At 39.2% G+C, this 144,179-nt stretch overlaps 2 protein-coding genes and 1 pseudogene across 3 annotated transcripts; 1 reads left to right on the top strand and 2 right to left on the bottom strand.

The window, feature by feature from the left end:
- The first annotated feature begins 25,250 nt into the window (after positions 1-25,250).
- Positions 25,251-30,288, top strand: LOC307195497 (annotated as a pseudogene). Its single transcript has 2 exons — positions 25,251-25,275; positions 29,675-30,288. The product of its transcript is annotated as an uncharacterized misc_RNA (transcript).
- Positions 30,289-47,605: 17,317 nt separating this feature from the next.
- SLC35D3 (solute carrier family 35 member D3) lies at positions 47,606-49,915 on the bottom strand (the record flags this gene model as incomplete). The annotated part of the gene is made up of 2 exons (XM_079938953.1): positions 47,606-48,453; positions 49,477-49,915. 2 exons carry the CDS (start codon positions 49,913-49,915, stop codon positions 47,624-47,626), a joined length of 1,269 nt encoding a protein of 422 aa, XP_079795079.1. The 3' UTR covers positions 47,606-47,623.
- Positions 49,916-55,366: 5,451 nt separating this feature from the next.
- Positions 55,367-143,645, bottom strand: PEX7 (peroxisomal biogenesis factor 7). The gene is made up of 10 exons (XM_079939708.1): positions 143,432-143,645; positions 141,460-141,517; positions 140,427-140,577; positions 131,489-131,566; positions 130,783-130,891; positions 110,844-110,950; positions 109,086-109,199; positions 107,783-107,838; positions 82,346-82,445; positions 55,367-58,089 (listed from the first exon to the last, which is right to left on the bottom strand). The coding sequence occupies exons 1-10, from the start codon at positions 143,559-143,561 to the stop codon at positions 58,021-58,023; spliced, it is 972 nt and encodes a 323-aa protein (XP_079795834.1). The 5' UTR covers positions 143,562-143,645; the 3' UTR covers positions 55,367-58,020.
- Positions 143,646-144,179: the final 534 nt, after the last annotated feature.

Genomic DNA, 144,179 nt, shown 5'->3' with positions numbered 1-144,179 from the left:
GGTAATTTTGCTATCTGAAAAGAATAAAGCATTCACAAAAATACAAAGGGAAAATAAAATTTAAAAATAGGAAAAAGTGGGGAAATATTGGAGCCATTCTCTTTAAAGTCAGTACCAATAAAAAATGTCAAATGTAAAACTGTTATTTAATATTTTTATATCCTGTCAATCCAAGAAATAAAAAAGAATAAAACAGAGGTTAATCCACGGAAAAGAGTTTAGAAAAACTAACCAGACATGGTAAGATAGCATATCTTCATGAACATAACAATCACAGGCCAGAAAATGTAGATAGGAAATAAGGAGAACACACAAACTTGAGATTCACAGCAGATAATCATATCTAACTTACCTTCCTAAAACTTGTTGTGAGGATTAAATAAAATGATATATATGAAAGTCCTTTCATATTTAAAAAAATGGTATAATGGTAGTAATAATGATTGTATGAGTGTGTTGGGGTTTTTTGTTTTATTTATTTATTTATTTATTTAACATCTGTATTGGGGTATAATTGCTTTACAATGGTGTGTCAGTTTCTGGAGTGTGTTGTTTTAAGCAAAAAAATATATATATAAAATTATGTGGTCCCTTCCAAGCAATAGTCACTATTCTCCCATTCACCAAAAAGTACATTTTATAATATTAAAGTATACTCATTGCTGATATTCAGGAGCACAGAGATATAAAAGCAATAGCTTATAGAAGAAAAATGGTTTCTATCCTCTGACTCTCACCACCATATACCCTTCTGGGCTTGATACTTACAGAAGCCAAGATATGAGAAGAGGGCATTAGGGATCACAGTTCTAGAGAGGGCATAAAAACTACACAGAAAGCCTAGGGACATATGTACTGATTGTCTTGCAGATGTCACACATACTATCCAAGGTCATTTTCAGCCCACCTCATCCAGAATGGATAAGTGAGTGGCATTCTTCCCTGGAGGCAGCAGAGGTCAGAAGGGGCTAGAAGACCCAACACGGAGGAGACAGAGAGTCCAAGGAGAGATGAGTATCTAAATAGAAAGGGATGTCCAACAGGGTAGGATGGGGCACTGGCCCTAAGGGCTGAGACTGAAGGACCATCCCTTATTTAGGAGCTAGGTGTGGAGTTTGGCAGGGTACAAAAGCCACCTCTAACCACCACCTCCCATCCCCACCCCAACTTCCTCCTTGGGTTCTGAACTTGTTAGAAGACAAAACTCAAACTTGAAGTCAAGAACTGTTTTGTGCCTAGACTAGCTCACATACCAAATGAGAAACAAAAACATTAATTCAAAAGGATACATTCACCCCAATGTTCATAGCAGCATTACTTACAATTACCAAGGTATGGAAGCAATGTAATTGTCCTTCAGCAGATGAATGGATAAAGAAGATGTGGTGTATATACACAATGGAATACTACTCAGCCATAAAAAAGAATGAAGGCTTGCCATTTACAGCCCCATGGATGGACTTGGGGGGCATTAAAATAAGTCAGACAGAGAAAGATAAATGCTGTATGATATCACTTATATATGGAATCTAAAAACTACAACAAACTAGTGAATAAAACTAAAAAGAAGCAGACTCACAGATGTAGAGAACAAACAAGTGGTTACCCATGGGGAGAGGGAAGGGAGGAGGGGCAATATAGGGGCAGAGCATTTTAAAAAGAGTTACTATGAGATTATATGAAATCATGTGTGTGAAACTTTTGAAAATTGTAAAGCACTATAGAATTTAAAGAGTCTTTCATTCACTACAAACAATAAATGCTGGAGAGGGTGTGGAGAAAAGGGAACCCTCTTGCACTGTTGGTGGGAATGTAAATTGATACAGCCACTATGGAGAACAGTATGGAGATTCCTTCAAAAACTAAAAATAGAACTACCATACGACCCAGCAATCCCACTCCTGGGCATATACCCTGAGAAAACCATAATTCAAAAAGAGTCACCTACAACAATGTTCATTGCAGCTCTATTTACAATAGCCAGGACATGGAAGCAACCTAAGTGTCCATGGACAGATGAATGGATAAAGATGTGGCACATATATACAATGGAATATTACTCAGCCATAAAAAGAAACGAAACTGAGTTATTTGTAGTGAGGAGGATGGACCTAGAGTCTGTCATACAGAGTGAAGTAAGTCAGAAAGAGAAAAACAAATACCGTATGCTAACGCATATATATGGAATCTAAAAAAAAAAAATGGTTCTGAAGAACCTAGGGGCAGAACAACAGTAAAGACACAGACGTAGAGAATGGACTTGAGGACACAGTGAGGGGGAAGGGTAAGCTGGGACAAAGCGAGAGAGTGGCATGGACATATGTACACTACCAAATGTAAAATCGATAGCTAGTGGGAAGCAGCCACATAGCATAGGGAGATCAGCTCGGTGCTTTGTGTCCACCTAGAGGGGTGGGATAGGGAGGGTGGGAGGGAGACACGAGAGGAAGGAGATATGGGGATATAGGTTTACGTATAGCTGATTCACTTTGTTATACAGTAGAAACTAACACACCATTGTAAACCAATTACACCCAAAAAAGATGTTTAAAAAAAAAATCTTTCATTCAATAAAAAAGAATAAACTAAAAAAAAGAATAAATAAAAAGGAATGCAAAAATGCTCAATATACGAATGAATGATGACAATAAACAAATAATTTTATAGCAGTGGAAAAAAGCAATTCTAAAATAGAGAATATTTAATAAATTAATAAAGCAGTTTTTGAGTACCTATTCCCAAATATATTTTACTTATCTAGTACTCTCTCCTGCTTCTCTGTTCATACCTTGTTCAAAACTTAACGTCAAAAAGAAATTAAAAAAAAATTAATGTCCTTCATGCCTCCCTAGATGTAAGTGTATGTCATAGTAAAAACCAAACTCCTACGTCCAAATCCCAGTTTCACCATTTACTAGCTGTGTGATTTCGGACAAGTTGCTTAATAACAGGGAATAAAACATTTATTTTTTAGGGTTGCCAGAAAGGTTAGCTAGTAAGAGAAGGCAAGGAAATCACTTGGAGAGTGACCAATACATAAGGATTGCATCATAAATATTGTTTATCTTTTAAGTAAGGCAACGTTTTGTCTTTAATATTATACTTTTCAAGTTCCATAACATCACTGTTATAAATGGAATGAGACAGAGAAAATTTACTCACTGGAATTCCTCTGAGGAAGTGCTCTATGTTTATCTGGAAAAAATATTTTGATAAACTGATTGGGACTGAGGGTAAGACAAGACCTCAAGATCAGGCTTCAAGTGAGAAAAATGCTAAATTGAGATTCAAGAGGCAAGTTGAGGAATGTGTTTTGCTTTGAGAAAGAAGGAAGAGAAGAGAAGAAAAGCAAAATGGGAGGGAGAGAGAATGAAAGGAGAGGGACGCCCCAGAATTTCACGCCCAGGTTAATTAACCAGCCAGACACAGGGAGAGGGTATCAATAGCTGGGTTGCATAGTCTAGGAGAAAATCATCTCCTCTGGAGATTTGAGAAAGGATTTTTAGACAGTTTTGAGTAGTTCACTCATTTTCCAAAGGGACAAATGCCAGAGCTGGATGCACAATTTCTTCTAGTCTAGAACCTGGCCAACGAAAAAGGTCATGTCTCCAGAATTACGGATAAGGCAACAAGAGTTATGAAAGTACAGGAATGCTAAGGGGGATTGGCTTAAAGTATCCACTTCCAAATAGAGATGACCAATATATTTTGAATCAGTACTTGCCTGACTTTCGTTTTCAGCCTGCCAGACACCTACCTCTTCAGGGAATTAAGGCAATTTAACATGCCACACACCCCATTAGTCGGGGGTATGCTTGGCTTGCCACTGTGCCTTCCTGTGCCAGTTTCTCCACCCAGAATAATTACTTGATTTCAAAACACAGGCTTAGCTTTGGGCAGCTCTACTTCCTTTGCCATCAGATGGGGCCAGTTGGAAAAAATGAACCTCTGTTTATCCATTTATATTTAACCATTTATGTATGGTCAGCTAGCCTCGTGATGCAATTTGACTATATTAATTATATCATCCCATTCAGGCAAGAACGTGAAACTCATGAGACAAATATTAAGTGACCATCTGCAAGTAAAATGCAGATCTGCCCCCAACTCAGTCACAACCAGAGATGTGGGTTAAAGACACTATAATCCTGAGTATATTTTATTTTACGGGTCAAAAGGGATGGCGGTCTGGGACTTCCCTGGTGGCCCAGTGGTTAAGAATCTGCCAGCCAATGCAGGGGACACGGGTTTGAGTCCTGGTCCGGGAAGATCCCACATGCCGCGGAGCAACTAGGCCCATGCGCCACAACTACTGAGCCCGCGTGCCACAACTACTGAAGCCCACACGCTTAGAGCCCGTGCTCCGCAACAAGAGAAGCCACCGCAATGAGAAGGCCGTGCGCTGCAACGAAGAGTAGCCCCCGCTCGCTGCAACTAGAGAAAGCCTGCGTGAAGAAACGAAGACCCAACACAGACAAAAATTAATTAATTAATTAATTAATTTTTAAAAAAGTAAAAAGGGATGGTGCTCAACTTCCTCCAAACTTGCTACCCTGTAATATACAGGCATAGTTCCCTTGCTACCTTTGGTCACTTCCCAAGTGTTGGGTACTGTGAATTGGGGCAACTTTGTTCAAAGAGTCATTAACCTTTCTGGAGGAGTAAAGAGAAATCAGAACAATGGCAATGAAGATTACCGGAAATTTTTTTCACCTCAAAAAGAAAAAGAAGTCCTCTCTCCACCCTCTGTACAACCTACACACACACAGCTTCCCACAACCAAAAATTCCTTAGGTCCTCATTTAAGGTACTAGCAGAGATGCACACCAGTGACTGGGTGACTAACAGCTCTGCTTTTATAGTCCAGTCAGAGGCACTAGAAAGGCAACAACTGGAATCTGACTGAAGAGAGGGAGAGAAGAGCACCTTGGAGTATAACAAAGGTCCCCCAAGTTGGGGGAAGTTGTCTAAAAGCCAAATTCTACCTGAAGTCTCTGCATATTCCTGACCCTCGTTCCCATGATCTGAGATATTCAAAGAACTTCTCTTGGGAAGCCAAGCCACTTAAAGGGCCCATTTAAAGCATCAAAACTAATGCTGGTATGTACTACTTGTTCTGAAAAGGAAATTCAGAATATTCAGATATGCAATAAAACCAAAAAAATGATATGACACACATATATCTCTAACATACAAGCAGTCTCGAGCCAACTTTGTGCATTTTTGGATTTCTGTTACATCAGTTTGGAAAACTAATTTAGTATACTAGGGCTATAATTTTACATTAAGCAATTCAATTTTAGCAATCTTTATTTGCACAGAAATAAATTGGAGTGGGTGGCCTTTAAAAGAAAACTTTTTTTATCTGTAAAAAGAATACATGTGTATTGGGTGGATACAGAAAATATACGGAAGAAAATAAAAATCAACAGTAATTCCAGCACCAAGGGAAAACCTCTGTTGACATTTTGAGATATTTACCTTCAGGTCTTTTCTGCTCATATATTTAGACATAGTTTTCATGATTATCCTATTGTTTATGCAGGTTTTACATTAAATTTATTTTTGAATATGTTACATTAAAGTCTGATTGAAATATACTAACTGTTCACAATTTTATCACTTTTTTCTATTGTTGCATTAGTGTTTTTCTTATTGAGTTTGAAGAATTCTGCATATGTTTGTCATATTTATTGCAAGTGTTTTCCCTGCCTTAGTATTTTTTTTCATTTTTTTAATTTTAAGGGTTTCTGACAAATTTAGACAAACATCTACTACTGCTTCTATAGTTAGAGTCTTTGACCTCCTAGGATGTAGTCATTTTTCTTCTATTTTTCTGTTTTGCTTTTTCATATTTTAGGCTTAATTTTAATCCATTTGAAATTTATTTGGGGCTGAAGTGTAAGGTGTGTCCAACCAACTTTATTTTTTGTCCAAAAGAGTTAAATAAATTGTCATTTCTTGAGCAATGGTTTCTTTCCCTACAATTTTGTGATACCATCCATTATGGATTGAAATGTGTCCTCCAGAAAGATATGTTGAAAGTCCTAAGCCTCAGTATTTCATAATGACCTTATTTAAAAATAGGGTCATTGGGCTTCCCTGGTGGCGCAGTGGTTGAGAGTCCGCCTGCCGATGCAGGGGACATGGGTTCGTGCCCCGGTCCGGGAAGATCCCACATGCCGCGGAGCTGCTGGGCCCGTGAGCCATGGCCGCTGAGCCTGCGCGTCCGGAGCCTGTGCTCCGCGACTGGAGAGACCACAACAGCGAGAGGCCCGCGTATCGCAAAAAAAAAAAAAAATAGGGTCATTGAGAACGTAGTTAGTTAAGCTAAGGTTACGCTGGAGTAGGATGGGCCCTTAATCCAATAAGATGCTTGCCCTTATAAGAAGAAAAGAAGCAGACAGAGAGGAGAACTCCAAGTGAAGACTCAGATACACAGGGCGAAGACGGCCATATGAAGGCGGCTCCAGAGACTGTAGTCATGTTGCCACAAGCCAAGGAACACCGAGGATGGCCACCGACTATCAGAAGCTAGGAAAAAGCAAGGAAGGATTCTTCCTCAGAATCTCCAGAGGGAGCATTGTCCTGCTGACACCTTGAATTTGGACTTCTAGCCTCCAGAACTGTGAGACAATAAATTTCTGTTGTTTTAAACCACTCGGTTTGTGGTACTTCATTACAGCAGCCCTAGGAAAGTAATGTACCCTCCGTATCACATATAAAATCCCCTTATGAACTAGTACGTATTTTGGTTCCATTGATTTATGTGTATTATTGTATGAGTATAAAGCTATTATATTAAGGTTTTTTGATTTAATCCTCAGTACTTTTCCCTCATTACTTATCTTTTCTGAGTTTTCTTAGTAATCTCACAAATTATTCTTCACAATAAGTCTTATTTTTAGAATGAATGTGTCAAGTCCTATTTCCTCTAAAACACAAAACTTGTAATTTTTTACGTACAGTGATTCATTACTTAAAAAAAATTCACAGTATGATTATGTTAAGTAAAAAAATCTCCAGTTCCTTTGAAATAGGATTTTGATTTTTAAAATTGATTTACATTTAACAATTTACATTTATTCCATAAAATTGGACAAATATGTGATTTTAAAACAATAATAGATCTTAAAGAATAAAAATCTTACATTGCATATAGTTGAAGGAAACTGTATTTTTAAATGATAAATTTACTATTATTGATAATAATGCATACCTCTTTGATTTCCACATTGTTTAAAATTTTTTTCCCATCATTTAGTTCAAGTAAACAGTATAACAGATGTTCTGCCTCAAGAATGTTACCACATTCATCAGCTACCCAGCCCAATGCCCCAGCTCCAATCATAAAAGTATTTCCAAAATCCTTACCTGCCTTCCCCAAAGTCTTCCCCCTCCCTATATCATGAATGCTTGGACCCCATCAATCCTTCAAGGCCCCCTCAGGAGTTGCTGGTACCTTAAAGCATTGAAGCCACCCTAGTTGGAAGGACTTTCTTCCTATTGCTTAACTAGTCACTTTTTGTCTACAGTTCATCTTGCACTCACCATGTATTGTGTAATAATGTTATCTTTTATCTATGTTTAGGGTTTGAACTATGATTTATTAAGTCACCTTCGTTTGAGCAATATATTTTGTTACAATGTGTACTAAACCCTTTTTGAAAGATCGGATTGGCTAATTCCGCCTACTCCTCCTAAATTTATGCTTCCAAATTACCTGTTCCTTATGCAAGTGAATGATGGGAATTGAACTCACCTAAGACATTTCTGTAGAGGGGAATACCCAGCATTTAAAATGCATCTCTGTGTAGGTCAGGGTTGGACCCTACAGCTATCTTTCCACATACTAGATACAGACATCAGTACTACAATGATGTTTTCCAACAAAACTTCAAATATCACTTTCTCAGTGTGATGGAATAAGCACTGGGATAAGGGTCAGAGAGACTGGATTCAAGTTCTGGCTTTGTTCTAAACTTTCCTTCTCTGGGACTGTTTCTTCATCTGTATCATGAGGTTATTGCACTGGGATCACTGGGAGGTTTTCGTTGTGAGGCGTTATTTGTTGTTTGTTTGATTTTTGCTTTGTTTTGTCTTGATTGCAACAGCAGTAAAGCTTTCAAAAATTAAAGTGGGAGGAGGGGAAATAAACGTTAAAAACAAAGAGAGCTGCCCTGGTTGAAGCTGATAGAATGGGCTGGAAACCTGCCTCTTGACCTCCCCCCCTTCTCATAGCAGCCCCAGAGGCTCCTCTGCGGCTTGAATCCCAGGACAGTTCCTGAGAACACACTTTGAAACCATTAAACTAGGTCAGGGTTTCCTAAGCTTCAGGCATCCATGTACCACCTTATGACTTTTGCCTCAATCAGCATCTATCATGTGCTACTCATTCTTTCATTCATCCATTCAGCAAAGATTTGTTAAGGCCCTACTGTGCACTGGGGATCCAGCAGAAACAAAGCCCCTCTGTTGGGGAGGAGGAGTGATTACATTTTGAAGAGCCGCATCTCACGGTGTTCTGGGTCCAGATTCTGAATTCCGACAGATCTGAGTTTGTCTGCAACCAGACAGGTCTGCCCCTTATAACTGTGTGCATTTGGTCAAGTTATGCAATTTTTCTTTGCTCTCATTTAGTTTCCTGTAAAATGGAATTCAACTCATAGGATGGCTGTGAGAAAGTTAAATGAGGGACTACCTATCAAGCACTTAGTACAAGACTAGGCACACTGCACTTAGTATCAGCTGTCATTTTTCTAACCTACCTACTTTTTTAACTTAAGTAATTGCTTTGGCCTCATTCTAAGTAAATAAATTTAATACACCAGCCATGGATTTCTAGCACACTTGAAAATATGTACACAACAATTCCATTTGGAAATGTTCCTCTTCACACCTAAGTCATTTCAACTTCCCTATGGTATGTGGGACACATTTGGGAGCATAATTGCCCTTGTTTCTTCTAGCATGACCTTTGCACTCTCTGGCTGAATGCAGTGGAAGGACCTCATTTTCCTCTGGGCACTGCTGTCACTCCTATCCATCTTAAGAAAATAGTCATTAAGTGCTTAATTAATTGCTGCAGTGTCTCATATCTAGGGAGTGGCCTGCACTCATTTCTTCATCACCCAGATAATCATCAAATGTACATATATGTACCGCATCTTCTTTATCCATTCCTCTGTCAATGGACACTTAGGTTGCTTCCATGTCTTGGCTATTGTAGATAGTACTACTCTGAACATTGGGTGCATATATCTTTTCAGATTAGAGTTTTCTCTGGTTATATGCCCAAGAGTGGGATTGCTGGATCATATGGTAGCTCTGTTTTTAGTTTTTAAGGAACCTCCATACTGTTCTCCATAGTGGCTGTATCAATTTATATTCCCACCAACAGTGTGGGAGGGTCCCCTTTTCTCCACACCCTCTCCAGCATTTATTATTTGTAGACTTTTTGATGATGGCCATTCTGACCGGAGTGAGGTGATATCTTGTTGTAGTTTTGATTTGCATTTCTCTAATAGTTAGTGATATTGAACATCTTTTCATGTACCTGTTGACCATCTGTATGTCTTCTTTGGAGAAATGTCTATTTAGGTTTACTCCCGATTTTTTGATTGGGTTGTTTGGGTTTTTTTATGTTAAACTGTATAAGCTGTTTGTATATTTTGGAAATTAAGCCCTTGTCGGTCACATTGTTTACAAATATTTTCTCCCATTTCGTATGTTGTCTTTTTGATGTGGTATATATACAATGGAATATTACTCAGCCATAAAACAGAATGAAATAATGCCATTTGCAGCTACACAGATGAACCTAGAGATTATCATACTAAGCTAAGTAAGTCAGAGAAAGACAAATATCACATGGTATCATTTACTTGTGGAATCTAAAAAAAGATACAAATAAACTTATTAACAAAACAGAAATAGACTCACAGACATAGAAAACAAACTTATGATTAAAGCGAAGGGGGGAGGGATAAATTAGGAGTTTGGGGTTAACATATACACACTACTATATATAAAATAAACAACAAGGACCTACTGTATAGCACAGAGAACTATATTCAATATCTTGTAATAACCTATAATGGAAAAGAATCTGAAAAAGAATATATACATATATGAAACTGAATCACTTTACTGTACACTTGAAACTAACACACTATTGTAAGTCAACTATACATCAATTTAAAAATTTTAAAAAAAGGCATGCAAGGTGTGATGAAACCTCATGCCCAGGTCAGGCAGGCACCTTAACAAAGAATAAACAAATACATGGAAAGCTGATAGAACATTAATATCATATAGTGCTTTAGAAGGATTTTTCAGGGATAAAGACAACAGTGGGGTCCTATGAAGTTGGCAATGGGAGCTTCAAGTTCAGATCACAAGTAGCCCCGCCCCCTTTCCAAGGGCCTGGCTGCTGTGTAGAGAATCCTGCAATGCTCCTTTCTCCTGGCTCCATTCTCCCCACCCCACCCCCAAGTCAGAGCCTGGGGACTCTGCAAGGGCAAGAACACTAGGGGATCCCAGGCCGGAGAACTCCGTAGCCTCCTGTTGTGGAGAAGCACACAAACGTGGCCTTTTCTGAAGGCCAGACCTTTCCTGGGGACTGCCTTTCTGACCCTCACCTCACCAAACTACACACAATGAATTATCTACCAGTTACTGGAAGAGTCCCACGACAACGGCACAGAGGCAGAGAACCTAGAAGTAACCGCAGAGGTTTTCTAGTGGCTGGGCTGTGGCCAGCCCTCTGTGCAATTCAGGAACTCTCTCTATGGACATTCAGTTTCTGCTTCAACACTAAACAGAAGCCATCACCCTCCCTCCCCCCACCTTGGGTACAGCTTACAACCTGATGGGTGACCATATTTAGGTACAGTCCAAGGTCAATGTTCTTGTCCTAGCACTATTACCAGCCAGTTGTGTGACACTAGGAAAGTGTCACTCTCTTGGCCTCATTTTCCCCTTTTGTAAACTGGGGAGTGTGTTTGATGGGATTTCTACGGTCCCTTCCATAATTAGCATTTAACCAATCTGATTCCAACCACCTGTCTTCTCCACAACAGCCCTTCAAATGTCTAAATGCAGCGTTCACGTCGCCTCTTCCTCAGCAAACATCCCCCTTCGCCTCCACATGTCCCGGTTGCGCCTGGTTTCCAGATCCCTGTCTGCTCTGGTCACCCTCCTCTGGAAAGGGGCCAGCTCATCAGCTTGGTTCAGATAAGGGGCACAGCAGAGCCTGCCTGGGACTTCTTCCAGAGCACCTGCTCATTGCCGGAACCAAGACTGTCTGCCTCAATTAGAACATCTGGTCACCTTCCCTTGTCCCCTTAATCCCATTGCAAAACAACTGGCTTCACAGATACGAAGAGTTAGATTTTAAATACTGGCTGTTAGGCAAAGACAGAAGAGGCACCTGCTAATGCATAACCTCATTTTTTCCAAGACATTAATTTAAGGAAAGAGAAACATTCAGAAAACTCCTTGTGATAAGTACTGTGAAGATCCTCGGGTGCTCAAAGAGCAACTTGTTTCTGAAAGTACAAGCGGGGAGAAAACCATTTCTTCTGTAGTTAAAGAAAATGTGCCCACTAGGCTAGTTGAACACAGCCAAGGTGATGCTGCTGCCACCTTGTGGTGGAAGTTATTACATTGCATTTCTGTCCATCAGCGGGACTTAGGGATGAATCGCTGAGTAAAGTACATGTTGGCTGGTTTTCATATAAGGAGTCCTGAGACAGAGAAGATGAATGGGGATGGCAAACTTGACCAAAACTTCACCCAGATTCGTTCCCCTCTCTCCATTCTTCTCATCTGTCAGGCCTCACCTTCCTCCCAGCCCTCCTTCATCAGGAAGCTGATAAGATTTGACAAGACCCCTGCAGCATGGTGTCCATCCCTATGGGGGAGGGTGGCAGCATCTGTGACTACCCACCTGTGACTCCCAGAGGCTGGGGCAGTTTCTGGACCACAGTGGCTGGTGCTCTCTCATCTCCCTGCCCCTACCTGTGGGGTGTAGGCAGTGGCTGATTCCTCCATTATTCTCCGCGTTCCTTCCAGCTGGTATAACCCCCTGACTGGTGCCTCAAGTAACACCAGCGAGGACCAAGTGTGTGTCCACAGTCCACTAAGTATGGCAAGAAAGGCCCTGAGGTCTGACTTCTGTCTCTGCAGGGAAGATGAGCCGCCTCCCCTTTCAGCATCATGGCCATATGATTGGTGTCGTGCACGGTCTCTACCCAGAACTCTACCTAGAGATCTGCATGCTGGAAGCGGGCTCTGGAGTGCACAGCCAGGGCTCCAGGCTGGGTAGGGGCTCTGGGGTGCATAGGCACAGAGGCCGAGGTTGGTCCCTCTGGACTCCATGCCCCACTTGCCTATCTCCATAAAGGTCAGCAACACCAGCTTCTCCCCTGCAAATATGTCCCCCTTTCCTCCCTAGTGTCCAACTGCCGAGCTCGGAAGGGGCTGCAGAAGCAGTGTACGGGGAGCAAGGGCAACGGTGTGTATCTAGTCTAGTGATAATCCCCGGGGCTGACTGCAGGCAGTTTGTCAACCTTAAAATAACTTATTTTCTCTATCACTAGCTCACAAGTTCTGTTAACTGAAGAAAAAGGTGCAAAAAAAGAAGGAGGTAGTAAATTAGCCCATGGTAGAAAAGCGCTATCTTAAGCTTATTTTACAGTCCACACTGATATTTACCTAAGTACTCTTCCCAGTCAGCAACAAAAAGAACCACTGTTATCCTAAAGAGAAAAAGGGACCCAAGTGTTCTGGTTAAAAGATGATGAGGAAAAATGGTGTAAAGAGGGGAAGGGGTGAAAACATAAACCAAAAGGAACATACTTAATATTCACGGCATGGTCTGGAGCAGAGGAGAGAGCCACTTGCACATTGGCAAGCTGTAATTTACGAGGAGAAGGATTTGCAAACCAGCCAGTTACCAAGTGGAGCTGCTCAGCTACATGCAAGGTACTGGACTGTGTCATGGGAAGTCATCCAAGCAGGGGGGCCAATGCCTGAGGTGCTGTATTGGTCCCTCCAGTGCAGTGGAGCACGAATAGTCACATGAAATACCTAGAATAAGATCTGGAAAGCTCCACACCAAACTGTGACTGTGGTTACCTTTGGGGATGGGGACAGGAAGAATAGGAATAGGGAGGGGTGATTAATAAGAATATTAAGTTGTGATATCTTTTTGATTTTTTTGCCAAGAGAAGGTATTCATTTATCACATGTGTAATTTTTAAAATACATTACAAAACACCAGCAGAAGGAGCATAAGCATAGGTTGCAAACTGGGTTTAAGTGTCAGCTCTGTCTATATCTTACTAGCTTCTAGCTTTGAGCCAGTCACTAAAACACTTGAGCCTCAGTTTCCTTGTCTGTAAAATGGAGGCATTAATACCTAATCCACATGGTTGTTGTGTTGCTTGAGACTGTAATAGGAAGTACCTGAAATTCAGTTGGTCCTAAGTAAATAATTTTAAAAAAGAGAGAAATGATTGCCCAGACCAGAGGCAATACAGGCTTATGAGGATGATAGCAAAGAAAACAAAAAAGAAGAGAAAGATGAAAAAGAGATTTCAGAGACATGACAGAAAATAAGATGATTTGCCAACAAAACTGAGGTTTATGACCCGAAGCCTCTTTCCCTACAGCCCCTCCCCAACCCTGGCTGTCCTTGGGTTCTTCTTTTCTTCTTTCAGACTGTCAGAATGTAGCTGTTGTGGGAGAAGATGATGGGGAAAGACAGAAAAGAATGGAACAAGATAAATTTAAGACCAAATAAAGCCCATGGTAATAGTTTTAAATATTTGTGTGTTGCAATGACTGTTCTGTAAAAGAATCTGCAATGCCCCTGCTTTCTGTCTGTGTATAGGTGCTCCCATCCTGGGGATATCCTCATCGTAATATATCTCATCATGACTGCCTGCTTCCATCTCTCCCTCTAAACCGTTCTCAACGGAGGCAATATCTCTCCCAAGAAGGCAAAAATTGCTTCTTGGGGGGACAAAAAAGTCTTACTATTTTAATGTATAAAGCTTAGATAGATAGATAGATATTACACACACATATATAGTATACCTGTGGTATTACATTTTCATGGGAGGGCACTGGTTATGAAAAAAGTTATGAAGCCTGCTGTAAGCCCTTTGGGGGCAGGGATTCTGAATTCACGTTCACTTAAGCATCCTCCACAATGAGGAGGACACCTGTGCATAGCAACATACTAGAGGGACATAGGGAGCCAGGGAGGGAGGGGGGAGGAGGGGGGCACTTGCTGCTTCCGTGCATCCATTTTGGGGATACAAACAAAGGAAAACATTCAATGGGCTTAAACAATAAACACCATTCATTGACTCACTTCATTGTTAATTCATGGGTAAGTAGTGAGATGCTGCTGCAAATCTCAGCCCTGACAAAATAACCTCAGAGAGACGGCATCTTCTGGAAATCTCCCCCAGAGCTTCCAACAGTCTTCCCCTCTTGTCCCATTTGACTAAGTCATATGACTTTCCCAAAACCAATCATGGGCAAGGGTGTGGACATCTCCTTTCACTCATGGAGACCAGCCCTAGAGCTGGGAAGGGGTCCACGCCACTGAGGCACAAAGGGGCAGAGAAGTGACAGGAACCCAAATAAAATCAGGGTCTGTGGGGAAAGAAGAAGGAACGGATGGAACCTAGTCAGGCAAACAACGGACCGAGCCCACTTAATTACTGGCTCAGAAGTTCCTGAGCACTTTTATTAAGGGAAATGGGCTTCCCCCCTGTTCCCGCCAAATTTTAGTAGCTCTTAATAAAGCAAACAATTTTTTTTTATTGAAGTATAGTTGATTTACATTCTTAATTGAATAACAATCTTTAACTATTTCAATATATATTTTGGCTAATGATTTAATTTAATCATATGAAATATAGTTGTAACCTTTCATGTTGTATGCACGTATTACAGTATACTGTGATCTCTTACTTAAGCAACCTTAAATAAATCTTTGGATTTTTCTGAGAGAGGAAATATGGTATCAGAAAAGGAACGTGGATCTGAGGACCAGGTTTATAAGCTTAGCTTTTTTGAGTTAAGTGACTGACACCAGGCAAGTCCTTTCCTCTCTCACAGCTTTGGTCTTCTCACATATACTTCTACTGTATTATAGATTATAGAGGCTTGTGGGGTTTTACTTGTATTGATGCTTTTGCCAAATATTTTGTGTCTTGTTTACTTTTTTTCTGGGATTTGAACAGAAGCAAGCTCTCAATTTTAATGCTGTTTTGATAGGAAAAATATAATCCACTTAATCATAACTCATGTCACATTACTGTTTCCAAGAGGGAATATTTGTACTGACAGAAGAGCCTGTTGTATACAGTTTTAAAGGACCACATTCAATCTTTTGGATGGATGGATGAGTTGATGGACACATAGACAGATAACTGAATGAGCAAATGTTCTTGCTGTCTAAGATTAGGTATAGTTCACAGGTGACACTGAGGCAATTCAGTGGCAGGTATAAGTATGTCATTCCACAGTTAAGGGAGCTGGACGTTGTCCCTATTCTAATAATAGGCCTATGGATGGAGCTTGTGTCCGTGTTTGTCACACACTTTGCCAGCTTCCCAAAGGGTTTACTGGCATTTTCATTAGACTCTCTGCTTTCTTTCTGTTGCACATCTGCACGGTATGTTGCCCTTGCTGAGGGAAGCCAGTGACCACACTGAGGTCTGCAAAGGCAGGCAACGTCTCTCCTTGTAGTTCCATTTCTCTGGTCCCTTTTCCCTTAAGGATTATGAGATTTACAGGTTGATACTGAAGAGAGTGTGTTTTCTTTTTATATAATTTCTCATATAAAAATAAAAAACTAAATACACAAGCACAAACAGCACACACACTTTGAACCACTTACAAAGGTAGGAAAATTTTTAGATTAAGAGCGGTGACAAGTTATCCATGTTTCTGAGATGAAATTTTAATCTAGAAGGGCTTTTTTTTAAAAGCAATTTTCTATTTTGGCCCAGTAAATGAACATAATCTAATAGCTGTTGTTTATTATTGAAGTATTCCCAACTAATACGTAAAACCCAACTGACAAAAGCGAATCTAATATCCCAGGCGGAGAAACTCCACGGCATATGCTTCCTCGTGTTCCCCATTCAGTTGAAGACCTCCCTGTCAACACTGTCCCGTGATTGTTGCCTCCCTGGCTGCTTCCCGCAGCTGCCATCTGGCTGATTAGAAGGGGTAAAGGCCTACGTGACAAGCCCTCAGGGCATTACTCCAACCCTTTGGGAAAGAGATCCAGGAACCACTAATAAACCTTTCAAGCAGCTTTAAAGAGGAGAGGGCATGGGGTCGGAAAGAAGTCGATCCCTTCATGTGCCATATTCCACACTCTCGGTTAGTGCCCTCCCTTCATTTTCCAAGAGTCTGGGTGCGCGCGCGCCCCCCGCCCTCCCGGAGCCCTTGCCCAGCCGGCGCGGGAGAAGGGCGGCTGCGAGGATGCGCGGTCGCCGGGGAGGCGGGAGGGCGGCGGGAGGCTCCAGGATCTCGGCCCGTACTTCATTGTCCCGTCCGACTTCACTTACCTGACACAAATTCAAAGATAAATCATTATGGTAAAACGGCTAGGGCAGAAACTGGGAGTGCGGGGGGGCCCCCCTTCTGGGCGCGGGACCCTGTGTGACAGCGCTGGTCGCTCGCCCACGTGGCCAGCCCTGCCCCGGCTCCTCTCTCGATTGGAGCAGTTCCTTCCCCTCCAAGCACGGGTCTGCCTGCAGTGTGCCACGTTTATCTTTCTTCCTGCTCTCCCCACCACCGCATCCCACTACCACTAAGCTGGTGGAGATAAGTGCAAGCGGCTCCAGAGAAAACCGGGACGCCCTTCCTTCTGTTTGAGGTCGGCGAGAGCGCCGGAAGTGCATTCCCTTAATACCAGGAGAAATTCTCCAGGGCTGCTTTTGATACTATTCCTAGAACCAATTAAACCTCTCATTTAGATGCAACTTGAGGATGCAAAAAACAAACAACTATGGTACTGTATTTTAACAGCTTAAACAGCACCATTTGTTTAGCTTACACAGAGGAATAGCTTTCCAGAAATACACAGAAGAGGCTTCAGGCCTGCTGAATGTATAACAAAGAGAGCTGCAAAGTCACAAAGGAAGTACCATTTAGGTGACATTTGCTAATGACTTGCATTTGAAGCGAGAAAGAAAAAATTGTTAAAATAATGAAAGTTAAAGGCAAAATAGAGACCTTCTCACCTGCTTTATTTTATGAATTAACAGCTGGATCATCAGTTTGGAATATGATCTAGTTGGCATCAGCAAGGAGAGGGTTATATAGTATTTAATAGGGAAGGCTCTGTCTCAGAAGTCTTTTTTGACTTCTCATTAAAATAGAAATCATCTACACGGGATACTTTGATAATTGTGTGACTATAACTTTTGCTTATTTCTTTCGTAAAGATATGTGTTAACAATGAGATAAATACGTATGCTTAAGAGTCATATTTAGAAAGCAGAATTTCTACAAATAGATAAGTTTTGCAATTCCGGTGAACAGAGTTAAAAGCAGTGCTGAAAAAATATGAAACTAATTTTCAAATATTTTCTTCAATTTTAAAGTTATGTATTAAAAGTAAGTTCACAACAGAGTTTCATGAACTTTGAATTCAAGCAAAGATTTTTAAAATTAATTTTCTTATTTCTTTTCATCTGTTCATTCAAAGGTAGTTTTTAAAACTTAGCTTAGTGACTTTTCCACCTATAGAGCCTAATCTTAACATAGGTTATTTTGGATTAAGCTGACAACAGTGTAAGCCTAATAGCAAACATTTCCCTGAATCGATACAGACCTGTCCAAGAGAAATGGCCTGTTTCTGAATGATGCTCAAAAACATTCATATGTATTACACACAAAATAAAGGTTACACACAAAATACACCTTAACAGTTCTGAAAGTACCGAGAGATGGTATACTCTGGTTGAAAGATAACTGAACTGCATTATTCCAACTCTAAGGACATTAAAATTTAATTTGAGAAGAGCAAGCAACATCTGCTGCTAACAGTGCTAATGACACAAGCCAGGGACACAAAATCAGCCTGCCCAGACTTTACCTTAAGTCCTCTCTCCTTTTTCCAAATTGTACCCTTTCTATCTTCTAATCTTGACCTGTTTTGTAAACCACGTTTTCTAATATTGATTCCTTTCCTGACTGAAACCCTGAATAAAAATCAGCTCGTCCAACAAACACAAGACAAAAACACTAGGTTCTAAATCTTGTGCTGGTGAGGGTGAGTCAATGCCCAGTATATGACACAGAGGGGCCAATCACAGGCAAAGGTGAGTTAACTCTTTTGTGCCCTTTCAGTTCTACCCCATTTTCCTACCGGACTGGTGCTGCCTTCCTCCTCCCCACTGCCTTTTCTACACCTCCCTCCCACCCTTGTCATCCTATCCTTCGAAAGAGTTCTTATCAACTCTTTCAAGAATGCCCATCATGCCCTACCCCAGGCACAGGTAGTGTTATGGGAATCAGTTCCCAAATCCTTAGCGTCCATATGGGCTTTTTTTTTTTTTTTTCATATGGGCTTTTTATTAAAACCATTCTCCCTGAGAAAGAGCCTGTGGTCAAGGTGTCCTTTTGGTTCTCTGTTCCTGTCCCCCCTTTCATAGGCACCCTTTTCTCACCTAAAAAAAAAAAAAAAAAAAACAGAAAAAGAAGGCATACCTCTCACCTATCAGGACTCAATTCAGTGTATTACCAGAGGGCTTAAAACTCTCTGAAGCAACCAAGGTAAAATCAATTTAAAGTAGTAGTGTTGGCTGGAAGATAGTTTGGAAGGCCCTTAAAAACTAAAAATAGAGTTACTGTATGATCCAGCAATCCCATTCCTGGGCATATATCCAGAAAAGATGAAAACTCTAATTCAAAAAGATTCATGCACCCCAATGCAATATTTACAATAGTCAAGACATGGAAACAACCTAAATACCCATCAACGGATGAACACATAAAGAAGATGTGGTACATATATACGATGGAATATTACTCAGCCATAAAAAAGAATGAAATAATGCCATTTGCCCCAACATGGATGGACCTAGAGATTATCATACTAAGTGAAGTAAGTCAGACAGAGAAAAACAAATATATGATATCACTTTTATGTGGAATCTAAAAAAATGTATAAGTGAATCATTTTGCTGCACATCTGAAACGTAAATCAACTATACTTCAATTTAAAATAAGTAGTAGTGGGACTTCCCTGGTGACGCAGTGGTTAGGAGTCTGCCTGCCAATGTGGGGGACACGGGTTTGAGCCCTGGTCCGGGAAGATCCCACATGCCGCCGAGCAACTAAGCCCATGCGCCACAACTACTGAGCCGGTGTGCCACAACTACTGAAGCCTGCATGCCTGGAGCCCATGCACCACAACGAGAGAAACCACTGCAATGAGAGGCCCACGCACTGCAACGAAGAGTGGCCCCTGCTCGCCGCAACTAGAGAGAGCCTGTGCCCAGCAACAGGGACCCAATGCAGCCAAAAATAAATTAATTAAAAAAAAAAAGTAGTAGTATTGGTGTTGCGACTATAGTGACTGTCTAACAAATCCTTTTGCAAGTCAAGTGGCTTCTGATTCTTTTGAAAAAAAAGCTGATAAATCATTAAAAATAATTTTCCTTCACAGATTACTCTGTGATTTTTGTTAGGCTACATCTTGGAGAAGTGAGAGGCTTTCCTAACAACAAAACTCTTTCCACTACCACCTACTTACTCAGTGAACAAAATTTCTCAACACGTCTATAAAAATGCATAATGAAAATTAGAGCTGAGCCCTGACTTTTTCTGACCATTAGTAATATTCTTCTATGAATTCATGAAATAACTTTTTAAACATCCCATCTATCTCATTAAGAGATGCAGTTCTAATAGAATTTTATTTTTATATTTAGTAATTATTAACATTTGTAATATAATTAAGCTGAGAACCCACTGAGTCCTGATAATAATTGTAATGATAACTCAATTCTAGAAGAAAACCCTTATGCTTAGGGTCCTGTGGTCAAAAAATTAATTTCAATTTCTATACATATTTTTGTTTGAGAAAAATATTTAAGACTTTCAAATACAGAAAGCACTAGGATAAAATTTCTATCAGGGAGTGGAATAGAAATACAATTTCAAAGGGTAAGGAAAAAAGAAGATGGTATAAAATTTCCCCTCATCTATACCCATGTCTTTCTTACCACTATGAGATTTAGGCTTTGTTGAATACATTAAAATGATGTATCAATTTTATTTTAAATAAAAGAGGAAATTAAATCCTTTGCAACTGTGTAAACTTCACCTGAAAATTTTTAGATATCAACTTAAACAGGTGCAAAGAATACATAGCTTTTGAAAATTCTCTCCTGGAATATATAAACAAAAAACTTTGAAGACAACTGGGCTACCTTATTCCAATCTACACCTCTTCCCTTCTCAGTATTACCATCTGGGATGTTCTGCTTTAGCAGGCATAGCTCAGGGGTAGAGTATTTGACTGCAGAATATTCTGCTTTCAACCATGGTGTAGTGGTCCAGAGCATGTGCTTTGGAGGCCGGAAGACCTAAGAATTCCTGGGACGGGGGTGAGGCAGGCTAGATGCAAAACTTGAGATACTCTCAGGTTCTTGCAAGCATCAGCCTGAACTTGCTCAAACCTGAGAGTTTGCCTCCTTAAACTTGGTACTCCGCATGCTTCACTTGCCTCACCCTAGTCCTTTCCTCTTATTACTGAGTAATCTCAGTAAGTTATTTCACTTCTCTGAGCCTCGGTGTTCCCTATAATAAACAGAGAAAATAATGTAACTGTTTTACAGAGTTGGGTGAGAAGATTAAATTATAGAACATGCAGAGTACTCAGCAAAATGCCTGTCTGTGGTCACTAATCAAGAAAGAGCAGCTATTTTCTGACTCCGAGGAGAGTATCTGATAAACCAATTCATAATGAGGCAATAATCACTGAAAGACTTAAAGGATTATCATTTCCAGGAGGTTTGATTTTAGAAGGCCCTTGGAGAGGCAATATTTTCACACGTGTGCACAGTTGCAGACACACACATACACACACAGAGCCGGGTGGCTGATAGCTGGAGGGTTTCCCCCTGCCCACCTGTCTGTCCTCTCCCACTGCCCTCTGGCCTCTGCTTACACTGAGACGTGCTCTCTCTGGGCTCAGGAATCTCCCTGTCTTAGAGAAATCTGAAAAGTGCAGGGAACTTGCCTTCCCTTTGCAAGAAGCATAGATATAAGCACTTAGTCCACATAATACTTTAAACATAATACAATATAACCTAATAGCATAGTCTCCAAAAAGGTATTATTAGTGAAAATACCAAAATGTGCAGGTAGGGTGGTTTCCACATGGGTGCAATGGATAATTCTGTAAGAAGCCTAGTGAAGATTTGCTAAGTCATCCTCCCCTCCCCTGCCATCTTAGTCCATTCAGGCTGTAACAACAAAAATACCACAGACTGGGTGGCTTATAAACAACAGAAATTTATTTCTCACAGTTCTGGAGAATGGGAGACACTGGCAGATTTGGCATCTGGTGAGGACCTGCTTCCTGATTCATAGATGGGATCTTCTCAGTGTCACCCCCATGGTGGAAGGGTCAAAGAAGCTCTCTGGCATCTCTTTCATGAGGGCACTAATCCCATTCATGAGGGCTCCACCCTAATGACCTAAACATCTCCTAAAGCCCCCCACCTCCTATCCTAATACCATCACATTGGGCATTAGGTTTCAAGATATAAATTCTGGGGGTGGGCGGGGGGAAGGACACAAACATTCAGACCATAGCACTGCCCACCATTAGGGTCTGCCTTCAAGACTTGGCTCCACCCTCAAGTATCTCATTACCAACACAGTGTGGATTACATAGGGCACAGTCCTGTGCTGCATGCAGAGATGAGTAGACACAACACTCACCTTCAATTAGCTTTAAATTGAAAGTGTATATTTGATTTCTTCTCTTTGCAACTGTTTTTTCTAGCCTTGCAATACTGAAACTAGTATTTTTGCTTGTTTGTTCATATATTGAGTCATGCCCAGGGTCACAGAGATACTAAATGTTCATTCAACCCTGTTATGTAAGATAATTTTATTCACTAAATATTTACTCATCAACAAGTGTTTTGGAGTGCCAGGCAACTGCATGGGTGCAGAGGATACAGCAGAAACAAACAAGAAAAAAAATCCCTGTTCTCAAGATTTTTTTGAGGTGGGGGTAGGGAAGTATCTCTCTTAATAAATTAAAACCCAAACACTCAAGTCTTAGGCAGCCAGGAGATCCTAGCCTGTCTCCTGAGCCACCTATGCCTTCTGCATCTCTTACTTGGTTTCCTTCTGCTACCGCTACCCTGGCCCTCAGGGATGGATCATACCCCCTTTCCTGTCTACAGCACACTAAGGTCAGTGGGCCAACGACAACCTCCTACCTGTTTTGGGTTTTTTTTCGGGGGGGGAGGCACCACGCAGCTTACAGGATCATAGTTCCCCAACCAAGGATCAAACCCAGGCCCCCAGCAGTGAAAGCGTTGAGTCCTAACCACTGGATCACCAGGGAATTCCCTGCCTGTTTTTGTAAATAAACTTATATTGGAACCCTGTCACACACATTCATTTATGTGTTGCTTGTGGCTGTTTTCACACTACAATAGCAGAGCTGAGTAGCTGTGACAGTGACCATATGGCCCACAAACCTAAAATATTTATTCCTGGTCTAGAGGCATAACCTAACCCTATACCTTTTCCCTTAGCTCCTCTTAGCATATCTTAAAAAAGCTCAAATTTTCAAAAAGATTTTACTCAGTATTTTCAGCAGATAAAATGGAAATGAACACAGAGAATAAAATAAGCTTACAGACATTCTGACATGGGACTTTGGGATCTGACCCTGCAGTAGTTGACTGAGCATAGCATGTCTAGTCTCTGCCTTCTAATCCAGCACAAAGACAAACCCAGAACTGCAAACTCCTGGTCTCTTCTGCTCCCAACTTAGTTCTTTGTGGAGATTGTCATCTTATGATCCAACATTTGGGAACTACTTCCTGGACCTCTTGAGACCCTCTGGCCCAAACCCCAACAGACTCCCATCCCACAGCCCTCCTGGACCTCTTTTCTCTCAACTTTCCATAAGCATCTGAGTGCTGCAAATCTTCCTCGAATGACTGACCTAGTCAATGACCTCATCCTTCAGAAAAGGGTGCTATCTAGACTACCAAACCAACAGTATAAAAACTCACGGTAAATACAATATCCCAGTGAAAGGGTCACCTTCACTGACAGAGAATGAGGGTCAATAGAGTTATGGTTCTGTCTGTTTCTCAACTCCCAACTCAAGAAACCCAGTCTCCTAGAGAATATATAAATTACTAGAGAAAATCAAACCTACTGATGGACAATAATCTGAGAAGGACATGAGAAAAGTCCATAAATAAGCATAGGTATGAATGTAGTTGCTGAGGGCTATGGAACCAGAGGGCCTGGAGGGAGAGGCAAGGAAGACCTCTTTGGGGGAATGGAACTTGGATAAATGAAAGATGAGAACTGAGAAAGAAGATCTGTGTTACTAAGAGACCCTCTGCTACGCGTTGCCCCCTGCCAGCTTCTCGTCTACATTATTTCCTCCCTGGTAAATTATCTCCAGACCAGCAGCCACAGCAGTGGGTGACTGGGGGCCTGGCCACAGTAGCTCAGTCATTAATGGCTGTGTTTACTCAAAGTAAAAAAAGAAACAAACACAAAAACAAAAAGAGAAATTGAGAGAGAATTTGAAGAGATCTTAACTCTGTAGAGAAAATAAGGCTTTTGGTAATCAGCACTGAAACACATTTTGCTCAAATAATCACTCTTCTACTTCCATTTTCTTAGTAAACATCCACTGAAAATGGAGGAAGTCTGTGACTAAATAATAACCCTAAGAGGCTTTCTCTCACTTAAGCAAAATGAATTTTTATAATTGTAAGGTAGCTGCTTACAGATACTGATGTCCACAAAAGGTAACAAATTTCTTCAATATTTCATGCTCCCTCTACCCAATAACTGTTTTTTAACTCAACAATTTTCCTTCAACACAGGGTCATGGAATAAATATTCTTTTCCTTATAAATTAAGTTGATCCAGACTTTGATGTAAAATAACAATGAAGACAGATGAACAAAGATAAGATTGAGTTTAGTCGTTTGCCTATGGATTTTTATCTTCCATTCTATACTAATATTTCTAAGGAAAAACAGATGAGGTCAAAAACATAGTATAACTAACATTTATTTAACTTCAAAGGAACAAAAATCTTTGTTTCTGTGGGATCGTTGGGCCACTGGTCAGCATCAATTTCATTCTAATGGACATTCTGTTTTCTGTTTTACAATTTACATTTGAATTCCAAATATTTCCCTTTGATACATTTCCAAAAGAAGATTCAGACAAATTGTCTGTTTTTTCTTTTAAGTGCAACATTAAAATCTCCTTCTACGCCACTCCCCTGGATGCCTCATTAAAATTTTTAAAAAGTCATCACCTTTGTTCTATCCATGGAGGTTTTTGGGGGAAGAGGGAGGTTGGAACAAGATGAAGAGGATGTTTTCATCAGAGGAGAATTGTTCCGGGATGAAGAAGCTCACAGGAATATATGATGTGTTTCAGAAGAATGAAGGAGAGAAAAAGCAAAGGCTGGGAGAAATCTTCTCCTGTGGGTGTCAGCCCCGCCAGAGACACTGCTCACGAATGACATGTTTCAGATCACTTGACAGGGTCATGCAAGCAACAGAAAGCTATATGGTTTTTAGTCTTCAGGTAGCAGTGAAATGATAATGTGGGTGGATCAGGGGAAAAAAATGAGCTTCTCATTTTGTATTTAAATTACTTTTGAGCTAGTTCTAGACTGTGGAGGAGTCGATAAGCCACCCGATTCATACACACTCACACCTCCCTCCTCCTCCAAAGCCTCACCAAAGTTTCCCACAGACTTGCTCTAGCCAACTCATCACTCACTCAAATTGCATTTATGGAGGGACTGGTACATGCGGGCATCGTGTTATGCCCTGGCAAAACAGATGAAAGAACACATTTCCTGCCTCTAATGAAAAAGTCAGACAAGTAGACAGACAATCACAATGCAGAGAGGGAGGTCTCCTGTTATGAGCAGAATGTTATGAACCAGGCACCCAACCCAGCTGGGGATGGAGTGCAGAAGAGAAGGTGAAGGTGAGAGAATTCTTCCCAGAGCTGACTGTGTTTTGAAAGATGAATGGAAGTTGTTCAGGAAAAGCGAAGGACATTCCTGGCAATCTCAGCTGCACAATCTCAAGATATGAGATATGGAATGAAAAAGTGAAATTTGGAAAAGAGAGCCAGGGCAATCATAGAGGGTCTTGAAGGCTATACTAAGAGCTTGAACTTCATTCTGAAGTAGATGGGAAGCAATGACTAGCATGTTTAAGAAGGGATTAATCTGATTTGTATTCACAGCATCAGTGTTGTACATAGGCTGTCACCTCCTTTCTAAATGACTCAAATCAAGGAAACCAACTAGGATAAAAGGCAGGGCTAGGGACTACCCTGGTGGTCCAGTGGTTAAGACTCCATGCTCCCAATGCAGGGGGCCCAGGTTTGATCCCTGGTTGGGGAACTAAGATCCCACATACCGCAACTAAGCCCACGAGCCGCAACTACTGAGCCCACGTGCTCTAGAGCCCGGTGCCACAACTAAAGAAGCCCAAGAGGCGCAAGTAGAGAAGCTCATGTACCGCAGCAAAGAGCCTGCGCACCATAATGAAGACCCAGCACAGCCAAAATAAATAAATAAATATTTTTTTAAAAGAGTAATAATAATAGTTAAAAAGAAAAGGCCTGGGGCGTCCCTGGTGGCGCAGTGGTTGAGAGTCCACCTGCCGATGCAGGGGACATGGGTTCGTGCCCCGATCCGGGAAGATCCCACATGCCGTGGAGCGGCTGGGCCCGTGAGCCATGGCCGCTGAGTCTGCGCGTCCAGAGCCTGTGCTCCACAACGGGAGAGGCCACAACAGTGAGAGGCCCGTGTACCGCAAAAAAAAAAAAAAAGAAAAGAAAAGGCCAGGTTAGAGCAGTGAGTGTGAGGACAAGAAACACATATGCTTCAAGAGGATTTATAAGAAATGAGGGCACCAAACCTGTCGATGGATTCGTTGCTAGTAGTGAGGGACAGCTAAAGCGACAGCATAGATGGTGGTACAATTCAGGGCTCAGGAATAGGGAGCCTGATAGAGGAGGAGGAAGTAGAGACAGCGGCAATGGTGGACACAGCTGAGACAAGATGTTTAATCAATGGAGCTTCCCACGGGTGATTGATACAGAGACGTAGAGCTCAGGAGACAGGACAGGATAGAAAGGTACATTTGTGTGCCATCTGGAAGGTAGGAGGAGTCACAGGTGGGGGTGAGATAGATGGTCAAGGAGAGGTAGGGAGCCCTGAAGATCACCTGCATTTCAGAGACCCTGAAAAAGAGACTGAGAAGCAGTGGGCAGATGGGCAGAATGAAAACCGTGAGAGCCATGTAAAATCCAAGGAGGGAATGTGTTTCAGAGAAAGAGCGATCGACGGGACAAATGCCACAGAAAAGTAATAAGATTGAGTTGAAGAAGGGACTTGACTTTTGTAAGCGTGACATCTCTGAGGATCTTGGCAGGGCGGTTGCAGTGGAGTGGTGGGGCTAGAACCCAGATCTCAGAGACTGAAGACTGAATGGGAGAAGCGAGAGCGCAAACAGCAGAGCAGACTCAAATTTCAGGAAGCTTGACATCGAAAGCTAGTGGAAAGAAGGGACAGAAAATAGTCGGGAGACTCAGGTCAAGGAGGAACGTGTGTGTGTGTGTGAGAGTGTGTATGTGTGTGTGAGAGAGAGAGAGAGAGACAGAGAGAGAGACAGAGAGAGGGAGAGGGAGACAGAGGGAGGGAGACAGAGGGAGGGAGACGGAGGTGAGTTTTGCTTTAAGAAGGTGCTGTCACCTTCCATTTCGTGCCTGCTGAGAACTCTGGGACTAATCTGATCCATTTCTCTGGTTTTAAATGAAAAAAGGAGTGGTGTGTGTGGGGCAGGAATTCATACAACACAGTGCCTGCCAGACCTTTGTGTGTTTTTTCCCTTTTATCATCCCAACAGTTCTACCATATGGGCATTATTATATTCTCTCTTTAAGCTTCTCAGGAAATTGAGTCAGAAAGGTCCACTGGTTTGCCCACAGCCCAGGGTACCATCGAGCTGGAATTTGGTTCCAGGTCTATCTGGATCTAAAGCACCGAGGCCCTGGGAGTGAGCGGGTCAGCCACTCTCTAGCAATTTCACCTCTAGGAGCTTGTTCCCATCTCCGTGAGATGAAAGCTTTGAACCTGGAGGTCACAGTCATGACTTGCTTCTAGTGCACCGGGCCGTCAAGACCCAAGAGTTCCGTGGAGGAAGCAAACCACCCGGTAAACAAACCATGTGATAATCCATCTATTTGTCTTCTTGCCGCTTTAACTCCCATCGACACACCTGAACACACAAGTCTATGCTTTTCAAACTCCAACTTAAGTCTAGGAGGAGCTGAGTTAGTTTTAGCACCTCAGGCGTCTGGCTCAGCAGGACAAAGGCCCATTACACTAAACACAAACGACTTACTGGGTAGTTTCAGAAAAGTTAGTCTGGAAGGGGACCTTTCTTCTTTCTCTTTATACCAGGTTTCTTAATACACACACACACACACACACACACACACACACACATTTCTATTTTAACTTGTCATTGATATGTAATATACATTGTCATTGATATGTAATATACATTGTCATTGATATGTAATATACATTGTCATTGATATGTAATATACATTCACAATAGTGCACATACCTTAAGTATGTAGCCTGATCCATTTTCACAAGATGAACATATCCTTGTAACCAGCACCCAAATGGCTGCCTCTTTCTGAAAATTATTTGTTCTTTGTTTCCACAGTTATAAAGCTTCCTTGATAATTCAAATCTTTACCTCACAGTGAATTTAGAAGGGCTAGCTAATTATAGCTTTAACTGTAAAACACTTTGACAAACTTGAAGTAGTTAGAGAGCTGCTTAAATTGATTATAATGTCACATGGTTTCTACTTAAATTATTTCACCTGGGAAAATGTCAAACAGTCCTCATTAACAGATCACAAAAGAGATGCGTTTGAAATTCAATTTAATGGAGACTCCTGAATTTTTTTTAAACTATTGGCAGGCAGCTTGTTAACATGAAATATTCCTGTTGGAGTTTTGAGTCAGCCTCTTTCCCTTCTCATAGCTCTTTCTATATTCCTTTTTCTGTAGCAACGGGAAATTTTGTGTTTGAAAGTAATAGTGGTCCCCCCAAACCTCCATGTATTACAGATTGGTTATACGGTTGGTTATCACCGGTCCTTGGCTTCAACTGTTGGTTTTCAGGCATTGTTAATAACGTCTTGTACAAAGCCACATTCATATTTTAACCTTCTCCAGATACGGACCACCTTTCAGAGTCTGATCTCATTCTAGGTCATTTCTAATCTGGAGGGGCATTGCTTGAAACAGCTCAGGTACACTCATCTCAGGTGGGATGAATGAGCAGAAAAGCAACTGGCCTCTTTTGTGGATGATTCTACCTCCTCAAGGGGAAGCAGGAAGGGAGAACCCTGTATGTGACAAGGACTCTGATGGTGACATCTAGAGAATCCCAGCGTGAACAGTAGGAAAGGCTGATTTAGCTGCACAAGATTTTGGTTCCAGAAAGTCAATAGCCCATCAGCCATTGTGGTTGTTCCGCAATGATATGAACAGAGGAAGAATAATGCTTTTTTGGCACCTGAGAAGGAATCTCATTAACATTGTTTCTACTGATGCTTGGTGTCCAATCATTCCAGCCTGCCTGGGAATTGCTGGAATGATTTGTCCCCTTTCCAATAGTTACTTTGATAAAACCAGTCATTTCACGTAGCCTCTAGGAAATTCGTTTTTCTTCCACTTACTAACCTGTCTGAAGGATCTGGCTCACAATCTAGACTTGCACTATCTGTAGACGAATAGTTCTCATTCCCAAATTATATGCCTCTAACCTTTCAAGCTTAGAGACTTACCAAGGGAGTGAAATTTAATCCTGCTTTGGTAGTTACTAACTTTATTCTGCCTTGGAGCAAACATCTATAGTTTGCAAATGAAAGGTCTGTTGTCTTGTTTTGTTTTGCTCTTGGTACTGACATGTACTATTTTGGATTGTTAGGTCGCTTGCCATGTACATATATCTTATCTTCCCAAGGAGAATGTTAGCTCCTTGAGAGCAGGAGCTAAGTCTTAAGTACATCTCTTTGTGTTCCCAAAGTGCCTTACTCAACAAAGTGCCCAAGAAATATTTGTTACCTGGATGATTGGTCAAGGAAAACAAGAAGCCTAATAGATCATATTAATATTTTTCAAGTTTAGGAATAAACTCCCTCATTTTGATCTGTCATGGTAGCTGTATAAATCGAGTCTTTTTCAAATTTAAACCACTGTTGCAGACACTAAAATCCATCATCCAAGAAGGCTGAGTATCACTCAGAGACAGTGATAACACCTTTCTTTTAATAATTCTAATAAGAGCTTCGGACAAGGACCAATCATAATTCAGCTCAGAAAAGGAAGACTCGTGGAGGTGGATCTGGCAAATTTATGGGTCGTGGAGGAAACTTTGGAGGCGGTGGAGGTAACTGGCCGTGGTGGAAACTTTGGTGGAAGAGGAGGCTATGGTGATGGAGGTGGTGGCAGCAGAGGTAGTCATGGAGGAGGTGATGGTGGATATGATGGATTTGGAGGCGACAGTGGTAACTATGGCAGTGGTCCTGGTTACAGTAGTAGAGGAGGCTATGGTGGTGGTGGACCAGGATATGGAAACCAAGTTGGGGGATATGGTGGCGGTGGGGGGGCGGATATGATGGTTACAGTAAAGGAGGAAATTTTGGAGGTAACTATGGTATGGTGGGAACTATAATGATTTTGGAAATTATAGTGGACAACAGCAATCAAATTATGGACCCATGAAGGGGGGCAGTTTGGGTGGAAGAAGCTCGGGAAGTCCCTATGGTGGTGGTTATGGGTCTGGTGGTGGAAGTGGTGGATGGTAGCAGAAGGTTCAAAAAACTCAGAAGAAAAGGGCTACAGTTCTTAGCAGGGGAGAGAGCAAGGAGCTATCAGGAAAGCTGCAGGTTACTTTGAGACAATCGTCCCAAATGCATTACAGGAACTGTAAAAATCTGCCAGAAGGAACAATGATCCACAGTCAGAAAAGTTACTGCAGCTTAAACAGGAAACCCTTCTTGTTCAGGACTGTCATAGCCACAGTTTGCAAAAAGTGCAGCTATTGATGAATGCACTGTAGTGTCAATTAGATGTACGTTCCTGAGGTCTTTTATCTATTGTAGCTTTTTATTTTTATTTTTATTAAATGAGGTATATTGCCCTGTAAATTGTGGTAGTGGTACCAGGAATAAAAAATTAAGGAAGTTTGAACTTTTCAATATTTGTGTAGTTCAGTTTTTCTACATTTTAGTACAGAAACTTTAACAAAATGCAGTTTTGAAGGTGTTTCCTTGTGAGTTAACAAGTAAAGAAGATCATTGTTAATTACTATTTTGAATGAGTTTTGCTAAAGTTAACTGTAAAGAAACAACTGCAGACTTGCAGTTTAAGGGGATCTATTCTCCCCATTTCCAAACCATGAAATGAATGGGCTCTGACATGTGGAGAGAATAGATATTTGTATGTTTGCAATGTGTGTTTTAGATAATAGAACTGGGTATTTAAATTAACATATTTGTGAATTTAATAGCATTAAGATTTACCTTCAAATGAAAAATCTCAAAATTCCTATTTGGTTTTTGTGCATTTTCTTTCAAAATGTAATCATATAATTTTAGAGTATTAGCTTTGCTGAGAGTCCTAGCTGTGTTTAGAACATCTCCATTCTACATTCACCTTGGTCACATGTGAGCTGCTGCCACAATTTTATTTGGGTGTAAAGAATGTCTCCTGCCCTCTGTTTAAATTCTGGAAAGGGATAGTGAATGTTTTCCCTTTCCTCCCACCTTAAGAAACATTCTTAAAATCTTCAAAATACAGGACCACTAAGCCTGCTGTATCTGAGCAAATTAGTGGCTACCTTTTTTTTTTCCTTTTTAAAGCACAAGAGGCCCATAAATCTTCAGTTATTTTCCTTGGTTTAATATATATATATATTTTGATACAAGCTCTCAGAGCGAGAGAATAAAAATCATGCATTGTTGAACCCTTAAGAAAAAAAAGACTTTTTTGTCATAAGCAGCTAATAAAACCATCACAAACAAGCTAGATGCTTCTCTACAAAATATTTTAGGTTATGTTCTTACGCTCAGTTTTGCCAATTCATACAGTCTTAGGAAAACATCATTTTACATATCTGACAATAAAAATCATTCTCTCAGGAAAGTGCAACACCTCAAGCAAATCTATGAGAATGACATGAAGAGAAGGAAATAAGAAAGGCACTTTGGGATGCATGGAGATGAACAACGTAGGGACTTCACTGACCTTCTCAGAGAAGACAGTCTTTATAACTCTTGAACAGTGGTATTATTAAGTATTTTAAATGCAAAAATATATCTGCTTTGCTAATTAAGATGTCTGTTTAACACAAGTATTTGGCACCTCATTTAAATAATTATCTACTGGGGTACCTTGCACTTCTATGTTGTATATTAAGAGTGTTCAATCAGGAGAAATTCTGGCCTGCTTAGGAATGTTTGTTAGTTAACAAATTTGGAGATTTTAATCAGAGTGCCTCCAGCTTTGGGAAAATCCTCAAAGTTAAGCCAGTAAAAATTACAGTTCTCATTGTTCATCCAGAACTAATAACAGTGTCTGGCAGGCATTTGAATGCATCCTCAGCCACATAGACGTGGCTCCATTGATTAGGCCTCTTTTAGAAAGCCACCTTTCCTACCCTTCCACAGCTGGACTCATCCAGCTCTGCTAGTTTCCCTGAAGATCTTTTTCCATTTTTGAACCTGAAAACAAAACAACAAAAAACAAATTCTTTGTCCCTAAATGTCCAGCTTACATAACAGTGACATGCCCAGGTTTGAGGACAACATAATTTGCAAGTAAGAAATGCATGGCCGACTTAATAAAAAGGGAAAAAGAATTAACTGGATGTCTGTGGTATAATTTGGTTTGAACATTTTGACAACACTACCATAGCAGGAAATGCAGGGAGGATTTTCAGTGCATCACTGTTTTTCAAGGCCTGCCATTGAAGGGCCTGTGAACTCCTTTTATTACAAGTGTTTCTTTGTTTGAAAACATATTTTCAACACAGAAGGGATTCGTGCATTGAGCAAGCACTTACTAAATGCACACTAGGTGCTATAAAGCACATGGTCACTAGAAATACAAAGATGAACAAACCCAAGCCCTGCTCCGTGGAAGCTCTGTCCAGTGGGGACACAAATACACAAATATAAATAAAAACATAGCTGGTGGAAGGGTCGGGGGAGTCCTCTAACAGGTGTTGACGTGCATCCTTCTGGGAGAGGCTTGAGGAAGCTGAACAGGCTCTTCTCATGCGGTCACTTCCTTTTTTTTCCCCCGTGTGGTAACTTTCTAACCTAAACAATGTTTAGAATCTGTAAAGCGATTTCTGTAAAGCAAGTTTCTGCAAAGCAAATCATTTATTTCGTTTTTAGTCAGAATTTGAAATATTAAGCTTTTAAGGATAACCAAGGTGTAGAACAACAACAGAAACAAGGAAACTAAAAAGCTTAATCCTGAAGCTCTTTGATCATCCCAGTTTTCAAAAAGGAAAACTGAGACCACCCTGGGTAATAATGGGAGTCTTGTGTAAAGCATATGCTCTTGCCTTGCAGTTCTTCATACACATCTTTAACTTCCTGCTAACGTTGAAGGACTTGGTAACTAGATTGGTTTCTATTTTGGCAATTAGTCAACAGTCCTCTAAAGGGAAAAACCTCCTTAATTTTCTCATCGAACCATTAAACCTAAAAATCCTATTGGACCCAGGGCTTCTATCTGATTCTCAAACAATACCTCTGATAACATGTATTTTTCCCCTTTGCATTTGAGTTGGTGACTACATATTTTTCTCTTTATCGCTGTGTTTTAATCAGAGGTTCTCTTGGGTGTGACCTAGATTGTGTTAGCACTGGATACATATATATATCGGGGATATATATCATATACATATATATTAGATTGTGTTAGCACTGGATAAACATATACATATATATATACCATATATATATATCTCAGATACAGACCACTGGTTCACTCCCAACATCAGTAAACTCTTCTGCTGTCCTAATAAGGGATCCTTTCTCAACAGCAAGAAAACAAATAATCCCATTAAAAAATGGACCAAAGACCTTAACAGATACCTCACCAAAGAAGATATACAGATGGCAAATAAGCATTTGGAAAGATGCTCCGCATCATATATCATCAGGGAAATGCAAATTAAAATAACAGTAAGATACCACTACACACATATTAGAATGGCCAATATCTGGAACACTGACAACACCAAATGCTAGTGAAGATGTGGAGCAGCAGGAACTCTCATCCATTGCTGGTGGAAGGCAAAATGGTGCAGCCTCTTTGGAAGACAGTCTGGTGGTTTCTTACAAAACTAAATATACTCTTACCATGTTATCCAGAAATCATATTCCTTGGTATTTACCCGAAGGAGTTGAAAAACCTGAATCCACACAAAAACCTGGATGTTTTTGCAGCTTTATTCATAGTTGCCAAAACTTGGAAGCAACCAAAATACCCTTCAGAAGGTAAATGGATAAGTAAACCATGGTGCAGCCAGAAAATGGAATATTATTCAGCACTGAAAAATAATGAGCTATCAAGCCATGAAAAGACATGGAAACTAAAATACGTATCATTAAGTAGGGAAAGGAGCCAGTCTGAAAAGGTTAGATATTGTATGATTCCAACTACATAACCTTCTGGAAAAGCCAAAACTTTGGAAACAACGAGAGGATCAGTGGTTGCCAGGGGCTGTGGGGGAGTGTGGGGGAGGGATGAATAGGCAGACCACAGAGGATTTTTAGGGCATGAAAATACTCTGTATGATATTATAATGATGGATGTGTGTACATTTGTCAAAACCCACAGAATATACAATACCAAGAGTGAACTGTAATGAAAACTATGGACTTAGCGGGATGTGTCAGGGCAGACTAATCGATTGTAACAAATGTATCACTCTGATGGTGGATGTTGATAATGGGGAAGGCCATGCATTGTGTAGGGAATCTCTGTACTTTCCTCTCAGTTTCACTGTGAACCTAAAAATGCTCTAAGAAAATAAAGTTGTTTTTTTTTTTAAAGCCTCCCTTGTTTTCTGCTCATTCACTGTCTCCTATGGTTCCTTCTTCCCTCACTCGCTTGGTTCACTCTCTTGCTGTCTCTTTTCTAGTGTCATCCTTGGATGTTGCCAAGCTTCCTCAAGGTAACTCAGTGCTAACTGAGGAGCCACTAACTGTTCTGCGAAGACCCACATTTCTCCAAACTCAGTGTGACTATTATCTCAGGGTGTCTTCTTTTGTGGGACCCCTTAGGGAGATTGCTGGCCTCCAATGGGCTCAGTCTAGCCATTTCCTCTTTATTAGTTATATTGATCACCATGCCCAGAGGGATGACAAAAACCCTGGCACAGATATTAACTCCACAATACAGAACCAATTTGTTCATCGGCCAAGAGCTCTTTCAAACACTGTTCAAAAGATTAAAGAAAGGCCAGGCCAATTTCACCCTTCATTTTTTGTCTGACCTATTTCTACCATTCCTGTCTGAATTGTTAACAATGTTCTATATTATTTTTCAAGACAAGCATCCTAGCCAAAAAAAAAAAAAATTTCTTTATGAACATTTTTATTGGATTGAGTCAGAGCAAGTCTCCTAAAACCTGACTGCATGGGGCCTCAGGGAACCAAGAGTGCTGGGTGAGAGCTCCCCATCTCGCTGAGCAGACCTCCAAACAGTCTGCACCAAGCCTTCCTGCCTCTGCCTTTTATGCAGAGACTACACAGCCAATTCCTTACCCAGCAGATTCAATTTACAGCATTTTATTTTCCAAGAATGGCACTTTAGGGAAATCAGGCTTACCAATCAGGCCATCTTAAAAGAGCTTATAATCCAATGTAGTTTCCAATTGAATGAGAAAACTGAAGTTGTGCTTTGATTGTTCATGACTTGGTTTTCTTTTGTCAGTCAGTCAACAGATATTTATTGAGTGCTGGACCACGTTCCAGGCACAGTGCTGGGCAGTGGGAAATAGGGCAGATAAGACAGTGGAGTACCTGCCTTTGTGCGGTGAACTGCCTGGTTTACTGGCTCCCTTTCCACAATCATCTCTCCATATGGTGATGGAATTAAAGGGGAGAGTGTTTGTTTACAAAGCCATTCATCACACGGAAGAGGTAGCACCATCCTATGATTACTGCAGCACTCTGGAAGGCTTAGGGAATATTAGGTAAAGTGAATTTGCCTTTATTCCATCACAATGACAGTAAATGCCTACAGAAATGGCCGTTTACCAAGTCAGTAATAATGTTTATAAAATATATTGCAGATTTTGGAAGACACCCACTAGGCAAATTGCAAAATGTAAAACTTTCCCCAATTTGCCTGTCTAATTCATTTGAAAATTGAACATTACTCCTGAAAGGAAAAAACTGGTCTTTTGAACTGGGCTGCTTGCAATGGGCTGCTTTAAGGGTAACTGGGCACAGCAATCGTTGATGAGAAAGAATTGTAGCCCTTCAGAGAACTGGGCAATCAGTGTGAAAGCACTCCACATATAGTCAGGACTTTTGAATTTCAGACATGACCTGTGTTAACTTCCACTAATCCAAGGCAGGGGTGCTATAGAGCAGAGATTTATAACTGGTGATGTTTTATTAAATCACACAATACATTAGCACTCTAGATTCATCATAATTGTATGGAAAGCCAGTCCAAGACCAACAGCATCTCTCATTCATTAAGAGATCTTTGATACAAGGACACATACACACACACGGCTATCTTGCATGAAACCAAATAGCCAAACGAAAAGCAAGGAATTTGGTCCACTGTCCAGATCTCTCTGAATTAGGTCTGCATCAAGATAGAAAAACATCAAGATTATCAAGTTTTTAAATTTTTCAACAGGTGTTTTGGCATCAAACAATTAAAATCAACCTTTGTCTCTTCCATCACATCACAGGAAAAGGTAGATCCAGAGGCAGAAATGAGCCAAACATATTTGGAATTACATCATGTGAAGAGACACAATCAAAGGCATGCCCTTTGATAATAAGTAATTGTTCTTTCCGTTGCATCAAATTTACTTTATGGGTTATTTTGAGAACATATCACTGAAGTTAATCCATTGCTACATTCTTGCAAGCTCTGAAGATCTACCGAATTAGTTTATAATAAAGGATGGATTTAAGAAAAGTGATGGTTTCTACCCTTCTGCTTTCACGTTCCATAATCTTTTCTGTAGTGAAATAAAAGGAACAAATGGCAAACAGACATTACTCAGATAGCTAGGGAAAAAATTGATTTGCTTATTTGAACATAGTTGATATATTCAATTGACTCTGTTGGCGTGAACCATGAACTAATTCTTATTTAAGTTCTACTGTAGAATATTGTGCTCATTGAAACTCCATCCACTGTTAAGGAAATCAAAGGAAAAAAAATTGGATAGAAGTAGCTTACTCTTATATACAGTACTGGGCGTTCAGCAGTTCTGTAAATTAAAGTAAAATTATGTAGTGGGTATAGGAATTGTGGAGTCCTGGGACGTTGCCGGTTACAAATGGAGTGCTGGTCAAGATGACGGAGGGAAGGGGCAGAAGAAAGAGAGTAGGTTGATGCCCTCAATCCCTGTCTCTTTTTTCCAAATCATTGTCTTTCTCACTGTGACAAGTGAGGTGACTGTGTTTCGGTGAGAACACTGGCTAAACTGCTGAACTAAAAAGAATCCTGAGTACAGAAGTTCAACAAACAAGTGTATTTCTCTCTCACAATAGTCTGAAAGTAGGGGTAGGGTTGTAATGGTAGAAAACCTCACTCACCGGATTATTCAGGTTCCCAGCTTTCTTCTAAAGGTGTTTGGTCATAGCTGGGTCAGTGCCACATCCACAGTCCAGCCATGGGACAGGAAAGAGAGAGAGGAAAGGACAAACAGGTTTCTTTTACTTTTTAAAAATATGCATACCATACAATTCACCCGTTTAAAGTGTACCGGTCAATGGACTTGGGTATATTACATTATTAGTTTTTTTAATAGTGGTGAAATATATTGCTATGGACTGAATGTGACCTTCCCCAGATTCATATGTTGAGGCCCTAATCCCCAGTGTGGTGGTATTTGGAGGTGGGGTTTTGGGGAGATGATTGGATTTGGATGAGGCCGTGTGGGTAGAGCCCCACGATGGGATTGGTGCCCATGTAAGGGGATGAACAGCCCAGAGCTCTCGCTTAGCCAAGTAAGGACATGGCAAGAGGGTGGCTGTCTACATAAGCCAGGAAGCAGGTCCTTACGGAACCCAACCATGCTGGCACCCTGATCGTGGACTTCCAGCTTCCATGACTGTGAAAATGAATGTTTGTGGTTTAAAATGGTATTTTGTTATAGCAGTCTGACCAGACTATATATAGTAAAATTTGCCCTTTTAACCATTTTTAAATATACAATTCAATGGCACTGATTCCATTCACAATGTTGTGCAACCATCACTACTATCCATTTCCAAAACCTTCTCATCAACAAGCAAGTTTCTTTTAGACAAGTGATATGGGCATTGTCCTCATTCTATTCATTCATATCCGATTGGCTGCAGCTAGGTGCAGGGAGACTTGGAATTGTAGTCTGAGGTCTGCAGCTAAAGCAGGGCGCTCCAGTACCAGAAGGAAGAAGGGAGAAGGAATGCCTGGGGAAAACTAAGTGCCCACCAAAGGTATTTATTTAAAATAAAATCTTTGTCTCTTTTGTAAGAGCAATAATCCATTTATGAAGTCTCCCCTCTCAAGACCTAAGCACTTCCCAAAGACCCCACCTACTAATACCATCACATTTGGCATTATTTTTTCAACATATGAATTTGGGGAAGACACAAACATTCAGACCTTAGCAATCTTATCGGGCACAAGCACATATTTTGAATTTGATTTATTTATCCTCTATACTTTGGGGGGAATATTAAGGATTCACCAAGCCTTGGTGTATTTATTAGTGGGTTGTCAGTATCATGTTCAACAGCTGCCAGCAAACACCAGTATTTAGCAAGAACCCATGGAAAGGGGAATTTGGGAGACAAAGAGGCTTTGTTGGTCCCGTCATGGAATGTAGTCACCTTTTTAAGTTATTATGCTAATAATTTTAAGTAGATAATTCAGAGGACACAAAATCCAAAAGGTACTAAGGGTACACAGTGTGTCTTCCTCTGACCCCTCTATCACTGTCACCTGATTCCCCTTCACAGTGACAACTGTGAATTATTACCAACTTCTGTAGTCTTCCAAAGATATCATATCATACAAAAGGACAGCATCCCTTTTTGTAGACACACGGTAGCATGCAATCCACACTTTTCTATACTGCACGCTTTTCCTAGACATATCTTGAAGATCATCCCCAAGTCTTTCTTTGTAAATGACTGCAGGTCTTCTATTGTTTGGCCGTATCATAAATTATTTAACCAGCACTCTTTAAATAGAAGTTTAGGATTCTTGTCATTTTTGGTATGGCAAAAATGGTTTAGTCCTTGTACATATATTGTTGTGCCCATGTGCAATCATATTGTTAGGATAAATTCCGGATGAAATAATAGCTGTGTCTTAGTCAGTTTGAACTACAGAATTCCATAGACTGAGTGGCTTAAACAACCAAAATTTATTTCTCACAATTCTGGAGGCCGGGAACGTCCAACATCAAGGCGATGGCAGACCCCGTGTCTTGCGAGGGCCTGATTTCTGGTTTGCAGAGAGCCAGCTCCTCTTTGTACACTTACATGGCAGAGAGCAGAGAGAGAAGGCACGCTCACTTGTCTCTTCTTATAAGGACACCAATCCCAGGTAGGAGGCCTCCACTCTCATGACTTAATCACCTCCCAGAGGGTCCACCTCCTAATACCAACACCTTGAGGGTTAGGATTTCAACATATGAATTGGGGGTAGAGGAGGGAGACATTAACATTCAGCCCATAATAAGGTGCATTATTTATCATCCATTTTCTTGTCTTCAGAGGTGGTACCAACGTGCTTTCTCCGGAACAACCTTCGTTCCAACAGCCTTGCTGACATGCGTGTTTTCATTGTGGTTTAATTTGCTTTTCTCCTATTTAAATGATGTTAAGGATTCTTTCATCCGTATAAGAGACATTTGATCTCCTTTGCTAAAAACTTTCTTTTGACACCTTTTGCCCCTTTTTTTTAATCACATTTCTAGTTCGTTTTTTAAACTCTTGGTGAATATGAGAAACATTGTCCAGTTGTGTCTTTCAGATAAACTTTAGAAGATAAACCTTAGAGGTTTTTTTTTTTTTTTTTTTCAGTACGCGGGCCTCTCACTGTTGTGGCCTCTCTCGTTGCGGAGCACAGGCTCCGGACGCGCAGGCTCAGCGGCCGCGGCTCACGGGCCCAGCCACTCCGCGGCGGCATGTGGGATCTTCCCGGACCGGGGTACGAACCCGTGTCCCCTGCATCGGCAGGCGGACTCTCAGCCACTGTGCCACCAGGGAAGCCCAACCTTAGAGTTTTTATTGCCCTTTCAAAGAATGTTTTGACTAGTCTTTATCCTCAAATTAGCCCTTTTGGAAGGAATCCTTCATGTATATAAAATCACTAATTACATTGACTATAAAGAAATATTTTAAAAAAGGAAACACATTTCAGAAATTGGTATATAATATTAACTTAATAAATGTTGAATAAAGGGATAAATTATGGATAGATGGGTTAAAATCCGTGTTGCAATGGAAAAAATCGGTGTTGCTTTTCAAGTGTATTTTCTTTCAGAAGCAAAAGTAATTATCAAATTTAAATTATATCAGTTGGGAAGTTTTTGACTGAAAGAAAAAGAATGCCCAACCAAAAATAGGATAGGAGTTTAGAATAGGAGCTTATCCTCTCCTATAACAAGAAGCCTGAAGTAGGCAGTTCCAGTGTTCCTAATTCAGCAGCACAATGACGGTGTCAAGAAACAGACTCTTTCCCTCATTTTCTTGGCTGCCTTCAGCACATTGCTGTACACCCTTAGGGCCGTCCAATCACGGCTGCAAAATGACTACTGTAGCTTCAGACATCACATCCACACCAACTGCATGCAAAGGTGGGATAAAGGGAGTTTCTTCTGAAGAGCGTCTTCTTATCAGAGCGAAATTGCCCAGAACCCCTTCCCTAGCATACTTACTCATTCACCTCATTCTCTAGCTGGGTCACAGGCCCACCGCTAAACCAATCATTGGCAAAGAGCTATGGGTCCACCATGACGGCTTTAGAAAAATGATGACTAATCCAACTAGGGGGTCAGCCCACCTTCCCTGAGCACATTGCTGCTTGTACCTGAACAAGTTTAGAGTTCTGTGTGCAAGGAAGAATAGGAGAGGGGCTGGGAGATGACAAATGGGCAATTAACTTTGCATTAATTGTAAAATCTTCCAGAGTAACTTTCTCTATCCATGTGTGTATATATATATCCCCATATATACATATCTGTGTGTGTGTGTTTTGTGTAGTGGGACAGAAAAGGGTTGATGCTTTAATAACTATGGCTTTTCCACATTCTAGGACGTGGTGAAGAATTATATTGGAGAATGATTGCTCTTTTGTCTTAGAGAACAGTATTAGAGCCCTTCCGGTTACTTCTTCAGAAAAATATTAAGAAAATAAGGAACTTGGGGGCTTACGTCTAGGGTAAGTGTGACTATGGGAAAGGGACTGTGCACAGCAGCAAGCAAGGCCCAAGTAGGGAGAGAAATACTCAGAGACAGCAAGAGCAAGGACTTCCGACATTAACTTTCAAGTTTTCCTTTCCTGCACTGAAATGCCCTTATGATAGGGAGCTTCAAGCATTTAGCAGATCTCCTCAACTGCATCCCAACATCAACTGTCTATTAGCAATAGGTGGCGTAAAAAAGGAGCACAGGAGCGGGTTAGGAAGAGCAGCTTGAAAGAGCAATTTCAGGACAGCAGGAAGCATCCAACCAGAAGAGGCAGATCCATAGAGGCTGAAAGTAGGTTTGTGATGCTAGGGGCTGGGAAGACTCAGGAGAAATGGATACTGTCTTCTAACGGTACACGATTTCTTTTTGGGATGTTAAAAATGTTCTAGAATTAGATGGTGGTAACAGTTGTACAATTCTATAAATATACTAATGACTATTGTGCACTTAAAATGAGCAAATTTTATGGATGTAAATTATATTTCAATAAAGCTTTTTTTTTTTTTAAGTGACTGGCACAGCAGCTGGGAGAAGGAAGTCATCAACAACACTGAGCATGCTCAAGGAATCCTCAGACACACTAGTCTGAAGCTCTGTACCTTTCAGGGTTATTTAAGGTGAAGGATTAAGTTGTTTTATTTGACTATTAAATGAGAGATGGACCAAAAAGCCTGGAGATCTTGGGGACTTGGTTATAATAGCAATTGGAGGGCTTCACTGGAGGGCTTCCCTGGAGGGCTTCCCTGGTGGCGCAGTGGTTGAGAGTCCGCCTGCCGATGCAGGGGACACGGGTTCGTGCCCTGGTCCAGGAGGATCCCACATGCCGCGGAGCGGCTGGGTCTGTGAGCCATGGCCGCTGAGCCTGTGCGTCCGGAGCCTGTGCTCCACAATGGGAGAGGCCACAACAGTGAGAGGCCTGCGTACCGCCAAAAAAAAATAGCAATTGGACCCCTATCTCTATTCTGTTTTCATGGTACCTCAACTGCTCTCTGGGTCCCTTAGTGCTCACAAACAGAAAACTGTTCGTACGTACAAACATGTAGGTTGGATCCTTTTCCTTTTTGAGGACAGCAGAAAGGAATCATGGATAGAGTCTGGGTCCTCACTGAGTTGCAAAACTAACAAGCATTGGAACTGCCCACCACCACTCCCACCTCCTCCAGCTTTCTGATGTGAGGTTGAGTGCTTCTTACCAAGAGGCAGAATAGCATAATGGTGAGACAGATGGGCACTGGAGCTAGACCACCTGGGTTCAGATCAGCTCCCACACCTACAAGTTACCAGCTATGAGACCAGGGCAAGTTACGGAGCCTCTTCATGCCTCAGTTTATCCTTTGTATTATTGGGATAATATTAATGCCAACCTGTAGGAATATTGTGAGAATTACATGAATTAGTCCATATAAAACACTTAGAACTGCTTCGAGCAAATAGCAAGCACTGTAATAATAAACCTCAGGTATTATTATTTATAATAGTGTGCAATACACAACATTGCTCCAATGTCCAGTGAATTTGTGAAGCATGAATGTGGGATTCAACTGAACTGTAAACTGAAGAGAAAGACGACAGGTAAAACCATGGGTTGCTTAAGACCATAGGTGATACATGGTAGATGGTAATTTGTAAGAGACCAGGGTGACATATCTAATGCCTAGCCAGGTGCAGGTAACAGCTTGCATGGTGAAAAATGAAAAACAGAAACAAAACAAACAAACAAAAACCTCTTTTGTTGTTCACCCCACCCTGTGGGCTAAGAACCATTCATTTATATTTGTGCCACTTGGGACTCTTTGGGTTGAAAGTGGCAGAAATCTCAACTTAAAATGACTTAAGCAAATAGCAACAATAAAAACGACTTTGATTTATACTAATGACAACTACTGTGGCAACCAATCTCAATGTGCATTGACCCTTGTTCACACTCGGACTCAAAAGTTGCCCACACTCACCTGCGTATATCACCACAGCTTGAGTGCAGGAGTGGCCAACACGCAACATGAGGTGCAGAGGTCAGGAGTTACAAGAAGGGCCAGTAGCTCTGGGTGCTTTTATTTTCTTTTGGAACCTTCCTTAGGAATGTCTACTCTCCCTTCACAGTGGCTGTCGTTATAGAAATTGAGCAGACTTTTCAGAAATCTTCAGCCAGGACTTCTGGTTCAGCTCCATCATATAAAGAGCTTAGAAGTTGTTACTATCTTCCTTACAAGCAGAAAAAGATGAACAAACTGAAAATCAATGACTTTTCAAGGACTCTTCAGAGAACTGAGGTCACAGGGCAAACTGCCACCCCTAAATCTGGATAGACAGATGAATCCAGGAAGTTACAGCAGAGACCTCCTTACCTGAAGCAGAAGCCATTGGAGCTATAAACTGGTAGAAACACTTCAATGGTAAATTTTATAAATTTCTGGAGGCTGAATGTGGACTACCACGTGAGAAACTCCTGGAGGAGTCTTAGGGGAGCCACTACATTTTCATGGGTTTGACTTCTCCGAAACCTTGGCACTCTGGCAGAGGGAGGGAAAGAGTAATCATTTTGAAATATGCCCAGAGGGTTCTTCACAACAGAGGCCTACTCTCCAGCGGCAGGGACTTACCAGACTTTCCCACCCTGGGGAAAGGGCATTTTTCCCACTGGAGGCCCCTCTGGTCTTCCTGTATCATCTAAGTGGAGAAAAAAGAAAAGGCTAAGAAACACCTGTGAAGGTCACAACCCAGGGACACAGGCCACTAACAGACTGAGATGTAATAATAAGATTGTAGAACACGTCCCCGCCCCTACACTTTACCAGCACACCAACAAGGCTCCAATCTAATAAGAGTGGATTAGAGCTGTAAGAGCTGAGGTGTGTCAAACTCTATTTAAGGAGGAGCTCTTAGAGAAGCCCAAAGACAACAGTTGCAGTAAACATTAAACAAAGTCAATATTACCATGAAATCTCACACTAGAAGCATATTTACCCCAGTTTCTATTATCCCATACATCACCTAGCTTTCAAGAACAACAACAAAGTTATAAGGCATGTTAAGTAACAAGGATGAAACATGTCTGAATAGACAAAGCAAGCATCAGGAACAGACTCAGATTTGACACAGGTTCTGGAATTACCAGACAGGGAATTTAAAATAACTATAATTAATATGCTAATGGATCTAATGGAATAAGTAGACAACATGCTAGAGCAGATGGGCAATGTAAGCAGGGAGATGGAAACTCTAAGAAAGAATTCAAAGGAAATGCTACAAGTTTTTTAAAAAAACCGAAACACTGACAGAAATGAAGAATGACCTTGATGGGCTCATCAACAGACTGGGCATGGTCAAAACAGAATCAGTGAGCTTGAAGATAGGTTAATAGAAACTTCTCAAACTAAAAGGCAAAAAAAAAAAAAAAAAAAAAAAAAATCTTCAGTCAGGTAAGGACTTGTGAGTTTCACCCAGCTTTGTCTTGGTGAACTATTGCTATTAATCATACAGACTAGTAGGCCCTCTGACACCACTTTTCAGGATGGCTAGTCTGATAGAAGTTTAGGTCACTGCTTCAGCTCTGTTCAGCAACCCACAGTAGCATGTACACACCCTCTCACCTGCACAGTTCTGGGAAATCTTTTACCCCAGAGCTTCTGATTGATCTATAACTCAGTTAACAATAGAGGGCTAGACAGAATCTGGGTAGGGGTCCAGCTCAGGGCCAGCATTGAGAAGGCCTGACATCATGCTGTGTTCCACAGACAGATTCCAGCTGAGAAGTGGCAAGTGAGTGTGAGGCAGGGCCTCCATCCTGAAGAATTGATAGAGGAACAGATTGTCAGTTGGGACCAGACACCAAAAGGCGTACAAGGTGGGGGCCTATTCTCAGAAAAAGGGAGAATCCAAGTTGTCAGAAATGGGCACAAAGACTGGGTCACTCACGCGACAGTTGTGACTTCCAGCTGAGTCCCTCCCATGGTGATACTCTGGAGAATGTCAGAAGCCTCCTTCGTGCCTGACTCAATGCCTTGACAGAGCCCAAAGGTCAGGGTGGACCTGAGTCTGTGGATGGACTCAAGTGCTACTGACCATGGAGGAAGGATTTGCAAACCAGGCCATGGCTGCCACCTAATCATGCCCACCTGTGGCTGAGCTCCAGCACTAACTCCTATGCTGCCCTGCCCTGTGACTTGCTTGCTCCACGGACAGACTCCCAAGCTTTGCCCAAACCAATGCATGTGACACTTTTGATCTTCCTGGTTTTTTTCTATCCTATCATACCCCTCTCACCCCTCCTACCATAGGTGTCTGTGATGGTTACTTTTCTATGACAACTGTCTAGGCTGTGGTGCCCAGTTGTTTGGTCCAATAGTAGTCTAAATGTTGCTGTGGAGACACTTTTTAAGATATAACTAGTATTTATACTCAGTAAACTTTGAGTAAAGGAGATTACCCTCCATAATGTGGGTGGGCCTCATCCAATCAGTTGAATGCCTTAAGAGCAAAGACTGAGGTTTGCAGAAGAAGGAATTTTGCCTCAAGACTGCAACATAAAAGCCCCACCTGAGTTTCCCACTTGCTGGCCTGTCTTACAGATTTTAGATTTGCCAACTCCCACAGTTGCCAATTCCTTAAAGTAGATAGATAGATCTTCTAGGTTCAGTATACACACACACACACACGCACATGCACACACACACACACACCTTCTTGGTTCTGTTTCTCTGGAGAATTCTAACTGATACAGTGTCTCCACAAGTTTATTGACAGAAAAGAGTTAATCTTTTTGTAATAAATGCAAACCAACAGTTTTAACCAAAAGGAATTCTTTTTTCAGTGAAAAACAATCATTTTATCCATTTGCCTGATAGTGGACTTAACAAAAATATATATACTTCATTCAACTTCGCTGCTTTTCACTAATTCTCAGCTTCACAGAGTTGCAGCAGGATGTTGCCTTCTGGCATGCCGGCATTACAACTAACACTTAATTTGAAAGAAGCCAGTATAACTCTAGCCAACCATTCCTAACTGCAGCCAAGTGAGAGCTCCTACATCTTAAATGGCTTGTAGAGGTACCTATGGAAACAATCAACTGCCGTGAGAACAAGTCAACCAGACCCAGTCACAAACCATTACAAACCATTACAATGTCACTTAACCAACTTGTGGAGACAAACTGACGCCTCTGCTTTTTGCTCTGTTTTGATTTTTGGAAAAATAAAGAAAAATAAAGGACGCCACCATCTGAGACTCTCAGAAATATGCTGGCAAATAATGAGTGTCTTCACCCTCCAAGTACCTCTCCAGGAGAGGGCTGACAGGAAGACTTCCCCCTGGCTGCCCGCTACTATTATGTCTCAAACTCTATGTTAACTGAAGTCAGCTGTGGATGGCTTTCACACTGCAGCATGAGGCAGGACTTTATTTTACTTTACTTTTCCTTGACTGGAAAATGAGAGTGTTTTGATGCTGTTGTTGTTTGAAACCAAACTGCCATGCTAATTTAGGAAGCTCCTGATGGGATGGGCCCTGCATCCCAGAGACTAAAACACCACCATGGAAGGCAAACACACGCCACACAACAGCAAGAGGACACAGATGTGTCTAGAACAAATTTCTAACATTATCCCTTTTAGCAGAGAGACTCATACTTTATTTTGACAAATTTAAGATAGAAAAATATCATAAAGTGAATATAGCAGTTGCTCTTTTTGTAACACGGTTTGGATGTGCAGTGCAACTTGAAAGGTCTAGCTTAACAGAACGGTCTCATTTCTGTTTCGGTTTCAGTTAATACTGAATTATACGTCAGCCGTTGCATTTCCTTGAGAGAATACTGGACACAGTCAAACTGTTTTTTAAAAAGGTTATGGCATTCAGTAATAAATATTATAAAGCAATGAACCAAAACAACCTCTCCAATTGTTTTTATAATTACTAAAAGCCAACTTTAAACTTCATGATGAAAGCTAAGGATTCAGTTTCAAAATAGCTTTAACATTTTCTACCAATATATAATAGAATAGTAGAGCACTTATATATTTTTTAAAAGTGAGGAAATATTAGAGGAAACATATTTCAGATGACTATAAACAGTAAACATCAGTGTATTTAAAAATGTCATTTCAATAATATACTCTTCCCAGTTGGCCATAAAAACTATAGATCTAACTATCATCAAAAAGGTGCCCCTGCATGTAATCTTTGAGTTTACTAAGCGCTGCCATCATTTCTACACTCCATCTTTGTAGGGGGTGGTTGAAGGACTCTTGGTACATGCAGATACGTGGTTATGGTCATAATGAAAAAAATTTGCCAGGAGTCTGCAGCCGGAAACCCTGCCTTAATTTGTTAGTCACCTTCACATTCTTTTGTCTCTGTGATGCTCGGCTAAACTCGCGCTAAATTATTCACACGCCGTTGCTAATTTTGTTGCTGTCAGGCGTTTCAGCTTCTTTCTTTGCTTCCCTTCCCCACTCCTCAAAGCAAAATATTGGGCGGCTCCTCATTAAAATATGTCATCTCTAACATAGAAAATAAGTGTATGTACATATATACATATATGCATTTCCTTTTCAAGGACTGGGTAACTCTTCATTTTCTATCAAATAATCCTTCTTCATGTACTTGGTTCCCCTAACTAACCTCCACACTTCCAGGTAAGTATCCTTTAATGACCTCTTGCTCACTTCTGCAGGACTGTGTGAGATCTGCGAGCTCCCGGCCACCAGCGGGACTCCTCTGGGGCCGCCCCTCGCCTCTTGCCCACCCTGCTGAGTGGAGCCACCTGCTGCCGTCCCACCTTCCGACCCGCCACTTCCACCCTCCGCGGGCAGCTCCTCCAAGCCGAACGGCAGCTGGTCTCCACTTGGCTGCGCCTCCTCTCCCCCAGGCTGCGTCTCCAAGTCCTCGTAATTGCTCTGCTTTCTGGTTTCCAAAAATTTGGCCACGCAGTAAATAATGGAGCCCAGGGTGTTCACCACGACTCCGGCAATGAATAGAGAGGTGGGCTCCACATCGCTGAAGGCCACCATACCCACCGTGATGGTGGCGATGCTCTTCACCACCCCCACGAAGCTGGTGGTCACTGCTGAGTTGATGTAGGTGCAGTGCAGCGTAGTGAAGTTCATGGCACAGCCGATCAGGATGCAGGCCACGAAGATGCACACCATGGCCGGGTCCTTCCAGCCGGGGAAGGTCCAGGCGTGGATAGAGTCGCTGCTGGCGAAGGAGAAGATGACCAGCAGCGGGGTGGCGGAGACAGCGATGACGTACTGCGCGGTGAGCGGCCCGTGCTCCGTGTCGGCGCTCGCCTTCTGGATGAGCACCAGGTAGGCGGCGTGCACCAGCACCGCCAGCACGCCCGTCACGTACCCGATGGGGTCGCCGGTCAGGTCGCCGGCTCCTGGAGCGCATCAAGAGGCCGGAGGAGCCAGGGCAGGAAGGAAAAAGAGGAGACACCGGGTTGGCAAGGGTGGGTACCCACTGGGGCAAAGGCGTCTGTTGGAAAGTAGACAGGGTTCGCGCCCAGCTCTACCCACGCTTATCGAAAGGAAGAGCCAAGTTCAGCCAATGCCCAGTTCGAGGCAGGAGAGGCGCTCCTTCCCTTCCTTATCCCCGGGGGTCTCCCGTCTACCTCTATCCAAGACAGAGGCCCAGGACAGCGCAGATGCCCTCGGGGTAGGCGCTGTGGCTTCCCGAGCTGGCACGGATGTCACCCAGGCACGTGGTACGCCTGTCGCCTCCGGGGGGCACCGGAGGAGCGAGCGGGCCCCGGCTAGTGGCTTCTAACCGCCGGCGGGCTGGGAACCGGGCGAAGAACACCCTCCCCTCGACCCTCGAATGAAGGCACCCCGCTTCGCCAGCTCCCATCTCGCTCAGTCCTCCAAGCCCGGCCCGCACGGGTCTCAATCCAGTTGCCTCTGCCTCGCGCCCGCAGGCCCCCGCGCGGCGCCGGATATCCCAAACTAGCCCCGTGGCTCCAGCTTGGCTCCCGTCGTCCCTCCCTACTCCGGCCCCGAGTGACCCAGGGAAGTTCACGGCCTCCTCCATCCGTCTTGGTCTGGGGACTCTAGCTCCCAGGCTCAGGCTGCTCTCCCACCCCTCCCGGAGGAAGGAACGAATAAAGGGGGAAGACGGAAGGGTGAGGGCGAGAACGGAAGGGCGATACGGAGTGAGACGGGCGGGGGTCGGAAGCCAGGACGGGGGGCGGGGGAGGGGGCTCTGAAAGGGGGAGGCCGGAACCGTGGGGAAGGCTCTGCTGGGTCTCAGAAGTACCGTTTTCGAGCCGAGCGACCACGTTCAAAGCTTTCCGCCTCTCTCTGCCTCAGTCTCCCCATCTGGAAGTGAGGGCTTTGCCCTAAGTGATCTCCGCGGTCTCTGACTGGTGGGGTGGGGTGTACCGGGGGTCCGCGCGGGTCCCGCTCACCTGCCAGCGCCGCGCCGCAAGTGGTGATGAGCACGGCCGCGAGCACCCCCGGCGAGGGCGCGCCGTTCTTGAGCACCAGGACGCCGATGAGCATGGTGACCAGGGGCAGGCAGCGCTTGAAGACCACGTACATAGGCAGGCTGAGGCCGCGCAGGGACCAGAGCGTGAGGCTGGACTGCAGCGTGGAGAGCACGGTGACCCCCGCGAAGGAGCGAGCCAGGCTCAGGCCAAACGGGGGCACAGCGATGAACCCGAGGCGCCGCAGCAGCTCCAGGCTCAGCGCCGCGGTGGAGCTGGTCAGGCACTGCACCAGGGTCAGGAAGGTGAACTGGTAGCGGCTGATGAGGAACTTGAGCAGGATGTTGAGGGAGCCCGAGAAGACCCCGTGCGCGATGGCCACCGAGATGCCCAGCACGCGGCCCCGGCACAGCTGCCGCATCGCGCCTGCCCCGCCGCACCCGGCGGTGGTGGAGCTCCGAGACCTGCGGAAGGAGAGCGGGGAAGAGAGCCGAGAGGAGCGGAGCGAGGGCGGCAGGGGAGCCCGCCCAACACCACGGTGAAGGGCAGGGGGCGCCGGCTCGGCTGCAAAAGGGCAGCTCCAGCCGGGCGTCCTCGCGGCTCTGCGGCTCCGCGTCCGACTGCCCCGCAGCTCCGGGGAGGCAGTGACGGGGGCGGGGGACTCCGAAAAGTGGCAGGGGTGGGGGGCTGGTCTGAGAGGAGTGGCGGGAATCCTAGCGACAGCGATTTGTAAGTAGGTGACGAGCTGCGTTGGGTTGTGTCCCGTGCGGTTTCCCCGTCAGGGAGGACGCTCTGCGGTTGGAAGCCCCGGCAGCGGCCGCAAGCGGGACCGGACCTGCGCCCCTCGGGCACCTAGCACCCAGCCAGGCGGGCTCTCGGGGCGCGGTCCTCTGTTCTCCCGCATGGCCAGCTGCTCCCGCTTGCCCTTGCTTCCCGGCTCCGAGCTGAGGGGCGCAGGCTGGGGGATCGCGGGCACAGCTAAAGACTTTAGAAACAGCTGCGTTCCACGGTCGGGCACCGTTCATTAGCCGCAACAAGTGACAGCTCCCTCGGCCCCCTTCCCCCTGAGCTGCAGCGGCTTTCCCACCCACGGTTCCTCCCGGCGCAGCCGCGGGACCCTGTTCAGCTGCCGGCCAGGGAAGGGGAAAAGGTCGGTGCCAGCGGGCTGCGGGGCTCACGGATTCTCGCGCGCCAACGCCCCAATATCGAAGGAGCCCAGGGCCCCGGGCCGCCGCCGGGACGTGCTTTATTTAGAGCGGGAAGCTGGTCCCTCCCAGTCCCGGGCGACACGCTCTTCTGCCTGTGCGCCTTCCGAGGAGGGACCTGGAATTACGCTCGCGGCTAGGGGCGGGGGGAGGTTCCCGGGGGCGCCGTGGCCTCGCTGGGCAGCCGAGCCTGGGGCCGGGGACAGGGACGCCTATTCCAAGTGAGGCAAAGATGTGAAATAGGCAAAACAGCAGAAACTAAGTCCAAGTAGCCTCTACTAGTTCCGGAGGATCGCCGGGGCAACGGTTCCCAGGGGTGAGCGGGGAGAGACTGGCCGCTCTGGGGAATGGGGTGTGGGTGGAAGCAGGGGAGGGAGGGCGTGGTCCCAGGGGCAGAACGCGGACGTAGAGCCGAGCTTTCTCTGGATGCCCTGGAACCGACCGCCACCTGCGGAACCGTCACGGGCCGCTTTGGGGAGGACAACCCCTACCTCCTGCCTCCCCGGCCCAGGGCATGTCTGTCTCCCACAGGACTTGTGAACTGTTTACTTCTTACTTGGCTAAGAGTAAAAAGAATGAAATTCTTATTTTCTGCAGGTGCAAGACTTCTGTGTCCCTACGATCTGAATTTCGTTCCCTGGAAAGTAATGTCCGGACCGTAAACTCGGTAGCAATAGCGGGTTCGCTCAGCAGAGGTCAGCACTAAGAGCACAGTTTAGTTTTCGCGCTGCCTAAAAATTACCGGCTTGGCCAGGATTCCGGAGCGAGGAAGAGCGCGCGAGATCGCGGCGCCCTACCTCTCTTTTCCTTCACTTCTATTACCCACCCACCCCCACTGGGATCCCAACCTTCTAACCACCACATTGCCCTAATACACACGGCACATTTCCCTACTAATTCTTTTGTTTTCTCCTCCATATTTCCACTTCTGTGCTAAACGTAACGCTTCCAGCCCAGATGTTGAAGCCGCGATTATTATTGCCGCAGCAGCAAAATAACAGTTTACATCAGGGACTGGTGGCATCACTGCAGTCCTTCATCTGCGGCAGCTTTGTGTGTGCTGGGAGCTCCCTTTGGTGGGAGAGAGCTTGGTCTCGACCAGTCCTCCTGCTGGTATGCCCAGGGCCTAGTAGGCCCCCAGAAGTGGGCACTCAATAAAATGCTTGCGGAATGGCCCCCTGTGGCAACCGGAAAGCATTATACTGAAAACTGTGCTTCCGGTTCCCTGGCGAATTCTTGGGTTTTGTAGCCACAAGCTATGGTTACACACTATTGGCTATTTCAGAGACTCTGTTTTTCAAGTGTTGATGTTCTTCCTTTAGAAAATAATGAGGTTTGAAGCAACAGTTGAAATTTATGTTTATATGTGTGGTGGTATAAGCATATATTCATAGTACACTCAGATAAAAACTTTGAAAATTAATTTTTTAAAGACAGCATCAGCTAATAACACATTTCCACTTCTGGGGACTATTCCAATTAAAGGATGGTTGTTTTAAGCCATATTAAGTGAATATAAAGAATTGTCTGCACAGACCTAGTTTTGGAATGATTCATTTCTGCCAGCAATTATAATTGCTTCCATTTGTGATACTAACATTAGGTAAAAGATTTGGGGCTGATTCAGCTCTCTTACCCTTCTCATTTAGGCAAGAATATTTAGCTTAATGTTTGAAACCTACATTGGCATGAAACAGTACATTTTCTCCATTTTACTGCATATAATTTTTTCCATTAGGGCTTTCATTTAAAAAAAATTTAATACCATCTCCCACACCAGTTACTAGATAATCTCCTAAAAGAAAAATGGGAAATCTTCTAAGGAAAAATGGGAAAAGTAAGAATACTATGTGTGTTAAAAAAAAAAAAAACCCAACTCTAAATGGCTTAAAAATATTTTAAAAAAAGTATTAATTGTCCACTACAGGCTTGTATTTGGGAGAAAATGAGGAGAGGGTTTCATTCAGTAACTATTTTCTTTAATTTCATGGGACTATGACAGTTTTTCAGGCCTTCAAAATATATAAGCATATATAAATAGATATCAGATTACATTAACCAAACAATTGATAACAAATCTGATATAGAGAACCAAATATAACAAAAAGAAAAAAAAAGAATACTATGTTTAGCAAGGTTAATTGAACATGAATGTAGATCTGAAGGTCAAAAAGCTATTTGACCTACTGGTATCAAGGGTCAAGACTCAACCTCCATTACCTTTGGAGCTACACAATAAATTCTGATGGCATTAAATAAATCCTTTAGCTCATTCATTCAACAAACATATACAGAGCTAGTATTTTGTACCAGGCAGTCTGTTAGCCACAGAGGATTCAAAGATGAGCACTCATCTTAGTCCTCAGGGATACACAGAGGGAGGTGAGGCAACACAATGACACTCATGCCACAGTGGGGGCCTGTGGCAGAAAGGAGAGTGCTGAGGAGGGCAATAGCATCGGCTTGAGAAGTGTGTCCTAGAAGGCTTCCTGGAGAAGGAAATACGGTCTTATTTCATTATTTTAATTGTAAAAGTAATACATGCTCATTATAGTACATAAAAGGAAAACAAACTTTGTAAGTAATAAGTGAACATGCTGTCTTCAGTATTCCCCACCCCCAGTCCCACTACATGGAGCTGGCTACTGTTGAGAGTTTGGCATGAACCTTTCAGTTTTTCTTGTGCACATATGTATACATACATAATTCTCCCTTTAAAAAAAATAAAATTAGGATATCACACACATTTGTCTATAAAAGCATATTGTGGTAACCAGCCTCCAAGACAGCCCCCAGAGATGGCTGGCTTCCTCATATTCACACTCCTGTTAACCCCGCCCACATTGTACAACAGTCAGTCTGAGTGCCCAGTAGAATGCAGCAGAGGTGATGGCATTACTCCTGAGATTAGTGTGCAGAAGACCGAGGCTTCCATCTTGAATTTTCTCTTTCTCTTGTATCATCCAGTCTGGAGGAAAGCCAGATGCCATGTCGTAGGGACACTCAGCCAGCCAGTGCAGGGTTCTACAGTGAGCATCTGAGGCCAGCTAACAATCACGTAAGTGACTTTGGAAGCTGACCCTTCAGCCCCAGTTGAGCTTCAGATGTCTGCAGACCTAGGTGACGGGCTTAACTGCAATGTCATGAGAAAACCTAAGCCTAAGCGAAAACAATGCAGCTAAACTACTCCTGGATTCCAAACCTCTAGAAACTGTAAGATAAATAAATGTTTGTTGCTTTAAGCTGCTAAGTTTTGGGGTGATTTGTTACACAGAAACAGATAACACACATATCAATAACAATCTGTTTTTCCATGTCAGCACACACAGTTCTACCTTATTCTTTAAATGACTGTTCTGTCATATAATCTTTCTTCTCCAGACAGGCGTCTAGGTTTTACCAAACACTGATGTAATGATTACCCTTGGAAATTTGTTCTTAGATACTTCTGTAAGGATTTGGTGGGTACAGGCAGGGAATCCTAGACCTGAAACTGCTGGGTCAATGGCTAATTTAAAACCTTCGTTGCCAAACTGCCTTCCAAGAAGGTGTATAACGGTACTTTCGCTTTAACCGATATTGGATAGTATCAATATTTTAAATGTCTGCCAAACTAATAAGCAAAAGAAGTCTTTGTCATCAATGAGACAAAGTTCAACTAAGTATCCTTTTGCAGTATATTAAACACTTGTTTTCCTATTGATATCCTTTGTTGCTTTTATGTTTGGTTGTCTTCTTAGTGATTTTTAAGAGCTCTTTATAAATTCTGGATATTAAATCATTTGTTACATATGTTGCAAATATATCCTTCCAATATGTCTTCTTTTAGCTTTGCTAAGAGTGTGTTTTGCTATTTTAATTTTTGTGTGTTGTCAAACTTTTTCTTTAGTCATTTCACATGACTTTCAAATAAATGATGGGTAAGAATTTGCCAAGCCAAGAGCAGGGTAATGCAGGCACCTGGACTACCTTAAGCTAAGATAGAAATGAAAACCTGCATTATTTACACAGGGAGTTAGTGAGCACACTGGTGCTGCTGGAGCACAAAGTTCGTGACAATGTGGAGAGAAGCCACGCTGCAGAGAGTGGCAAGGGCTAGCCCCAGAGGACTTTGGCCGCCTGGTTAGTAAGCTTGAACTTTTTCCCGTAGACAATCTTATAAGCAGAGAAAAGGTTTACACTGAAATTGATGTAGTCAGATTGCACTTCAGATCAGCCTCCGGCAGCTGTGTTGAAGAGGATGACTCCAAGTGTACAGAACTTGAAACAGACACATCATTTAGGAAGCTGTTGTGATCATCCAGAGAAAAGCTAATGACGGCTTGAACTAGGGCAGTGGTGTTTGGATTGAAGGGAAGAGACAGAATGGAGAAGTATTTAGGGTGTGAGAGGGATAGGACTTAGTGACCTATTTGATGTGCCTTCGACTGGAGAGGTGGGAATAAGGAAAGGAACAAGGATGGCATCTAGGTCTTTAGCTTGAGAGCCTGGGTAGACAGTATTGATAACAAATGAAAAAAGCATGTGCAGGAGGAGCCCATTTGGTGAGCAAGATGAATTTGGTTGAAAGAAAATGAGTGCAAAGGCTGAGGGAGACCCAAGTGGGGAAGGCAGGAGATTTGGGAGTAGTCAGTATGGAAGTCAAAAACACGTAAGTGGATTATCTCTTTCAAGAAGAGGCCAGTTAAGTAAGAAATTAATGAGTTCATTGCTGGAAGAGTCAAATTATAGCTAAGATATGCAGAGAACACTCACTGCCAAAGGCAGAAGGGATGGCTGGCTCTCAGCCTGGGTCTCCCTGGGGTTGATATACTTTAGGGTCACCCCAGACACAGGGTCAGCTTCTTAGCGCTTTAGACTTGGAAACACAATTTTGCCAGTTTTCTCAGGAATGATCAGGATCTAGTCACCAGCGTGTCCCACAGCTTTACTATTTCTCAGTGGGCCAACTTCTGTTATTCCTAGGAAAAGGTGGCCACATGGCAGGACCAGACCCAGTCATAGCAGATTTCAAATTCCAGCTCCACATTTCCGCTATGACTCCCGAGAGCCTTCGTTTCCTTGTCTGGAAAATGGGAGGGCTTCCTTGCAGGGACGTTATAAAGATTAAAGGGGATTAGATACAGAAAGCATCTCATGTAATGCCCAGATCACAGAAGATGCTCAGTGACCTGAGTTCCCCTTTCCTGCATCCACTCCTCAGTGCTGTGCTGTCACTGCAGGTGCAGGAGGAACTTGGGGAGGCAGGCAGGATGAAACCCAAGAACTCAGTTGCCAGGAGACAAATTCTAATTTTCCCAACTAGAAGAATGACTGGTTGTCCTCTAAAATCCAGAGGCTGCTCGGCTTGTGAATTACCAAGAATTCCAAAATCATGTGCATTCCCTTTCAGGACACAATCCAGCTCCTTTTCCTCTAGTTTGCCAATCCTAGCTCAGGGAACTCACTGAAGAAATGTTCACCCACCCTCCTTCAGATTGAGAGACTCCAAGCACCTGAGTTAAGTATTATGAAGTTAGGGTTCTAAACATCTCTAACCTCCCTGAAATAGAGGGGAAATAAATCAAGAGAGATATTAGTTTTTAAATCACAAGTATTTGTTTCAAATGATACATGGTAGATTATTTTAATAAAATCTCTTGCATTCTAAAAGAAAAATAAGTAATTTCATTTCACTGTAAATATGATCTGGGTTAGGTATTTAAAAAGGTCTATTATAAATTCTGCCGATACAGAGAACATTCACTGTGAACCCACTTTTATTGAACTGCATGCAACACAGAGCAGCTCTACGAACCAACCTAATCATCGTGACCCATCGAAGGATGTGTTTGAGCACCTTGTTCCTTACAAGACATTCATGTGAAGCAGTGTCCTCTCTATGGGGGCCTCTCAAAAACAATTAGCACTGATTGGTCTAAGAACTGAAAAGAGTTATACTTTCTGTGAGACCATTCATTCATTTGACAAATATGCATTGAGCACTTTCTACGTGCCAGGCATGGTGCTAGGGCCAAGCCAGGGACTAGGACGAAGTCCTTGCCCTCAGGCCTTGGGCAGCATTGTGTACTTGACCAGACTTCCCATTTATGCTGCCAGTGGCAACTTTCTGGGACTTTAAGGCATATATTTTCAAGCCCACTCCTGGCTCCACTTTATGTCTCCTTTTGTTCCTGTGGGCTTGTTTTTGTGTTTTGTAAGCTTACTTTTTTTTCTGTAACAAGTAAACAGGGAAATATGTAAATTAGACAATATACATACATTTACATTTATCTTTGTTCTGATTACTACAAGTATATTTTGCTCTTTAAAAAAATCTCAAAAACTTGTTAAAAATTTAATGACAATCTTCGCCATTTATAACGTTTTATTTTAACATTATATAAAAACATAAGTGTTATGCAAAGTTGTCTATTCCACTAATTTTTCCCTTTTAACCTAATTCTTTATAGGTCGTCACACCTAAAGGTTTTTCAAGACTTAGGGAGGTAGTAAGGAGGGTTTACAGCATTACTTAGGGCTTTCATTACTTAGTTTCAAGGGTAATTGCTTGAAACCTTGGTGGGACCTAAGACTTTTTGCCCAGTGACCAGTTTTTTAAAAATCTGATTGTAGAGAAATAGGAAGAGAGACATAGGGTCATGGGTATAATATCTAAAAATATTTGAATAAATGTAAAATACATGTAAGCTCTTAACTCTCTGCATCCATGTTCTTAAAGCATGACAGACACCAGTCCTTGAAAGAATCTCATTCATTCCATGTATCAAGCACACAGTAGACGCTCAATAAATAACTGCTGAATAAATCAGTGATTATTAGAGCCTTGTTACTGAACCATAGGTATATCTATATTATATAGTGTTATATATATATATATATATACACTATATTAGAAAAAGTAACCTTGTTGGGGGTGTCATAAAATCATAAATGATCAAGGGATGCAGTTTATTGAGATTTTTATCAACAGCAGTGATATTTTCATCAAAAATGGCAAATTAAAAATGAAATATATCAATATAATCTATAGATCTCTCATATTTTAATCCATTTTATACTAGAAAGGTTATATTTTAATAGATACTATAAGATATATCATAACTTCAATATTCCTTAGGATTTTAAGAAATATGGCTCATGTACCAGAAGCTTAAATAGTGAGCCAAAGTCTTTATCAGCTTCCTCAAAACTGATTCCAGAATACATTTTTCAATTTTCAATCTGAATAGTATATAAAAACATAAACTCTATGTTATCAATCATTTATTTCCTGCTAAGCAGTTCTTCAGTCATATCCTTTGTTTCTGAGTAGTTTATCTCAAGCAGGCATGGTAAGACAAATAGGATCATATATCTTTATTGTTTCATCCCAAGCACAGTCAGCCACCTGAAAACAAAAAGGAAACATAATCTACAAATGTTCAAAACTGGCAGAAAAGCCTAAGTCTTTTAGAGTGTAAGTAGATCATCCAGCAGGGAACATCTCTTTAAATAGGAAGTACACAGGGACACGTTTTTGAAAAAAGGTCTATTTTCCCTTTTTAAGATACACTTTGGGGACTGGTTCCAAATGATTGAAGTTGCCTGTAAGGATTTCCTGGCAGAGCTACATAATTCCCTACAGGTCCTGAGATAAATGTTGAAAAGATACATTCCTAAACTGTGAACCAAGGCATCATACTAGCTATTGTGGGGATAAAAAAGGAGGTGAAGTATAGCTCTTGCCTTCAAAGAATGGCTCATTCAAAACCAAAAGTGGAAAGTGCTCTAATAGAGAGTCTCAGGGGAGGAACTCTTTGAGTCCAACTGGGGCAGTGTCAGAAGATTTCACAAATGCCGTGGCATTCACACTGGCCCTCTTTAGGGGCAGACATGGGAGATATGGACATTCGAGTCCAAAAAGTCACATAAAAACATGAAGGGAAGATAGTTCATGGTGCTCAGGAACTGTGTGTTAAAAATTTGGTAAGTGTAGCAATGTCTCAGGGTATAAGATTACTATATAAAATCAATCATATTTCTGTATACTAGCAAGAAAAAATTTTTAAATTACAGTCAAAAAATTAATTTACAATAGCATCAAATAACAAAATACTTAGCAACACATTTAACAACAGATATGCAAAATGTCCACACTAAAACACAGCTGAGAGAAATTAAAGAAGGCCCAAATAAATGGAAAATATACCACGTTCATGGGTTCAGTATTTAAGAAGTTAATTCTCCCCCCAAATAATTTATAAATAATTCATAATCCCAGCAGGCTTTTTAATAGAAATGGAGAAAGTGACTTTTAAAGTTGAAGTAGAAAGGCAGAGGACCTAAAATAACCACAAAAATCTTGGCAAAGAACAACGAAGTTATACTACTTACACTGTCTGACTCAAGACTTATCATAAAACTACAGTAATCAAGACAATGCAATACTGGAATAAGGATATACAAGTAGGTCAAAGGAACAGAACATACTCAGGAATAGACCCCACACTCGGACAGCTGCTTTTCAACAAATGTACCAAAACAATCCAACAGGGAAAGAAGAGTCTTTTCAACAAATGATGCTAGAACTGGATGTCCATATGGAAAAAAATGAACTCAACCCCAACTTCACACCATAAACAAAAGTTCATTTGAGATGGATGGCCCACAGACTGAAATATAAAAGCTAATGGTATTAAGCTTTTAGAAGAAAACACAGGAGAATATAGTCTCAATCTAAAGGTGAGTAAAGATTTCTTAAACAGGAAGCAATAACCATAAAAATTAGATAACTTAGACTCAATCAAAAATAAAACTTTTGCTCATCAAAAGACACTGCTAAGAAACCGAATAAGCAAAACACAGAATGGGAGAAAATGTTCACAAAACATATATCTGGCAAAGAACTTGTATCCACAATATATAAAGAACAACTATAACTCAATAATAAAAAGACAACACAAATAAAAAAAATTTTATTAACAGATAAAAAAAGATATATGAATGACCAATAAGCACATAAAAATATTCACCATCATTAGGCAGCAAGGAAATGCAAATAAAACCCACCATGAGATTCCACTACTTACTCATAAGAAGGGCTAAAATTTTAATTTTAGATAGACAATATCATATGTTAGCAGGGATGTAGAGCAGCTCTAACTCTCATACCTTGCTGGTATAACCACTCTTTGGAAAACTGCCCATTCCTTATAAAGTTAAACATATACCTAGTGATTCCATTCCTAGAGGGGTTTCCAACAGAAATGAAAACATCTTCACAAGGCAATGTATGCAAGGACGTACACAGCAACTTCATTCACAATACCGCATAACTGGAAACAACCAAAAGACAGACAAAAGAATGGGTAACAAATTGTAGTAAATTCGTGCAACAGAATGTTGCTAAGCAAAACAATGGAGGGAACTACTGATGGGCACGAGAACATGGATGAATCCCACAGATAATAAGTGGAGGGAAAGAAGCCAGAAACAAAAGAGTACATTCAGGAGATTCCGTCATATAAGTTCTAAAACAGGCAAAACTAATCTAAGATGAAAAAAAAAACTAGGGCTTTGGTTTGTTTTGTCTTTTCAGCTGGAGGGAGGGATGGGGCTAGGGAAAGTCTGGAAAGGGGTACAAGGGAATTTTGGAGGAAGATGCAAATGTTTTGTATTGAGATGGGATGTAGATTACACAAGTGTATCTGTCAAAAACCTATATCTAAGATTTGTACATTTCAGTGTATGTAGATGATACCTAAAAATAGTAAGAATAATAATGACAACAACAATAATAGCAATAATAATAATGAATGAGGAGTGGGACATGAGTAGAGGAATAAACAAAACAAGAATGTTGATTGATAATTGCTGAAGCTGGATAATGGAAGTGCATTATCCTATTGTTTGCTTTTTATACATTTGAAATTTTCCACAATAAAATAAGAAGAAGAAATGAAAAAATGTAGATAGTAACATGAAGGATGAAGTAGCAGGAGAGGGAATTGACCAAAGTTATTTGCACTGTATTTCCCATCCTTTAATGGTTGCAAAGGCTGAAAGTTATATAAGGGAACTCACAGTCCTGGTCAATCTAATTACCTGGCTGTCACTATAGAATACAGGAACTGCTCAGATTAATCAGAACATATTAACTCCTTATCATTCATTAACAATATCTCAGATCAGAATCCAAGCTAGAGAAAGCATTAGAGACCTTTCAGTCAAACTTTTTTCATTTAAGCATTAAAAACCAGACTCTTCAAGATTTGGTTGCTACCCACTTCTTTTATTCTCACTGCACCAGGCTCACACACTCAAATCCTGGCATCTTGTTCATGCCTCTGTGCTCTTATCCTCTCACTGATCCCCTCCCCTGAATAACCTCTTTCTCCTTCCCTTTCCCTCTGCCCCTCACCTTGTTTTGCCTGGAGATGACACCTCTTTTGGGAAGAATCCATTTAAGCATTACCTCCTCTGTGAAGTCATTCACTGTACCTATAATAATCAGCTGTGCTTATTTATTGACACATGTGTCTTCAGCTCTTTGAGGGCATGGACCATGTCATGTTCCATGTCATAACAATGACACACTGAAGATTAGCTCAAAGAATGTATTTTATAGATTAAGATTGCAGAGATTAATTTTTTCTCATAACCACACTAGAGCAGCAGAGTTGGAACCAGAACCTAAATCTGTTGAGTCTGTCCACTGAAAATAGTGCCTCACAAAAGGCCAACTGACACTCATCACCTGCCTAATCCTGCAACTGTAAATTTTTTTTTTTTTTTTTTTTTTTGCGGGGCGCAGGCCTCTCACTGTTGTGGCCTCTCCCGCTGCGGAGCACAGGCTCCGGACGCGCAGGCTCAGCGGCCATGGCTCACGGGCCCAGCCGCTCTGCATGTGGGATCTTCCCGGACAGGGGCACGAACCCATGTCCCTTGCATCGGCAGGCGGACTCTCAACCACTGCGCCACCAGGGAAGCCCGCAACTGTAAATTTTTATACCACGGAATATAAAGATCATTATACAAATTTATCCGTCTCACCTATGTATATTTTTTTCCAAGTGCTGGGCCTTTCTGTATGTTAAGTGTCAACTACTATGGAGAAAAGGATCAGAGAAATGAGACGTAAGCTTCTAATATAAGGTATCCGTAAATTACCTTTCTGAATCCCTATTTAGCACCCTTCAATCCAGCTTCTTAATTACTTAGAACTTATAAACAGATGTCAAGGCCACTGAATCAGCAAATGTTCATAATTCTGTACTACATTAATTGGTAATATGAGAAAGACTTAAAACTGCAATGATACAGAATTATGAACAGATTGACTCAAATTAATGCAAACACTATTTCTCCATTAACTAATTAATTAAACCCCATCTAGTGCTATAAGTTTTAAAAAGCTAACAATTAAAAAAATAATAAGGTAAGAAACACTTTAGTAAACTAACAATGCAGCTCCAGATTCTCTAAGGAAGGCACTGTAGAGACTTCCTGGTAAAGAAAGGTGACGGTGTGGTCGCTGTGGGTCTCGGGTTAGGGGGCACTCATTAATTACCATCACCACCCCAATGGCCTTAAAGGCATTCTATAACTTAGGGTAAACATGGGGCTTTTTCTTTTTTAATTTTATTTATTTATTTATTTTTGGCTGTGTTGGGTCTTCGTTTCTGTGCGTGGGCTTTCTCTAGTTGTGGCGAGCAGGGGCCACTCTTCATCGCGGTGCACAGGCCTCTCACTGTCGCGGTGTCTCTTGTTGCGGAGCACAAGCTCCAGACGCGCAGGCTCAGTAGTTGTGCCTCACGGGCCCAGCCGCTCCACGGCATGTGGGATCTTCCCAGACCAGGGCTCGAACCCGTGTCCCCTGCATTGGCAGGCAGATTCTCAACCACTGCGCCACCAGGGAAGCCCCTGGGGCTTTTTCTTAATTTCCCAAACTACCTATCTGAGGCCAGCCTAAAAGACATTTAAAAAAAAAAAAAAAAAAGACTGCTAAAAATAAGGGTTAACAAAAAGACCAAAAAATAAACAAACAGATGACATGATAATAAAAAATCTGCTTTACTGGATGAGATCTACTCATTGCTTTAGCTTGTCAAACACAGCAAGGAATCTTTCCCAGGTCTCATCCTGCTTCTCCACAACAAGCCATCTTTCCCTCCCATCCCTGGGAATGCACTCCTGCCATGAAGACTCCTTCAAGGCCAGAGTCAGCATAGAGAATGAGAAGACGATAACAGGATATCTCCTTCCTCATCTACCGAAGATCCTCTTTCTCCGTTTCAGTCTCCTATATGAGGACTCATTTCTTTGCTCCTTACCTTGCTGTCAGGAAAAACTGTGAAAGATTGCAATCAGCAAAAAGATTGCTAGGTGTTCTTTCAGCAGAATGCTGGCATTGTCCTAGAGCCCCACAGGGTTATCTGATTCTATAGGGGTCTATGCCTTCCAATGTCTTTGACTGGATTATTTTACAACTCTAAAGTTATAGAAAACTGATAGTAATCAAATGATTCTCAGCCATTAAAATTGCAAATGAAGGTTGTCCTGTGGAGATGCAACTGATGCCTCATCCTGTCTCCCAAGAGATGATTCTAATCATTAAATGTTACTGCCTTATAGATACTGACCGGTTCTGCACCTATTAGTAAATTCATTTTCACATTCAGCAATTGCCTATATGTGTTTTTTCTTCGGCTCCTTTGAGCTAGTTGTAAAATCCTTCACAAGTTACATAAGGTCTTTGACACATGTTCATGCTATATTTGTATGAGAGCCATGACTGCCATTTTGAAAATTATCCTTTAACATGGCCACAGAAAAGCCATTTCATTAAAAGAACACACATGAAATGGGGATAGGGGCCGATAATTATACTAGGAAAAAGAGGCTAAGAATAACTGCTAAAATGGGGTATGAAATTCAGCTCTATCTCCACCTTCTGACAGCAAAGCTGACAAATGCAAACAGTAATGTAAGATAAGCAAATAGCATAATAAATTTACCAGTTCATCAGAGGAGATAAAGTTTTTTCTAGAACTTGACTATAAGAGAAATATATAATAATATACCTCCACTACAAAAAGCATTCAATACCAAAAGAGTGGATTTACAAGAGATACAAGTCATTCTTCATATGGCTGTTTTTAAAATAAACATCTCAACCCTCAATTGAGACAAAAGCATACTATTAAACTGTAGTTTCCTAGAGGCATTTCTATTGGGCAGTAGTTCTCAAGCTTTGGCATGCATTAGCATCACCTGGAAGGCTTGGTAAGACAGATGACTGCCATCCTCACAGCACTGGTCCTCAAGGTGTGGTCCTGGGAGCAGCTTCATTGGTATCACCTAGGGCTGATCTACAGCTGGGGGTCTTTTTTTTTTTTTTTTTTTGCGGTACGTGGGCCTCTCACTGTTGTGGCCTCTCCTGTTGCGGAGCACAGGCTCCGGACGCGCAGGCTTAGTGGCCATGGCTCACGGGCCCAGCCGCTCCGCGGCACATGGGATCTTCCCGGACCGGGGCACGAACCCGTGTCCCCTGCATCGGCAGGCGGACTCTCAACCACTGCGCCACCAGGGAAGCCCCAGCTGGGGGTCTTTAAACCAAGGTCCACAGATGGGCTTCAGAAAGTCCACAATGCAGTATTTTGTGGGTATATACATTTTGAGGGGAGGGGAGAGAAAAGCAATAATTTCCTTCAGAGTCTCAACCCCTGGCCCCCCAAAAGTTAATCCAGAGCATTCACCAGCTGAGTATTATAAATACGTAGGGAAGAGTCTAATATGCAGCCAGAAATGAGAGCCTCTAATATAGAACCCCCGCTATACAGTCCTCCCTTAGTATCTGCAGGGGACTGGTTCCAGGACCCCAACACACACCAAAATCCACGGATGCTATAGCCCCTTATACAAAATGCTGTAGTATTTGCATGTAACCTACATACATTCTTCCATATACTTTTAAATCACCTCTAGATTACTTATAATGTCTAATACAATGTAAATGCCATGTATATAGTTGTAAATACAATGTAAACGCTACAGAAATAGTTGACAGTGTGTGGCAAATCAAGTTTTGTTCTTTGGAACTTTCTGGAATTTTTTTCCCCTAATATTCAATCTGCAGTTGGTTAAATGTGTGGATGGGGAACCCGTGGGTACAGAAGGCTGACTGTATATCAATTAACAGGACTTTTGTCCTGTGCACTAACCTGGACTTCTTTGGGAGTACTTTATGTGCAGGAATTTTTTGTTGTTGACTAAAAAGAGATTTAGCATTATTCAAATAATCTTCTAAAGGAAAATTTCTCTTCCTTTCTTGAGGAGAAAGAAGAGGTTAATTTGCCACTAATACAATGGAAAACACCTTGTGCCATGTTTTCACATTTTTATTTAGAATCTAAGCTTCAAATCTGGTAGGTTGATATGTGGTAGGAAGACCGTGAATTGGGAGGAGGACTAAGAAAGAAGAAACATGACTGAACTATCTTTAAAGAAAAACACTAGTCCTACCTGAAGCGTTCTTAACCAAAAGTTTACATAGCTTCCGGATCTTATTCTATTGATACGTAAGCAAGTATCCAGAATTTCTACTTAAACGCATTAGAAAATTTTATTACCCATTTAAACTATGGTTAATAACAATATTTTTATTTTACTCATTTTATTTGAGATTTGTACCCTGGTGAGTTCTAAATGGGCTAAAACCCACAGGGCCAAATTAAGGAAATACAGATTTAAAAAAATCTGTTCTAAAGGGAACAAATGGAGCAAAATCTTTCAGGCATCAGAGCTGAGCACATTACCACACTTGCACAATAAATTAGGCTCTATGCTTTATGACAACTAAGAAGAAAGTGACAGTCCTCTGGGCAATATAGCTTCTGTTTTCTAACAACATTCACATATGGATGTAAACACTTTTGTACAACTAAACCTAAACAGGATCTTTTTAGAGTCACTGATTACATGTCTTGAGCAAATCTGTACTCCTTGTGTTTTGTATATAATAAACCTTTAATAAATGCTTGTTGAATAAATGAATGAATGAATCCATGTATGCGCAGTGATTTTCCTCCTCCAAAGATTTTCTTGAGTAGAGCCTCAAATGTGGTAACGAGCACCTAATCAGGTGTGAGGTCAGAGATCTGGGTAAAGGCAAAAAGTTTTATAGGATTTGGGGGATAAATGGAATTTCTGAGCACCATGAATACAGGTATACCTCGTCTTATCGTGATTCGCTTTATTGTACTTTGAAGATACTGTGGTTTTTTATAAATTGAAGGTGGCAACCCTGCATCAAGCAAGTCTACTGACACCATTTTTCTAACATTTGCTCACTTTGTGTCTGTGTCACATTTTGGTAATTCTTGCAATATTTCAAGTGTTTTCATTATTACTATATTTGTTATGGTCATCTGTGATCAGTGATCTTTCACATTCCTATTGTAATTGTTTTGGGGTGCCACGGCTGTGCCCATACGAGACAACAAACTTCATCAATAAATGTTGTTTGTGCTCTGACTGCTCCACCAGCTGGCCATCTGCCCCATCTCGCTCCCTCTCCTCAGGCCTCTCTACTCCCCAAGACAGGTCAATTAACAACCCTACAATGGCCTCTAAGTGTCCAAGTGAAAGGAAAAGTCGCATGTCTCTAACTTTAAACCAAAAGCTAGAAATGATTAAGCTTAGTGAGGAAGGCGTGTCAAAAGCCAAGACAGGGCTTCCCTGGTGGTGCAGTGGTTGAGAGTCCGCCTGCCGATGCAGGGGACACGGGTTCGTGCCCCGGTCCGGGAGGATCCACATGCCGCAGAGCAGCTGGGCCCGTGAGCCATGGCCGCTGAGCCTGCGCGTCCGGAGCCTGTGCTCCGCAATGGGAGAGGCCACAACAGTGAGACGCCCGTGTACCGCAAAAAACAAAACAAAACAAAACAAAAAAACCAAGACAGGCCCAAAACCAGGCCTTTTTCACCAGTTAGCCAAGCTGTGAATGCAAAAAAAAGAGTTCTTGAAGGAAATTAAAAGTGCTACTCCAGTGAGCACACGAATGATAAGGAAGTGAAACAGCTTTATTGCTGACATGGAGAAAGTTTTAGTGGTCTGGATAGAAGATCAAACCAGTCACAACATTCCCTTAAGCCAAAGCCTAATCCAGAGCAAGGTCCTAACTCTCTTCAATCCTATGAAGAAATGAAAGAGGTGAGGAAGTTGCAGAAGCAAAATTTGGAGGAGCAAAGGTTGGTTTATGAGGTTTAGGGGAAGAAGCCCTCTCCATAACATAGAAGTTGAAGCAGAGGGTGCTGATACAGAAGCTACAGCAAGTTAATCCAGAAGATCAAACCAAGACAATGAGCTGGCTACACTAAACAACACACTCCCAATGTTCAGACTACTAAACAGGCTACTTTTGGAAGAAGATGCCATCTTGGACTCTTACAGCTCAAGAAGAGAAGTCAATACCTGGCTTCAAAGCTTCAAAGGACAGACTGACTCTCTCATCAGGGGCTAATGTAGCTGGTGACTCTAAGTTGAAGCCAATGTTCATTTACCATACTGAAAATCCTAGGGCCCTTAAGAATTATGTTAAATTGACTCTGCCTGTTCTCCAGAAATGGAACAACAAAGCCTGGATGACAGCACCTCTGCTTACAAAATGGTCTGCTGAATATTTTAAGCCCACTGTTGAAAACTACTACTCAGAAAAAAGATTCCTTTCAAAATATTACTGCTCATTGGCAATGCACTTTGGCCACCCAAGAGCTTTGATGGAGATGTACAATTAGATTAATGTTGTTTTCATGCCTGCTAACACAACATCCATTCTGCAGCTCATGGACCAAAGAGTAATTTTGACTTCTAAGTCTTATTATTTAAGAAAAACATTTCATAAGGCTACCATAGATAGTGACTCTTCTGATAGATCTGGGCAAAGTCAACTGAAAACATTCTGGAAAGGATTCACCATTCCAGATGCCATTAAGAACATCCATGCCTCATGGGGAAAGGTCAAACTATCAACAAGAACAGGAATGTGGAAGAAGCTGATTCCAGCCCTCATGGATGACTTTGAGGAGTTGAAGACTTCAGTGGAGGAAGTAACTGCAGAGGTGGTAGAAACAGCAACAGAGCTAGAATTAGAAGTGGAGCCTGATTGAATTGTGATTCAATTCAATGAACTGCTGCAATTTCATGATAAAACTTTAACAGATGAGGAGCTGCTTCTTATGGATAAGCAAAGAAAGTGATTTCTTGAGATGGAATCTATTCCTGGTTGAAGATGCTGTGAAGACTGTTGAAATGACAAAAAAGGATTTAGAATATTATATAAACTTAGTTAACAAAGCAGCAGCAGGGTTTAAAAGGACTGACTCCAATTTTGAAAGAAGTTCTACTGTGGGTAAAAATGCTATCCAACAGCATTACATAGTATAAGAAGTTGTTTGCAAAAGGAAGAGTCAATCAATACGGCAAATTTCACTGCTATCTTATTTACAAAGTTGTCACGGCCACCCCAGCCTTCAGCAGCCGTCACCATTGAGATAAGACCCTCCACCAGCAAAAAGATTACAACCCACTGAAGGCACAGATGATGGTTAGCATTTTTGAGCAATACAGTATTTTTAAAATTAATGTATGTATTTTTTTTAGACCTAGTGCTATTGCACACTTAACAGACTACAATAGAGGGTAAACATAACTTTTATATGCACCAGGAAACCAAAAAATTTGTGTGACTCACTTTATTGAGATATTTGCTTTATTGTGGTGGTCTGGAACCGTACCTGCAATATCTCCGAGGTCTGCCTGTATTAATTAGAGGTTTCATAGGGAGCTTTCTTTTATGTCCCAGGAGCTGTTAGTAAAATACTCCTCTGCACTACGAAGCTATCTAAAATATAATACATATATACTTATATTCATCCATTTATTCAACAAATATTTGCTGAGCACCTCTTCTGTGTCAGAAGTATGCTGGAGATATTACAGTAAACAAGATGGTCCTCGTCTCTGTCCCCCACAGATCTGGAGTCCAGCAAAGAGATTAATAAGTAAATAGATACCTACAGTGCAGAGTGATGTGAACAATGATAGAGGAATGACAGGGTCTAGTAGAAATAGGAAAAGGGTCACTATAACCAAACGTGAGGAAAGTGGATGCTTTCAGGAGGACATATTATCTAAGCTGTGGCTTAAAGAAGTATGGCTAAGCCAGAGAGCCTCTGTTTGTGGGGCAGGGATACAATGGAGAGAAGGAAAGTGTTCTAGGCAGTGGAATAAATAAGAATAAATGAAGTCCAGAGAAAGAAAATACCATAGGATATCACTTACATGTGGGAACTAAAAAATACTACAAATGGGTATACATGCAAAATAGAAACAGACTCACAGATATAGAAAACAAACTTATGGTTACCAAAGGGAAGAAGGAAGAGAGGAGGGACAAATTTGGAGCATGCAATTAACAGATACAAGCTACTACATATCAAACGGATAAACAACAAGGACATACTGTACAGCACAGGGAATTATACCCATTATCTTATAATAACCTGTAATGGAATATAATCTGCCAAACTACTGAACCACTATGCTATGCACCTGAAACTAACACAATATTGTAAATCAACTATACTTCAACAACAAAAAAAGAATAAATGAAAAACTAAAAGTTCTAGCTTAAAGGTAACTAAATTGCATTATAAGTCCTCTGATGAAATTCTTAGTCTTTTGAGAGAGGCTTTTTTCTGGCTCCTGTCTGACTCCCGTCTAGGGTTTCTTGAAGGCTGGCTGCCAAGGCCTATCTTGTGTGACCCTCGCCCCTTGCGGTGCTGTGCATGTGGACACCACAGGGTAGGAGCCTCCAGTCCCTACATCTTCGGCAAGGATATTCAAGTAGAAAACTTATTTCTTAACCTGCAAGCCCCCACTGCAGTACATTTCATCCCTATCTCCCCTAAGTTTCCTTTAATCTGAGATCAAAACACAAACCTTTTCAATAAAACTCAAAATGAAAATTATCGACATTACAGGAAAAACAGTTTGTCAAAAAGTTTTATACTTCTTTGTTTAGTGTAAAGTTTGAAGACAGGATCAGCCTTTTTCATTATTATTTTTAAAAGCTGCTATTTCCTAGGGTAGTGGAAAATAATTAATAGGGTAAGAGTCCATATAACTTCTATTTTTAGTTATTTCAATTTTACTTTGAACAGCACAATAGGTATTTCTAAGTTTTAAGAATAAGCACACTAATTAGAAATATGAATTTCTTGCTACTACCCTAATATGTCAATTTCTTTAAAACATATAATGAAACATTCTTGAAAAACTGAATAGAAACTTATTATCTATCACTATAGCCCATTAATTTCTGAATACAGCTATAATGTATACATCATGACATTGTTATACATGGAATGCTTGAGAGCAACTGTATTAAACAAATATTTTACCATTTCCTATGTGCAAAGTATTGGGCTAAGTTCTACAGTAGACCCAAGGGTATTAAAGAAACAAATCCAGTCAATAAGGAGTTTATAATAAAAATTTATCACTGATGGATCAAACAAGACTTGTCATAAAACATCCTCAATAATAATGATCCTATAAATGCAAATTTTGGAAAAGGAAACATTATAATGAAAATATCAGACTTTAAATACATGTATAATTTAGAGAATGAATTTATATTCCTTAATTTATCAATTTTCTCCATTTTATTAAAATGTTTACACATGCCACTGATAAGGTAACACTTCAAATGATTTAATATGGCTGTTAATATAACAAAGAAGCCCTACAGACCCATTAAGAGATTTACTTTATTGACAAGTTTTCCATTTCCTATTTATCATTATACTCCTTTCTCTCAATTTTGTGGACAATTGCTTTTGCCCTTGGGAAACTTGTTCAAACTACTATAATTATCTGTATGACATATGACCTCTTTAGCAAAAATGAACAAGAAAAATAAGCAGAGAGATGTAAAGAGAATGAAAGAAATCACAGTCAACTCTAAATTTTGAAAAAGCAGCCCAGACATTATGTTGCAATGTATTAAATAACAGGCTAAAGAAAATACATCTTATTTACTCAACCAGCTTCCGGAAGGAAGTGACTACAGAGAAGAACGTGGTTTATTATGTTAATCAGTATGGAGTTTAAGTAAAAGTAAGGAAAGTGCTGACTAATATACTAAAAAAAGGTCTTTTCATTCATTCATTCATTCATTCATTCAACATTTATTTAGTACATACATATCAGGGAGTTTGCATAAATTCACTATGTAACTCCTGACACATGGCTGGCACTCGAATATGTACTGAAATAAAAAAAGAGGAAGGAGAGAAGGAATAGAAGACCTTGTCCAGGACTTGGAATGGCAGAAATACTTTGCCCAGGCAGAAGTGGAGGACAGTGAGGGAAAAAGTGGCAAACACATGGAGATCACAAATATTAAAATATAATTGGTATGAAATAGGGAGATTACATAGGATGGTTGAGAAATAAAATTAGAAAGCAACATAGATAACATTGAGTCTTGAAAGTAAGATTAACAGTTCAGACTCTACTATGGAGGTAATAAGCTGCCTCTTGAAAGTTTTCTGAGAGGACATGATGAGGATGACAATTTATCTATGTTGATTTGTAAATTAAAACTGGTATATAACTAGTATGGCAGAAAGTTAATGGCCAGACTAGTTAAAGAGCAATCACAGGAGTGACTGACCACGCGTTCCAAAAAGAGAAAGGCCTGTTAGGAGGCAAACGTAATATCTTTATAAGATGAAAAAGGCCTAAAAAAATGACAGCCGTAAGAAAAAAAAAACGTGTTCTGTTGCAAGAACATGATATGTCTGTTCATTTATTCTAGTCTTTTTAAAAAGTCCCTTAGTGAAGGTATATAATTTTCTTTATCTAAAGTCCTGCACATTTAAAAATTTTTATTCTTCTATGTATCATACATACACACACATAGTTTTTGCCCTGTAAAAGTAATTTTTGCCATTTTATTTTCTAACTGATGATTACTGGTATCCACATGGTATTCATTTTTGTATATCTTTAATGACCTTATTGAACACTTATTATTTTTAATAGGTTTAAAGTTGATGTTCTTGGATTATAACATTTGACAATAGTATGAAGTACAAATAATGATAAAATTTTCTACCTTTTAAAAATATTTATATTCCATTTTGTTTTCTCCTATTACTAATTGGCTACAATTTTTAGAACCATGTTGATTAACAGTAATAAGGGTGGCAAACCTCATCTTGTTGCTGCCTTTAATGGGGCCATTGATATATTTCAGGTCAAGGACTAACAAAATCATACTTGCATTATGGAGAGCTCTCCTCATAAGCAGTGCTGAGAAATCAGTGGAATGACGGAAAGAGCTTAGAGACCAGTTAGGAGATTACTGCAGTCATCCATGGCAGAGATACTAATAAATGCTTATCTAAGGCAGTGGAGCTAGAATAGTATGGTCCATATTTCAGAGATATTGGTGAGGAAAAATTCATAAGCTTGATGCCCATTTGAATTTAGGGATGCAAAGAGAAACAAGAAAACTAGGATGCTTTCCCAGGTCTCTAGTCTGGCCCCATCATGCAATCAATTGACCACGTTAGGAATACTGAAGGATAAGTATATAATAACATCTACTGAGATCACACAGTAAAGGCAATTGGATAAACGGGTCAAGCATCACTAACATATAATTAAACGCCAACTGCAAGAAGAAGATGCATAAAAGTTAGAGGACTAAGACTTGTATATTGGAGAATATCTGCTTTTGGAAGGATGGTAAGGAAGAAACTGGCCTAAGAGATGGAGATATTTAGCAAACAGGTAAGGAAAACTGCTTAGCATGGTTAGCATTAAAGCAATAGGAGGGGAAGATTTTTCTTTAAAAAAAATTAACATTATATAGCTAAAAAAAGTCTGAGAAAAGGCTAACTTGGTTTTCAGGAACTTTAACTAGTGACCTTTTGGGGCTTAATTGAATGATGAAAGGAAGACAGATGCAGGGGCTTAAAAGAGAGTGTTGACTTTGAGAAACTAAAAGCAACAGGTAAACTACTAATTCTTAATGTCTAATAATAGATGAGAAACTGAATTTACTGGTAGGGAGGTAAGACAGTGGGATCAAGTGAGTTTTGAAAATAGAGAAAAGAACTGACTGATGGTCTAAAAACAAAACAAAAACCAGTGGATTATTGACCTGGACGAAGAAGCCAATGAGAAAATTAGGAACCTAATGGAAAGGGGAAAAAGAGAGATGGAACATAAATATTTTGAGGTGATAGAACTGGAAGAAGATATTCATTCTTGTCTATTTTAACAATAAGATAGGAGGTAAGGACAAATGTCCGGAGTGTTAATGATACTGCAGAAGGTTGAGAAACGATATTGTGGAGAATGGGTTACAAAATCAAAAAGACTTCAGAGGTAAGTTGAGTAGGACCAAGAGCCCAAATGAAGTTTTTTTGAAAAGTAACTTGTTGTGTGTCAAGTCTGCTGTTTTTTAAGCAATGCTCTATAGTCTAGAGAAAGAAAAATGAATAAGAGAGTAAATGACTGATTCAGGAATGGGAGCCCAGAGGCAGCAGAGGCTAAGGCATCAAAAATTTGAGAAGCTCTTACTGCAAGGGCAGCTCATGCAGTGCAGGGGGCAGTAGACACAGGGTTACACCAAGATCCTAGGGAGCTGGGCCTGGGGAAGGTTTTATGGCTGGGGGAAAACAATCATTTGTTATACAGTTTTAAGCTAAAAATTACACAATTATGAAAGCAACAAAGAGGAAACAACAGAGACTAATGCCTGAGGACACTGGGTGCTTCTGGCACGTGTTCTTTTCAACTCTAAAGCTAGTCTGCGACAGATGCAGAAAATATCACCTCAGATTAAAGGTGAACAGGACACATATATCCTAACTACCAGTAATGCTAGCCATCTTCAAAATCTGATTTTCCAACCTCATACTGAGAATTTTAAAATATTTTATCCACGGTCAACCTGTAAACGTGATATCTAAGATTGTGGAATAGGGATTTGAATCAAAACATAAGCTGAATTTTTAAATGATACCCTAATATTTTTGCTGTTGTTTCTTTATTATTTTATTTTAATTGAGATAGAACTGCCATATTTTATCAGTTCCAGGTATACAGCATAATGATTCTATGTGTGCGTGTGTATACACACACACACACACACACACACACACACACACACACACGCGCACATATTGCTAATATTTTTTTTTTTTTTTTTTTTTTGCGGTACGCGGGCCTCTCACCGCTGCGGCCCCTCCCACTGCGGAGCACAGGCTCCGGACGCGCAGGCTCAGCGGCCATGGCTCACGGGCCCAGCCGCTCCGCGGCACGTGGGATGCTCCCAGACCGGGGCACGAACCCGTGTCCCCTGAATCGGCAGGCGGACTCTCAACCAGTGCGCCACCAGGGAAGCCCTGTAGGTGTGTTTTTTAATGTATATTTGACTTTACTGATGTTTTAGTAAAAAATATTAGCAGGGCTTCCCTGGTTGAGAGTCCGCCTGCCGATTCAGGGGACACGGGTTCGTGCCCCGGTCTGGGAGCATCCCACGTGCCGCGGAGCGGCTGGGCCCGTGAGCCATGGCCGCTGAGCCTGCGCGTCCGGAGCCTGTGCTCCACAACCGGAGAGGCCACAACGTACCACAAAAAAAACAAAACAAAAAAACCCCAAAAAACTACACCTACAGAACTAGTTTAAATCAGAACCAAATCTAAGCATCTTCCACTGAAACAAAATGAAAAGGAGAGTACTTATCTTTGGGAAGGAGAAAGGGGTATAAGATTTGGGAGGAAACATGAGTGGGCTTCTTGGGATGCTGGTAGTGTGTTCCATACTTAACCTAAATGGTAGTTACTCAGGTATAGTTACTTCTTGATAACTTAACTGAGTTGCACACTTAAAATATGTGCCTTTTCCAATATGGGTGTTACACTTCAAATAAAAATTCCTAAAAAAGGGCTGAAAAGAAACAAGTTAATATGGTATAATTGAGATTGCTTCTAGAGTGGCAAAACCATAGGTAATCTTTTTTCTTTCTTCTAAACATAATTTTCCAATTTCATCATGGGGAAAAAAGATAAATTTATTAAACACATAGATGAGATGTCTTGGAATGAACTAATAATGCCTACTTTAAAGGGGATTTAAAAGAGAAATAACTATATTCCAAAAGGAATGTGTAATGATATATAAACCTGTACCCAGCTTATAAATACTAAACTAAATATCCATGAACATTCAAAAGAGCAGAGTTGATACTGCAGAGCACAAAGTCAGGGATTCTAAAAATACATTAATACAGAAAATCCCAATTATACAAATGGACATATTACAGGTCTAGAATCATAAGCCTAAAAACAGAAAAAAAGGTTTCCAATGTAGAGATAATGATAAGAAAGAAAAGAGAAAATGCCAGATCAGAGGGAAAAAATTCAAAGAAAATTTTTCTGAAGTGAAAGATGATTTCAGCCTGGTTAACAAGAGGGCACAGAGTATTTCTCAGCAATTACCCTTAAAGAATGACCCCAGACACTTATTTGTCAAGTTTTAAACCTTTAAAGACAAGATCTTACACTCTGTCAAAAAGAAAGAAGGTTATAATACAAGAATGTCTTTGGATCTCATTTTTCAGATCTCTAAGAATAGAGAAGCTAAAAAGAAAAATATAAAATTATAAATACAAGAAAAATCTCTTTTAAGACAGGGAATATATTAAGACATGGGAGCCCAAAAGTAACATCAGCAAAGTCTCACAGCTGTTAAGATCACCACAGAGGTGACACATTTTTGAAAGCAGATGGAAAGGTACTTTCTAAGAGGTGAGAGAAAGATACTTTCTAAGAGAATAAGCTATGAACAAAGAGTGAAATTAAATTAACATGCAACAAGTAAACTTGAATACATATTTGTGAGAATAAAGAATAAATATTATATGTCAAAAATAACTTAAACTATCAACTATACCAACAAAAGATTAATGTGGTAGATTTTAAATGGCTACAAATTCTTTGCAGCTTCTCCCAACAAGACGTGGAGTCTCTCTGTCACTCTCTGAATCTGAGCTGGCCTTGTAACTTGCTTTGCCACAGAAGGAATGCCGTGTGACTTCAAAGTCTAGTCCTGAAGACACCTTGCAGCTTTTGCTCTCGTCCTCCTGGAAAGCTACAATGCTAGGTGAAGAAACCTGAACTTATCTAGAGACACATGGATCAGAAGACAACCAGTGCTACACCTACACATCTATGTGAGGCCATCTTAGACCACCCAGTCCTGGTTAAGCCACCAGATGACCAGAGCCACATGAGACACCAAGAGAGGAACTGCTTGGCTGAGCTCAGCCCAAATTGTTGACTCACAGAACTGTGAGCAAAGAAAATTGTTGTTTAAGCCAATAAGTTGTGGGGGAGTTTGTTATATAGAAATAGATAACTGAGATAAAATAAGTGAGAAAAAAATAGGGAGATGCACTAAGAACTTGATTCTTACTTCCCCTAGAAAGGAGTTTAATGCTACTTGGTAAAACTATACATTAATAATAAAAATAAATGTTTGGGTTAAAATGTGTTAATGTTAGATATGTTTTTTTAAAAAAACATACTGGTTGGGATCATGATCTTAGTTTGAAAGGAAAGTTTAAAGTCCAAGACACAGTATAAATAAAATGGAGAAGAACAGGATAAACTAATCACTGAAAATGTTATATAGAAAGTAACCAAATCCTAGAACTTGGAGTCAGAAAACCTCTTCTTCAAACCCTAAATCTGATAGGTCACTAAATCTTGACCTAGTCTTCTCAAAGTCCCTCACATATCTATCACTTTTAATGTCTTTTAATTTCGGTGTTTAGACCATTTACATTTAATATAATTGTTGAAATGGTTGGATTCAAAGGTTTCCACATATAAGATCATGTTATCTGAGAACAGATATAATTTTACTTCTTTCTTTCCAATTTAGACGCCTTTTATTTCTTTTCCTTGACTAATTGCTCTGGCTAGGACTTCCAATATTATGTTGAATAGAACTGGTAGAAGTGAACATCCTTGTCTTATCCCTGATCTTAAAGAAAACGCTTTCAGTCTTTCACCAATGAGTATGATGTTGGCTAAGTGTCATTTTTCTATGTGGCTTTTATTATGTTGAAGTAATTGATTTTTAAAATAATCATTTCCACCATTGGCTTATTAATGATAGCTCTTTTTAAAAAATTTCTTAGAGGGCTTCCCTGGTGGTGCAGTGATTCAGAGTCCACCTGCCGATGCAGGGGACATGGGTTCACGCACCAGTCCGGGAAGATCCCACATGCCACGGAGCGGCTGGGCCCATGAGCCATGGCCCCTGAGTCTGCGCATCTGGAGCCTGTGCTCCGCAACGGGAGAGGCCACAACAGTGAGAGGCCCGCGTACCACAAAAAAAAAAAAAAAAAAAAAAAAAAATTCTTAGAGGTTACCATAGGGCTTACAATATACATCTTGAATTTATCACAATCTACCTTCAAATCGTATTATAGCACTTCACATGTAGTAATGCCTTTACAATAGTATACTTCTAACTCCTGCCTCTCTTCCCTTGTTCTATTATTGTCCTACATTTTACTTTTGCATATATTAAAAACCTTACAATATATTGTACACAAATGTATTGAATACAATACTACTTTTGCTTTAGGCAGTTAATTATTTTTCAGAGTGATAAAATTAACTTAAACAGTGACTTGTATATTTACTTCATTTTTGCCATTTCCAGAGTTTTTTTTTTCTCTCTCCTTCTTTCCCTCCCTTCCTTCCCTTCCTTTCTTCTTCTTCCTTTTCTCTCCTTCCTCCCCTCCCTTCCCTCCTCCCTTCCTTCCTCCCTCCCTCCCTTCCTCCTTTCCTTCCTTCCTTCCTTCCTTCCTTCCTTCCTTCCTCCCTCCCTCCCTCCTTTTCTCTCTTTCCATAGTTTCATGTTTTGGTCTGGGCTTATTTCTTTGCACAGAATTTCCTTTAACATTTCTTACAGCAGAGATGTGCTCTCAGCTTTCCTTTGTCTGAAAATTTCCTTATTTTCTCTTTATATTCAAAGATTTCACTGGGTATATTTCACTGGGTATAGCATTATGGGTTCACAGTTTTTTCATTCAGTACTTTAAAAAGACATTTCATCATCTTCTGGTCTATATGATTTATGACAAGAAGTCTGTTGTAATTCTTATCTTTAGTCTTCTAGATATGTTTCTTTTTTCCTCTGTCTGCCTTTAAAATTTTCTCCTTATCTTTGTTTTTTAGCAGTTTGAATATGGGTATGCCTTGATGTTTTGATTCTTTGTTTAAATCCTGCTTGGGTTTCTCTGGACTTCTTGGATCTGTGGTTTGACAACTTCTACTATTTTGGAAATTTTTCTTTTTCTTGGCCATGACATGCAGCTTGCGGGATCTTCCCCAACCAGGGATTGAACCTGGGTCACAGTAGTGAAATCACTGAGTCCTAACCACTGGACCGCCAGGGAATTCCCTGGAAAATTTTCTTTAAATACTTCTTCCCTATTCTCTCCTTCCTTCTGGACTCCAATCTGACATTGTCCCATAGTTCCTGGATGTTCTATTCTCTTTTACTTCCCTCATTCTTGTTTTCTCCTATTGTTTCAGCTTGGGTAGTTTCTAGTGACCTATCTCTAAATTTACTGATGAGTATATTGAAGGACTGTATCCCTTGTACTGTACTTTTAAATTTTTTCCTATTTTCATTTGACTCTTTCTTATATTTTCATCTCTCTGCTGAAATCCCTCATTTGTTCACACATGTTGTTCACTTTTTCCATTATATCCCTTTTGTATAGCAGCTGTGTCTTCTTCCTGTGCTTTGTCACAGGTAAAATAGTCCTAGTGTCCCATCTCTCCTTAGAGGAAGGGGTCAGTCTCTCTTCAGATTTCAGGCTTCTTTTTTCCCTGCCACCTCAGCTCTCTGATGGGTTCACAAAGTTCTGATTTTATAGTTTATCTGCCTTTTTTCTTATTTTTACAGTGAAAAGATTTTCATCTTTTTACATCTTAGGAAAAATCAGAACTTCTTCCATTCTATCTCTCTTTTTTTAAACAGCTTCACCAAGGTATTGGGCTGGCCAAAAAGTTCATTCAGGTATTTCAGAAACATCTTATGGAAAAACCCAAATGAACTTTTTGGCCAACCCAATATAAATTAAATACCATAAAATTCACCCATTTTAAGTGTACAATTCAATGATTTTTAGTATCATTACATAGCTGTATAACTATTACCACAATCCAGTTTTAGAACATTTCCATCACTCCCTAAAGACCCTTTGTGTTCATCTGCAGATAATTCCCATTCTTAGCTCCTTCCCCAAGTAACCACTAATCTCCTTTCTATCTTTATAGATTTGCATTTTCTGGACATTTTATATAAACAAAATTATACAATATGTAGTCTTTTGTATCTGGCTTCTTTCACTTAGCATAATACTTTGGAGATTCATCCATGTTGTAGCATTGGTATACCACATTTTGTTTATTCATTCACCAAGTTGATGGACATTTGGATTACTTCTACTTTCTGGCTACGAACATTCACATACAAGTCTTTATGTGGACATATATTTTCATTTCTTTTGAGTATATATCTAAGAGTGTAATTGCTGAGGTGTATGGTAAATTTACATTTAACTTTTTAAGAAACTGTCAAACTTTTCCAAAGTGATGGCAACATTTTATATTCCCACCAGCAGCATGTGTGATTTTCTCCTCCTTGAACTACTATTTTCTTTGAACTTCAAAGATACCATACTTTTATAGTTTTTCTTCTACCTCACTAGTCATTCCTTCTCAGTCCCCTTTGCTGGAATTCTCTTCTTTCAGGCTTCTAGTTTTTTCTGAGCCTCTTCTTCCACATATTCTCTCCAGATAATTTCACTCTGCCCCCAAACTTTTGAAGCCATTTATATGCTAAAAATTCCCATATTTGTGTCTCTAGCCCTAAACTCTTCCCTGAGGTGGACAGCCTCTATCAAACTGCCTATCTCCATTTGAATGTCTAACAGAAGACATCTGAAACACAACTCTTGATTGTTCCTATTTGAAGTTCCTTCCTCTTCCCCTATCTCACCTTGTTTTCCAGATCCAAATCCAAATTGGTTCTTCTGTTTTGCTCCTAGCCTATTTCCAATCCAGCAGCAAATCCTACAATCACTATCTCCAAACTATTAAGTTGAACCACACGAAACATCCAGCAATTTATTCTGAATCTTTCCATCTCTACATCTCTTAGATTTTAAGTCACCATTGTCTTTTCCCTGATTACTCCAAGATACTCCAATATGACCTCCCCGCTTCCAATCATACCTATGGTCTATTTTTCCACAACAGCCAGAATGATCTTTAAAAACACAAATTACTGGACAGCCACGTGCAAAAGAATGCAACTGGACCACTATCTTACACCATACACAAAAATTAACTCTAGGACTTCCCTGGTGGTACAGTGGTTAAGAATCCGCCTGCCAATGCAGGGTACTCGGGTTCGATCTCTGGTCAGGGAAGATTCCACATGCCACGGAGCAACTAAGCCCATGTGCCACAACTATTGAGCTTGTACTCTAGAGCCCACGGGTCACAACTACTGAGCCCATGTGGCACAACTACTGAAGCCTGCATGCTCTAGGGTCTGCGTGCCGCAATACTGAAGCCTGTGCGCCTAGAGCCGTGCTCTGCAACAAGAGAAGCCACTGCAAAGAGAAGCCCATGCACCGCAACAAAGTGCAGCCCCCGTTCACCACAACTGGAGAAAGCCCGGCCACAGCAACGAAGACCCAATGCAGCCAAATAATAATTATAAGCGTTAGTGAGGATGTGGAGAAAAGGGAACCTTTATACACTGTTGGTGGGAATGCAAATTGGTGTAGCCACTATGGAAAAAAATATTGGAGATTCCTCAGAAAATTGAAAATAGAACTACTATATGATCCAGTAATTACACTTCGACGTACTTATCTGAAGAAAGTGAAAACACTAATTCGACATTTGGCTGTCTCCAAGACCTGGGTGAGGAACTGCCATGTGTCACGGAGGCACATGTGTTGCCTCAGGCCACAGTCTGGGGATCATAGAGATGGGTTAATAGAAATATACTAGAAGGAAGATATCTATTTAGGGTCATTTTTTGGGTATTGCCATATTTCAATAGGTACGTTACAACTTTTTTAAACTGGGCTAGCAAACAGGTATAATTATTTTATTAAAAAATCATCTATAATAAATGTTTTTCTCAGAAAAAGAACTAGTACATTTAAAGCACATTGTATACACATTAAAGATAATGCCATTTCACCCCTCACTATTTCAATTTGTTCTCTTCTTAGATGCTGTTAAGTCATTTTCAAACAATTATTCTAATGTTAATGAGAATATTCTAATGTCTAATGAAAACATTTTAAACTCAGAATTGTCTTGAACTCCTAAAATAAAAAGAAACCCATGGGCTTCCCTGGTGGCGCAGTGGTTGAGAATCTGCCTGCCAATGCAGGGGACACGGGTTCGAGCCCTGGTCTGGGAAGATCCCATATGCCGCGGAGCAACTAGCCCCATGAGCCACAATTACTGAGCCTGCGCGTCTGGAGCCTGTGCTCCGCAACAAGAGAGGTCGCGATAGTGAGAGGGCCGCACACCGCGATGAGGAGTGGCCCCCACTTGCCACAACTAGAGAAAGCCCACACACAGAAACGAAGACCCAACACAGCAAAAATAAATAAATAAATTAAAAAAAAAAAAGAAACCCATGTATTCACTTAAACTTAAGAATACAGTATTGAGAAATGTAATTTGCTTTTTGTCTAACTTCTAAAATTTATCATAAATGCGTAACTTCTTAGTCATATTGTAGAATTTTCACGTATTACTTTGTTCCATTGATATGTTGTTTTCACATAGTCTGTATTATAAAGCATCTTATCACTCAACATAGTCCAGTGTTTCTGACCTGAGTTTACAATTTTCAAAACTGAAACTGCTTTTTTAAAAAACTTGAAGAATATTTAAAATCTAAAATATTGACTCTGAAGTTCTCAAGAGAAAAAAAGGGCGGAAATATGAACTTTAGTAATTAAAACAGTTGCCACTCTCCTCTACTTTGTTCTTCACGTAAAGCCTCTCTTCCAACGTGGGGTGTGGAGATGAGGGTGACAGTCCTGACAGGGAAATGACCTGCTCATCATCTCAAATGCTTAGCAGGACAGCTGAATCCAGGGCCACACACTCTTGACTCCCACCAACCTCTGGGGACAATCCTTCCTCATTCCATTCTTCTCTTGTTACCCATTGGAAGAGGTCTACAATGTTAAGCACAATACTTTTGGGGAAGTTTCCTTTTCCTCTCAGACAAGTCAATCTCTCAAAAGGAGAGAGGTATGCCAAGTTTCTGGATACCTCTTCTTCCCTAGTATTTCAAATGCTCAAGTTTATACAGCAAAAAAGATCAGGTTTACTAAGTAAATGTACTTTGCCCTGCCCTAAAGGCAAGACTCTTGTTCATAAAAGCAACACATGCCACACGTAGAGCTATTTGTAAACTGTATGGGTAGAAAAAACATGCGGAGATTGATCCATTACCTGAGTAGGACTCTGAAGACTTAAATCTAAACCACAAGTAAATTCTGTATGATGTTCCACTGTTTCAAGAAGAGGGTCAGGTTTTGAAAAGTTCCAGAATCTGTGAACATAAAGAAAAAGAAATAATTTAAATATTAAAACTACAAAAAATTTTATCTAAGAAAAAATAGATATTTAACATAGCAGATTTCATCAAAACAGGTTCAATCAATACATAAATGCAGAGCCCCACTACTAATGTACATTTAAAAATCTAATAAGGAAAAAAATGTGCTCTTTTCTACTGTATATAAAAAGACAAAAACCAAATGGAATTATTACTCAATCTACCCTTGCAAAAGTTTATTATATTCCCATTAGCATACTCTGTAGGATGGAAGCTTAACACATTTAGTTTGTTTTTTTATATAGTACAAGGACATTTGAGATGAGAGACACTAGAGTTTTTTAGCAATTTCTAAAAGCATTCATGGCTATAAAATAAGGATATTGGATTACATGAACTCTAACATTTTGTGTTTTTAAATACTACTTCATTTCTCAACAACTGACATGAAAAGACTGCAGGTTTAATTTACATTTCAACAGCAATTCAAAGTCTTTAAAAAGAATCTGTTCTCTTATGAAAATCTCTGCAATTCTGAAACTACCTTTTTTCTAAGGCACGACCTTTCTTATAGAGTCCACGTCAATGTAATTTCTAGCATAAAGAAAAACTGAAATATGTTTTCCTGGGCCAGTATTAAGTATTCTATTTATCCTCTATAGACTGGGAGTGGTAATAGTTATCATAATATATCTCTGATTTCTACTGTACGGAGAAGAATTTGGCCCTATTTTCAATGCACAAAATAGTACTTTATGTCTAAAGCTTTATTTGCTCATCATCTTTATTATTTGACTCTAAACACACCACAAAAATGGCATATTCAGAATCATAGAGTCATATCCAATTCAGCTTCCCTAATGATCTACGACATGGAACACACTGAAGGTTTAGCAGATCTCTTTGAAAGAGAGTAAATACACAGAACCAACAGTCAGTTTGTTTAACCTGGTGGTATTATTTCCCTAATAAATACAGAGTCGGTCTCATTAAGTTTGAAAAGGATTGTTGCTATGGATAATCCACTGTTGGGTACCAGAGAGACAATGAATAAATAGCTCATTTATCAGATTACTGAAATCTACACAATATTTAAAGAGAGTGATTTTACTTTTGAAAATTTTCCTGTCCAAACAAATGAGGGAACAGGCTGCAGTCTCTCTCAGAAATCATAATAGTGGTCTCCACTGTCTATGCATATTTGTTCCTTTGGGTCTAGAGACAGAAATTGTACTGAAATCTAATGTTCCAGATTTTGAATAACCAAAAGTAAATATGTAATTGTGTAATTTCATTCCTGAAACATGGTTATTCACTGATTTGCATTATTTGAAACAATAATCAAATGATTTTGTATATACCCACTTTGTTCCAAAAAATATTCAAAATGGTTTTAAAATATGCATTTAATATGGCAAAAATATATAATTTAAATGAAAAGTAAGGATAGTAAAGTAAATTCAAACCTGCAATGAGACTGGTAAACAAAAATATATTCACGAAGTTGTATATACTTGACAGGGAGGACCTTGAGACGCTAAGCTTTCCATCAGCCAAAGAAGAAAGGGAGACACGATCAGGCCCTGAATTCATAGTGTCTACATCCAAATTGCTCTTGGAAATCTCAGAAGGGAATTCATCCTTGGGAGTTCACAGAGAAGAAACCCTATGCTTAGGTAATGAAGAGCATCCTCAACATCTCTTAAGGAACCACAGAGATGTTGTTTCACGGGCTGTTACTCATGAGTCAATGGCATCACCCCAAAGGGTAGTTTATCAGTCCCTTCTATGGGAAAGTCAATTTAATCCAGGTATCAGCTCTCTGACTTCATTTGGGATTTAGATTTTATTTCAGTAGAATGGGTTACTCTTTAGACAAACCATAAAGATTGGTTTCTTTTAGAATTTTTTAGGGATAATAAAAAGCAACAAGGATTCATTTATACCCTCCTGACAAGTTCCTAGAAAACAGTTTTTATTGGTATTTTAAGCCAGTTAAAGGATAAGGCTACACTGAGGACAGGAGAGGTGGGCCTTATGAAAATTAGGTTACCTAATAAGGACACATGTGTGAAACCATCCAACTTTAGCTTGAATAAGTGTGATAGGGAAAGTCACACATGCAGGAGGGCTGAAATTCTACTCAAAAAGTCAATTTGAATTTGTGCTAATACATAACTTGATGGGCAGTCACAGCCCCACCCAGTTCCACAGCACAGATTCATACCACTCTAATTTTAACATAGGAAAAACTATCAAGTATTTATCTGCATTTTGCAAAAAAAAACTCATCAAACAAAACGCATGCTAAAACTCTAAGGTTAGTATTTGGTGAAGGGAGGGCTAGTCTAGTGAATGCCATAAAGGTGCCATTGGTTATGATACCATTTCATAGCTCTGATAGAAACCATGTAATATACAAAGTGTACATTATGCTGCAAAGATGATGGGAGGTTCATTCCCAGCAGAATAGCTGACTAGGTGCCTAGACCAACACTCTTACTGAAAAAAACCAAAATCCTACATAATACAGAAAAACAAACACCACAAAAACTTCACAAAAGCATCAGTGAGGAACACTCAGGTAAAAACTATGGAAACACTGAAACCCAGAGGAGGACGTGGAACTGGAAACCAGCTTTTGCCTTAGAGGGTGTGTGAAATAGGTAGAACCTGAGCTTCAATTTTCTTAACCTCAAAGGGAGGAGCCAGGAAAACCAGAAAAAGCAATATTAATATGAATAATTTTCAGTAAATTAAAATGTCTTATCAAAAAATATCAAGTTGAATACAGTAAATTGCATAAGCTAAATACGCTGAGAAAACCAAAAGCTGAGCACTATGACTATAAACTGTAACTTGTTTTTTCATCATAAATGGCCTTTTCAATAAATAACAAAAGAAATGTATGTCTTTCCTTCCTCATTCCCACCCTCCAAGGGCAACCACTGTTAACAGTTTGACATGTACACTGCCAGAATTTTTTTATCTATCTCCGTTCAAGTGCCAACAGGAAGGGGTGAACTGTAAGGAGGAGGCGAGCTTTTCTCCAGGTTTTCTCACGACTGCAATTAAGGGAGTGGGCAAGGTCTCTCCGTGCAATCTTCCCCTGGACTCCAGGGCCCCAAAAGTTCTATATATCCGAGAGCCTTCATGCACCTATCACACAAGTAAAATGGGCTCCTTTTAATATGGGAGAAGTCAGGCTACATATATCATTAAGTGGTCAAATAAGGCACATTACTTTTAAGTGAAATGTTTGTTTTGGTCCAGCACATATACTGCTTGGTGCCTTTTTGTCTCTTTGCTGATGAAATCACTGACTATTTAAGCTCTCTCATGGGAAGTAAATATACTGGACAGGCCTCCAATGATTAAAAATATTACAGAACTGTAGGGACATTTTTCATTTAAATTGGAGATGGAAAGAGAAAAATTCATCACAGTACAATGTCTTGGTTGAGTTCCTTTTTGCCTTCTGAATGCACAATTCTTGAACAAAGCAAGCATGTAGCACTGCGTCAAATAAAACACCAAAATTATTTCAAAAATTAAGCTGAAATTACTTTTTACTTGATTAAAATGTGATTTGAAGTCTCTATACCAATGCTTTTGAAATTAAGCCTACAGGTGAATTCAACAGAGGGCTTAAAATATTTTTCAAAGTTCTTCCTTTTTCTTTCCTGTTTTCAACTTGAGTTAGTTATTAACTCTTTGTGAGTCTTTCCTAACTACAAGAAAAAGATGGGGAAATGTTTTGGCAACTTTTCAGTGCCTTGCATGTACATTAATTTAAGTTAGTTATTAATTAGTAATCAGATAGTAGTTGTGAGGTTTTTGTTTTCACACTGCTCATAATTTAATTTTTTAGGGACCAGAAGGCATTTTAGGTCCTTTATTAGTAACTCATAGTCATCTAGTGCTTTTGAAATTTTAAGCAAATTGCACCATTGTAATTCCCTCTGTTTGCACTATTTGGGTCCAGCACTCTCTAGAGTGATGAGCAAAAATGTAACAACTTCTTTTCTCATTATTTAATTACTTATTCATTCAACAATTTATAAGCCCTAGAACATGTGAGGTATAAGCACCAGAAGCAAGAGAGACCTGGCCTCAGCCCTTTCACAGCTCACAGTCCAGTGGGGTAGACTGACACTTTTTTTTTTAATCACAAAAACACAAATGTAATTGCAATTGACAAATGCCCCAAAAGACAATGCAGAGGGATGTAAAAATGAACTCCCAAGGAAGTGACACTGAGCTGAAATCTGAAGGTTGAGGAGTTAGCCAGGTGGAAAGCAGAGAAAGCAGCTTGGATTTAAGGCGGTAACAGTGAAGATTAAGAAAGGTTCCTGGATTGGAGATAAATTTAGGCAGAAGAATTAACAGGACAGAAGAAATCAAGAATGATTCCCATGTTTCTGTCTTCTATCATAATACTTACAATGCTTCCATGCATTTATTTATTTATAGATCTATTTTCCTCTAATGGGCACCAAGCTCCTTGAATTCAAGGACAGTACCCTATTTGTATCTCTTACATGTATAAAAGTATCTGTCTGACACATGGACACCCAAAGAATATTTCATGAAAGGATGAATAAAAAAATTAAGTGAGGATATTAAGGACAAGATAGATAACTAAGGCCAACCTCACAAATAAGGTAACTTTTAAATCACCTTTTGATGTGGTTCCCAAATGATGGACCAAAAACTCCTTATACCAGACATTCAGTAAATACACATGCCCCAGCCTTGCTGAGGAATTTTTTCCTGGAAATTCCAGTTGACTGGGTCTGAAAGGAATCCAGAAAGCTTTTCACAGGAAATGTTGATGCTTAACCAGCTAGGTTTGGGAATCACCATCCAAAGCAGTACTTCTCAAACTTAAATTATTTCAAGATACAGATCTGATAAATTCCCATGAGAAACAGTAGTGATTTCAGGCAGAAGGTGAGGCCACTAGGGCAGTGGTTCTCAACCTTGACTATACTGGAATCAACCGAGAAACTTTAAAAAAATACTGACCTGTGAGCACTATTCCTAGAAATCCTGATTTAATTGGCCTGGGGTACTTTGGGAGGTGCAAACATTCTCCAGGTGATTGTAATGTGCAGCCCAGGTTGAGAGTCTGACCTCCGTGGGGCACATTACCCATTAACTGGGAATCACTGATCTAGACCAGTGGCTCTCAAACTTAAGTTTGCATTAGAGTCACCTGGAGGGCTTGTTAAAACCAGATTCAGAAGTTCTGGAGTGTGGCTTGAGAATCTGCTTCCGAAACAAGTTCCCAGGTGAAGCTGATATTGCTGGTCTTAAGCCCACACTTTGAGAATCACTGATCACTGGTGGTAACAAATTACTGGGAAGAATTTATTAATAACCTGTTAGTGTATTAACAGCTGTTAGTTCCAGCTTACCAATATAAAGAACAAAGATGATCCAAAACTGACTCCTTCACTTTACCCAATCCATCCTCAGCAACAAAGACTGACACAGTTTACACAGTGCTTTCTCATTCTCTTGTACTGCTTTTGATCAGCACAAAAACTTTTCAAGGTAGATATACAGGGTATAATTATTCTCACTTCAGAGATGAGGAGAATATGGTCAAAGAAATTAAGCAATTCATGGTGACATAGCTAATTAACGGCAGCCCCAAGGCACGAGACACTAGTGGCTTCAAGTCCAGTACATTCTACTGAAAGATGCTCCCATTCCCTTTTTCTCTAGGCCTGGGCCATGCCAGGGAATCTGGCATATAGCTGGGAAGGATCTGGGACTCTTCAGGTGGTTTTGATTAACGTCCTGAAAATTCAAATGAACTGGACCAAGTCAGGCTTCCCCCAAACTCCTCAAACTCCATAGAAAATTTCATAAACCAAAGCCCACACCAAGACTCCATTAGCCTGCCAATTTACATTCAAAACCAATACCCCAAGGAATTCATGAATTAGAATAAATCTGCATTTCCCATGGCAAGAAGCATAGGAATTTTCCTTTCTCCCTTCTAATATTTTTGTATGTGCACTTACTGCATCCTCTCATCTACCTTGCTGTCCCTTCCTAACCTGGGTATCAGTTGAGAACTGATCAGCTCTTTTTGTAACCTCAGAGATTCCCATCCTTTTGAAGTCACAAGCCCCTGAGTAGAACACATGAAATCATGGCCTTATTATTTTATCATCTGTATCACTTTTGGAGGGGATTAAACAAATAGAAATTGTAGACTATCGAAACAATTTTTTAAAGAGGTAAACTTTCATTAATTAATTCAAAAATGCTTATTGAGTGCTAATGCTCATTTAAATGATTAGACTGGAGAGTTATTTGTGTTTTTTTTTGTTTTTGGAACCGGTAATAACAAAAATAAAGTTTAAAACAGAAAAATATTAATTGCCTGCTAAATGAAGAATATATGATTACTTTTGAAGAATTACTTAACAATTTTCACAGATGACTTTTAGAACACTGAATTACAGACATCCGGAAACCATACCATATTTACAAACTTTCAGGGTTAAATATGATAAAATTCTAGACTTAAGCTTCTTTATCTAAATGAATTAATAATAATATTTCAATTAAGATTTTAATTAGATCAGTATTTTAGATGGGCTGACTCTACTTCATCACAATAAACATTAAGCCCAGGAACCATACACCACAAGGCCTAGAGTACTTTGACAAATTAAAGAAAACCATTAAAGGAAGGCTCGTTCTGAAAGTATTTATGGCTGCGATCCATAGGGATGCAGATGACTTTCTGAAGAATGCCACACCTCAACAAGAGGAGATAAAGGAAAAAAGAAAAACTCACACTGGGTTTGTTTACTGCTTACTGGTACAAATTGAAGAACCATGAAATAATTTCGCAGTAAAGTTCCAAACAAATATCTGACTAAAAAAGAAACTAAAAAAGAAATGGTAAGAACGCTATCTACTCATGAAGTAGTTATCAGTATCTCAGGGATAAGAATAGTCTATGTACATCTCAACTGTACCTGGTGCCAACATGCGAGTACCTGGAGCAGAAGAGCATTTCACAGAAGTACAGACGATAACGTGATTAACACGATCAGATGAGGCTGCAGTGGAACCTCACTCCACACCTCAGTGCTGAAGAACATTAAACTCACAGCAGCCGCCTGCCTGTGCTCTGGTCATTGATTAGCTCTATAACCATGAAATACTTAGTGTCTTCACCTCAGCAGCTAAGCATTTGTGAATAAACCCACTCGGGTTTATCAGGCCGGGAAATGTCTGCACAGATTACAAGGATCTCCTTTGTTGAACAACTCTCTCCTCAGAGGAGGATGGATACAGTGAAGGGGGTGAGGGGAAGAAGACAGACGTGAATAAGGGTGGGACAGAGAAAAACAGAGACAGAGCAGACCAAGTAATTCTGTTTCTTTTCCAGTGATTGGACATGAAAGCTTAAGGGAAAAAAAGAGGAATGATGAAGCAGGCATTTGGAGTAAAGCAGTTTCAGTGGTTTCCTTAGGTTCTGCTACACTCCTAGCCTTGGACTCTGAGGGATCCCATATTTTGAGAAATATTCCCCTTTTCTATTGAAGCTAGTTCAAGATGGTTACTGTTTTACACACACATGCGCGCACACACACACACACACGATCTAATAGTGAAGAAAGAAAAGGGACGATGCTGAATTTTGTTTAAGATGAAAACAGATTAATAATTGTTTTTTATTCTCCATATAGTTCATTCTATTAGGTCAAATCTCTAAGAATTCAGTTTTAGAACATTTAGTATTCCCACATTCTACACTGGGGTTTCAGGACAGCCCTCAAGGGTGAATTATTTATCCCTGAGTTCTCAGGGGACAGAGTAAATGACTAACAGCTGACAGGTAGTACCCCACTGATCTAAATAAAGAGACTGACTATGCATGCAAGTCACTAAGAGAGGAAAACACTGAGGGTCCCTGCTCTATAACTTTTTTCTTAAAAACCATAATTGCACAGATTAGAGTCCATTACTTCTACAAGGTTCATGACAAAGAGCAGTTCACCTCAGAGGCAATCACTTTCAATTCGTTTAACTGTTTCTTCTGATATTTTAGTCCATATTTTCTAAATAATACACACACAGAATTCACTGATTATTTTCATTTTCAGATTTTATCTTCTGACTTCCTGCTATGGAAGATGAGGCAAAGCAACACTTACATTAGATGTTGTACAAATATATACAACAAAATCTACTCAGTTGCCTTTCGACACTGCACAACAGACTTTTAAAATTATAATGCAAATTAACTGACAAAATCCATAAAATTTCTGTTGGAACTAATCAGCACAATTCAGAGTTCAAAGCGGTGACTTCTACTGCATTAAGCTAAGGCTTAACATTCCTCACTCCTTTATTTATTTATTTATTTATTTATTTATTTATTTTTACAGTTTCCCAGAGTGGCCTTTTTTAAACATCTTTATTGGAGTATAATTGCTTTACAATGTTGTGTTAGTTTCTGCTGTATAACAAAGTGAATCGGCTATATGTATACATATATCCCCATATACCCTCCCCCCTGCGTCTCCCTCCCACCCTCCCTATCCCACCCCTCTAGGTGGTCACAAAGCACCAAGCTGCTCTCCCTGTGCCATGCAGCTGCTTCCTACTAGCTATCTATTTTACGTTTGATAGTGTATATATGTCGGTGCTACTCTCTCACTTCGTCCCAGCTTACCCTTCCCCCTCCCCGTGTCCTCAAGTCCATTCTCTACAACTGCATCTTTATTGCTATCCTGCCCCTAGGTTCTTCAGAACCATTTTTTTTTTTAGATTCCATATATGTGTGTTAGCATACGGTATTTGTTTTTCTCTTTCTGACTTACTTCACTCTGTATGACAGACTCTAGGTCCATCCACCTCACTACAAATAACTCCGTTTCATTTCTTTTTATGGCTGAGCAATATTCCATTGTATATATGTGCCACATCTTCTTTATCCATTCATCTGTTGATGGACACTTAGGTTGCTTCCATGTCCTGGCTATTGTAAATAGTGCCGCAATGAATATTGTGGTACATGACTCTTTTTGAATCATGGTTTTCTCAGGGTATATGCCCAGTAGTGGGACTGCTGGGTCCTATGGTAGTTCTGTTTTCAATTTTTTAAGGAACCTCCATACTGTTCTCCATAGTGGCTATATCAATTTACATTCCCACTAACAGTGCAAGAGGGTTCCCTTTTCTCCACATCCTCTCCAGCATTTATTGTTTGTAGATTCTTTGATGATGGCCATTCTGACCAGCGTCCTCACTCCTTTTAGATCTATTTCTTCATGTGCTTGCATTAGGTTTTGAATTAGACATGGATTTGATGTGATTCTTAAAGAAAAATGTTAGTACTAAATAATTCTGAGAAACGTTCTGCAGTTATCAATCAAGGTATTTAAAATCCAAAGTCTTACACATTTTTTCTAATTAGTGTGTATTGTTTCATTTTATAGGAAATTATTTTCATTTTTCACCTGGCATTTAACTAGCAAAGTTAAGTTTCGCTTCATCAAAAGATATTTCCAGTATGAGAATAATTACCTTAAGAATTTTCTAATTTAAACAAGTCAAATGGAAAAAATCTTTGGGGACATATCAATGAACTTGAGAGTTACTGGTTCATACCTACAAATATCTTAAGCATTACGAATATAAAGCTTAAAGAGATTTAACAGTAAAGTGCATATTACAATTGACTGTAGAAAAAAATAAAACATCTTTCTGTAACTTTAGTTAACAATCAGGATACCAATAAAAGATTCCAAGTTTTGTTTAACAGTAAAATTTTGCAATCTAGCCATTACTGAGTTAAATACAAGAGAACAGCAAGTTTTCTCCTTGAAAAATATCATTTTCTTATCTCAATAGGACTTTCTGTTTTAAATTTGGTTTTATTAATTACTACTTCAAACATAAAGTGAAAACCTCATTTAAATACAATCTTTTGCAGGCTTTTAAGATCAGAGTGACCAAAGGATATCATATATTTTCATATAATTTAAATTCACTTATATTTATAAACAATTATTTAGTGCATCCATGCCCCGGATGCCAGGGACAAAACAAGGAAACAGATAAGTCCTACCCTGTAATCAGGCAACATGCTTTATTAACATAAAATATATTTGGTACTAAAATATCCTTGCAAGAATTAAACAAAGGTGTGAATGCAAATATTCACACTATTAAAAAGGAAACCAAAGACAACTACATTAAGATGCTTTCTTAATATCAGTGATGAAGTTTAGTGAACCTTTGCTACAAAGCAAAAAATGTGATAGAGTTACAAAGACATTTGTATCTAAGATGTCTGAAAGGTATGGAACATTAAACAACTCTTGGATCATTTTAAGAATACAGTCGTAGTTCCTACAAATATTAACAGTTAGTATCATACCATTAGCCACACAATTTCTTGTGGTTTGAAGAACAAATGTAGAGGAATTAAAAGCAACTGTCTTAAAAGATGAAGTAAAATGATCATTTGAAGCCTGCACAGGAGCTCACATTCAGCCACACTTCTTATCTATTTACTTTAACTGACCTTTTTTTGTGAGTAAGGGGGACTAGGTAAAGTTGAAATGAAAGGTTTGTGAGACAGAGTACATATTCAGCTATACTATCTGTTTACTTTGGCTGACCTTTTTTTATGGGGAAGGGGAAGAAAAAGAAGTATCTGCTAGTGGAAATCTCTGTGCTAATAATCATAAGGATCAAAAAAAGCCCATCATGCACACCAAAGTAAAGACACTTATTGTATAAAGGCAAGTCCCACGAGAGTAAATGTGACAAAGATAAAAGGTATTTCTGTGTCTGCTGCTTTGTTAGGCTTCTAAATTCACCACAATCCACCTAAAGGCCATTTTCACACTTATGCAACATAATAAAGCTATTTATCTTATTTTACAATTAAACATTATAATTAAATATCACATTTAATAATTAACTTAAAGGTATTGATAGTAAGAAACATTTTCAGCATCTTATTTTACATGAGCAAATACAGCTTATTTTTCTCTCAAATGTTTTTATTTTTAATTACCAACCCACAGAAAAATCCAAAGAATAATATACTGAACATCCATATACCCTTCATCTAGATTTACCAGTTGTTAAAATTTTGCCACATTTGCTTTATCTTTCTCTCTCTACACATACGTATATAAAATACTATCTGCTGAGCTATCTAAAAATAAACTACAGACATGACTTGAGTCTTTTAGTGATTCTGCTTGTTTTCAGCAATTTCGATCAGAAACATAAGAGTCCTAGGCTTACAAGATGTTTTCAGTATCAAGTAACATAAAAAGACTGGAAATAGAATATCTAGGTTCAAGTTGGCTCTATGTGACATCAGCCAGTCTTTCTCTCTCTCTGAGTCAACTGTCTTCTGGATAAAATGAGCACACGCCCCACAGCAGTGTTGTGTGAAAATATAAGTTAGACCCAGATAACCAAAACTAAGAAGTTAAATATAAGAACAGATATTGATGTGGAAGGATTTTCGGCATAATAAAGACTCATCTTCTCTTGGCCCTATCCCACTCAGTGTTCCGACTGCCTGAAATCCAATCCAATCGGGGCACTTCTGACACTGGAGGAAGGGGAGCCAATTCCTAACTGTAGGGACTGTCATTGCCATTGCAGGACCTTATGCCCGGTCCCTGCCCACCAAATGCCAGTATTGTCTTCCACCATTGCCACAAAATCAAATATGCCCCCACTAAGAATTACTGAAGGTGTAACTTAAAGTGTAAGTGTAACTAGGAAAACATACACGTTAAGCCTTAAGCCCTTTTACCTCCATATAAATAAATGGGTAAGAATGTTCTTCTAGAAGCCCATGGAGACAATGTGAAAGTTCTAGAAATCTAAGATGCACTGAAGGGAAAAAACATTCTGCCAAGGGGGCAGAAAGCCCCTGAAAGGAGAGGAGCTAGAGAATGCTTAAGTAAAGTCTACGTGGTGTATACCTTTCCTTTCTAGACATTTTTCAATGAAAATGTAGATATATGCACATATAATTATAGAAGTTTTTAAAAAATCAATAATTATTAAGATAGCAAGCATCTAGGTCTAGGGCCAGTCCCAGCAGAGTGCTGGAGCCAGCTCATACTGGCTTGTGAGAGCTGGATGCGCACATCTCTTCCCGACCCCCATGCTTACTGACATCATATCACACAGGTAGCTTGATACTGCCCTGGTGGGGGTATTGACACCACTGAACTCCTATCTCAAACACTACACATCAGGCTCCCCCCACCCACCTAAAGAGCTGGTTGTTAAATATCTATCAGCACACCACTGGTCAGCCCTCACTGTGTTTTATGTTGAATAATAAATTGTTAGTAAACTCAAATGGTGTCATTATCAGGTCTACACACAAGAGAAGCATTGATAAAATACTCTTACCTTGTATTTATATTTTTAGAACTCAGAGCTAGAACTATGAATGTAAAAGCTATGTATTGGAGAACATGTTGACAAAAAGTTTCACACTGTCACTAAGAAACTGAACTCCAAGGAGGCAGGGGCCAACAAAAGGCCAGGTTGAGGCTGCCTGTTTTGTTGTCGTAAAATAAAAATTATCTTACTCTTGAAGACTAGAGCTGAAATGGGCCTCAACCCCACAGAGATGCTCTTCTGTCACCATCCATTCTGGCGATAATAATAATGACTATAGTAGCAAACACTTATATAGCATTTATTATGTGCCAGAATTTGTGTATATTAACTCACCTAATCCTCACAGTAATCTTAATGCAGTAGGTACTATCGCTATCTCCATTTTACAGATGAGGACATTGAGCCACACAGTTTTAAAATAACTTGTTCAAGCTTATACAGAGAGTTAAAGGCAGTCTGGCTTCATAGTCTGTGGCCCTAACTCCTGTGTTACCCGGGAATGTGCCAACCCACAGTTAGTCCCTTCAACATGTATCTTTCACTACCCCACATCTATTTTTGTGACTACATATCTCCCACTACGCCAACACAACCGACATGCTCGGGGTTCCTTTGTGTGCTTCTATTTCTCTTTAAGCCTTTGCTTTCATCATTTCCTCAGCAAGATATTCCAAACTGTCTACCACAATGGCTGACAGATAACAGCCATTCTGTAAAATATGCCTGAATTTTAAAGCAGAGTACAGCTGTATCATTTTATATCCAAAAAGGAGCTTAACAGTTGAGTTGGAAACATTAAAATTGCTGGTATGGGCAAAGAATTTCACATCATACAAGCTGTAGATGAGTACAGTTTGAAAACACTGGAATTAAAATTCACTTCATATTTTTCTTGCCAAAAAAAAATCTGTAAGTCTAAAAAAAACCCTGCTATTTGGTTTATTATTACCAAAGACCACTGATTTTAAAATGTTTTAAAGGTTAGAATATTTATAAAGGTATCATGAAACAGAATAGTGTTGCTCTGTTTGAGGCTAAACTCATCGTTTTAGCCTTAGCAATTTACGAAAGCTGTATCTTTATCTGAGAAATATTTGCTACAACATAGAAGAGACAAAATGTTCTTCCTAATGAAGAAACATAATTATAGCTTTTATTTTTGTTTGGTTGTCATATATACCTGGTTTGTTGATTTCTGCCTGTGTTTATGAAATGATCTACTTAGTATAAAACCAAACACTAGCATTTAGAACTCAAACCATACTTAGGTGTGGCTGGTACAGCAAACACGGCTTGACAGAAGAAGCAGTAACCTAATGGAAAGTACATCGGAAGAAAGATAATATGGTAAAACCTATGATGACAACATTCATAAAAGAATGGAAATAATCCACTCTGAAATATTTTAAATTTAGTACTATCTTCAGTGAAGTTTAGAAAGAACCAATGCCTATTTTTACAGAATATATTGCCCATCAACTGAAGAGAGTTCTGATATTTTTTCCAAAAGGTTGGAATTTTTATTTAACCTAAACCATACAAAATAATTTCAAATCTGTTTTATACATTACTTTCTAGATCTTTATTACTTACTTGATGAAGCATAATGAACTACTATACAGGTGAAGGACTTAAAGATTTTCCCTATTAGATATGATCACAGATCCATGTAAAAAAATATGGAACTTGCAATTTATAAAACTAAAATATCCATCATAGTGTCGGTTTTGATATAATGCCCACCATATAAACTATTTTAAAAGCTTAAAAAAAAAACAAAATATAAATTAGCAAGTAAATGAAAACTTATATTTGAAGAGTTTACGTTACAAAAACTAGCCATACAGAATCTAGAATGATATCTGTATAATTATCAGTGCTAAAAACTAAACAGGTTACTGTTGGTCTTATGTCTCAAATCATTTTTGTTTTAAAATAATTTTTCTGCCACTAAAAATATCATCAATCCACTGAGATTTAAAATTCTTCAGAGGATAAATTTAACTCATATCACATGGTGTAAAAATCTACCCAAAATGCACCTTTTCTGACCTTTCTAATGAGTGGTCACCACACAAAAGTAATGAGAGACTAAACTCACACAAGGCATTAGTACAATTAAAAGTCGTATTTTCAACAAGTGATGAGAGTTACAAATATGCATACATATACACATACATTCAAAAATTAAAGTTTTTCAAATCATTTTGTTTTCTTTTCTCTATTCATTTTCCTTTGCATAAGAAAGTCTTTGATAATACGACATTGGAATATATGATTAGTAGCCCCAGTTACATTTAGTATTAAGGTGGAACAGTAATAGTAGCTATAATGTATGTTAAAATTAAAATCCTGTTTCTGGAAGTAAAATGATGTCGCTTCTATATACTGCCAGTGAAGCAATTTGGTTTAAGTTTTCTTACTCCACTTCATATTGGGAAAATGTTTACCAATTTTGTAGGAGAAAAGGAGAACAGGTTTCAGACTTGACTAGAGATGCTGTTCTCATTAACTGAGACAAATAATGTAGATAAATAAGCAAGCCTTGCAGAGGGAAGGAAGGGAAGAAATAAAGAGCTCAGAGTGAGATGCTTGTTTGGACACTAGGTAGCTGAATCCAGCATAGAGCTGAATAAGCAGGCCTGAAGCTCTCAGCAGAGGTCAGAGCTGGAAAAGGGGGGTGGGCATTATCACTTAGAATGGACATGTAAAAAAGTACTAAGCCAGAGTCTGCCAAGTTTAAGGGGGAGAGAAAGATTCCATGATGAAGTACAAAAAGGAAGGGTCAGGGAGGATGAGAAAAAAAAAAAAAAGAAGAACATGGAATCCCTGGGATAAGGAGTTTCAAGAAGGAAGGTGTGATCAACAATTTGAAATACAGCAGCGAGGTCCAGTATGACAGGTCCTGACAAGCGGACTGGATGTGGTATTACTGAGGCCAATGATGGCTTTTGCCAGAACAATTTCAGTAAAGAAGTGTAGCTAAAGCCAGCTGTGGGCTTAGGAGTAAATGGACATATAGCGATAAGTGCCTAAGACTATATGCTTTCAAGGGTCCACAAAAATGTCTAAGAGCTGAAAATTAAAATCAGTTTTTAATTAAGTGTATATAAATTAACATTATTAACTGCTAAGTTTTGTATTAAACATTTCATTCCATTTGAAGACAATTTTTAAGTTAGAGTTTTTCACTTCACAAAAATTCCTAAGTAAGCATAATAATTGCCAAGAAGTCATAATCAATCGTAAGTGAGCCACTCACTGCCAAACGACTTCAAAAGCCAAAGTCTAAAAAGCTTTTCAAGATAATTAGCCCTGTTTAATCAGCGATGTGGATCCATTTTATAGATTCAAATGATATAGGGTAAGACCTCCAAGCAGAGCACCCTAGGACTGCAGAGCTTTTATGGCCTTGGTGAATGGAGCTTAAGGCAACACTAAAAGCTTGGCTAAGAAGGAAAGAAAACTTAAAGGTAAATACAGGATAAAGGAAGAAGTTACAGGCTGAGAAGAAAGTCAGTAGAGAGTTGGAGACTGAGGATATAACAGAGAGAATAGGTAATTTAATGGAACAAAGTGCTGAAGGACACAGAAGTGTTTGGGGTTAAGAGCACTCGTGCAAGACTTCTGAATAGCAGAGGAGGAACAGATAGGTAGAGATTTAAATAAGTTTACAGACTTGCAGTGAAAATAGATAATCTGTGCTTGCATCCTACAGTTATTTTTTTAAAGAGAGAGATAAGGTTGTTTGCTGAAAGTGCAGGGAATAGGGTTGGGGGGCGGGTGGCCTGAGAAGAGAAGCAAAGGTTGGAAACCGAGATAAAGAATTAGCACAGTATTTTCAAGTATGTTCTCTTATGCAGTTCTTATAATCACCTTGCAAGCTTATGAGGATATTACTAATTCCATTTTACATAGTAAAGAAACCTGAACTCTAAGTTATATAGAAAAATTGCCTATTTGAAGTCTTTTTCAACTATGTTTAAGATCTCATATTACCTAATTATAATCTCAATTTTTCCAAATGCTTACAAATCTAGCTGTGATGTTTTTGATCTTGTAGTATGTCACAGAACCATGACCTAAGCCATCTCTCTCTCCCCAGAAGCACTAAACATCTATCCCCCAATCTCCAGTCTTGCTCAGAATTCAGGAAAGAATCAAAGCCTAATTTTTAAAAGTGGAGAGAAAAAATCTATAAAAATACTGAATCACTATGTTGTACACCTGAAACTAATATAATATTATAAATCAACTATACTTCAATAAAAAGTGGAGGGAATATTAAGACGCTGAGCCAAAAACTGTAATGATTTCTGAGCACAGTTAGGTACCTACAAGATTTTAGAGTACTGCAGTTTGTATTCAAAAGCCCAGTTTTAACATATTCCCGAGTTAAACCTACATCAACAAAGGTAAGGCATTTCCCAACTGGGTGTTTTAGGATACTTAAGTATATACATAAAACAGGGAGTGGTCAGTAGGATTAAGATCATAATGACAATCCTGAAAAGAAAGAATAAGTAGTCACTAGGTTTTCCCCTTTAATTAGAAACAGAACAGTGAAATGGATTTAAGATGTCAAAAGATTAATGCTCCCACCTCAGTTGTCAAGACTTTTGCAAACAGCTTTAAACACCAGAAAAGACTTTGAAATCCGAGAACTAGATTCTATACTCGGAAATCCCTTTTGAGCCCACAGGTGACACTATGTAAGAGAGAAGATTCCAAGTTCACTCTTCATCTTGCTCAGCCTACCTGGAGGATCTCACATTACTGGCCATCCACATCTGGTTGATATCCTTGCCAGCAGTTTCTCTGACATACTGCATGTTCTGGGGTCTCCTCCTGTTTTGGGTGGGCTGTTCCCTTCTTCCTTCCAACATTAATTCCCTCCTGAAGATAGTTTTTTTGTTTTGTTTTGTTTTTTTGCTTTTCTTTCTCTAAACTTATCGCCCTTTGATTGATGCATTCCTATGGACCAAACCACCAGTAAGTTAATGGTCTTCAAAGCCATATTTACAGCGCTAACCTCCAGCCAATGATCTAGCTCCAGAGATGCACTTTGGAAAAGATTGGGGTGGGTGGTGAACAACTGATAAGTTTTCTTCCTGTCTGCCAGGTTGCCATTTTTTGGCTCCCATGCTAAAAATTCTATAATCACTCCATACTATTTTATACAGACTATTAAAGAAAAAAACTTGTTATGGTACCGTTTTAATTGAGAGCTGGAAGACAGTGTGATTATACTTCCCAGTTTGTCTGCCTGCTTGTATTGGATCAGTCAAAAAAACCAAGTTAGAGCATGTAATTTCTCCCAAGGCATTGTTGTAATTTATTGTTATTCTACACTAACAAAGTTACATAGCTTCTGCCATATCAAATACTGACTCAGAAGTAAAGGGGAGAGGAATTCTGGGTAGTTTGAAGCAATGAGGCCATGTACATCCAAACCTCTTAGTGTATCCTCACAAAAACCAATACAGAACAACAAAAAGAACAAATAAAACTACATAAAACTCAGGCTTCAACATATCCAAACTTGTAATTACATGTATAAAAACAAAACAAAACAAAAAAATCCCCCAGAATCCCAATGTGCATTCTCCCATGTTCCAGATCCAAGCTTTATTGGACAGCAAGGGCAATTTAGGAAAAACTGAATAGAACTGAGAAGAGCTAGGATAAGGTCTAAAACTCATTTAGAGCCACCACCTTCCTATGAGTGAAAATAGTGAAAAAAGCCTAGCATAGAGTAGAGTACAGGTTTTAAAGTATATGGACACAAGGAGTTATTTTAGGAAGTTAATAGTTTAAAGGGAAAAGAGGATTAAAAGGAAGGAAACGTACCAATCCCAAACCATCAATCCTGTACATGGATATGCAGAAACACATAAAGTCTTAATCTATTTTTTAAAAAACATAAAAATAAAATGGATACCATAAACTCAAACATTTCACCTGACAAAAGACCACCTCAAAAAAATAAATAGCAAAGTGTAAGAAAAACTGTAATATAACATTCTAAACTGAATTAATATCTCTAAACAAGCATCTGGGGACAGGAAGGAAAAATAATTGACCTAGATCAGTGTAGTATAATAAGAAATATATTTGATCTTGGTCCACAGTTCCTGGCACAGAGCTCCTAAAACCCCTGGAAGTTCCTGAATGATAGGAATGTCTTCTGTTATTCATAAGGAGTCCCTTTGGAACACACCTGAGTTTATGCTAATGAGGTGACTTAGGATGGAGTCCTTACATAGTCTCATGTGTTTAGAGAGCTGGAATTTTCAGCTCCATCCACTGAACTCCCAGAGAAGAGGGAGGGCTGGAAATTAAGCTCTATAAAAACTCTTGAACAAGGTTTGATGAGCTTCAAGGTTGGTGAACTTACCCATGTGCTGGCAGGGTGGGGCACTCCAATTCCATACAGACAGAAGCTCCTGCACTCAGGGCTCTTCCAGACCTCATCCTCTGTACCTCTTCTCCTGGCTGTTCATTTTTATCCTTTATAATATCTTTTACAATAAACTAGTACACATAGTGAACGTTGCCCTGAGCTTTGTGAGCTATTCTAGCAAATTATAAAACCTGAGGAGGGGGTCTTGGGAACCCCAATTTACAGCTAGTCAGTCAGAAGTACAGGTGACAATCTAGGCTTGCAATTTGCATCTGAAGTCAGGGCAGTCTAGTGGAACTGAGTTCTTAATCTGTGGGATCTGATGTTATCTCCAGGTAGATAGAATTAGAATTTAGTTAACTTTGTAGGACACACCATTGGTGTCTGCTGAGAATTAGAGAATTTCTTGGTGTGGGAAAACTCCACATACATCTGGTGTCGGAAGTATAGAGCTTTCCCCTTACAATCAAGAATTCAAAAACAAAGAAAAGAAGTGGACAAAAACAGGAAAAAGTGAAATAGAGCTAACTGGACACAAGAAAGAAATAGAAGAAAAAAGGCAAATTCATATCAGAAATGAAGACAAAATTACATGGTGCTCAAAGAATAAATTTACACAAAAATATAAGGACATCAAAGACAGGAGAAAAATAACCAAGGAATGAAAATGAGACTAAAAACGTATCAGAGAGAAAGCATCTGATATAGAAGACAAGTAAGAGAGATTCAATTTATGTTTAATTGGAGTCCCTATAGGAAAGAAATGTAAATCAAGGAGTTCATGTTCAGCTAAGTTATCCTTCAAGCATCGAGACTACAGAGAAATAATTTTAAATATGCGAGAGCTCCTGAGAAGTCTGTACCCATGAGCCCTTCTTGAGGAATTTACTAGAATATAAACTTCATCAAACTAAAACATGATGAGGAAATTTTAGCAAAAAGATTGATGATGAGCATTTAATATATTTAGTTATGTACCTAAGATGAAAACAAAATTGGAAACAAGAGTGGAAGAATAATATATAACATGGTATGTATTACATGTTATATGTGGTATGTTCTAACAAAATATAAATAAAACAACTTAAAATTTGATGCAAAAGGGAGGGTAAAAAAAAAGGAAGGTAAAATAAGTTCATAAAATAAGTTATTGTACATGCAGCAAGTAGGAGTTAAAATAAATACCATTAAAAACTAACAAACCAGATAATAAATGGTTAAATTTTTTGAAAAACAAGGGACTAATGATAAGGATAGCATTAAATCTGTATATTGCTTTGGGTTGTATGGACAATTTAACAATAGTAATTCTTCCAATCCAGGAGCACAGAATATCTCTCCATTTCTTTGTGTCTTCTTTAAATTCTTTCATTAATTTCTTGTAGTTTTCAATAAACAGGTACTTCACCTCCTATATTAAATTTACTCCTAAGTATTTAATTCTTTTTGATGTAATTGTAAGTGGGGTTATTTTCTTAATTTCTCTTTCTGATAGTTCATTATTAGTATATGGAAGTACAACAGACTTTTGTGTACTGATTTTGTATCCTGCAACTTTACTGAATTTATTAGTTCTAACATTCTTTATGGAGTCTTTAGGGTTTTCTAGATACAATATCATGTCATCTGCAAATAATGACAATTTTACTTCTTCCTTTCCAATCTGGGTGCCTTTTATTTCTTTTTCTTGTTTAATAGCTCTGACTAGGACTTCCAATATTATGTTGAATAAAAGTGGCAAGAGTGGGCACCTCTGTCTTGTTCCTGATTTTAGAGGAAAAACTTTAGCTTTTTTACTATTGAGTTTGATAGCCATTCCAATGGCATTTTTCACAGAATAAAACAAACAATCCTAAAATTTGTATGGAACCACAAAAGACCCTGAATAGCCAAAGTAATCTTGAGAAAGAACAAAACTGGAGGCATCATGCTCCCTGATTTCAAACTATATTACAAAGCTATGGTAATTAAAACAGTATGGTACTGGTATTGTAAAAAGAAACAGGTAGGACTACACCAAACTGAAAAGCTTCTGCACAGTAAAGGAAACCATCAACAAAATGAAAAGGTGACCTACTGAATGGGAGGAAATATTTAAAAATCATATATCTGATGAAGGGCTAATATCCAAAATATATAAAGAATTCACACAACTCAATAGCAAAAAACCAAACTATCCAATTTTAATAATGGACAGAAGATCAGAACAGACATTTTTCCAAAGAAGACATAGAGACGGCCAACAGGTACATGAAAAGTTGCTCAACATCATGAATCTAGGGAAATGCAAATCAAAACTACAATGGCTGTTATCAAAATGATAAAGAAAATGACAAGAAATAGTAAGTGTTGGAAAGGATGTGGAGAAAAAGGGAACCCTTGTGCACTGTTGGTGGGAATGCAAATTGGTAAGGCCACTATGGAAAACAGTACAGAAGTTCCTCAAAAATCTTAAAATAGAATACCATATGATCCAACAATTCCACTTCTGGGTATTTATCTGAAGAAAACATTAACACAAAAAGATATATGTATCCCCATGTTCCTTGCAGCACTATTTACAACAGTCAAAATATGGAAACAAACAAAGTGTCCATCAACAGACGAATGGATAAAGAAATTGTGGCATATGTATACAATGGAATATTATTCAGTCATAACGAAAGAATGAAATTGTGCCATTTGCAACAACATGGATGGAAAAAAACAAAAACAAAACAAAACAGAAAACAAGTTCACAGATAGAACAGAAGATTGGTGGTTGCCAGAGGCAGCAGATGGGGAGAAGGAGAAGTGGGTGAACTGTTTGGGGTGTTTTTTTTTAAGTTTAAATAAAACAAAATAAAGGGAATAAAAGCATTACAAAATTTATAAGACCAAAGGAAACCAATGAAACAAAGAAAAAAACTTACCTAAATATAAATTTTTTGATAAAAGATCAAAAAAAAAACCCCAAAGCAAAACAAAAAAATACACCACACAATGAATAGAACATAATACACAAAATAATCATAACATAAAATAATATGACAGACTTGCTATCAAACATATTTTTATCAAGAAATATGAATAGGTTAAACTTGCATATTATAATAAAAAGATTTTTGATTTAGCTTGCCAAGCAAAACCCAAATATATGCTCTGTATGAAAGACATACCAGAAACAACATGGTTCAAAAAAACTAAAAATAAAAGTATGGAAAAAGGTATACCTGGAAGATGGGAATAGTATGAAAGCAGAGGCAATGATACTAGTAAGAGATAAAGCATAATTAAAACTAAAAAGCAATTAGCTGTGTCAAAGAAAGAGTCTCTTTGATGCTAAAAGTCTCAGTTCACTAATGTATGTTGAAAATATCTATGCACCAAATAATACAGCATATGGCTTTATGAACTCAAAACTAGAAGAGATTTAGGGAGACATAGATAGAAACACACTGATAATAGGAGATTTTAACATTCCATTCTCAGTACAAGATGGATTAAGTGGGCCAAAAATAAGAAAGGATACAGATGATCCAAATGACATTATCAATTAGTAGAGCTTATGGTTATATATTTAACTTTACAATGTGATAATAGACAATATACCTTCTTCTCAATTGCATATGTAACATTCACAAAAATTGATCATTTACTAGGTTCTCCTCCACAAAAAAATCAACATATTCCATAAAACAGAATGACTAATAACAGTGTTCTCTGATCACAATAAAAGTAGAAATTATTAACAAATTTTCAAAAATTAAAAGGCACTTTCATATGGAAATTAAATAACTTCCTACTAAACAACTTTTCGGAGAAAGATGAAATACAAATAGAAGTTACACATTTTTTTAATGATAATGAAAAAAATTATATATCAGGATGTATGAGTTACAATTGAAATGAAAACTAGAAGAAAATTCATAGCCTTAAACACTTTATTAACAAAATGAAAAAATAAAAATAAGTAAATTCCCAGATCAAAAGTTGGAAAAAGAAAGTAAGCCAAAAGAAAGTATCAAGAAGGATATAAAGATAAAAGCAGTAATTAATGAGGTACTGAATAGAAAAACAGTAGTTCTCATTCATAAATCAAAATCTTGTATGCTGAAGAAAAAATAACAAAATAAACATGCCATTAGATAACTTAAAGTAGGAATCACATATATACAAAATCAGAAATGACAATAGTGAAATAACCATTGAATCAGAAGAAATTAAAAAGTCATGACTCTACAGACATCCGTATAAATAAATGTGAAAACCTATAAGCAAAGGATAATTTCCTAAACTCCCATTAGAGATAGAAAGTTTAAACAGACAAATTTCCATAGAAGAAATAAAGAAAGTTATCAAGAAGTACTCCACAAAAAGAGCCATGCCCGGATGGTTTCACAGGGAAAATCTACCAATGCTTCAAAAACCCAATACCCTCCGTGTTGCACAAACTGTTCCAGAGCTTAGAAAATGTAGAAAAACTTCTTAATTCTTTTTTATGAAGCAATTAAAACATTGATACACAAACCAAAAATTTAAAACAAGAAACAGAAAAAAAACCCTATATGAACCCTGTGTGGTGTGGGATCAGAATGAGGGGTATGATTAGAGGTACACATACACATATAGGTCAATATCACCTTCAAATATTGATGTAAAAGCTCTAAATAAAATATTAGCAGACAAAATCCAACACCACAGTAAGATAACGATACACAAAGAAAAAGAGGGATTTAGTCTAAGAATGCAAGGTTGGTTCAATCCATTAATATAATACATTATATTAATAGCTCAAAAAAAAAATCATGATCATCTCCATAGATGCTGAAAAAGCCTTCAACAAAACTTAAGATCAATTCCTGACTCTAAAAAAAAAAACACACTCAAGAAAACTGGAGTTGATGCATACTTTCTTAGCATGATAAATAAATACATACACTTTTTCTTAAAGTCAGTATCTTACTTTTAACAAGGAAACACTAGAGGCATTTTTACTAATACAAGAATTAAGACATCCTCTATAACACTATTTAACACTGTAATAAAGGTATCTGTCAATGCAATTAGATAAATCAATTAGGGGTATCAGAATTGGAATTGAAGATGTAAAACTATATTTATAGATGATATGATCACAAACTTGGAAACCCCTAAAGAATCAATGATCTTGGGGCTTCTCTGGTGGCACAATGGTTAAGAATCTGCCTGCCAATGCAGAGGTCACGGCTTCGAGCCCTGTTTTGGGAAGATCCCACATGCCTCAGAGCAACTAAGCCCGTGCACCAAAACTACTGAGCCTGAGCTCTAGAGCCCACGTGCCACAACTACTGAAGTCTGCGTGGCAAGAGCCCGTGCTCCGCAACAAGAGAAGCCACCACAATGAGAAGCCCATGCACCACAACGAAGAGTAGCCCCCGCTCGCCACAACTAAAAGAAAGCCCGCGCGCAGCAACGAAGACCCAACACAGCCAAAAATAAAATAAATAAATTAATTAATTAATTTTTTAAAAAAAGAATCAACGATCTTTAGATGGTAGAGAAAGAGGGAGTCTCAAACACTGCTGCTTGGAATGGAAACTGGTATATTCCTTATGGACGGGAATTTGGTAATATCTAACAAAACCATATATATATATATATATGTATATGTTTACCTTTTAATCCAGCAATCGCACATCTGGGAATATATTCTGAAGCTAATTCTCTAGTGATGTGAATGTATGTACTTACAAGGTTATTATTCATTGTGGCACTGTTTATTTATAAAATATTTGTAACGAGCTAAATGCCCATATGTAGGAAACTAGTTGAATAAACTATAGTACGTCTACATAATGAAGTATTATACAGAATGAAAAAGATCTCTATGAACTGATATACAGTGATTTCTAAACTACTTTCCGAGAATTCTAGGGTAGCAAATAGGTAAATATATTGTGAATAAGAGAGTTTTAAATCAGGAGTTTTAAATCTGGAAAAGGAGAAAAAGTAGAATGAACCCTGTGTGGTGTGGGATCAGAACTGGGGGTATGATTAGAGATACACATACACATATTAATACATAGATACACATGTGCATACACATACATACAAAGTCATATATTCACAAACATACATACACTCATGCTGATTTTTTTCATATATAACAATCTTAGCCTTAAGATTCACATAATTAGACTGAAGAAATAAAATTTCGTAATTTTTAAAATTTTAATTTAAAAGATACTGGCTATTCAATTTATAGCATAGGAAGATATTACGAGGAACAACTGTCAGGAAAAAAGGCTTTTAAACAGAGCAATCAAGCTAACCTTTAAATACTAAAGAATTTACTCATATATGTGGCCAGATCATAAAAACAGAAAAAAATAATATTAATCTCAGTGGCAAATATTCTTATGTGCTCAGCTCAGATTATTTTTATATTAGTAAGATAACTTATTACCCTTCGGAAAAGCTGCAAAGAGGCAAATGGTACTTGGTATTTCACAATGAAACATATCAAAAGCCACTGTACCTTACAGTAAAATCATAGGAGCAAGAGGCCAACACGGAAGCATGAAATGGTGAAAACTACAAAAAAACCACAAAAAACCCTTTTTGAGGTTAACTGTAATTATAACATGCTACTTCATAAGGTCATTCCCATGAACATTATAATAAAGTTCATCTAACTTAACCAATTTTGTGAATACATATTATGATTGCTATTAGCACAAGTATCAAATAAACATTTAAATGTTAAAAGTTTTAAAATAATTTTTATGTTCTTTGTATATCACATCTAATGAAAATGATATCAAGGTCAAAAACTGCAAATTTAAAGACAAGTAGTATTTAGTAATAAACATGTTTTACTAGGCTGCCCATTGCAATTTTATTTCTTCCATGTTTTTCTTACCAGTACTTTAATAGTTATATACACATAATATAATTACATGTGAATGCTCTTCATAGTTTGCAAAATACTTTCACTACATTACCCTATTTCATTCTCAGAAGCACTGTGAAATATATATAGAAAATATTTTTTAACTACTAAAACCTGTGTGCCATGAAAAAAAATCAGGGCACTGTGTCTCATATGTTGAGTTGTAACCAGTAAAATTTAAAATATTAACTACAATTTAGAATTTTTAAAATAGGAATAACATAATTATCTTAATGAAAAGATCAAAAAGGTACCTTTTTATCCTTAATGTAAAAAAACAAAGAATGAAATTGGGAAATGTCCTTTAATAAGATGTTTTCCACAGTGACTTAGCAAAATTTACCTAAATAAAAGCTGGGAAACTAACTTAAGTCACCTTATACCTGACAAATTTGAGGGGATCAGCAGAAAAATGTTACCTCATCCTCTGCTGTTTAGAAAGTGGAAAACTGTCTCTACCCTAAACTTCTGAGAACATTCATATATACAATCATGTTAGGGAAAATAAAGAATTAACTCTCTCTCTGTGCAAGTTTCAACAAAATAAAGAAATCTTCCCACTGAATGAAAAATTGTAAAGAATATAATACTCAAAGTAAATTACTAGAGTTAAAAAATATTAAAAGGAATAGTAGAATGGGAATGACAGAATGAGAAAAACATTTTTATTTAATCCTAAGTACTGCTTGACTACATATTACAATTCATTCAATAATTATTCCAGTATTTTACCCAATTTTAGCTTTCAATATTCATTATCATTCATTGGATAACAAAAACATGCATAAAAAAGAATCAATAACCCATCCCCTAAACACCTTTTATATATACTTCATTAAATATATTTATATTTTTGTTCTATGTATAAAAAGAAAAGATAAAAACTTACTTTCACTCTCCTAATAGCATAGGTGTGACCAAGAAGTTCAAATACTGGTTGTCGTACATTCCTCAAGTCCCAGCCTCTCAAACTGCAATCAACTGCCCCTGTCACCAGCAAATTCTGAAAACAATTCAGAGAAAAGTAAAGTGTGACATCTTTGCAATTAAGCAGTACCCAAGCTTTCCTACTAGAAACAGTGTCTATTTTCTGGTATTTATTTAATCTGACCCCAGGAGTCATTCTTGAAAAGTTATATAGCATTATAGAAAGGAGTCAAAATATACATCAAAAAGCAAAAATTAGTAGGACTTGAGAGAAAAGGAACTCAGTATGCTTTAGGCATATGATGGAACACTATACACAACAGAAAAAGGCATAGTCTCAAACAGCATTGTAGATTTCCCAATCTACTTTTAGGACTATTAATAAGAACATAAGATTTTAAAAATTATACCTGACAAATGAGCCCACCCTTCTTTTCAGCATCCTCTGAGGTTTCTACCAAGCATTAAAAGGCAAGAGGCCTGCTAATTTACAAATATTTGAAAGTGCAAAGTATAAATTAAATTTTTTTGTTTTTCTAATTCTAAATCAATCACTGCTCTCAACTCTCATGGGCCATGTCTTAATATAATATGTAACACTATCTGAGAATTTATGCAGAAAGTGGTAAGTCTCCTATCTAGTCAGGTTTTTTAAATTCTGCTATCTAGAACCCTAGGTGAACCCAGAGTTCATGGCTCAAGAGGCCAAGAGCTGCGTCCACACTCAGCCCCATTCCACATCAACCAGGGCAGTAATCCATTGTCTGAACATTTTCGGCTTCAATATAAGCTCATCTGAAAAAAAGCTGCAATGATTTAAAAAAAAATTTTTAAACTACTCTCAAGTATATATCAGCAACTTTTTTAGAATTCCTAAAAGTATAACACACAGTCCACAATTTCATTTTCCTATTTGGAAAATTCACGAGAGAGATTTGTAGTCATCAGCACTGAAAATTTTATTAAAATCAAGTATTATTTTGAGTATGTTCTATATTTTTTAAATCTATTTTATTTCTTTCTATTTAAAGAACTCAGCTGATACAATGTTCTCTTAACCTTCACTGATTACTTTAAAAATGCGAAAAGTAAGACATATGTTATACTTATTTGTCATAGTTAACAGACTACTTCAGGTACATAAATATATTTAAACAGCATATCAACACATATTTAATCCATTTCTATTTCTAATTCATATGCTCATATAGTTAGCTGAAGCTCTGCAAAAAGTTACAAATGGACACTGCTATCTTACAGAAACATGAAGCTTGGTTAGGCTTATAAGGGAAGATAAAACAGAAAATTCTAAAAACTGATGGACTGTCAAATTAAAAATCAAGTTACAAATAGTTCATCAGCCTCACTAGCAAAATGAACAAGAAATGAAAGCAAAAGATGATACAAACTGGCAGGGTTAAGAGCAATAAAGTAAAAAATTACGTAAGTTGTAAAGCAGTTTCCCAAATAAACAAGTAAGGCTGCACTATTGAACTTTTGAGAGTTTCTGTTTCTTATTCAGCCTGTTTTATGTGCACTTAAATCCAATTAATGCTAATGCAGGTCACTCACAATCATCAATTAGAAAAGAAAGGGACTGAATTTAACTTAATGGTCCATAAACACTATCAAAGTCCACATAAACAAAGATAAAATAAAATCTAAAACATTTCAACATTAGGAAGGGCTCAGCAGCTCAGGATAGAACCAGACAAGGTACCTCATTGTATTTACACCAGTCACAACTCAGAATTTCTGCCTGATGTGCTGGAACCACAGTTCTGACTCCTGTTGTCTTCACATCCCAAATTCTCAAAGTCTGATCACCTGGTGAAAGAGGAAGACTTGATCACTTTCCATCACACCACTTGGATACTCGGTACCCATGACAACAAGTCAGGGGAAAACACACCACTTTCACTATCAGGATACTGCCACCTATATATCATATACACATATACATTGTTTTTGTTCTATAATAATGCATAAGACCTACTAAAAGTGATGAACTATAAACAAAAAGGCACCATGATAATGTTTTTAGATCTACTCAAAGCAGGAAAATCTAAATCTCACACTAAGACAAACATAGCAGTGATTAAACACACACCCAATGCATTTTTCTTCAGGATAGGAAAAGGCCCTGAAAATCTTTGTTTCTTGTAAATAAAGTTAGCACCCTATACCAGCATATTCTCTAAGAAACAAAATGGTAATAGTTTTACTGTTAAAAGTGTGCAAAATCTACCAAGTTGAAATGGATAATTTTCAAATCTTAGCTTTTACATTTATTATATTTTAAAGGGCCATCCAAAGGTATATTTTTCACCTTGGAAAAACCAAGTTGAGAAAATTTGTCATTATACTCTGAATTACTACAAAAATGATTATACTCTGAATTATTATACTCTGAATTACTCTGATTACTACAGATAATACTCTGAATTACTACAAAAATGATTTATATCACATAGCTGAACAAAGTCAACCCTGATTAAATGTTTTACATGCTGTTTGCCTTCAATTTTGTAAACTATGAGGAAATAACAATGACCAGATGAAAAACCCTGAATATACGTATATCTACATCAAAATTAAATTACAAACAGTAACTGATCATGTGAGAAAGCTAGTTCAGCTTAATGAAAAAAAAAACACCAATATGATGGCAGGCATAGTCTTGATTCCATTTAGTAGTTGTTTGACCCTGCAGAAGTTATATAATATCTCTGAGACTGATTCCTCATTTCTAAAAAAGAAACAGAATGACTACATGCAGGATGGTATAAGAATTTAGTGTAACAAAGTTTCTGTAAATCGTTAGCATGGTCTCTAGAATACAGTAGATACGCTAATATGTGGTATATAAAAATGTTAAATTTTAAAAATTTCCTTTGGTTACCTACATACAATTTCCTATCATCCCAATTCTAAATCATACGTCATTTACCTAAGTTCAAGAGTTTTAGACCATTTTTTTTCTGATTTCTTTGCAAGTTGTTTAAGAAAGATAAGAATGAAATTGCTGGTGGTAATGAAATGTAGGAGTTAAGCATGGGGGCTTTGGAGCTCCAGAGCTTGGTTCTAATCCAGCTCAATCATTTGGTAGCTGTTGACGTTTAGTCAAGTTACTTAACATCCTGGATTCTTACCTTCCTCACCTATGATAAAATATCTGTCTTATACAGACCCACAGACGTGAAGGACAAATTAGTGGTTACCAGTGGGGTGAGAGAAGGGCAGAGGGGCAATATAGGGGTAGGGGATTAAGAGGTACAAGCTATTAGGCATAAAATAAGCTACAAGGATATACTGTACAACACAGGGAATATAGCCAATATTTTATAATAATTATAAATGGTGTATAACCTTTAAAAATCGTGAATCACTATATTGTACACCTGCAACTTATATAACATTGTACCTCAACTATACTTCAAAAAAAAACAACAAAAACAAATCTGCCTTATAAAGTTGAAATGAGATAAAGTTTTAAAAATAAAATAACAAAACATAACCATGATTAGAAGTCATTCCTGTCCCTATTAATAACATGAATAAATAATAACTAATATTTATTGAGTGCTTACTATATGCCAAATGCTGGTCAGCATTTTACGTGTACAGTCAGTCCTCCATATTCGTGGGTTCCAAATCTGTGAATTCAACCAACCATGGGCCAAAACTATTCAGGAAAAAAAAATTCCAGAAAGTTCCAAAAAACAAAACTTGAATTTGCTGTGCTGGCAACTATTTACACAGCATTTACATTGTATTAGGTATTTTAAATAATTTGGGGATGATTTAAAGTATACAGGAGGATATGCATAGATTATATGCAAATATGATGACAGTTTATACAAGGGACTTGAGCATCTAGGGATTTTGATATCCTGGGAGGGTCCTGGAGCCAATCGCCAACAGATACCAAGAGATGAACATACTAACTTTAAAAACATCACAACAAGTGAGGTAAAAATTTTGATAACATAAAAAGTAATTTTTGTAGTAATTTACAAATGAGGAAACTGAAGCACATGGAGCTGAAGTAAGTCAGCAGAGAGGAAACAATGGAATCAGAGCCTAGAATCAGAACCCAGGCTGCCTGGCTTCCTAGCCTGTGTGAACTATAACTACACAACGTTGCCCCCTAATGTTGTCGGAGGAGAAGTGCCACGTGATCAATGTTGGCGAAACCTTGAGCAATTTATTCTTTTAATTTATACGTTAATTATTTTATAAATTGGGGAAAATTTTAATAGACACACACACACACACATAACATTCTGTCATATTTGCCCCACAATTATTTTAGAAGTAAAAGTAACAAAACACAACAGATAGTGTTGAAACCTCTACTGTATTTCCAACCCCATTCCCCATCCTCCTTGCCCAAGCCTACCACAATCCTGAATTCGGTGTGCATCCCTGTAGTTTGTGTTTTGGTAATACTTCTACAACATTTTTATGTATTCATAAATATGTACTATTGTTTGTGTGTGAGATTAAATTTTTTTTATATTTAAAAAGCATCATCCTCCTACTTTACAAAAGGTTGAAAACCACTCTGATAGAAGAGAGTGACTAACGTTTTTGAATCTAGCTAAGGACAGTGGGGATGAGATGGAATGATGAGTTTGAAAGTACCAAACGGAAATGGTTCAGAATTGGTATAGACTAGAGCTCCCAAAATTTCAGGGGTCCTAATTATAATCACTGTCTGTGGTCTAGCCACCAGTCAGTAGAATTTCTTTCAGAAGTCTAAGTAGCTTTGATTAAATGATCTTTCATGACTTTCCCTAACCTTCAGAGTTTACAGCAGGGTGGTGTAGATGTCCAGATTTGGTCTGCCCAGCAACACCCTTCCAGGAACAGCACCCTCTTTTCACCATGTGACTCTAGAAAGACCTATGGCTCAACACAATCGACTGGCCAAGGACAGGTCTAAGCAAGACCAGTCATACTATCTCATTTTCTGCCCCTGCCACAGCTGACAGGTCAGAAGTATCTACTTGGGATTTTTCTGAAGTATAACTGAAAAAATAATGTCAGTCCCTCTCTCACAGTAGAATTTACAGGTTATAAAATTGAGAAGCTGCTGGTGGCCCTGTGTTTCACTGTATGGAGAAAGCTGGCCTGCAGAGTCAAGTCAACAAGCAGAGAAAAGTCCAGGTTAGAGACAGAGAATGTGTCCGGGGGTCATTTAAGCATCCCTTCCTCCTTTGGGGTTGCTTTTCAATAAATTCTACAAAGACCTAAGATTGCTCAAGTTCTATCACCTATAGGCAAGGTGAGTCCTTATCATCATGGAAGCAGTGAATGGAATTCACCTGAAGCTTCAAACTCTATAAAGCCTAGCCCCACAGAAAAAGATTCAATTTGGCACAAGCCTTACACTAAAACATAGGAAATGCCTAAATGATGTATACTAGCTTTCAAAAATTTATATGTAATATCAGGTCTGAAATCATAAAGTCTGCTATAACCATGACTAAGCTTTGTTTAAAGTTCAATGAGCTTGTGTTCATCCTAATAATTACATTCCTAATAATTACATTTTATGGGTGTACGTGAATGCTTTAAAGTACCAAAATATTACAATAAACGTGCACTAGGAAATTAAGAAACAACTAGTAATTCTAGCAACAATATGGATGAATCTCACAAAACATAATGTTGAGCAAAAGAAACTAGACATGAAAACATAAAAACAGGTAACATTAACCTATGCTATTACAAGGCAGTTCAGTAGTCACCCTCGAGTGGGGGGGCCGGGTGATGACTGGAAGGATGTGAGGGAGGCCTCTGGGATGCTCTGTTTCTTGATCTGGGTGCTGGTACACAGATGTGTTCATTGTGAAAATTCATCACATGCTTAAGATTATGCACTGTTCTGTATGTGTATTATATAATGTATTGTTATATTATGTATATTATATACATTATATATGTGTATTTCAAGTTACTCTGGGACAATATTTTGGTTCTTCACCATCATATTCAAGCAATGCTTTTTAAAAACACCATGGCTTAGGTTGTCCCCTCTTGCCGTTAATTTAAAGGGCACAAAAAAGTGAGAACTGCTCTGAATGAGCTGAGAATTCCACTTCTGCTGCACACATTCGTCACTTCCTCCTCACCACTTTGTTTTCCAGGTAGGAGAGGGACCTTCTGGCCCACTGGTACCAGGACTCATTCAACTCTTTTAGCCACCAGGACATCTATATTTATACATTTTTCAAATTACATTTTCCAGACAACTGGCTTTTCATTGTCAGCCAGATGTGATAGTGCCACAGAACCACCTGAATTACCAGCTTCTCCTATCAGTTGCAGACTTGCCACTGGCAGCAGAACCAGTGAATTTAAGTGCAGAATATGGTATAGGATGTGCTGGCTACTATTATGTCTAATTCAAGTTGCAGCGTTAAGTAATTGGGTAAGGAGAATAAGTGTAAACAGTGAATCTGAAACTGTGAAGTGAAATGAGTAGAAAAAGGATGCATATTGGGCCCAAATAATTTATTTGAAATGCCAGATGCCTATCAGATGTAATGTGACTTTTTTCTTAGAGTAGAATGATTTTTTTTTTAACTACTGGACTCCACATATTCAGGCATGGCTATGATTTATGCAATTATATGGAGTCTGTAATAGCAGTAATTTAGTTTTCATTGTTCAAAAGAAAGTTTACTTCATATTAATCCTCTTTATGTAAAGAGCTCAAATATTCTTCCCTTTCATCTCATATAATTTAGAAATATGAATTCTGTACTAATACAACTTTCATGAACTAAACAAAACCAATGTCCTTGGAGAACTCTGCTAAGGAAGATCTAAATCTCTATATACTCCTCCCTTTTGGTCTGTCTTAACTTAGCTAATGATATATTTAGGTCTAGATTTGCAAATACCATACAACTTTGAAGGTGACCAGATTCTTGGAAAAACTCAAATGCTATATTCGCATATACTATCTTAAACTATAAACTGTTATAAGCAGTTGAAAGACATAATTAGCTATACGTGCGCCACAGGATTCAACATAAAACTATGTCTTGACTGCCTATCATATAAGCTTCTACCATTCGTAATATCTGTGAAGACAAATATTTTACAATACTGGGTTTCTCAACGATGAATTCTGCAGTTGAAACTATTTTTATACAAAGATTATACTATGTTTTATAGCAAGCTCTTGTCTGTAAGCAAGAAGACAAAGTAAGAGAATTAATTGATAAAGACCATAATATAACTCAAACTATAACTGACAAAACTGAGGAAAAAAAACTAAAGAGTTCTCAATCTAAGGAAACCACTTCCTCTCTGAATTCAGCACTGAAACCATTCTGTCGGGTTTTTTTTTAAAGAGATGAGTATATTTCTATTAAAACAAACATGCAATTTCCATTACATCAACAGAAATAAGCTATTTATTTAGGCATCTTAAACAGAGTGACACCACAGACTAGTACAGTGCTTTCCAAATTAGGCTGATCACTAGACTCAGCTGGGGTGATTAAAAAATATACTTCTGGGGCTTCCCTGGTGGTGCAGTGGTTAAGAATCCACCTGCCAATGCAGGGGACACGGGTTCGAGCCCTGGTCCGGGAAGATCCCACATGCTGTGGAACAACTAAGCCCGTGCGCCACGACTACTGAGTCTGCGAGCCACAACTACTGAAGCCCACGCACCTAGAGCCCGTGCTCTGCAACAAGAGAAGCCACCGCAATGAGAAGCCTGTGCACCACAATGAAGAGCAGCCCCTGCTCGCTGCAACTAAAGAAAGCCCGCGCACAGCGAGGAAGACCCAACGCAGCCAAAAATAAATAAATACATACATACATACACTTCTCAGAGGTATCTGATTCAGTAGGACTAAGATGAAGGCTAGAATTCTGTTGTTTTTTCAAGCTTCCCAATGACTCTGTTGGTGGGCCAGGTTTCAGGATCACTGGACTAGTATGTTATTACACAAGCATGCATTCCAGATTCTACCTGGAGCAAGTTACTCTAAAACTCCGTTCTCAGAGTTTTAGTTTCTAGATAAGCAGACTCTTAATCCTTACAGCACATACGTATGCAAAGGCCATTCAGATCTTCCTCAAATATGCCCTGCTCTCTCCACATCCCCTCCCTCTGCTTCCCGCTTCTCATCTCCTAACTCTTACTTGTTCATAAGGTAGCAGTTTAAACACTATTTCCTCAGAGAAGCTTCTCTGACCAGCCAACTTTGACAAGCTCAAGAATCCTTTGTTACGTTTCCACAGAATTCTGAGCACACAGGTTAATCATAGCAGTCACCACTCAGAGAACCCTTACTCTGTGCCAGGCACTGTCCTAAGCCTTTTGCTCATACTAATTCACTTAATCCTCATCAAAACTCCATGACATGGGTATTATTATCACCTTTATTTTTTAAATGAGGACTGAAGAGACAGAAGTTAAGTAGCATGACCAAAGTCACGTAACAGTGGTGAAAGCAGCCAGGGAGGCTGGCTGCAGAGTCCATGTCCCTAACCACTGTGCTGTGCCCTCGTCCTCAAAGAGCTTCATGCTCCTTACCGTTATGGTTGCTAGGCTTTTTCTTAGCATCTCTCTTTCCCACTGGACTATACACTCACTGTATCTTCAGTGCCCAGACACAGGTGGACATTCACTAAATATCTGACTGACTCACTGACAATGTCCCTGTCAATAATCAAATTTAACCTTAAGTATGTTTTAAAAATTCTGGTAAGATGGTTATTCCCATATATTATATAATAATAATCAAAAAACTTTGGTGTTTGCTTGTGTAAGGTGCTCAGCTATGTCAAAGAATATACATGCCCTATAGGAAATATACAAACACAAGTCAAGCAAAGAAAACATGCAAAGAAGTGCACTGCACACAGCCTGGTAAGCAAATTTTCTTCTCTCTCTTGAAATGGCAAAGGCACAATGAGAGCTTTAGAGCTTACCCCAACTTTTACTATGCCACAAACCCTCCTTTTGTAGAGTGGAAGAAAAACTTTAAGTCTTTTCAACTTTATTGAGTAGGCAAATATTGGAAAAGTCATCATGAAGAAATATTTCAGGGAAATGTCAAATGGTTGATAAATAAACCTTCCAATGAGTTTCCAAAATCATAAAATCTGGCAGAAAAATGGCTTTACTATATTCAGTTTTTTTTAAGGAACACAGGTTACAGCTCACAGGCCCAGTATTAGGTTTTTGTCAAATCCCTTCTGATTTATTCCAAGCCTTGGATGTGCAGACAATTTAGTTCATATTGACCCCCTATCCATCTTCTTCACCTAACCAGGATTCACTCTTGCCATTCTCAGTGTATGTAGCTGGGTACCACCTCTCTCCCATTTCCCATTCTCAACTGCAGGAGCTGAGCCAGGCCAAGCCAATCAACACATTACAGCCTCCTCTCCCAGGCACAGTGATTAGTTTAGGAACATCCACACAGGCCATCAGAGCCCATGAGAGAAAATGAAACATTTTTAGATGTCTGAAAAGGAATCTCCCACTTTCTCCTACTGCACAGAAACAAGAAAGGATGCAGGGGCTAGAGCTACTGCCATCTTGCTATCATGTGGTACCAGATACTGAAACCAACTTAACAGAACACAGAACAAAAGAGATAGGAAGAACAGTCTTTGAGCCCTACATCCAGCGTGTGTACACAGCCAGGTGTAATTCTGGACATTTCAACTATGTGAGCAAACAAATTACCTTCTACCTTAAGGCAGTTTGGGTCAGAATGTCTTTCACTTTCAACCGAAGACGTGCTGGCTGGTATGACGACAATTTACATTCATTTCTAATATAACACATGAAGGTAATGTCATTAAACTGTCTCTTTTTTCTGTTAAAGCAAATGGACATTCTGTTGATAAAAGACTCTTTTTATATACTATCTATTTACAAAGTAGAGATACTTAAGTTTTGTAATTATACTGCTAACACTCTACACACAGTCTTTTTCTGCTATTCACTCTCACACACTGAATACTCTATATATAACATCCAGAGTCAATATTATGTATAATATGCTACACAAAAGGCCAATGTAATACAAAGAAGTGTGTGTGACTCAGCCTGAATAAAGGGCTAATATATACAATTCTGCCCGCCTTATTTATTTTTAACGTCTTTATTGGAGTATAATTGCTTTACAATGTTGTGTTAGTATCTGCTGTGTAACAAAGTGAATCAGCTATATGTATATACATATCACCATATCCTCTCCCTCTTGTGTCTCCCTCCCACCCTACCTATCCCACCCCTCGAGCTAGTAACACAGCACCGAGCTGAGCTCCCTGTGCGATGCAGCTGCTTCCCATTAGCTATTTTACATTTGGTAGTGTATATATGTCAATGCCACTCTCTCACTTCGTCCCAGCTTACCCATCCCCCTTCCCATGTCCATAAGTCCATTCTCTATGTCTGTGTCTTTACTCCTGTCCTGCCCCTAGGTTCATCAGAACCTTTTTTTTTTTTTTTTTTTAGATTCCATATATATGTGTTAGCATACAGTATTTTTCCTTCTGACTTACTTCACTCTGTATGACAGACTCTAGGTCCATCCACCTCACTACAAATAACTCAATTTTGTTTCTTTTTATGGCTGAGCAATATTCCATTGTATATATGTGCCACAGCTTCTTCATCCATTCATCTGTCGATGGACATTTAGGTTGCTTCCATGTCCTGGCTATTGTAAATAGTGCCGCAATGAATACTGTGGTACATGACTCTTTTTGAATCATGGTTTTCTCAGGGTATATGCCCAGTAGTAGGACTGCTGGGTCTTATGGTAGTTCTGTTTTCAAATTTTTAAGGAACCTCCATACTGTTCTAAATAGTGGCTGTATCACTTTACATTCCCACCAACAGTACAAGAGGGTTCCCTTTTCTCCACACCCTCTCCAGCATTTATTGCTTGTAGATTTTTTGATGATGGCCATTCTGCCTGGTGTGAGGTGATACCTCATTGTAGTTTTGAGTTGCATTTCTCTAATGATTAGTGATGCTGTGCATCCTTTCATGTGTTTGCTGGCAACCTGTATATCTCCTTTGGAGAAATGTCTATTTAGGTATTCTGCCCATTTTTGGATTGGGTTGTTTGTTTTTGTGATATTGAGCTGCATGAGCTGCTTGTATGTTTTGCAGATTAATCCTTTGTCAGTTGCTTCATTTGCAAATATTTTCTCCCATTCTGAGGGCTGTCTTTTTGCCTTATTTATGGTTTCCTTTGCTGTGCAAAAGCTTTTAAGTTTCATTAGGTCCCATTTTTTTACTTTTGTTTTTATTTCCATTTCTCTAGGAGGTGGGTCAAAAAGGACCTTGCTGTGATTTACGTCATAGAGTGTTCTGCCTATGTTTTCCTCTAAGTTTTATAGTGTCTGGCCTTATATTTAGGTCTTTAATCCATTTTGAGTTTATTTTCGTATATGGTGTTAGGGAGTGTACTAATTTCATTCTTTGACATGTGGCTGTTCAGTTTTCCCAGCACCTCTTATTGAAGAGGCTGTCTTTTCTCTATTGTATATTTGTGCCTCCTTTATCAAAGATACGGTGACCATATGTGTGGGGGTTTATCTCTGGTATTTCTATCCTGTTCCATTGATCTATATTTCTGTTTTTGTGCCAGTACCATACTGTCTTGATTACTGTAGCTTTGTAGTATAGTCTGAAGTCAGGGAGCCTGATTCCTCTAGCTCTGCTTTTCTTTCTCAAGATGACTTTGGCAGTTCGGGGTCTTTTGTGTTTCCATACAAACTGTGAAATTTTTTGTTCTAGTTCTGTGAAAAATGCCATTAGTAGTTTGATAGGGATTGCATTGAAACTGTAGATTGCTTTGGGTAGTAGAGTCATTTTCACGATGTTGATTCTTCCAATCCAAGAACATGGTATATCTCTCCATCCGTTTGTATCACCTTTAGTTTCCTTCATCAGTGTCTTATAGTTTTCTGCATACAGATCTTTTGTCTCCTTAGGAAGGTTTATTCCTAGGTGTTTTATTCTTTTTGTTGCAATGGTAAATGGGAGTGTTTCCTTAATTTCTCTTTCAGATTTTGCATCATCAGTGTATAGGAATGCAAGAGATTTCTGTGCATTAATTTTGTATCCTGCTACTTTACCAAATTCATTGATTAGCTCTAGTAGTTTTCTGGTAGCATCTTCAGGATTCTCTATGTACAGTATCATGTCATCTGCAAACAGTGACAGTTTTACTTCTTTTCCAGTTCGGTTCTTTTTATTTCTATTTCTTCTTTGATTGCTGTGGCTAAAACTTCCAAAACTGTGTTGAATAATTGCGGTGACAGTGGGCAACTTTGTCTTGTTCCTGATCTTAGAGGAAATGGTTTCAGTTTTTCACCATTGAGAATGATGTTGGCTGTGGGTCTGTCATATATGGGCTCTATTATGTTGAGGTAGGTTCCCTCTATGCCTACTTTCTGGAGAGTTTTTATCATAAATTGGTGTTGAATTTTGTCAAAAGTTTCTTCTGCATCTATTGAGATGATTACATGGTTTTTATCCTTCAATTTGTCAATATGGTGTATCAAATTGATTGATTTGCGTATATTGAAGAATCCTTGCATTCCTGGGATAAACCCCACTTGATCGTGGTGTATGATCCTTTTAATGTGCTGTTGGATTCTGTTTGCTAGTATTTTGTTGAGGATTTTTGCATCTATGTTCATCAGTGATACTGGCCTGTGGTTTTCTTTTTTTGTGACATCTTTGTCTGGATTTGGCATCAGTGTGATGTGGCCTCGTAGAATGAGTTTGGGAGCGTTCCTCCCTCTGCTATATTTTGGAAGAGTTTGAGAAGGATAGGTGTCAGCACTTCTCTAAATGTTTGATAGAATTCACCTCTGAAGCCATCTGTTCCTGGGCTTTTGTTTGTTGGAAGATTTTTAATCACAGTTTCAATTTCAGTGTTTGTGATTGGTCTGTTTATATTTTCTAGTTCTTCCTGATTCAGCCTCGGAAGGTTGTGCTTTTCTAAGAATTTGTCCATTTCTTCCAGGTTGTCCACTTTATTAGCATATAGTTGCTTGTAGTAATCTCTCAAGACCCTTTGTATTTCTGCAGTGTCAGTTGTTACTTCTCCTTTTACATTTCTAATTCTGTTGATCTGAGTCTTCTCCCTTTTCTTCTTGATGAGTCTGGCTAATGGTTTATCAATTTTGTTTATCTTCTCAAAGAATCAGCTTTTAGTTTTATTGATCTTTGAAACTGTTCCCTTCATTCCTTTTTCATTTATTTCTACTCTGATCTTTATGATTTCTTTCGTTCTGCTAACTTTGGGGTTTTTTTGTTCTCCTTTCTCTAATTGCTTTTGGTGTAACGTTAGGTTGTTTATTTGAGATTTTTCTTGTTTCTTGAGGTAGGATTGCATTGCTATAAACTTCCCTCTTAGAACAGCTTTTGCTGCATCCCATAGGTTTGGGTCATTGTGTTTTCTTTGTCATTTGTTTCTAGGTATTTTTTGATTTCCTCTGATTTCTTCAGTGATCTCTTGGTTATTTAGTAGCATATTGTTTCGCCTCCATGTGTTTGTATTTTTTACAGTTTCTTTCTGTAATTGGTATCTAGTCTTAAAGTGTTGTGGTTGGAAAATATACTTGATACGATTTCAATTTTCTTAAATTTTCCAAGGCTTGATTTGTAACCCAAGATATGATCTATCCTGGAGAATGTTCCCTGAGCACTTGAGAAAAATGTGTATTCTGTTGTTTTCTGATAAATAAATATCAATTAAGTCCACCTTGTTTGATGTGTCATTTAATGTTTCTGTTTCCTTATTTATTTTCATTTTGGATGATCTGTCCATTGGTGAAAGTGGGGTGTTAAACTCCCCTACTTTTATTGTGTTACTGTCAGTTTCCCCTTTTATGGATGTTAGTATTTGCCTTATGTGTTGAGGTGCTCCTATGCTGGGTGCATAAATATTTACAATTGTTATCTCTTCTTCTTGGATTGATCCCTTGATCATTATGTAGTGTCTTTCTTTGTCTCTTGTAACAGTCTTTATTTTAAAGTCTATTTTGTCTGATATGAGAATTGCTATTCCAGCTTTCTTTTGATTTCCATTTGCATGGAATATCTATTTCCATCCCCTCACTTTTAGTCTGTCTGTGTCCCTAGGTCTGAAGTGGATCTCTTGTAGACAGCATATATATGGATCTTGTTTGTGTATCCATTCAGCCAGCCTATGTCTTTTAGTTGGAGCATTTAATCCATTTACATTTAAGGTAATTATCAATATATATGTCCCTATGACCATTTTCTTAATTGTTTTGGGTTTGTTTTTGTAGATCTTTCCTTCTCATGTGTTTCCTGCCTAGAGAAGTTCCTTTAGCATTTGTTGTAAAGCTGGTTTGGTGGTGCTGAATCCTCTTAGCTTTTGCTTGTCTGTAAAGGTTTTAATTTCTCCGTTGAATCTGAATGACATCCTTGCTGGGTAGAGTAATCTTGATTGTAGGTTTTTCCCTTTCACCACTTTAAATATGTCCTGCCACTCCCTTCTGGCTTGCAGAGTTTCTGCTGAAAGATCAGCTGTTAAGCTTATGGGGATTCCCTTGTATGTTATTTGTTGCTTTTCCTTTGCTGCTTTTAATATTTTTTCTTTGTATTTGTTTTTTGATACTTTGGTTAATATGTGTCATGGCATGTTTCTCCTTGGATTTATCCTGTATGGGACTCTCTGTGCTTGCTGGACTTGACTGAATATTTCCTTTCTCATATTAGGGAAGTTTTCAACTATAATCTCTTCAAATATTTTCTCAGTTCCTTTCTTTTTCTCTTATTCTTCCGGGACCCCTATAATTCAAATGTTGATGCACTTAATGTTGTCCCAGAAGTCTCTGAGACTGTCGTCAATTCTTTTCATTCCTTTCTCTTTATTCTGCTCTACAGTAGTTATTTCCACTATTTTACCTTCCAGGTCACTTATCCGTTCTTCTGCCTCAGTTCTTCTGCTATTGATTCCTTCTAGAGAATATTTAATTTTGTTTTCTGTGTTGTTCATCATTGTTTGTTTGCTCTTTTGTTCTTCTAGGTCCTTGTTAAAAGTTTCCTGTATTTTCTCCATTCTATTTCCAAGATTTTGGATCATCTTTACTCTCATTACTTTGAATTCTTTTTCAGGTAGACTGCCTATTTCCTCTTCATTTGTTTGGTCTGGTGGGTTTTTACCTTGCCCCTTCATCTGCTGCATATTTCTCTGTCTTCTCATTTTGTTTAACTTACTGTGTCTGTGGTCTCCTTTTCACAGGTTGCAGGTTCACACAATGAGAAGTTCATGCACTGCAACGAACAGTAGCCCCTGCTCACCTCAACTAGAGAAGGCCTGCGTGCAGCAACAAAGACTCAATAATGAAGACCCAATGCAGCCAAAAACAAATAAATATTTTTTAAAAAGAAGAAAAGGGAGAAAAAAGAAAGAAAGAAAGAAAAAAAAATTAAAAAATAATTATTAAAATAAAAATAATGAAAAAAAAGAGAGCAACCAAACCAATAAACAAATCCACCAATGATAACAAGTGCTAAAAACTATACTAAGATAAACATAAAAATCAAAAACAAATCAGTCACAGACAGCAAACCCCAAGTCTACAGTTGCTCCCAAAATCCACTGCCTCAATTTTGGGATGATTTGTTGTCTATTCAGGCATTCCACAGATGCTGGGTACATCAAGTTGATTGTGGGGATTTAACTCGCTGCTCCTGTGGTTGCCCAGAGAAATTTCCCTTTCTCTTCTTTGTTCGCACAGCTCCTGGGGTTCAACTTTGGTTTTGGCCCCGCCTCTGCATGTAGGTTGCCCTCAGGCATCTTTTGGGGAGTCTGAGGTCTTCTGCCAGCATTCAGTAGGTATTCTGTAGGAGCTGTTCCACATGTAGATGTATTTTTGATGTATTTGTGGGGAGGAAGGTGATCTCCACGTCTTACTCCTCCGCCATCTTGTAGGTTCCCCCTGCCTGACTTTGTCGCTATCAGATTTTACCTTTGGTCATGGTCAGTAAAAGAACAATTAAAAACAAAGATAATTTGGGGGCCTTAAATAATAATACAAATTAATAAAATTACATGCAATAGTAAGGTAAAGGAATTTTTTAAAATGTATCAGTAATTTACGGTTTTATTTATTAATACTTTTCTAAATTATACTCATTATTAATTCTAGTTTATTACAAATGCTACCAATTAGAGCTCCTAGCAGACATGCCTTCTCTGCTTCACTAGAAGAGAAGTATGTTTCAGTTCATTCTGAAGATGGATCTATTCTACACCACTAATTCCTTCCAGAGTTTGAGGCGAATACTTTGAAACTGTAGAATATAAGACCAAAGGGCATCCCTACACTAAGAATATGATGTTAATGTCAAACTAATTCACATCCTTACAAGAATTTTAATTGAACTTGTACTAACAGTCTCTGTATTAGGGCTTTTCACCAATAGTAAAATTATAAAATGGTCAAATTATAACCATTATGCTTAACTGCAGTCATCTTGCAGATCTGATTCACTATCAACATGAAACTCATTAGCATTTCCATTAAAAGCATAAAAATGACTAACTCAAGTTATATATGCAGGCTAAAGGGTTAGTTAATTCAAACAAGTGTGTTAATATTGCTATCATTTACTTAATACACACCCAGCCTTATGGCTAGTTGTGCCACAGAAAGACTGAAAAAACTCAAAGAAGAAATTTAGGCTTGGAAAAGGAAATGTGACAAGGAAAAGTATATTACTGGTCCCATCCCCAAAGACTTGATATTTCAGAAAAGATTTGGTTCAAATTATGGACTGAGAAACTACAACTTAGAAATTTTAAAAATAGTAGGAATAATTTTATCAGTGTACCTTTCTTCATTCTAGAAAATACTATTAATTTTAATCAGCAAACAAAACATTTTCTGAGTTAACTGAACCTCTACACACAGAAGTTATTATAATTCACTATTATCTTAGGATCTAAAAAAATTGCTTAATCTAAATGGGACATATTTGTCTGTTCACAATTTACCTGGAGGTTTCCACTTCTGAGGTTCTCCAACCTAGTCATACTTCAGAATTCAGGGACATTTGGTCATTTTTAAGTTTTAGAATTAAAAAACATAACAAATAGAAAGGATTTCTGTGATATTATATTTCCTGTGGAACCCACTCAACATGATTCAACATCTCAGGGCATTGATTTAGCTTATTAGCAAGAAAGGAGCAATTATCCTACCAATTGCCTATCTTCAGATGCTAGATAATGAAACAAGGAGACAATACAGGAAGTACTCTTCCCCTCCCCTGCTACTGTGCCTTCTCTCCTCCCCTAAATAACCACACTGTGCAAAAGACCTTCCATCCCTTTATCTCCCCTCAAATGAGACTTATACCTGGGTCAGCAAACATTTTCTGTAACGAGCCCAACTGTAAGTATTTTTGGCTTTGAGGGTCATTCAGTCTCTGTCATAACTACTCAACTCTGCCACTATAGCATGAAAACAGACATAGACAGACAATATATAAATGAATGCGCATGACCGTGTTCCAATAAAACTTTACCCAAACTGTCAGTGGGTCATTTGATTTGAGGGCAATAGTTTGCCAACTTGTGCTCTATTCTAAGCTTTCTTCTATTTAGTCTTTCCTGGGTGCTCTGATGTACTGCAATGGCTTTAGATCCCATTTATGAGCCAACGACACAATTTTTATTCATAAGGCCTGATTTCTCAGCTCCAAACTCCACGTGCTATTGACAACCCCACATGTGTATCCCACAGGCTCAACGTGCTCTAAAACTAACTCAAGATCTTCGTTTGCAAATGTATTTCTTATCTCAGTTATGACATTACCATCCATGAATTTGTCCTTGCCAAGAATCTAGGACTTATGCTTTATTCATCCCTCTCCCACCTCTTCCACATCTTATAAAATCATCTCGAAATACCACTCAAATCAGCCTACTTTATTCCATCCCTTCTGCCACTATCCTTATCCATGCCTTCATCTCTCTCTTAATTGTTTCTCTGCAACCACTCTGGCTCACCTCCAAACTATTCTCTACACAACAGCCAAAATGGGTTTTTAAAAATGCAAGCCTAATCATATCACTCCCAGGCTTAAACCTCTTCAATGTCTTCCCACTGTCCATAGGATAAAATCCAGAGTCTTGAATCCAGCCCACAAGGCATGATCTGGGCCCCTGCCTGTGATCCTGACCTCATTTTTGCTACCCCTTTTCCTCTTAGGCAACAGTGCCTCTGGCCCTCTTTCAATTTCTCAAACACATCAAGTTCTTAATTTTGAATATACTACTCTGCTTGGAATGTTCTCTCTTGCTATGCCATCTAAGGCCTCCCACTTTTCACTGAGCCAACTCCTTATTCATCCTAAATGAAAGTCAGAAACCTATCAAGCAAAAAATTGATAGTTTTGACTACCAAAAAGTTTCAATGCTTATACAGTAAAAATTAAAATATAATAAATAGGTTAAAGGACAGAAAAAAATTGGGAAAATATTTGTAACAGACGTAAGATACAGAGAACTAATTCCTAAATATAAAAAGAGCTCAGGGCTTCCCTGGTGGTGCAGTTGTTGAGAGTCCGTCTGCCGATGCAGGGGAGACATGGGTTCGTGCCCCAGTCCAGGAAGATCCCACATGCCGCGGAGCGGCTGGGCCCATGAGCCATGGTTGCTGAACCTGCGCGTCCGGAGCCTGTGCTCCTCAACGGGAGAGGCCACAACAGTGAGGGGCCCGCGTATCGCAAAAAAAAAAAAGAGCTCATACATCAATACAGAAAAACAACAACAAACAGCTCTCAGTAGCAAAACAGGCCAAAGACATGAATAGGTGACTCACAAAAGAACTACTACTGCAGCCAGTTGACATACTGAATGTGTTCACTAGTCCTAGTAATCAAATACACAAATCAAAACAACAATTAGTTGTAATTTTTCATTCATGGAATTGGCAAACCTCTAACAGATGGAGGAGACACATCCATTCACCATTTCAAGGTCCAAACCTTAAAATAACTGTTGCCTTGACACTATCAGCATTCTCATTGTCAGAATAAACTGACATCATCTAGACCGGGAAAGTTGTTATTGTTTTGTCTAATCTATAAGGTGTTGCTGCCCTGAAATAAACACATTGGAAAATAACAAGTGTCATATATATTATATTTATGCATACATTTTCCCAAACGGTCTAACTGAATCATTCCTTACATTGGAATACCCTGAGCAGATACCAGTTTCTCCTTCCCAGTATGTGTCTTCTGAGGCAAATGAAAGTGACTCAAAAAGGCAGCCTTAGAAAAGAAACTCTGCCCTTGCTTACACCAATTAAATTGCTCACCTTTGTTTTATTTCTACGCTTTTTACAGCTTTAATGGCCCTCAATACATTATACAAATTATCTAAAAGAAAAGTGAAGCAATATATTTTAAGGTATCAGAGCTTTTAGGAAGGAAATAGTATCAGAAATCTTTCTTTAGACAAATGTTTATTGGTGGTATATCAAATAAAAGAAACCTGTTGTACCTCTTTTTCTACTTTAGATTTGTTTTAATTTTATAAACTTAAATATATAATATAAATGCATATGTATAATTCATAATATATAATTGGGAGATGTTCTCTTCCATCAAGTGTATTTAAACCTATAGTCTAAGAACTCTTTCTGAATGGTGGTATGATTCACTCAATTCAGCTGTAATTACTAAGAAATCTCCACAATCAAAAATTGTTTTATAATAACAATGTTTTCAGTGGGGAAAATGAATTTGGGACAGGAGATTTTCTGACTCAAAATTGCAAAATTATTTTCCTGTACAATTTCAACAACAACAAAAGTTTTATACCTATAAGCATGTAAAACCTAACATCACTAAGCAAATTCAGCCTTTAAAGATATCTGACTTTTTCCTGAAGAATATTCCCCATTAATATTTTTAATTTTTTGAACATATATTCTGGAATGAGCATAAGAATTTTTATGGAGGAATACAAGCAAATGTTAACAGTAGTTCTATAGGAGGAGGGGAATGAGCACTTACTTTTACTTGGCATGTTTCTGTTTTGTCTGCATTTCTTTACTACGTATATGCTCAAACAGGAATTATCGAGATACCATTTCTGTTTTCTCTTCATAAATTTATTTTTTGAAAGTTATAAAAGAAGCAAGAAATAAAGAGCTGATATTATCTTGTCAATCACCACAAATATTTATGATTAATTAACACATTCTTATAACTGTTACTCAACCTTTGTTCTGATAAAGCAACCAAAAATAAAGCCATCTAAGCAAAGCAGTTCAGTAGCTAATAAAAGGAGCTAGACTGGTTCCCAACTTTGAAAGATTTATAACTGGTTATGATCTGCCTAAGACAGACCATTAATCATTAATTAATCATTAATTAACCATACTTATTCATTAATAGTTGTGCTTATAAAATTCACAGTATGAAAAGTCATACTGTGGCAGATATTATAATATCACTGAGAATTAATATTCCATATCCTTAACCACATGAATATAACCTCTAAATGCCTTCCAACATACTGTTTCCCCACTGGGAATGATTCTACCTTCTAACCATGGGAAGAAGGGAGTGTTATTCTTGTTATCTCAGCTTCTACTCCCCATCACCTTACGGAAGGACCCTTCCACTGAACTTGCTCATGTAAAGTCAGGACAACAGAAGGGTGACAGGATAGACTGGCAGAAAGAAAAGGTAAGAGGAGGAAAGTACAAGAGCTGTGACGGCAGGGTTACAGGGTGTGAGAAGGTCAATGGCCAGGGGAGACCCACTCCAGAGCAGCCAGGGGCGAGTGAAGATGAGGACAGCTATTTAAATGACCATTTGGCAGGTGGACCAAGCTGTTTTAAATGGCACTGCAGAGAAACTGTGCAATGTTTCTCTTCAAATTATATATAAAGTAGATTGTTCAGATTATACATGATTTAGGAATCGGCCAACAAACCAAATTTGTAAATCCTTATGCAAACAGTACAAAGTGTAATTTTAAATTTCTATAAAATGACTTTTCTCTACAAAAAACATAGAGACATATAAATGTAAGTATCTGCTTTATCTTAGAATTGCTGACATGAATCAAAAGTAAACAGTTAGGAAAAAAGATCATACCAAACATATTCTTGCTATGGCTTAGTGGCAATGAATTAAAGAGACTATCCCTAAAAAGAGGGTAAATATCAAGCAAAGGAGGTTGACTGTGTGCTAGACATTTTACATGTTTCCTTATTTCATGCTGACAACAACCCCATAAGTTAGACATTCTTAGCCCCATATTACTGATGCGAAAACCCATCGCATCACCCTGACGCCCCACAATCGGCCACTGAAGAGAGTTTCCAAATTCAATCAAGTCTGATGCCAAAGCCCTCACTTTGTCCCTTACCTCTCACCTCACCAAAAAGGCACACGTTAAGTCAAAGGTTTAGAAGCAGCCCAGGCTAATTCTTACCTAGAGACTGAGAAAGAATGAAAGAGTCTCAAGAGTTCAAATAGGAATGCAGTCCCTTTTCTTCTCCAAATCTAAGGTACACAGTGCCACCTACTGGGGAAAGTGAGGCCACCATTCCCTACAAATAACGCTTTTGGTAAATGAATTCTTTACCTGAGGCTGAAGCAAAGCAACCAGGGATGTGGGGCGACCAGATCGTGCTATAAATGACACTTTCATGGCCGCTAAAGGTGCACAGAGACTTTCCAACAGTTGGGTCCCACTACAAACAAATGAACAGATCAGTTACCTAACAGAGGCAAATTCATCATGCTTTATATTACCATATATATGTATCTACATACACACACAGTATACATATATATCTCAAGGATTTCTTTAAAGTCTTTTTTTTTTTTTTTTTTTTTTTTTTTTTTTTGCGGTACGCAGGCCTCTCACTGTTGTGGCCTCTCCTGTTGCGGAGCACAGGCTCCGATGCGCAGGCTCAGTGGCCATGGCTCACGGGCCCAGCCGCTGCGCGGCATATGGGATCCTCCCGGACCGGGGCACGAACCCGTGTCCCCTGCATTGGCAGGCGGACTCTCAACCACTGCGCCACCAGGGAAGCCCAAAAGTCTATTTTTATATAAAGCAAGATGATATTTAAGGGGCCAAAATAATCAACACTGAGCTAATTATCAGTTTATAGCTAGAAGATTAGAAAATTTTAAATTCTAATAAATGCTTTAGTGTATTTTTTGAAAAGAAAATTAACTGCCTAACTGAAAAGCAATAGAAGTATGTTCCAGAAAAGAAAAAACTTCAGTGGAAGCTTTGAGGAAGGGAATATTTGGTTTTAAATACAGTAATGTGGACATACCAGTTTGATAGTTTGATCCCACGAGCCAGACACCACAAGCTGTTCACATCTGGTTTGACTCCAATCAACACTGTACACCTAAAAACATTTTAAAGTGTCATTTAGAATGCAAAAGAGCATCAAGTTCAATATTACATTTAACTGTTTGTAACAGTGACAGCCAGTTAGAACAACTAATTCACTTCGTTGAAACATCAAATAAAGTCCTGCAAATCTCAATATGGTGTCTGAGAAAGGGAAAGGTCATCTTGTCCGTTCCTCCAGCCTTACCCTTAACAGATAAGACTCCATTCTACTTTAGCAGGATCCTACAGAATATTTCCAAAACCTTCTTCACTAAAACAAATTATACATATTTTTAAACCTACCAACAAACCCCTGTTTGCAGCACCCTGAAGAAATGTCAGAGCAGATTAGAAAGTTAGTCATCTAAAAAAGCTTGCCAGGTCAATGTTTATCAGAAAGCATTAAAATTCAATTAATATCCCTTTCTGGTCTTTCTTTGAAAAAGCTTATCGGAATGACGTGATACTTTCAGATCTCTTGGTAAACAGCTTTAGTTATCCAATGCTGCTCTCAGTAAACCACTTCAAATGAATTATATGAAAACTTATGGAAATACTTTTAACTCTGTTATTTGATACAACGGATTATATACAGATCACTACTGGAAGCTAAGTTCAACCAAATATGTGTATAATTAAACTTTACAAAAGTAGTCCTGCCATGGACCTGAGTATGCCATTAAATGTGATCAGCCAGCAGGTTATTTTGATTCTAAAAACTCTACCATATTTATGCAGAAAGCATGACTGTCTGGGGTTTGTTGTGGCTTAAGTATGGATTCCCTGTTCTCTGCTGCCTAGTGCTATGCCTAGCCATGTTGGAACCTGAGTTTAAAACAAAAAATAATTGGTAATACCGATTATGTCCTTACTTAAAACTTTGATATTTTGTTCATCGTAGATTTTTCTTACATTAATTTTGATTTTTTAAATACTGCATTAAGAGATTATTTATCTTGACTACTGAGCTTTTGGGGCCCCCTTAAATTATGTACTTAAATTATGTGCTAAGGTGAGTGTTTCACCACCCAGTTCTGGCCCTGCTGCGGCCCATATTCTTGCACAAGAGAGAAAAGCAGCTGGAACACTAAAGAAATCATGATCCAGCAACAGAGAGTAGCTCATAAAGTATACAGAAAGGTCAGCAAAATCCAAAGTGCTGCTGCAGCCATCTGTCAGTTATGGATGGAAAAAGGCAGGCTCGGAAGCAATCAGGGAAGAGCTTGAGACCTAAAGAGGTTGATTTTACCCTCTAGGCCAGGGCTCAGCAAGTTTCTTCTGTAAAGGGCCATATAAATATTTTAGGCCTTAAATATTTATATAATAACTATATTAATATATTTATTCTATTCATAATAAATATACTATGGGCCATTTGGTCTCTGTCACAACTACTAAACTCAGCCTTGTAGAGCACCAAGTAGCCACAGATGATACTTAATAAATGGGCATGGCTGTGTTCCAATAAAACTTTACAAATCAGAGAGTGGGCTGGATTTGGCTTTGGCCCACGAGTACTAACTGGCCAACCCCTGCTCCAAGCTGATGTGAACAGTCAAAAATAACCACAATAGGAAATCTTTATTGAGCACCTACTGTTTGCCAGATGTTGTCATAAGCACTTTACATATTTTATCTCATTTCATCTTCACTTCTGTGCAGTAGATACCGTGCCAAGGCCCAAAGAGGTTAAGTAACTTGTCCAAATTCCCACAGCTGGTAAGCTGCAGAGCTGAAGTCTGAACCTGGGCAGCCTAATCGCAGAGTCCACCTTAATCATGATGCTAGGCTATCTCTACAATATGTTGCATGACGGCGCTTTAAAATGGAACTTTTCAGTGACCTTGCACTGTGATATTAAGGAAATAAAACCCTGCCCTTGTTGGTATCACCCTTCACTGGAGCTCCATTTGGGCCCAGACTGATTGCATTTTGTTTTCATGAATTATCCATACCCATGTTAAAGCCCCTACCTATCTATCTACTTGGTGAACCCCCGCTCATCTGTCAAGACTCAGCCCCTTTAAATCTTCTGTGAAGTAAGCCTCCCTGATGAAGCCCTCAGGCATCGAGGCGTCAGATGCTGCCTTCTGTGCACTCCACAGCATCTTGCACCTACTCCTAGTTCAGCATGCACCATGCGTCACTGAATTCAGTGTTAAATAACTGCCGCACCCGCTATATTCTGGAAGAACCATCATAAACAGAACCATCTTGTTCATGCTCATTGCAATCTAACAGGCACTCAAGAAACTGAGTTAAAATGATTTAACCAACCAAATTTATCTCCACAACCTGTGCTGTTGCTAAGTAGTTATAAAGAGCTACTGTTTTCATTTTAGAGGATAACTGAACAAATACAATTAAAAGATAACATCATTAGCTCAGACTCCTCTGCCTCTACACATTTCCAACATGACAGAGGACTTGAAACCTGACAACTTCTCACCTTTTAAAACTGCAAGAGCCTCCGCGGGCTCAGAGAGAACCCAGCCCCAGTGAGAACAAGAGACACGACGTAAGAAAACTATGCTGATACCAGGGCTGCTGCCAGCTCTTCTATGTGATTCATAACAAAGTGGCAAGCACCAGGGTCTAGGACAAAATCAAGCATAGGACATACATGGTGAGGTTAAAAATGGGATAAAAAAGAAGGAAATAAAGGTGACTCAATCAACATATACTTTTTGTTTGTTTGTTTTACTGTGTTTAATATACTAGGACATGGGAAAGAAACTAACAGTATAAGCCAGGATATTGTGTTTAAAACACAAAAATGAAAACTGTAGACCATAAATACAAAAGCTGGAGGGATGGAAAATTCAGCTTGATGCCCAGAAGAGAGGTATCCTAGCAGGGCCCTGAGGGCTGGCTAAAATGTCAACAGCAGAAAGCAGAGGTGAAAATAGTGACCAGAAACTCCCCCAAAGACATAAACGGGGACATAAAGCACCCTAGGGATTATAGGACTAGTGAACGACTGCAAGATAACACCAAGGTTTTGTGCCTCAGAACTGTCAGTGACGGTGGCATTAACAAAGCTGGACGACTGGAGGAAGGGAGATAATGTGTAATTTTAGACACAGTGAGTTTGCGGTGACAGCCTGACAGTCAAGTGGAAAAGTCTAGGAAGAACAGGGTTTGGGCATTAACCTCAAGCCCTGAAAAAAAGTTTACAACCAGAGAGATGTTTGGGAGGCAGCTGAAAAAGGATGACTAGATTCCATTATCCCAACCTCAAGTCACATAACTATTCAATACATATTTATTAAGCACTTACTATGAACAAGGCATGTGGGAGGGAGAGTATAGTGTTAGACAAGACAGATAAAAGCCCCAGCCTTCATGGGTCTTATACTTTAGCAAGGGAAGATAGGCTGTAAGTATAAATACACAATTTCAGGTTGTGATTTTTTAAAAACTACTAAGAAAAATAATGTAAAGTAAGAAGACTAGAAAATAATAACAAGGGCGGGAGACTAGAAAGCACATCTCACATTAGTCTACTCTTACATATTTTCCCTATTCCCAATTCCCCCCTCCACTCCCACTCAAATAGTGGACACGGGAAATATAAAAAGAAGAGAGATATGCAGCTATGCTTTAAAAGCAGGGTCCTCTAAAGGCCTATCTTAATGAAATTACTCTTGGTAGAAAGAAAATTGAAGAAAATTAATTGGGAAACTACACAAAGAAAAACGAAAAACACTGAAGAATATTTTGTGCTGCTTTATGAAATCTGAACTTCATCAGAACCACAGTTTGAGGAGGACAAATTTTATTACTGAATCCAATTCCCAAAGAGCTCATTTTTAATCTACTGTACAGTGTTGCCCTTTTTAAGTTGGTCTATTTAATTAAAAATCATCAAATAAAAACTGTGTCCAGAATGTTCATACTTATCTGTATCAATACAAAGGAAAGGGACACTGACTTTTAATTACTGAGCGATTAGAAAGGGCTACAGGGCTTCCCTGGTGGAGCAGTGGTTGGGAGTCCGCCTGCCGATGCAGAGGATGCGGGTTCGTGCCCCGGTCCGGGAGGATCCCACATGCCGCGGAGCGGCTGGGCCCGTGGGCCATGGCCGTTGGGCCTGTGCGTCTGGAGCCTGTGCTCTGCAACGGGAGAGGCCGCAACAGTGAGAGGCCCGTGTACCACAAAAAAAAAAAAAGAAAAAAAAAGAAAGGGCTACATATTTCTTTTAATGTAAAACTTAAATTTTTTTTCATTATAGATATTTTAAAATGCACATAAGAGTAGAGAGAATAGCATAATAAATCCCCAGGTATCCATCACATACCTTCCATAATTATCAATATTTTACCCATCCTGTTTCATCTGTTCCATTACTTACTGGAGTATTTTAACATCAGACCATTTCACTCACAAATACTTCAGGAGAAAGAATGTCTTCACCTTTTACATGAGCACAAGGCCATTTTCACATCTTAGATTAACAACAGTTCCTAACATCGTCTAATACTCAGTCCATATTCATAGTTCCCTGATTGTCTCAGAAACGTCCTTTTATAGTTGGTTTATCTGAATAGGATCCAAACAAAATCCATATTTTATACTTAGCTGTTATGTCTCTTAAGTTATTTCTAATCTAGGAAAGTTCCCTTTCCCACCTTGGTTCAGGTCCCCCTACCCCACCAATGACATTTACTTGTTGAAGAAACAAAGTTATTGGTCCTATGGAATGTTCTAAATACATTCTGGATTTGGCTAATTGTTTCCTCATGGTGGTGTTCAACTTTTTCCTCTACCCTTCCTATTTTCTTTAAATTGGAAGTTAGATCTAGAGGTTTGATTGATTCAGTTCAATCTTTTTTTTAGCTTTCTATTGTATTAGGAGGTGTGTAATTTCTGGTTGATCCACTTCTGGTGATCCTAAGATTGTTCATAAGATGGGTCACTTTTAAATTAATGGTTTTAGCATCCACAGATAACCCTTGCCTAGGGTCATTATTTCATTAGGGGCTACTAAATGGTGATTTTCTAATTCTATTATCCCTTCTACATTTACTAGGTAGAATTCTATTACAAGAAAATTTCTGCACCAACGATTTGATTACCCCACAGTGAAATTCATACAGGAAAAGCAGGATAAATGCCTTGATTCTTTACCTTTATTTATAAATTCATGATCAAAAACTTTAAATGGATCAAATATCTTTTAAAATTTTTCAGCAAACTGATAAGCCTCACTATTTGACAATGAAGACAAATTTTAACTATTTTAAAAAACTGTAATAACAACACTGAGAATTAGATGCTGAAATGAATATTAAACTGAGTCTGTCATCTTTAAAGTCACTTTTAACTCACTCTCAACAGCACAGTGCTATAAGCCATGAAGTCAGAAACAAAATTCTCAATTACTCTCTTTTTTCTCCTTCTTGCTGAACTTTTTAAAATTTTCTTATTCTTCCATTCTTATTATATATTCAGCAGCAGCCTAAGCTGAAGGCATTTTATGGGGCTCAAAAGACATAATGGCCTCTGCAGTTAAATAATACAGAGAAGAATCCGATTCCTGCTTTGATGCTAAGTTTAGAAGCCATGCAAAGGGAAACCTTCCATGTTTTTCTTTCTTTCATTTCACCAGGACCTTTATTCCTTAAGGCCTAAAATATATCTAGGTCTTGGAATTTTCCTTTTTGCTTCAGTAAGTACTTGTCTGACTATCTGAAAACTGACTGTTGGACTTCATTCAACACTATTTGTTGAATATTCAACAAATATTTATTAGCTCCTCAAAACTCTATTTGACCTTAAATCAATCCTTTTAAGTGTTTCTGCATATTTGGTATAAGAGACAAACTTTAAATAAATGCTGTATTTCTCTTTAATGAAAAATGCCAAATATTTGGTATAATACTACTGAGCTTTAGACTGATCACCAGAAATTCTTTAACAATCTCATGGAGGACAACCTTTCTGAGGGTCCTACAGTTCTCTGCTCGTCATCCGCCTTGGTGTGGTTCAACTTTTACTAACAATCGTGAGAAAGACAAGAAGTAATATTGTGGCACATAGTGATGGGGACTCCCCAACCACCAATCTCCCTTTCTCCTTGCTCACAGAACCCCAGTTTTGCCCTTCAGGAAAAGCTCTGTCCTTTCCTCATCCCAGGGGTGAATCTTACTTAGATGAAAGTATGAGTGGTGACTTGTTTCCCTCACAAGTGACAGAGTTACGACTGGGCATGTGATGAGATGATAACTGGAATTCTGTGGAGCGTTAGAAGAAAGAAACCCACCAAGGAGAGCAGAGCGGAAAGGCAGGAGAAACCCGGGTATCTGATGACATTGCCAAGCCTAAATTAAACAAACCTGGACCCATTCCCAGCTCCATATCCTTGGTTATGTGAAATAAAAAAACTCGGATCGTTGAAAGCACTTTTAGTTTGGTTTTCTCTTATGGTAACAGCCAAGGCATCTAACTGATACAAAATGCTTATCTAAAATTGCATTTGAGGGCTTCCCTGGTGGCGCAGTGGTTGAGAGTCCGCCTGCCGATGCAGGGGACACGGGTTCGTGTCCCGGTCCGGGAAGATCCCACATGCCGCAGAGCGGCTGGGTCCGTGAGCCATGGCCGTTGAGCCTGCGTGTCCAGAGCCTGTGCTCCGCGACGGGAGAGGCCACAACAGTGAGAGGCCCACATACCGCAAAAAAAAAAAAAAAAAAAAAATTTGCATTTGACAAGAAAATGAGGAAGGACAACCTAGAACAACAGTCTGAAAAAACAAACAATAAATAAGTCTTCAGTTCAAAAAACCAGCTACATAATTATAGAATGATGTAAACCACTGGTTTAACAATAGTACAAAGATCTTTACAAGTGGACTGAAAGTAACCCAGCACTACAACGTGGCTAAGGAAAATGCACAGCCATGTTAGGTAATATCATCAGAAACAGAGGCTCAAGATCATGGTGGCGAAGTCATATAAAGCTCAGCACTAATAAACACATTTCTGGAATAAATCAGGTTTTACAACATTAAAAGCAACACTGTAAAACAAGAGATCACCCAAAGGAGTTTACCAGGAGGGTGAAAGATATAGAGACCGTGTAACCTGAGGACAGGTCGAAAGAACTACAAATGTACAGTCTGGAAGAGGGAAGACTTACGGGGGCATGACAGCGATTTTCAAGGAGTCTCCTGGAAAAGAGGGACTGCACTTGGTCTCGCCATGTCAGAGAAGGGAATTTGAAGCAACGGTTCGTTGATATTGAAGGTAGATTTAGGCCTAAGAGAGCAATTATCTAACCAATAGAGCAATCAAAAAGTCAAATAAATTATCACATGAGATAGTGAAATTCACTTTCACTGAGCTGAAGTAAAGACTGCGTGACCATCAGACGGAACATTCTCGAACAGTATTTTCCAGAGTAGTAGCAGTACAAACACCATTGGTTGTACGAGAGATGATTTTAACTGGTACATACATTTTATTTTATTCGTTATAAATTTATTTTACCATACATGAAATAAATGTACATACTAAGCTATCAATTCCATGGTTTCATGAATATGTGCTGTTTTAGAATAAGTGAAATAACTACGTAAAGTTCATTTAAAGGAAAACATTAAATCAGTATCTACCATTTAATAAAACTGGATATATTATTTCACGATTTGTTAGCTACAGCCCTAGAATTTATATAGATAAGCAATACAAGGCCCAAAGATTTAAGAAAAAGAAAGAAAACTTTTGAGAGGAAAAATATTTTTAAAAAAGAAAGAAAAAAAGAAAAGAGAAAAAAAAAGAAAGAAAAACATTAAGTTAATCATAATCTAAGTGGTATAAGAAAATGGCAAAAATCATGAAGGTACCAAAATGTCTGAATTTTGGACATGCTGCTTTGTGGGGATTTTTGCACTGAACATGCTGAAACTAAAGTTCCTCCTTTACCAAAGTTGTCTTGGTATTCAGTGGTTCTATGAAAACACGATCATTTATAACTACATTTATTCAAAGAGCCTCCTTTACAATGAAATGGAGGAACTAAAATTTTCTATTATTTTCAGTCAGATCTTAGAGATATTCATTTTTAATAGCTAGAACTATAAAAATGATGTCTAGAATCCTCACATAACCTATTATGTGTCTATTATTACAAAAGACTAACATTCTTGCACCTAATAAGCATTTACTGAGGTCTTTCCATGAGCCAGGCACAAATTTGAAAGTAAATTTGCAAGTTTTCATTTGAAGCATCTATTGCTACCTTGAGAAAATTCTTAAAACATTTAAGGTAAAACACCAAAAGAGAATGTCTTTACCATCATGTTCATGAAAAGTATATATGTATTTTAATATGACTGAAGGCCAAACTATTCTCTATGCTACCCATACACACACACGATATCTAGCACATGTAAGAGATTTAGTTTTTAAACTTCTTCGGTAAGCTCTGCCTTATAGTCAGTATTTCAAGCTCTTGCTTCCATATATTCTGAAAATCCTTAGGAATCATAGTGAAGTCCTAAAGGCAATCTTACGATGTCTCTGTGAAAAGTCCACCTACCTCTATCTTAAGGCAGCGTATGGAGGCATATCCTTCCTTACAGCGTAAAGAAAGCAATGCGCCTCTGGAGGAACCGGCGCCATGGTATACTTCCTGCCGGAGGCGTTTTTACTGACTAATGAGAAGCCTGACCTTTTCTTCTTTTCCAGCTCCTTAGGCTAAAAGGTACTTTATGTTTGAATAATCAAATAACAAGTGACATCTAACATGTACACATGTACAAGAAACACTAAAGCTTAAACTTCTTGTCCCCTGAAGACATCTCCCCATGTTTCCACCCCCAAATGGATTTCAACCAAAGAAAAACAATCAGCCCAGAAAGATTCCCTTCCTACCTCCTGAGTGTGTTCCTTGTAGACCTGCAGTGGCCCTGTGGCTCTGGCAGTGTCCCAGAGCTGTAACGAGCCATCACCACTACAGGTGACCAGGATATGCTCATTATTCTCACTCCAGGTCACGTCAAACAAACCATCGTTCCAGTCAAAGCTACACCAGGAAAATTAAAACAAAAAAATCTAGTTACATAGGCAGCTGAACATAAAATAACAATCATTGCTTTTTTTTTTTTTTTTTACAGTTTATCACCTATTTTAACTCACATTATCTCACATGGGCTTCACAAATATGGGAGATTCGTAGAGCAGCCACTTGCCAGATTCAGAAACAACTTCAGAGAGCTTAAAAGAACAGCCCAGTCACAGAGCCAGAAAACTGCACAGCTAGGTTAAAATCAGGGCTCCCAACTAGAAATACGGCACCATTTACATGAGGACATGCTGCCACACCTGGGTGCTCACTGCTTTCTGTGTTTCATAGGAGGGAAGAACAAGCACTTGAAAGTACTAATTTAGATCAATAATTTCAGTGTTTCCCATAAATCTTTCACCTGAGCTATCAGCAGGTAGTTATTTTCTGATGAAATTTCCTTTCCTTTCTCTACCCTTGACTAACTCTGATGGAGACGTTAATGAGTCTAACAGTCACACAGACAAGACAGGCATGGAAAGAAGAAAGGGAAAGAAGCGATAATCCACAAAATGGATAATTAGCTCCTGAATGAGTAAAGCTAAAGTACATTAAGAAGAAAGCAAAGATAGGAATGTCAAACAGTATACCAACTAGCTCACATTTTTTTATGTTTAAGTTTTACAATGTATAAGTGAATACTAAGAGACAAGAGCTTTAGAAGAAAAGTGACATAATCACAAGTTCATGGCAAAAATAAGCTCTATACTATGCAAATCCTGAAGGTTCTTTTATACGGCAAATTAAAACATCTTATTGATCACAAAGATTCAAAACTAATTCTATTAAGGTCTTAAAAGCAACAGAGAACACATATAAGTTTAATAGTTAGAGTCATCTTACCTTCTAAAAAGCCTAAGCCCAGATTCATTTTGATCCAGTATTAGCAGGGTTCCACAGCCTAAGGAGAAAAATGCTGAGGTCATGCTGTTGAACCCGCTGGGGGACCATGTCAAGGCAAAGAGGTATCAAGTACTGAGTACCTAATTTTACAGTCACAAATTTCAAGTTACTTGAGGCCATGTATACAAAATGATCAGGACCGTGCTCTCCATTTCTGTCTCTCTCTCTACATTGTGCTTAATTAAATATTAAGCTTACCATCTCACCTATGCTTGGAATCCAGACACAGCTCTAACAGGGGAGAGATATTTAAGTGCATACTCTATGGCCAGGCAGGATGACAGGCACACAAACCTTCCAAACAGGTGTTATCATCCCTATTTACAGGTGAGAAACCTCAGGCTAAAAGACCCCAGGGATTGTGTATCTTCTACATCACACTGCCTTCACAATAAATCTACAATACCTTCTGGGACTTCCCTGGTGGCACACTGGTTAAGAATCTCCCTGCCAATGCAGGGGACATTGGTTCAATTCCTGGTCCAGGAAGATCCCACATGCCACGGAACAACTAAGCCCGTGCACCACAACTACTGAGCCTGTGCTCTAGAGCCGGCAAGCCACAACTACCCAGCCCGTGCACCTAGAGCCCACGCTCCACAAGAGAAGCCACCGCAATGAGAAGCCTGTGCACTGCAACAAAGAGTAGCCCCCTCTTGGTGCAACTAAAGAAAGCCCGCGCACAGCAACGAAGACCCAACGCAGCCAAAAATAAATAAATAAATAAATTTATTTTTTAAAAAATAAATAAAATAAATAAAGAGTACTGGTTCCATACTTTAAAAAATAAAATAAATTCAGCATGGAATTTTAAAACAAAATGCCTACTGGAACTCACCACGTACTTGGTGCTAAAATGCTGAACACAACATATCATTATCTACCAAAGAGGAATTATTTTACTAAAGGATCAGCATATTTTAAAAGTTATATTTGTTTTTGGGTTGAAGGAAAGAAAACTATTAAATATGACTGACTTAAAAAAACGTTAAGGCGTTTTTTTAAGGATCTAATTTAAAATATCATTACAAACTCACGAGTCTTCAACCTAAATGGTAGGCAAGTATTGTAAACCTGAATTTGCAACCACTAAAAGCTAATGGTGAAAATATTAAGGCAAATATTTCTCTCCCTCTCAGTTTCAGAAATCACTAAATCACTGTAGGACCCAACAAAAAATCCTGTCGAGAGCTGACATTATGCAATGAATTTTTTCATAGACCTTCAGTGCGTATACAACAGCTACGAGATGAATTAAAAGAAAGCCCGTAAGTCAAGAATAGAACCCCGCCTTTCAACCTAGTCCAGGACCAGAGATCATTAACCTGAACCTCTTAACTGCCTGCAAATGTTTGTATTCCTCCGGAGACAAGAAAAAGCGAGAAAAGAACGTGAACAATGTCGTGTTGGCACTTGCGGGGAAACTCCTGGCGTCTGCTCGGGAGCATCCTTAAGATGCACAGCCGGAATGCAGCCTGTGGGGAATGTGGTCCAATTATTGGGTACTGGGGTGACCCTGCAGACCGTCTTCCAAGAGCTGTTGGTCCCGTCGGACCGGTAGAAGGGGCCCTACAGGTTCAGCCCGCTCTCCGCAGGGCCACGTGTACCTGGAGGGGTGTGTGTCACTAGGGGCGATGGTGTCGGTGCGCTCTAAGGCATAAGAACTAGGGGCACTAGGCATCTTCCACACGCTACTTCCGCACTGTAACTGGAAAAGATGATGGACTCGACTCTAAACCAACTCCCCACCCTGGACAAAGGCGGTCAGGGAGCCAGGCGTTCCTCCTCTGCTTCCCCTGGTGTTCTTTTCTGGCGCCGTCTACTGTCGGAAGTGCTTTTGGACCACCAGAGGGCGCTGGCGCTCAGCTGGAACCCGCCCCCGCCCCGGCGGCTCAGCGCGGCCCGGCCTCACCCGCGATGCCGTAGTGCTGCGCGGTGGCGCAGGCCAGGCGGCCCGGCAAGTACGGGGAAAACTCGGCTGCATAGCCGTGGCGGCCGGTCACCCGCAGCGTCCGCACAGCTCCGCCACGCGCCGCGCTCATCCCGCCCGCCGCCTGCGTGCCTGGCCGCCCCAACCGCCGAAGCCCTTCCGAGTTGGAGGCGACCGGTCCGGACTCGCTAAGAGAATTAGAGATCCTAGAAGCTGAGACGGAAGTGAGGACACTGGGTGCCCTGAATGCTAGGTTTCGATTGGTCCGCAAAGGAAAGGGAATTGACTCCGACGGAGGCCATTTTTGTCTTGGGCAAAACAGATGCTTGGCGCCCGCTGTGACGAAGTAGACGTGAGGGCAGTATTTCTGAGAGTTAGGTGGTGATTCTGACACCTTCTGTTTTTACATATCAGCCTCCACTGCGGGATATCTGGCTTTTATTAATTTATTGACCTTTTGAAAGACTGGCATCAGGAAATGTGGCTGATGATTACAAAATGAGACAAGTTACAGCAAAGTCTGAAACCGTGCTGCGAGTCCAGAAGGCAATTGAGCGCCGTGTTGCCCGAGGTAAATTAAAGCAAAGTTAAATCAGCGGTAGTCAAGCTAAGGCAAAAAAACATCGTAAGAAACTAACTTAAAATTTTTAAAAAATTCTTCCTATATTTATTGTATAGTAGTAAGTGCTCAGATGCCAGAGATGAAAACGAAGGCTCCTTCATCCATTCA

Source organism: Stenella coeruleoalba (assembly GCF_951394435.1).
Source record: "Stenella coeruleoalba genome assembly, chromosome: 12".
Taxonomy (NCBI): domain Eukaryota; kingdom Metazoa; phylum Chordata; class Mammalia; order Artiodactyla; family Delphinidae; genus Stenella; species Stenella coeruleoalba.
This window is presented reverse-complemented; position numbering and strand designations above follow the sequence as displayed.

What these genes read in the sequence shown, in the direction of transcription:
- PEX7 (XM_079939708.1), bottom strand. Translation starts at nt 143,561, where the DNA reads ATGAGCGCGGCGCGTGGCGGAGCTGTGCGGACGCTGCGGGTGACCGGC. An exon ending in TTGCTTTGCTTCAGCCTCAG is followed by an intron (nt 110,951 to 130,782) that starts GTAAAGAATTCA and finishes CTCTTTCACCAG; the next exon opens with GTGATCAGACTTTGAGAATT. An exon ending in ACTGGTGTAAATACAATGAG is followed by an intron (nt 109,200 to 110,843) that starts GTACCTTGTCTG and finishes AATTGTTTTCAG; the next exon opens with AATTTGCTGGTGACAGGGGC.